Below are 144,179 nucleotides of genomic sequence, written 5' to 3'. Positions count from 1 at the left end.
TCGCATCCCCCAGCAACTTTGGCTTGCCGGGGCTCGGACGCCGGTCCATCCCCTTTCTTCCAGAATAGCTTGGCAAGAATATTTATGTGACCTGGGAACCAAAGAAGACAATGAAGAACAGAGAGACGCGCACTCGACCTCTAAGCTAGGGATTAGCCGCCGCTAAGCACTATCAACCCTAACCAAGGAAGAGACTCGACCTAGCATGCATGCTATAACTTAGGGCGCCAGTGCTTTGTTTATTTATGCTCAGGGTCAGCGCCTGGCTTTGTACAAAGGGTTATATGCCTTGCCGGCAAGGCTTGTACAAAAGGGTCGCTTGCTGGGAGGCCCAGCAGCCGCGCCCTATGGGTAAAACTTGCGGAGATGCTCGATGTTCCAGGAGTTTCTCACTGGAATGGCATCTTCGATCTCCAGCCGGACTGCGCCGGGCCTGGTGACTCGTGTTACCCGATAAGGGCGTTCTGACTTTGGCGTCAACTTGTTGGAATTCTTGGCCGACTGAACGTGCTGAAGAACAAGGTCGCCTTCCTCAAAGCTCCAGGCATGAACCCTGCGGCTATGGTAGCGGCGCAAGGATGCTGGTAGCGTGCTGCTTTCACAGCCGCCCAGAGACGATCTTCCTCAAGGAGCATCGCGTCATCTTGCCGCAATCACTCTTGCTCAAGCTCATCATAAACGAGCACTCGAGGTGACCCGTATATGAGTTCTGTGGGGAGAACTCCTTCTGCCTCGTAAACCAGGGCAAAGGGTGTCTGGCCGGTGGCTCGATTTGGCATCGTTTTGATTGACCAAAGAACCGTCGGCAGCTCATCAATCCAGCGCTTTCCACTCTTGCGCAGCCTGTCAAAAGTCTTCGTTCTTAAGCCTCACCGGACTTCAGCATTTGCTCTCTCCGCTTGGCCGTTGCTCCATGGATGTGCCACGGAAGCAAAACAGACCCTGCTGCCGAGATCCTCGATGTATTGCATGAAGGCATGGCTTGTGAACTGTCTGCCATTGTCGGTGATGATCCTGTTGGGCACCCCAAAGCGGCACACTAGTCCCTTGAAGAACTTGACGGCTGACTGCGCTGTCACCTTCCTCACTGCTTCCACCTCTGGCCACTTTGTGAACTTGTCGATTGCGACGCACAAGTACTCAAAGCCCCCGACGGCACGGGGGAAAGGGCCCAATATGTCGAGCCCCCAGATCGAGAAGGGCCAGGAGAGAGGGATAGTTTGAAGGGCTGGAGCTGGTTGATGGAGCTTCTTCGAATGGAACTGGCACGCTTCACACTTGGTTACTAGTGCCGTCGCATCCTGGAGGGCGGTGGGCCAGAAGAAACCTTGCCGGAAAGCCTTGCCGGCAAGGGCCCTCGACCCTATGTGGGAGCCACATATGCCTCCATGTATCTCTGCCAACAGCTTTAGTCCTTCCTCCCGGGAGATGCACTTCAATTTCACCCCATTCGGTCTTCTTTTGTACAATACGTTATCAACGAATTGGTACAGAGCATACCGGCGGGCTACTCTTTCTGCCTCTTCCTGCTCCTCAGGAAGCTCTCCTCTTTGAAGGAATCGGACCGTGTGCTGCACCCATGCCGGAGCCTGTGGCTCGACGACAAGGACCAAAGGCATCTCTTCTACCATGGGAGCGGCCGTGTCCACGGCCATGACCTGAGGTCTTGCCAGAGTCGGTTGCCCCGCGGCAGGATCGGCATCCATGGCAACATCTTCGCCGGCGGCTCCGGGGAGCTCGGTGGCGAAGTACTTGCCGGGGCCTAGCTTCCTCCGCTTGTTCTGCCAGGTCGACGGCTCTACGGATGGTTGAGTTAACTGAAGCACAAAAGTACCTGGTTCCCCAGGTAGCTTGAGGGCAGCGCGCTTTGACAGGTAGTCGGTGATGTCGTTCTCCGCTCGGGGTACATGCTCCGCTTGTATACCGTCAAAGCGCATCTCTAGTTTCCTCACCTCATCTACGTAAGCTTCCATCAACGGGCTTTGATAATCTTTGTTGATCTGCCTGACGACGAGCTGTGAGTCGCCCCTGACGATGAGCTTTTTAACTTCGAGGTCTGCCGCGATCCTGAGACCGGCAAGCAGACCCTCGTACTCGGCGGTGTTGTTGGTTGACATGTTACGGGGGAAGTGCATCTGGATGACATACTTGAGGTGCTCTCCGGTGGGTGTGACAAGCAGCACACCAGCACCGGCGCCTTGCAGCAAGAAGGCACTATCAAAGTACATGATCCAGTCGCGGCTCATTTCCTTGCCGGGGAGAGTGGTCTCCTCTACCTCTTTGTCGGGCGTCGAGGTCCATTCCGCAACAAACTCCACCAAGACTCTGCTCTAAATCGTCGAGGTACTTTCAAACTTCAAACCGAAACTTGACAGCTCCAGGGCCCATTCCACGATCCTCCCCATTGCATCTGGGCTATGCAGTATCCATTGCAATGGGAGGCGGGTGACCACCGTGATCTCGTGCGCTTGGAAGTAATGGCGTAGCTTCCTCGAAGCCAGAAGGAGGCCGAAGAGCAGCTTTTGCACACCTGAATACCTCGACCTAGCTCCCTGCAAGAGGGAGCTGACGAAGTAAACCGGGTGCTTCACCATCTTCTTCCTTTGTGCCACTTCACCTGGCCGCGCGGGTCCTGTCGTACTGGCACCACTCTTGTCAGGACCGAGCCCTACCGGGGGCTCAATCTTGCCGGGACCGAGCCCTGCCGTGGTGGGTTCTGGCCCGCCAACCGTTGACTCTGCCGCTGCTGTTGTCTCCTCGTCGACCTCTCTCTGCGCCACTAGTGCGGCTCTAACCACCTAATTTGTTGCTGATAAAGCAGCAACGATTCCTATGGTTTTGGTGCAACCAACACTAGGGTAGAGGAGAGGTATTTCTTCAAATCTTGCAGCGCTGCCTCGGCCTCTGGGGTCCACTCCACTGGCCTTGCCTTCTTCAAGTTCTTGAAAAAAGGAAGGACACGCTCCGCGGACATGGAGATGAACTGGCTCATGGCAGCAACGCAGCCAGTGAGCCAACACATGTCCTTGATCCGTTTGGGTGCCTCAATCTGCTCGATGGCCTTGATCTTATCTGGGTTTGCTTCAATCCCGCGCTGGGACACAAAGAACCCGAGAAGCTTGCCAGACGGGATGCCGAAGACACACTTCTCAGGGTTCAATTTGAGGTTGATCTTGCGCAGGTTTGCAAATGTTTCCTCCAGATCTTGCACAAGGACCGCTTTGTCCTTGGTTTGGACCACTATGTCATCCTTATAGGCTTCCATATTTCTATGCAGTTGGGGCTCAAAACCAATTTGGACCGCTCTTGCAAAGGTTGAGCCAGCACTCTTCAACCCGAAAGGCATCCATAAAAAGCAATACGTACCACATGGGGTGATGAATGTTGTCTTCTCCTCGTCCTCTTTCGTCGTGAAGATCTGGTGGTATCCCGAGTAGGCGTCGAGGAATGATAAAAGGTCACACCCTGCCATGGAGTCAACAATCTGGTCAATGCACGGTAATGGGAAGGGATCCTTTGGACAAGCCTTATTGATGTCTGTGTAATCAATACACAGCCTCCACTTCCCATTTGCCTTGCGCACTACTACCGGATTGGCCAACCACGTCAGATGGAGTACTCCTATCACCAGGCCTGCCGCCTCCAGCTTTCAGATTTCCTCCGTGATGAACTCCTGCCTCTCCAGAGCTTGCTTCCTGACCTTCTGCTTGACGGGCCGCGCATGAGGACAAATAGCAAGGTGGTGCTCAATCACTTCCCTGGGAACGCCGGGGATGTCGGAGGCTTTCCATGCAAACACATCGACATTCGCCCACAGGAAGGTGACGAGCTCGCTTTCCTATTTGCCATCGAGGGTGGAGCTTATGGTAACAGCTCCCCCGTGCCATCCTCCTTGACGGGCACCTTCTTGGTCTCTTGTGGTGTGGCTCTGGACTTCTTGCTCTTGCCGGAGGAGCTCTCTGGCACGTTCTCAACGGAAGCACAACACCCCGAAGAGGTGCGCTTGCTGGAGTGGGTGCGAGGGGTCCCGCCGGTCTTCTTCCCCCACGGGGCTCCGTCGGCACGAGTAGGTGCCTTAGCGGCAGCTGCTGCAACTGCTTCCCGTTAGAGTTGGTTGGCGCAGATCAACGCATCTTTCTTGTCGGAGGGGACGGTGATGATGTTCATCGTCCTGGGCATCTTCAGCATGTTGTAGGCGTACTATGAAGCCGCCATGAACTTGGCTAGTGCCGGGCAGCTGAGGATCCCGTTGTAAGGCAAGGGGATCTCGGATACATCAAAAACAATCCTTTTCGTCCTATGGTTCAGCTCACCTCCGAATGTCACGGGCAGCGTGATCTTTCCCTTTGGCTGGATCCTCCCCGAGTTAACCCCTTGGAACGTGCCCGTCTCCTCGAGGTCTCCGTCGGGGATCTACAGCCTTTTGACCACAACAGGTGAGATCAAGTTCAGGCCGGCCCCGCCATCAACCAACATCTTTGTCACCTTGAGGTTGCGGATTGTTGGTGAAGCCAACAATGGCAAGCACCCGACTGCAGTAGTGCGGTCAGGGTGGTCCTCGGTGACGAAGATGATGGGCATGCTGGACCATTTCAGTGGCTTCCGTGCGTCGAACGATGGCTCCGCCGTTGTGATCTCAAGCGCCCACTGCTTGAGTTGGCGGTGGGATGTATGCAGCGAGGCGCCACCATCGACGCACATGGCCTCTGTGGCTTTCTGAAACTCGTGGTCGCCGGACTCGTCATCCTCGTCATGATCGTCGTCTTCCTGCTTCTTGTCGCGAACCCGGGCAGGCCTCTCCTGCTGACTATCCTTGCCACGGCAGCCTCCTTGGCCTCCACGTTTCTTGTCGGATCCCTCGGCACCATCTGGGCCATTCTCCTTGTCCCTCCGCTCATAGTCGGCCTTCTACTTCTCGGCGAGCAGCTCTACCTGTCGACAGTTTTGGAGGTCATGGCCCTTGGTGCGGTGGATCTTGCAGTACTGCTTGTCGGAGCCTCCTGGCTTGTCGGCAGCCGCAATGGCCCGGCAAGCGTCACACCGGGCAACCTCCTTGTCAGCGTCGCTTGCCTTGGTTTTCTTGGTGGCCGCGGTGTCGTTGGATCCTTCGACGGCTAGCATGGCCTTGTCCTTGCGCTTCCTGTTACGGCGCTGGCCTTTCTTCACTAGGGTGGCGGTGTCATCCGTGGAGTCGGTTTCCGCACCGGCGTCTTCGCTGGGGTACTTCCTTCCCTCTTCAGCACGAGCGCACCGATCGGCTAGAACATAAAGTTCGGCCACATCTCTGACCTTGTTCATCGCCAGCTCTTCAAGCATCTTACGATTGTGCACATTCTGATGGAACGCACTGATCATGGCGGCGGGATGAACATCGGGGATGTTGTGCTGCACCCGGCTGAACCTTTGGATGTACTTGCGCGTGTTTTCTCCTTCCTTCTGGGGGATGATGTGTAAATCACTCGCCTGGCCATGAGCTTGGTGACCTCCGGTAAAGGCGCCAACAAACTCTTGGCACAGATCCGACCAAGAAGAGATGGAGTCCACCGGCAAGTGCATCCACCATGACAAAACATTAAGCTTGAGTGCCAACGGGAAGTAGTTGGCAAGCACCTTATCATCGCGGCCCCCAGCAACTTGCATCGCGATGGTGTATATGCTAACGAACTCTGACAGGTGAGTCTTGCCGTTGTACTTCTCGCCAACGTCGGGCTTGAATGTACGGTGGGAGGGCCACTGGAACTGCCGCAGCTCACGGTTGAAAGCCGGACAACCCACCTTGTAAGGTAGGCCACCGTAGCCTCCCAGCGCTGGTGGTCCATAGCGGTCCCTGCCCGCCTGTCCGACTGGTGGAGCGCGTCACGTCGGCGCTCGATCATAGTTCGAGCATCCTAATGAGCCCGCTCCCGAAGGACTTGACGCTGATCGCGCTGGCTTCACGGGTCGGACGATGCGATGGAGATATCTTCTCGAGCGTTGTCGCGACGAACCGACGCCCGGGGTGGTCGGGATGGAGGAGGGGGAGTGCACTGTGGCCACATCGCGTCCAGCACGGTCTCCGCTGGCATGTGGTGGCCTAGTGGAGCGGTGCCCTACGGTCCCGCTGGCCGCAACTCATTGTTATTGGCGATGCCGACGAGGCTCCGGATGGTGGCCCTCTATTCGTCGAGCTTCTCCGCGGCGGGAGGAAAATCGAGGAGTAGCTGTGCGCGTGCTAGGGCCTCCGCTGGCGTGGGTGGCGGCAAAATCTGGGTGGACCGCGATGCGCCTCGACTCCTAACCACGTTAGAAGGAGCTGCGTCACGGCTCCGCAGTCATTCGCCACCTCCATCAGCACCTCGGCGCGCATGCTGGCCCTCTTCTTCATGTGATGGGCGCACAGGACTCTTCCCAGGGCGGCGCGCAGGGTCACCGACAAGGTGACACTGCTCATCACGCACAACCTGGGAAGAGCGCGTCATGGGCGCCGGTGTTGGCATCTTGGAGATCGCCGTGCCGCCGTCTGGCGGGACGGTGGTGCCCCTTGAGGGCCCCGCATCGCCTGCAGGGGCCCGACTCCACCTCTGGAGCCCGCGACTGGTGGCTCGTCGCCTGGCGCGCGAACGACGCCACTCGCCAGGCCTGGACCATCAGGGCGATGTGGATGTTCGCGGGCCGTGCCATGGGTTCTCTCCGCGACTGGCCCACTTCCGGTCCGCGCCGGTACCAACCCGGTCCCGGATGAACCGATCGTCGTGGTCGTCTTCTTCTTAGGAGCCATGGCGATGAAGAATAGCTAGGTCAACTGCTAGACCAGATTCTCACAATTTCGCCCCCTACCTGGCGCGCCAAAGATGTCGGTGGGAAACGACACCTATGGGATCACTGGAATCCCTACTATGGTTGCGGGGCACGGGGATCGTGAGAAGAGCGGAACTAGTAGACAGCACAAAGGGGGTTTACCCAGGTTCGGGCCGCAAAGATGCGTAAAACCTTACGATCCTGCTTTGGTGGATGTATTTAGTGTTCTTGAACTCTTGAACTAGTTCTAGGTGATGTGAGGTTCGGAAGAGTCGAATCCTTCTCCAGTGCGCCATGGGCCTCCTTTTATAGGTGAAAGAGGCTGCCACAGTGGCACACATGAGGTGGGAAGTGCTACAACGCTATGAGCTTATCGCTGGTTGAAATTGCAACTATCCCTAGGTGGTTTTGGTAATTCATAACAACATATAGCTCATTGAGCTAATGCTATTCCAAGACTATTGTTTCAGGAAAGCTCAATGAATGGCATGGCATGGATGATGAAAGTGGATCCCTCAAAATACTAAGGACAAAGGATTGGCTCAAGCTCAAAAGCTCAACACTCTTCATTTTACATTTTAGTGATCCAAGATCACATTGAGTCTATAGGAAAAGCCAATACTATCAAGAAGGGATGAGGTGTTGCTTAATGAGCCTCTTGCTTCATGTGCTTAGTAATATGCTCCAAAACCCTCAACTACTTTCCCACATCCACAAATGACCTAAACCTAAAGCCAAAATCGGTCACACTGATTCTTTCCATCCGGCGCCACCGATTCCAAAAGTCATAGACACTGCCACAAACCCTAAGCAAATCGGTCTTACCGATAGGGATCTCGGTCTCACCGAGATGGGATTGTAATCTCTCTGTTTCCCTTCGTAACGTTTCGGTCTAACCGAAGTGAGTGATCGGTCCCACCGATATTGCAATGTAAACTCTCTATTTCCTTTTTGTAACATTTCGGTCTCACCAAAAAGAGCAAATCGGTCCCACCGAGTTTACCTGGCCAACTCTCTGGAAAGCTTATTACCAAAATCGGTCTTACCGAGTTTGTGTAATCGGTCTTACCGAGATTATGTTATGCCCTAACCCTAACAGAATCGGTCTCACCGAGATGCATGTCGGTCCCACTGAAAATCACTAACGGTCACTAGGTTTACTAAATCGGTCCGACCGAGTTTAACTATTTGGTCCCACCGAGTTTGGTAAATTGTGTGTAACGGTTAGATTTTGTGTGGAGGCTATATATACCCCTCCACCTCCTCTTCATTCATGGAGAGAGCCATCAGACTAAACCTACACTTCCAACTTACCATTTCTGAGAGAGACCCCCCTACTCATGTGTTGAGGCCAAGATATTCCATTCCTACCATATGAATCTTGATCTCTAGCCTTCCCCAAGTTGCTTTCCACTCAAACCCTCTATCCACCAGATCCAAATCCTATGAGAGAGAGTTGAGTGTTGGGGAGACTATCATTTGAAGCACAAGAGCAAGGAGTTCATCATCAATGCACCATTTGTTACTTCTTGGAGAGTGGTGTCTCCTAGATTGGCTAGGTGTCACTTGGGAGCCTCCGACAAGATTGTGGAGTTGAACCAAGGAGTTTGTATGGGCAAGGAGATCGCCTACTTCGTGAAGATCTACCGCTAGTGAGGCAAGTCCTTCGTGGGCGACGACCATGGTGGGATAGACAAGGTTGCTTCTTCGTGGACCCTTCGTGGGTGGAGCCCTCCATGGACTCGCGCAGTTTACCCTTCGTGGGTTGAAGTCTCCATCAACGTGGATGTACGATAGCACCACCTATCAGAACCATGCCAAAAACATCCGTGTCTCCAATTGCGTTTGAATCCTCCAAACCCTTCCCTTTACTTTCTTGCAAGTTGCATGCTTTAATTTCCGCTGCCTATACACTCTTGCATGCTTGCTTGTATTGTGTGATGATTGCTTGACTTGTCCTAAATTTGCTAAAATCTGCCAAACTCTAAAATTGGGAAAAGGTTGAGTTTTTATTGGTCAAGTAGTCTAATCTCCCCCCCTCTAGACATACTTCAAGGTCCTACAAGTGGTATCAGAGCTTTGGTCTCCATTTGCTTTGATTTCCATAGCTTTTGGTGGTCATAGCCTTGGTTTCACAACCTAGGAGAGTATGGCGTCTAGCGAGGGAAATTATCACCGTAGAGGTCCTTACTTTGATGGTACTAATCTTGCTAGTTGGAAGCATAAGATGAGAATGCATATTCTTGGACATAACCCCGCCGTTTGGACAATTATTTGTATTGGCTTGCAAGGTGAATTCTTTGATGGGAGAGAACCGAACCGTGAAGCTAATGCGGAAGAATTGAAGATGCTGCAATACAACGCTCAAGCATGTGACATCATCTTCAATGGATTGTGCCCCGAAGAATTTAACAAAATCAGCCGTCTTGAGAATGCAAAGGAAATTTGGGATACTTTGATTGATATGCACGAAGGTACCGAGTCCGTCAAGGAATCCAAGTTGGATGTGCTCCAAAGTCAGCTTGACAATTTCAAAATGAAGGATGGTGAAGGTGTCGCTGAAATGTACTCTAGGCTTGCTCTTATCACAAATGAGATTGCCGGCTTAGGGAGTGAAGAGATGACCGACAAATTCATCATCAAGAAAATCCTAAGAGCATTGGATGGAAAGTATGATACCGTGTGCACATTGATCCAAATGATGCCAAACTACAAAGATCTCAAGCCAACGGAAGTCATTGGAAGGATTGTTGCTCATGAGATGTCACTCAAGGATAAGGAGGAACTTCACAACAAGTCAAGTGGTGCTTACAAAGCCTCAAGTGAAGCCCCCACATCATCAAGTGAGAAACAAACCTTCAATGAAGAATTGAGCTTAATGGTGAAGAACCTCAACAAATTCTACAAGAGTAGAAGCAAAGAAAGAAGCTCCAAGTCAAGGTCTTACAATGACAAGAGATCTTCTAGTCAAGAGCGCAATTGCTACAATTGTGGGAGGCCTGGACACTACTCCAATGAGTGTACGGCACCCTACAAAAGAAGAGAAGATTCACCAAGAAGAAGGAGCAAAAGAGAAGAATCACCACCAAGAGAGAGGAGGAGTAGAGATGATCGTTATGAACCAAGACCGTCACGGAGAAGCAAGGATTCGGAAAGGAAGGACAAGTCATCAAGGAGCTACACAAAACGAAGACATCAAGCTCATGTTGGTGAATGGGTTTCCGGCTCCGACTCCGACAAACACTCCGAGAGAAGCTATCACTCCGACTCCAAATATACTCAAGATGAAGGTGTTGCCGGTCTAGCACTTGTGTCAACCAACTCCTACGACCTATTTGATTCACCAAATGAAGTAATTGGAAGATGCTTCATGGCCAAAGGTCCAAAGGTAACACATCCCGAGTATGTTGATTATAATAGTGATGAAGATGATTTACTTGTTGACAACTCTAGTGATGAATACTATGATGAAACGTCAATTAATCATGCTAATCAAACGAATGACAATGATAAGGAGAAAATTGAGCTTCTAACTAAAGAACTAAACACTCTTAAGTTGGCTCATGAAACTATCTTCGAAGATCATCGAGAACTTTTAAGGGCTCATGAGAAGTTACGCTTTGAAAAGCTCAATCTTGAGCAAGAGCATGAGTTCTTAAAGGCAATCAATGATGATCTCCGCTAGAAAAGTTCTTTTACATTGCCAAGCGTTTACTCTTATCTACTTACATGGCTCAAGTCAAGTCTAGTAACAAGTACAAGAAAGATACTTCCTCTAGTAGTAACAATAATAATGTTAAATCCAATATTGTTGCTTCTAGTAGTTCTCTTGATTCCACTAATGATTCTCTTAGCCAAGTTACACTTGAGCAGGAAAATAGTTTATTGAAGGGAATTATAGAGAAATGTGTTTACAAGAGCCTTGCTGGGAGTAAGCAATTCGAGGAAATTGTACGCAAGCAAGGAAGGCACCGGAAGAATCAAGGTGTTGGTTTTGAACGAAAGTTCAACGCCAATGGAGTTGAGTGGGAAGAAGATCAATACCCCAAGAAAAGTTTGTTCCTCAACAAGAGAAGTATGATCCTACTTCCTTCAAGGGGACACAAGATCAAGATGATCTTCCACCACAAGACCACAAGAAAAAAGGCAAGGACAAGCTTCAAGAAGAGATTGATGCATTTGAAGAAGCACCTAAAGCCTCGTTCAAGTGGGTCCCCAAGACTACGTCAAGTTCTACTTCATCAAGTACAACTACAACTCCAAGGATTCCCATCAAGATGATGTGGATCCCGAAGAACAAGAACTAGAGAGTTCTTGAGGGTGACTCTGCCAACATTCTTCACTCATATCATTTTGGCAAGAACAAGTGCAATCAACCTTCACATCTTGCACTAGTTCAAGGAGTCACAAACCCTCATATTGGTAAGGAAAGGGACAAGGTAACCTAATGTTTTCATGGACATCATCTTGTGTGTGCATCACTCTATGTCTATGGATATTCTTGTTTGTTCCTTGTGGGACTAACCCATGTAGGTAAGTTGAAAGTGCAACTCACTCCAAAGGATTGCTCCAAATGATCTACATCAACATTGAGCATCGACATCTTCAACACCTACATGAAGTCATCATCGACAAAACCTAAGGTTAGTTCATCCCTCTAAGGGGGGATCTCACATCTAGGGGGAGCTTAACTCTAAGAACTGAGTCAAGGCAACTCTAATGGTGTGAACACATTAATGCATTATGTAAAAGTGGTAACCCCACTTGAGCTTAAATGATGAGTATGACCTATGATCAAATGTTCTCATTTGAATCCTAAGTCAATATACTCATATATAGATGACCTAGTCATCGCCAATTGTTTGATAGATGCTAGAATTGGTTGTGCATGGTTTGCCACATATTTCAATTGCCATCTTACTGTGTGAGCATGTTGGTGCATATTTTACTCATTCAAGGACATCCACTTGTTGTTTTGATTGTTTGGTTCCTTTCTTTGTGCCAAGTGGATGGACAAGAATGCCTAAGAACCTTCTTTAGCTATATATGCATTTCTCGTCTCAAACTCTATTCATGCTACATCACAAAATTTGATCAAGTCAGATTCGAACCACTCTGCGTGAGGAGCACTCGGAGTCCCCGATTCGTCATAGACTTAAACTTCCAAAACCTCTTAGTGATTCTCGGTCTGACCGATCCTTCCATTTCGGTCCTACCGAGAACATCAAGTTGATCTGAGTTTTCAATCTCGGTGCAACCGATTTGAACTTTTCGGTCTCACCGATTTGCTGTAACTGAACACAGTTATGCATCTCGGTACCACTGAGTTGTTCCACTCGGTCACACTGACAGGGTCGGGCTATATATAGCCACGGGCAAAATTTTGGAAATTTCTCCGAAACCCTTCGCCCGCGCAACAGCTCGCTCTGCCATCGTGGTCTCCGGATCGTCTCCTCATCGCCAGCAGCCTCCTGTCGCTTGTCTTCGCCGCCGTCAACGAATTTCGTCCCCACCGTTGCCGCCGTAGCAAGTCCACCGCCAAGTTAGGGTATGGACTTGATCTTTGTGCTATCGATGTTTGATTCCTAGCACATTGTTTTTCATATTGATTCTTGCCACAATTGAAACCCTTCTATCCAGCCAAAGTAGTTCATAGATTAGATGTGATTCGAATTTTTAGGTTTAGGTTTCCGCCGAAACCATCTCGGACCCACGGAGTTGAAAAACTCGGCCTCATTGATTTGGCTTATGCCATTGCACTAGTGACTCTCGGTCTGAGCGAGAATTACTAATCAGTGCAACCGATTTGAGGATTCTATGAAACCCTAGCAGTCTCGGTACCACAGACCTGAAACTCGGTCCAACCGAGATCATCAGTTTAGGTTCCAAAACTGCTTCGGTACCACTGAGTTTGAAAATCAGTGGATCCGAAATGCTTTCTGTCGAAAACTAAAAATGAACTTTTGAGTCATTCTTTTGCAAAAACCTCTGCATTTTGTGATGCTCATCTTTTCTATCTCATCTATAACTCTTCACAGGGTCAGCAGTCAGCTTTTGCAGTATGTCTAATCAAAGTGACAGCCAGAACAGGCCAGAAGAGCAGATGGACTTGAGTGAGGGCACTAGTCCCTCCAGTACTTCAGATGAAGGGAGCAGAAGTACTCCTAGCAATTTGCCTAAGGCTGCAACTAGGCAAAGGAGGAAAAGAACTTCATATTCAGAGGATGAAGACTACAAGGCTGAGGAAGATGAGGCTACTTCCAAGAAAGTGGTGCTCAAGAAGGAATATGGCTCAACAAAGGATATTAAGCCAGGCATGAAGATTAAAAGGCCTGCAAGAAGGCAACCTATGCCCAAGGCCAGAGCATCAACTCAACTGCCTGAAAATCCTGATCCCAAAGAGCCAGCTGATGAAAGCAAGAAGAGGAAGGAAAGGGTCAAGAAGACCATGGCTAGAGTTGTTGGGCAACCTTCCATGATGGAAGAGGAAGAGCTTGCTGCACCAGCACCAAAGGCACCTAAGCTTATGGGTGATGCAATCAGATTAGGGGCTGCAACATCAAAGCCCAATGAAGCACCCAAAGTTGCCCCCAAGGCCAAGTCTGCACCAAAGAGGAATACTAGGAGTATTCCAGCTACTGAGAAGAACAAGGCCCTAGTGCCCAATGTTGCTGAGGAGGAAGATGAAGAAGGACAGGTTCTAAGAAAGCTCAAGGCCAAGATACCAGACCACAATGATGCCCATCATGTGGCTGAGGACATGAAAATCAGGAAGGATTCAGGGCTGAGACTGTGGAGAATGGCAGATCCATACGCCACAAGGAGAAGAACTGTTGTTGATTACAGGTTCCATACAAAGGAACAACAGGACTTCTGTGAGACAATCTTATTGGACAAGAAGCCCATAGTTTGTGACATGAGGTGGGTTGACTGGAAATTCATCAAGGAGAATGAACATCACTATCCTGGAGTGCAAGACAGCCTTGTTGGTTGTGGAGTTGCAGATTTTGTTGGGAAAAAGCTCACAAATTGGAATGATGAACTTATCATGCAATTCTACTCCACAGCACATTTTTACCCAGATGGGAGAATTGTTTGGATGTCTGAAGGTACAAGGTACCAATGCACTGTTGAAGAATGGGCAAGTCTGATCAATGCCCCAAAGGAAAATGATGATGATCTGGACATTTATGCAAAGAAGAAGATGGGACACAATACCATGGCTCACATGTACAAGGAGATCCCAGACAAAGCCCTAGAGACTTTCTCTTTTGGATCAGTCCACTTTCTGCTGTCAGGGCTGGCTACTATCAATTGGATTTTGAGGCACACTTTGTTGCCCAAGTCTGGTGACCATAACATGATCAGAGGACATGCCATCAACATGTTGCATTTATTTGATGTGCCAAAAAAATTCAAAGTCATGAGCCTTATAGTTGAAAGTATTAAGAGGACTGCAGCAGATCGGAAGAGGAGCTGTGGATATGCACCTTAGATTCAGGAATTGATCAACTCAAAGATGGGAACTGGCAAATATCAGTTGGATACGGAACACTTTCCACTTTATCCGGACTTTGAGGACAATGAGGTTGTCATGAATGAAGATGATCCATCATCAGTTCAAGCTCGGGAGAAGAAAGAAAAGGCAAGGAAGGAGAAGGCTGCCAAGATGCCAACTCAAGAGGAGGCATCTGAATATTTCTTGAAAACCAAACAGGAGCAGCTTGGTTACTTGATAGCATCATCTCTGAGGATTGAGAAGGGGTTGGCCACCCTAACTCAAAACCAGGAGAGCCTGGAAAGAATCATGGAACAAAAATTCTATGATCTAGATGTCAAGGTAACTGAGATTCAGTCAGTTGTGGAGCAGCTGCAGGATGACATGCAGGAGAGGAAGGGCAAGACAACCACCAATGTGTTTGCCAGAGTGCCCAGAGCCCAGAGGTCAGTTGCAGAGCCAGTGACACACACAAGAGCAACAACTTCAGCACCAGCTACTGCCCCTTCAGCTCCAGTGCAACCAGCTTCAGCATCAACTCCAGCACCCTCTACATCAACTGAAGCCTTCGTCCTTGGAGTCATCAGGACACCACCACCAGAAGATCAAGCCTGAGAGTCGATCTAGCACTATGCATTTTCTGTGAACTTTTTGGTAACTTGTTGCCAAAGGGGGAGAAAAATGTATAGATCATAGGCTTCGAGAGAGAGAGAGTGTTGTTTTTGTTCTCTCTTGCTTTTGGTGTGTTTATCTTTTTTTTGCTTTTTGGTTGAGATACTATGCTTGTGAGACATTGATGATCATGTATTTGATCATAAGCTACACTTATGCATGCTTGATATTATCTTATCTATCTTATGTGATCACTCACTATGCTTGGTGATGAGTGCATGTATTCATTGTTTATTATTTTGAGCGCTCCACCAAGATGTATGTGACATGGAAGAGTAACCCATGAGCCTAATTCACTGTGCATTTGCAGTCCAAAGCAAATCTAAAACTATGCACAAATTTAGGGGGAGCTCTTGCTTATCACATACTTCTCAAAGTGACGATGTTATTTAAATGTTATTATCATTTGTTGAAGCTTTGATCTATATGTTGTCATCAATTACCAAAAAGGGGGAGATTGAAAGTGCAACTATCCCTAGGTGGTTTTGGTAATTCATAACAACATATAGCTCATTGAGCTAATGCTATTCCAAGACTATTGTTTCAGGAAAGCTCAATGAATGGCATGGCATGGATGATGAAAGTGGATCCCTCAAAATACTAAGGACAAAGGATTGGTTCAAGCTCAAAAGCTCAAGACTCTTCATTTTACATTTTAGTGATCCAAGATCACATTGAGTCTATAGGAAAAGCCAATACTATCAAGAAGGGATGAGGTGTTGCTTAATGAGCCTCTTGCTTCATGTGCTTAGTGATATGCTCCAAAACCCTCAACTACTTTCTCACATCCACAAATGACCTAAACCTAAAGCCAAAATCGGTCACACCGATTCTTTCTATCCGGCGCCACCGATTCCAAAAGTCATAGCCACTGCCACAAACCCTAAGCAAATCGGTCTTACCGATAGGGATCTCGATCTCACCGAGATGGGATTGTAATCTCTCTGTTTCCCTTCTTAACGTTTCGGTCTAACCGAAGTGAGTGATCGGTCCCACCGAGATTGCAATGTAAACTCTCTGTTTCCTTTTTGTAACATTTCGGTCTCACCGAAAAGAGCAAATCGGTCCCATCGAGTTTACCTGACCAACTCTCTGGAAAGCTTATTACCAAAATCGGTCTTACCGAGTTTGTGTAATCGGTCTTACCGAGATTACATTATGCCCTAACCCTAACAGAATCGGTCTCATCGAGATGCATGTCGGTCCCACCGAAAATCATTAACGGTCACTAGGTTTACTAAATCGGTCCGACCGAGTTTAACTGTTCGGTCCCACCGAGTTTGGTAAATTGTGTGTAACGGTTAGATTTTGTGCGGAGGCTATATATACCCCTCCACCTCCTCTTCATTCGTGGAGAGAGCCATCAGACTAAACCTACACTTCCAACTTACAATTTCTGAGAGAGAACCACCAACGCATGTGTTGAGGCCAAGATATTCCATTCCTACCATATGAATCTTGATCTCTAGCCTTCCCCAAGTTGCTTTCCACTCAAACCCTCTTTCCACCAGATCCAAATCCTATGAGAGAGAGTTGAGTGTTGGGGAGACTATCATTTGAAGCACAAGAGCAAGGAGTTCATCATCAACGCACCATTTGTTACTTCTTGGAGAGTGGTGTCTCCTAGATTGGCTAGGTGTCACTTGGGAGCCTCCGACAAGATTGTGGAGTTGAACCAAGGAGTTTGTAAGGGCAAGGAGATCGCCTACTTCGTGAAGATCTACCGCTAGTGAGGCAAGTCCTTCATGGGCGACGGCCATGGTGGGATAGACAGGGTTGCTTCTTCGTGGACCCTTCGTGGGTGGAGCCCTCCGTGGACTCGCGCAGCCGTTACCCTTCGTGGGTTGAAGTCTCCATCAACGTGGATGTATGATAGCACCACCTATCGGAACCACGCCAAAAACATCCATCTCTCCAATTGCGTTTGAATCCTCCAAACCCTTCCCTTTACTTTCTTGCAAGTTGCATGCTTTAATTTCCGCTGCCTATACACTCTTTGCATGCTTGCTTGTATTGTGTGGTGATTGCTTGACTTGTCCTAAAATAGCTAAAATCTGCCAAACTCTAAAATTGGGAAAAGGTTAAGTTTTTATTGGTCAAGTAGTCTAATCACCCCCCTCTAGACATACTTCAAGGTCCTACACTGGTATTACAGGACAAAGCGCATTTAATGCGAGGCTTAGGTGTCCCTTCACTTTATCAGGGACGGAAGCGAGGCCCATCCCGTCTGTTGCCGCTCCTCCTTGCTTTGACACGCGCCCTGGCCAGTGATGCATGTGGTGCCATGTAGGCAGGCAGGCAGTTGAGGTGGCGCGGTGGTGGAGCCTCCACAAAGGGCTGCATGTTGCCATGCAGGTGCGTGCCCAGCTGGTTGGGTCGGCAGCTGCATGCGAACGGTGGCGGAGTCTTGGCTGGAGTGGGCTTGGCAGTGGCCCCGCTGGCGCGCTTGGCGAGGGTCGTGTCGGGTGGCCCGGCAAGGGTCTTGCTGTGGCGCGCTGGCGTCACCGGCAAGGATCTTGCCGGGGGTCTTGTCGTTTTCTTCGGTGAGGATGGTTTCCTTCCTATCCTCATTTGATCTTGACTATTCTTTGTCTTCACAAAGATCTGCATGCCACCACAGAGGTGCCTCCCGAGCCTTGTCCAATGTGTTTGTTTAGCGTTGGTGGGCTCAAAGGTGCTCACTCAGTTGGTGTGGGCGGGCTGCCCCGGCAAGAGTCTTGCCGGGGTCGCTGAGGCTGCCCCGGCAAGGGTACCGTTGGGGAACGTTGCAGAAAATAAAAAAATTCTACGCTTCACCAAGATCAATCTATGGAGTCATCTAGCAACGAGAGAGAGGAGTGCATCTACATGCCCTTGTAGATCGCGCGCGGAAGCGTTCAAGAGAACGGGGTTGAGGGAGTCGTACTCGTCGTGATCCAAATCATCGGAGATCCTAGAACCAAACGGATGGCACCTCCGCGTTCAACACACGTACGGTTGGGAAGACGTCTCCTCCTTCTTGATCCAGCAAGGGGGAAGGAGAGGTTGATGGAGATCCAGCTGCACGACGGCGTGGTGGTGGATGCAGCAGCGATCTCGGCAGGGCTTCGCCAAGCACAGCAAGAGGGAGAGGTGTCACCGAAGGGAGAGGGAGGCGCTAGGGGCTAGGGTGCGACTTCCCTCCCTCCCCCCACTATATATAGGGCCCCTATGGGGGGCGGCGCCCAAGGGGGTGGCTTGCCCCCCAAGGCAAGTGAGGCGCCCCCCACCCCTAGGGTTTCCAACCCTAGGCGCAGGGGGGCCCAAGGGGGGCGCACCAGCCCACCAGGGGCTGGTTCCCCTCCCACTTCAGCCCATGGGACCCTTCGGGATAGGTGGCCCCACAAGGTGGACCCCTGGGACCCTTCCGGTGGTCCCGGTACAATACTGGTGACCCCCGAAACTTTTCCGATGGCCGAAATTGAACTTCCTATATTTAAATCTTCACCTTTAGACCATTCCGGAACTCCTCGTGACGTCCGGGATCTCATCCGGGACTCCGAACAACTCTCGGGTTACTGCATACTAATATCTCAACAACCCTAGCGTCACCGAACCTTAAGTGTGTAGACCCTACGGGTTCGGGAGACATGCAGACATGACCGAGACGCCTCTCCGGTCAATAACCAACAGCAGGATCTGGATACCCATGTTGGCTCCCACATGCTCCTCGATGATCTCATCGGATGAACCACGATGTCGAGGATTCAATCAATCCCGTATACAATTCCCTTTGTCAATCGGTACGTTACTTGCCCGAGATTCGATCGTCGGTATCCCAATACCTTGTTTCATCTCGTTACCGGCAAGTCACTTTACTCGTACCATAATGCATGATCCCGTGACCAGACACTTGGTCACATTGAGCTCATTATGATGATGCATTACCGAGTGGGCCCAGAGATACCTCTCCGTCATACAGAGTGACAAATCCCAGTCTCGATTCGTGCTAACCCAACAGATACTTTCGGAGATACCCGTAGTGTACCTTTATAGTCACCCAGTTACTTGTGACGTTTGGCACACCCAAAGCACTCCTATGGTATCCGGGAGTTTCACAATCTCATGGTGTAAGGAAATGATACTTGACATTTGGAAAAGCTCTAGCGAAACGAACTACGATCTTGTGCTATGCTTAGGATTGGGTCTTGTCCATCACATCATTCTCCTAATGATGTGATCCCGTTATCAATGACATCCAATGTCCATAGTCAGGAAACCATGACTATGTGTTTATCAACGAGCTAGTCAACTAGAGGCTCACTAGGGACGTGTTGTGGTCTATATATTCACACATGTATTACGATTTCCGGATAACACAATTATAGCATGAACAATAGACAATTATCATGAACAAGGAAATATAATAATAAACATTTTATTATTGCCTCTAGGGCATATTTCCAACAGTCTCCCACTTGCACTAGAGTCAATAATCTAGTTACATTGTGATGAATCGAACACCCATAGCGTTCTGGTGTTGATCATGTTTTGCTCTAGGGAGAGGTTTAGTCAACGGATCTGCTATATTCAGGTCCGTATGTACTTTACAAATATCTATGTCTCCATCTTCAACATTTTCACGAATGGAGTTGAAGCGACGCTTGATGTGCCTGGTCTTCTTGTGAAACCTGGGCTCCTTGGCAAGTGCAATAGCTCCAGTGTTGTCACAGAAGAGTGTGATCGGCCCCGACGCATTGGGTATAACTCCTAGGTCAGTGATGAACTCCTTCACCCAGATTGCTTCATGCGCTGCCTCCGAGGCTGCCATGTACTCCGCTTCACATGTAGATCCCGCCACGACGCTTTGCTTGCAACTGCACCAGCTTACTGCCCCACCATTCAAAATATACATGTATCCGGTTTGTGACTTAGAGTCATCCAGATCTGTGTCGAAGCTAGCGTCGACGTAACCCTTTACGACGAGCTCTTCGTCACCTCCATATACGAGAAACAAATCCTTAGTCCTTTTCAGGTACTTCAGGATGTTCTTGACCGCTGTCCAGTGTTCCATGCCAGGATTACTTGATACCTTCCTACCAAACTTACGGCAAGGTTTACATCAGGTCTGGTACAGGTCATGGCATACATGATAGACCCTATGGCTGAGGCATAGGGGACGACACTCATCTTTTCTCTATCTTCTGCCATGGTCAGGCATTGAGCCGAGCTCAATTTCACACCTTGCAATACAGGCAAGAACCCCTTCTTGGACTGATCCATATTGAACTTCTTCAATATCTTATCAAGGTATGTGCTTTGTGAAAGACCTACGAGGCGTCTTGATCTATCTCTGTAGATCTTGATGCGTAATATGTAAGCAGCTTCTCCAAGGTCCTTCATTGAAAAACACTTATTCAAGTAGGCCTTAATGATGTCCAAAAGTTCTATATCATTTCCCATCAAAAGTATGTCATCCACATATAATATGAGAAATGCTACAGAGCTCCCACTCACTTTCTTGTAAACGCAGGCTTCTCCGTAAGTCTGCATAAACCCAAACGCTTTGATCATTTCATTAAAGCGAATGTTCCAACTCCGAGATGCTTGCACCAGCCCATGGATGGAGCGCTGGAGTTTGCATACCTTGTTAGCATTCTCAGGATCGACAAAACCATCTGGCTGCATCATATACAGTTCTTCCTTAAGATGGTTGTTAAGGAATGCCGTTTTGACATCCATTTGCCATATCTCATAATCATAGTATGCGGCAATTGCTAACATGATTCGGACGGACTTTAGGTTCGCTATGGGAGAGAAAGTCTCATCGTAGTCATCCCCTTGAACTTGTCGATAACCCTTAGCGACAAGTCGAGCTTTATAGATGGTAACATTACCATCCACGTCCGTCTTCTTCTTAAAGATCCATTTGTTTTCTATTGCTCGCCGATCATCGGGCAAGTCTGTCAAAGTCCATACTTTGTTTTCATACATGGATCCTATCTCGGATTGCATGGCTTCAAGCCATTTGTTGGAATCTGGGCCCGCCATTGCTTCTTCATAGTTCGAAGGTTCACCATTGTCTAACAACATGATTTCCAGGACAGGGTTGCCATACCACTCTGGTGTGGAACGTGTCCTCGTGGACCTACGAAGTTCAGTACTGACTTGATCTGAAGTACCTTGATCATCATCATTAATTTCCTCTCTAGTCGGTGCAGGCACCACAGGAACATCTTCTTGAGCTGCGCTACTTACCGGTTCAAGAGGTAGTACTTCATCAAGTTCCACTTTCCTCCCACTTACTTCTTTCGAGAGAAACTCTTTCTCCAGAAAGGACCCATTCTTGGCAACAAAGATCTTGCCCTCGGGTCTTAGGTAGAAGGTATACCCAATGGTTTCCTTAGGGTATCCTATGAAGACGCATTTTTGCAACTTGGGTTCGAGCTTTTCAGGTTGAAGTTTCTTGACATAAGCATCGCATCCCCAAACTTTTAGAAACGACAGCTTAGGTTTCTTCCCGAACCATAATTCATACGGTGTCGTCTCAACGGATTTAGACAGTGCCCTATTTAAAGTGAATGTAGCTGTCTCTAGAGCGTATCCCCAAAATGATAGTGGTAAATTGGTAAGTGACATCATAGATTGCACCATATCCAACAGAGTGTGATTACGACGTTCGGACACACCGTCACGCTGAGGTGTTCCAGGCGGCGTGAGTTGTGAAATGATTCCGCATTTCCTCAAGTGCGTACCAAATTTGTGACTTAAATATTCTCCCCCACGATCTGATCGTAAGAACATTATCTTTCGGTCATGTTGATTCTCTACCTCATTCTAAAATTCCTTGAACTTTTCAAAGGTCTCAGACTTGTGTTTCATTAAGTAGACATACCCATATCTACTCAAGTCATCAGTGAGAGTGAGAACATAACGATAGCCTCCGCGAGCCTCAATGCTCATTGGACCGCACACATCAGTATGTATGATTTCCAATAAGTTGGTTGCTCGCTCCATTGTTCCAGAGAACGGAGTCTTGGTCATTTTTCCCATGAGGCATGGTTCGCATGTGTCAAACGATTCATAATCCAGAGACTCTAAAAGTCCATCAGCATGGAGCTTCTTCATGCGCTTGACACCAATGTGACCAAGGCGGCAGTGCCACAAGTATGTGGGACTATCGTTATCAACCTTACATCTTTTGGTATTCACACTATGAATATGTGTAACATCATGTTCGACATTCATTAAGAATAAACCATTGACCAGCGGGCCATGACCATAAAACATATCTCTCATATAAATAGAATAACCATTATTCTTGGATTTAAATGAGTAGCCATCTTGCATTAAACGAGATCCAGATACAATGTTCATGCTCAAAGCTGGCACTAAATAACAATTATTGGGGTTTAAAACTAATCTCGTAGGTAAATGTAGAGGTAGTGTGCCGACGGCGATCACATCGACCTTGGAACCATTCCCGATGTGCATCGTCACCTCGTCCTTCGCCAGTCTCCGCTTATTCTGCAGCTCCTGCTTTGAGTTACAAATATGAGAAACCGCACCGGTATCAAATACCCATGAGCTACTACGAGTGCTGGTAAGGTACACATCAATAACATGTATATCACATATACCTTTGGTGTTGCCGGACTTCTTGTCCGCTAAGTACTTGGGGCAGTTCCGCTTCCAGTGACCACTTCCCTTGCAATAAAAGCACCCAGTCTCAGGCTTGGGTCCATTCTTTGACTTCTTCCCGGCAACTGGCTTACCAGGCGCGGCAACTCCCTTGCCGTCCTTCTTGAAGTTCTTCTTACCCTTGCCTTTCTTGAACTTAGTGGTTTTATCCACCATCAACACTTGATGTTCCTTTTTGATCTCTACCTCCGCTAATTTCAGCATTGAATATACCTCAGGAATGGTCTTTTCCATCCCCTGCATATTGAACTTCATCACAAAGCTCTTGTAGCTCGGTGGAAGCGACTGAAGGATTCTGTCAATAACCGCGTCATCCGGGAGATTTACTCCCAGCTGAGTCAAGCGGTTGTGCAACCCAGACATTTTGAGTATGTGCTCACTGACTGAACTATTTTCCTCCATCTTACAACTGAAGAACTTGTCGGAGACTTCATATCTCTCGACCCGGGCATGAGCTTGGCCATTTTCAGCTCTTTGAACATCTCATATGCTCCGTGTTGCTCAAAACGCTTTTGGAGCCCTGGTTCTAAGCTGTAAAGCATGCCGCACTGAACGAGGGAGTACATCAGCACGAGACTGCCAAGCGTTCATAACGTCTTGGTTCTCTAGGATTGGTGCTTCACCTAGCGATGCTTCTAGGACATAATCTTTCTTTGCAGCTATGAGGATGATCCTCAGGTTCCGGACCCAGTCCGTATAGTTGCTGCCATAATCTTTCAGCAAGTTGAGGGCAACATTAGCGTGGGCCATTTGATCTACAAGACATATTGTAAAGATTTTAGACTAAGTTCATGATAATTAAGTTCATCTAATAAAATTATTCAATGAACTCCCACTCAGACAAACATCCCTCTAGTCATCTAACTGAAACATGATCCGAGTCAACTAGGCCGTGTCCGATCATCACGTGAGACGGACTAGTCATCATCGGTGAACATCTTCATGTTGATCGTATCTTCTATACGACTCATGCTTGACCTTTCGGTCTTCCGTGTTCCGAGGCCATGTCTGTACATGCTAGGCTCGTCAAGTCAACCTAAGTGTATTGCATGTGTAAATCTGGCTTACACCCGTTGTATTCGAACCTTAGGATCTATCACACCCGATCATCAGGTGGTGCTTCAAAACAACGAACCTTCGCAACAGTGCACAGTTAGGGGGAACACTTTCTTGAAATTATTGTGAGGGATCATCTTATTTAAGCTATCGTCGTTCTAAGCAAATAAGATGTAAAACATGATAAACATCACATGCAATCAAATAGTGACATGATATGGCCAATATCATATTGCTCCTTTGATCTCCATCTTCGGGGCGCCATGATCATCTTCGTCACCGGCATGATACCATGATCTCCATCATCGTGTCTTCATGAAGTTGTCACGCCAACGATTACTTCTACTTCTATGGCTAACGCGTTTAGCAATAAAGTAAAGTAATTTACATGGCGTTATTCAATGACACGCAGGTCATACAAAAAATAAAGACAACTCCTATGGCTCCTTCCGGTTGTCATACTCATCGACATGCAAGTCGTGATTTCTATTACAAGAACATGATCAATCTCATACATCACATATATCATTCATCACATCCTTTTGGCCATATCACATCACAAGGCACATGCTGCAAGAACAAGTTAGACGTCCTCTAATTGTTGTTGCATGTTTTTACGTGGCTTATATAGGTTTCTAGCAAGAACGTTTCTATAGGTTTCTATTTACCCTTCATAAGGACCCTTTTCATCGAATCCGCTCCAACTATAGTGGGAGAGACAGACACCCGCTAGCCACCTTATGCAACTAGTGCATGTCAGTCGGTGGAACCTGTCTCACGTAAGCGTACGTGTAAGGTCGGTCCGGGCCGCTTCATCCCACGATGCCGTCGAAGCAAGATAAGACTAGTAGTGGCAAGAAAATTGACAACATCTACGCCCACAACAAGTTTGTGTTCTACTCGTGCATAGTAACTACGCATAGACGTAGCTCATGATGCCACTGTTGGGGAACGTTGCAGAAAATATAAAAATTCTACGCTTCACCAAGATCAATCTATGGAGTCATCTAACAATGAGAGAGAGGAGTGCATCTACATACCCTTGTAGATCACGCGCGGAAGCGTTCAAGAGAACGGGGTTGAGGGAGTCGTACTCGTCGTGATCCAAATCATCGGAGATCCTAGCGCCGAACGGACGGCACCTCCGCGTTCAACACACGTACGGTTGGGAAGACGTCTCCTCCTTCTTGATCCAGCAAGGGGGAAGGAGAGGTCGATGGAGATCCAGCAGCACGACGGCGTGGTAGTGGATGCAGCAGCGATCTCGGCAGGGCTTCGCCAAGCACAGCGAGAGGGAGAGGTGTCACGGGAGGGAGAGGGAGGCGCCACGGGCTAGGGTGCGGCTGACCTCCCTCCCCCCACTATATATAGGGCCCCTAGGGGGCGCCGGCCCTAGGAGATCCAATCTCCAAGGGGGGGGGGGCGGCCAAGGGGGTGGCTTGCCCCCCAAGGCAAATGAGGCGCCCCCCACCCCTAGGGTTTCCAACCCTAGGCACAGGGGGGGCCCAAGGGGGGTGCACTAGCCCACCAAGGGCCGGTTCCCCTCCCACTTCAGCCCATGGGGCCCTCCGGGATAGGTGGCCCCACCCGGTGGACCCCCGGGACCCTTCCGCTGGTCCCGGTACAATGCCGGTGACCCCCGAAACTTTCCTGATGGCCGAGACTGAACTTCCTATATATAAATCTTCACCTCCGGACCATTCAGGAACTCCTCGTGACATCCGGGATCTCATCCAGGACTCCGAACAACTTTCGGGTTACTGCATACTAATATCTCAACAACCCTAGCATCACCGAACCTTAAGTGTGTAGACCCTACGGGTCCGGGAGACATGCAGACATGACCAAGACGCCTCTCCGGTCAATAACCAACAGCGGGATCTGGATACCCAAGTTGGCTCCCACATGCTCCTCGATGATCTCATCGGATGAACCACGATGTCGAGGATTCAATCAATCCCGTATACAATTCCCTTTGTCAATCGGTACATTACTTGCCCGAGATTCGATCGTCGGTATCCCAATACCTCGTTTAATCTCGTTATCGGCAAGTCACTTTACTCGTACCATAATGCATGATCCCGTGACCAGACACTTGGTCACATTGAGCTCATTATGATGATGCATTACCGAGTGGGCCCAGAGATACCTCTCCGTCATACAGAGTCCCAGTCTTGATTCGTGCCAACCCAACAGATACTTTCGGAGATACCCGTAGTTTACCTTTATAGTCACCCAGTTACGTTGTGACGTTTGGCACACCCAAAGCACTCTGACGGTATTCGGGAGTTTCACAATCTCATGGTCTAAGGAAATGATACTTGACATTTGGAAAAGCTCTAGCGAAACGAACTACGATCTTGTGCTATGCTTAGGATTGGGTCTTGTCCATCACATCATTCTCCTAATGATGTGATCCCGTTATCAATGACATCCAATGTCCATAGTCAGGAAACCATGACTATCTGTTGATCAACGAGCTAGTCAACTAGAGGCTCACTAGGGACGTGTTGTGGTCTATATATTCACACATGTATTACGATTTCCGGATAACACAATTATAGCATGAACAATAGACAATTATCATGAACAAGGAAATATAATAATAACCATTTTATTATTGCCTCTAGGGCATATTTCCAACAGGTCCTTGCCAGGGAAACTTGCTTCGTCCATCCGATCTTTGTGGCCTTGGTCCTTGTCGTTGCTTTGTTTGTCTTGTGCCTTCGGCTTTTCTCCGGCTTCCCTTTCCTGCCCTGTTATGCGTGGCCATGGCGGGTGGCTCTGACTGCCCGTGCACAAGTAAAGGGGTCAAAAGCAGAGCCCCTACTTTTGTACACCGACACCTCCGGAGGTTCTACCCATGAAGTAAGGCCCAGTGCCTGTAAAGAAGGCCCGTTGCCTGTGAAGTATGGCCCAGTGCCTGTAAGGAAGGCCCGGTGCCTGTGAAGTAAGGCACAGTGCTTGTAAAGAAGGCCTGGTGCCTATGAAGAAGGGCCCAGTGCCTGTGAAGAAGGGCCCAGTGCCTATAAATAAGGCCTGGTGTCTGTGAAGCTTGCCGCCCCAAGAATGGCCCGGTGCCTGTGAAGAAGGCCCAGTGCCTGTGAAGCTCGCCGCCCGTGACACTCTCACGTAATAATGAGTTGGGGATGTACATGCCCCGGAGTCTCCGGAGAGCCGCCCTTGCACCTCAGGGGCTCCCGCCCAAGCCCAGTGGCAGCACTTAGCTCCGCGCTGGTGAGAAGACGTTGAAGACTAGACTAGGTGCCGGACGCAGATTTTCATTTGCTTTCCGCAGTTAGCTTGTTCTCCCTCATCTGAACTTTTATTGGAGTTGTTTCTAGTGTTGTTTGCCGTCCCCTACCCATGTTCTCTATCTCTGGCTTTCGCTCGGCTTGTTCTCCTCCTTGCTAGCCTCGCGAGGGGGCTACGCGGGCGCCCTCGTGAGCCTTTTCCTCTCCTAATTTTGTGAGGCTCCCTCACTCTAGTTCGCAGCAGGAGCAACCCTCCCGGTCCATGCCCCATGGCATCGCAACGTGAAACGCAGGACCTAGGCTGGTCACCCACGTGACAAAGGTTCGAAAGCTACTCTCCTGACTGATTTTTGCAGACCTTAAGATGCTCGGCGGGCCTCAGGCAAGTACCTCGCGAGGCGGAAACAGCGGTGAACCCCCCAAGCTAAGTTGTTCCTATGCGCAACCACATGGCCCCAATGCCACGACACAGCATGGGAATGATAGAAATATTATGATAATTAAGGGCAATAGTCGTGCAGGCACCCACGGGGCTCCATACTTCTCTCTCACTCAATGCAGGAAAAGGAGGTAAACAAAATAAACACGATGTGCCCCGCAACGGCTCGCGAGGAGGGATCTGCACCGCCCTCCCGAGCTCAATCAGACTCCTCCTCATGCTTCACCGAGGCGCGGTGACGGGACGACCCGCTACCACCCTCGAAGCAGGCGCGGCGGCACGGTGGCTGGTCATGGCCACCGCTGGAGGAGCTGTCACCAGAGGAGGAGCCGCTGAAGCTTAGCGAGCTACGGGCGCTGCCAGGAGCGGGCTCGCCTTCGTCCTCGTCACGGCCGCCGCCAAGGCCAAGCACCCGGTCGCTGTCATCGTCTTCAGGATAGCACCCGACACGGCGGCCGTCTTCTCCGAACACCCTCATGTAGAGGGTTGCGTCGCCGTCAAACTTGAAGTGCACGTCTGCCAGCCACGGGCCAAGGCCACGTTCCCGACGACGAAGATCTCCACCGTGACCCAGGAAGCCCTGCTGCAGGAACAGTCCGCCTGCAGCCAGAGCCCACCAGGGACAGCGGCCAGCAGTTCGCCGGCAAAGAAGCGGGGGAGCTGGAGCCAGTTGCCGGTCGGATCTGCCGAGCACACGACAAACTCCAGCAGCACCTCTGCCGAGTGAATGTGTGGCCGGGGAGGCCACGCAACCACGACGCGTCTTCCCACGCCCACCGAGCGGCCATCAACGTGCGAGGGACCACCGCCGCAACCACGAGGAGCCGGTGCAGGAGTCACGGGGTGCTTGCGTGGATGACCTCGGTCGTGCTTGGGCGGAGGGGAGCTAGGCCCTTCCTGGCAAGCTTTCCCCTTCTCCGCGGCCGAGAACCTCTTCGTCGGTGCCATGGGATACGGCAGGCAACTTGAGCAAAGAGGAAGAAGAAGCAGGCGGGAGAAGGAAGATGTGCGGTGGGGGCCTGCACACCTCCCCACATTTATAGCCCAAGGGAGGCCAACCGTCGGCCTCCACGATCACAGGTAATCATGACTCTCTTTGCATGCAGTAGGGACTCGTCAAATCGAGCAGTTGCCGAGGCAGCGTGGGAAAGCGGAGACGCCCACGTCCAATCAACCGCCACGCGGCGACCAAGGCTGCAGGCTGTTGGGGCCTGCGGTGCTCCGCACTTGCCCTTTCGCTTCGCTGCTAAGCCCAGTCCGAGCACGCCTTGGGCCCGGGGGCTACTGTCGGCATTCTGGAAACGGGGGTCCCAGACTTGCCTGCCTGCGGCCTACGGCGTGGCTCGGGCGGTAGCCCAGTACGGCTCGTCTTCATAAACCCAAGCTCAAGACCCTCGCGAGGGGCCAAGCCTCGCGGGGCGAACGGCGCAAGGCTTCCTCAGGGGCGGCCTCACCAGGCAGGCTCGCGAGGAGGCGGATAGATCAAGACAGGGGTACCTCGCGAGGTGCTCATGACGCAAGCCATGACGATCAAGACCAGGCAGGCGCCAGGCGGGCGCCAGCCTGCGCAGCGTCCTCGCTTCCTCTTTGGTGCAAAGGGGGCAAGCGCACGCGCGGAGTACCGAGGCATCAAGCAAAGGTTACCATATCGGTGCAACGAGACCAAGACTAGCAAGCGGCAGGATGGAGGTCACCGTGGCGCCCAAGACGGCGTCATCGCCAGTGCCTTTGGCAGTCGAAGACCAACTTTAGTCAGGATAACTTGTACTAGCTGTTCCCCTTTAAAATGACCGGTTTTGGCTCCCTTCCCGCTCGATATTTGGGAAGAGGACCAGCGCCTTTATAAATAGAGTTAGCCACCACAGTAGAAGGGAGGAAAATCTCATCTAGAGGCGGGAACATCCATCGCAAGTAGAACACCGCACCAGCTCAAGAACACCTCTCGCGAGGCTGTCCTTCCCCTGTATTATTCATCATCAGCCCCAGAGGCAATCCACCACACCAGAACTAGAGTAGGGTATTACACCACAACGGTGGCCGGAACTAGTATAAACCTTGCGTCCCTTGTGTTGTTCATCGTGTAGCTTAGATTCACGGCGAGGCGTTGGGACGTGGATTGGTAGGGGGAAGATCTTTGCGTGCACCCCAGGGTTCGAACCTAAAGGGTTTTGCCGAAACCTGATATCTGACGGCGCCGCTACCATAGCCGCAAGGTTCATTCCCGAAGCTTTGAGGAAGGCGACCTTATTCTTTGGCACGTTCAGTTGGCCAAGAATTCCTGCAAGTTGATGCCAAAGTGGGAAGGCCCTTATCGGGTAACACGAGTCACCAGGCATGGCGCAGTCCGCCTAGAGGCCGAAGATGCCATTCCAGTGAGCAACTCCTAGAACATCGAGCATCTTCGCAATTTTTACCCATAAAGCGCAGCTGCCAGGCCCCCCAGCAAGCCACGTTTTGTACAAGCCTTGCCTAAAAGGCATGTAACCCTCTGTACGAAGCCAGGCACAGACCCTGAGCATAAATAATCGAAGCGTTGGCGCCCTAAGTTATAGTATGCATGCTAGATTGAGTATCTCCCTCGGTTAGGGTTGATAGTGCTTAGCGGCGACTAACCCCTAGCATAGAGGTCAAGTTTGCGTCTCTTTGTTCCTGTCCATCCTCTTTGGTTTGCAGGGTACATAGATGTTTCCGCCAAGCTAAGTGGAAGGAAGGAAAAAAGTTGGCTTGCCGGGGGCTGAAGACACAAAGGTCCACCCACGGCAAGCTAGAGTTGCCGGGGACTGTGGATTCAGATAAGTTTTCCTATCCCCTGTTATGCATTTTCGTATAAAAATTGGGACGTATGAAGCCTCGTTTTATTCCAAGGCTGTCGTGCTCCCTCCATTCCTGCCATCCGAGAACCTCTTCTTGGTTCGGAATTGGGTTGTAGCCGCGGCGGCAAGGAAGCAAACATAGGGCCCACCCCTACTTCACCCCTTCCTCCGCCAAAGGCGTGGGTGTGCTCAAATGGAGTAGGGGAATGGCAAGGCCTGCTGCCGGGCAATGATGTTTATGTTAAAAATAACAAAAGATTCGTTCCTTGGTATGGGCTTTGCTCACACGCGCAAGACCCGGCAAGCACCCTTTTTCATTAATACATTCCACACAGGTACAGTTTGTACGGAATGTAAACATGAGCAGGGGGATTACAAGTTTTAAATCTAACTAAGGCCCGTACGCTTACAAGCTAAAAAAAAGATAAGGTGCCCGTAATGCCTTTCTTGTCCCTCTCCTCAGGAAACGGAACAAGAAGGCAAGAGGGTAGGAGGAGCGCCTAGGAGAGTTACGACCAGTAGAAGGCGCCAAGAGAACATGCTAGTGGCCGCCTAGGGGAGGGCTGGTGATGATGGTGCCGGGACAAAGGCTGGAAGATGAGGCAACAATCCGTCAATATGCTACTAAGGCGTCGGTGCCATCGTACTCCGACTTGACGGCCTGCCACCTGCCTTCTTTGCCTTCTCCGGCCTTCCAACGCCAGCCTCCCAAGGAGACGAACCCGAGAAGTTCAAGGAGTCGGCTCCATTGGGAGAAGGAACCCGATGCAAATGCTGCTGCTGCCGGCACTGCCCCAGGGCGGCGGGTCCAACACCTAGTCGAACCTGTCATCCTCTTGCCTGCTACCCTCATTGTTGCAGCCGCTGTCCTCCTCGTCACTCTCGCTTGAGGATGAGACTTCATCATCCGAGGAGCTCTCCACGCAGCACTTCAGGAGAGTTCCGAAATCGCCGAAGACCTTGATGGAGAGGAGGCCATTATCCATTAACTTGAAGTAGAGAATGAGCCCCGCTGTCAGGCTGTGGATGCGAGCGAAGGTTTTCCATCCATGGTAAAGATACATGACGTGAGGGGCTGGGAAATCAACGTCGGCCCATGTGTCGCTGTTCCCGCAGCCCCTCATGTGCAGCCTCAGCGCCTGCGGTCGGTAGAGCTCCATATCTCGAGCGAATGGAGTAGGGAGACGGAGACGACGATGCGACGGCCGACGCAGCCTGATGAAGAATTCGCGGGGCTAGTCCCCGACATGGCCCTCCATTGGGGGAAGGACCGTTGGCGTAGGCGAGGCCAATGCGCCACCCCGTCCTCCTCTTCCCCGAGCTCCACGGCGGCCTCGGCCTCGCCCCCTCCCCCTTTCCCTCGCGGCTGGTTCCGCCGCCACAGGCTCTTGGGGAGGAGCAGCGCGTTGTCGAGCAATGACCCTTGCCGCCACCGTCGAAGCGTCAGCACGCCCTCTCACCATGGCAGAAGGGAGGAAGAAGCAAGGACGGGAAGAGGCGGATGGCGAAGGACTGGGGAGTGTCGTCCCTCCCGCTCCCCTCCTTATAAAGGGGCGGGGTCTGGGCTCGGCCGCCCCTCTCAGCCAATCCAGTTCATTAAGGTGACCGCGGGCGAGGCCGTCGACCGCCCTCCCAGCCAAATTGAAGGTGTGTGGGTATCGACCCACGCGCGCACGCCTTCCCATATTCCGCGCGCCTGTCACCCGCCCTGCACCGTGCATGCAGCATACATGGCACAAGGGGCGGGCGTAAGGGGACGCTTGGAACGACGGTTCCCAGGCATGGAGAGTAAATGAGCGGCAGCCCTGCGGTCTCGAAGGGACACGTAAGCTGCCTCTTTACTGTTCACCGCAAGATGACGCCAGCGTGCTTCGATCACCCCCGTGCACGATCCCCGCATCATGCATTCAACGCGGATCGTGGGGAAGCGCAGCGGGCGTAGAAATCACCTCAATAAAATCAACCCCTCCTGCCAGCGCACCATTTTGGGCGTGGCCCAACAAGGTGTTGCGCTTATGTGTGGCCTAGACCCAGGGGCTCCTGTCGATGTACAGAAGTAAGGGCACTACTTTGTACCCCTTTACCTATGCACGGGCAGTCAGAGCCACACTTGCGGTCGCACTTAAGCAGGGCAGGGACAAGGAATCAATGCCACAAGGTGGTCAAGGCAACGCTAAGACAGAGACACGAAGAGCCAGAAGGCAAGGTGGGTTCCCCTGGCAAGACCCTTGCCGGGGCGGCCCCAATGGCCCCGGCAAGGACCTTGCCGGGGCAGCTTGCCCAATGCCAGTGAGGTGCACCACCCTTGAGCCCCAAGTTTTCCAACACCACCAACCACGTTGGGACCAAGGCTCGGGAGGCGCCTTCGTGATGGCATGCAGATCTTCATGAAGACAATAAACACTCCAAGTCAGATGAGGATTAGAAGACGATGAACCTCAGCGAGATTCTTGCCGAGGAAACCCACAAGACCCCCATCAAGATCCTTGCCGGGGACGACCACAACACCACGGCAAGACCCTTGCCGGGGCCCCGGCAAGGCCCTTGCCAAGGACATCCGTGGGGACACAGCTAGGCCCACGCCCGCCAAGTTTCCACCGCCGCTCCCATGCAGCTGCCAGCCCACCAGCTAGGCAGGCACCTGCGTGTCGACGTGAGGCTTCCAAGCCAACTCAGCGCATTCCTACATGGTGGCATGCAAATCTTCATGAAAGCCCTACCACCGCGCCACCTCAACAATCTGCCAACGTACATGGCGCTGAGCGCCTCGCTGGCCTGGGTGCGTGTCAAAGCAGGCGAAGCAGCAGTAAAGCAAGAGGACACATTAGAGGTGCATTTAATGCGTCTTGTCTCTTAATAGCCAAACGATAGGCTTAGCCATAGTACACCGATTCCACCTCCTGTGTGCCACTAAGGCGATCCCCTTTGACTATAAAAGGAGGCCCGAAGCATCCAGGAGAAGGATTCGGACCCTTGGACAAGTTACACTCATTGTAGCTAGCTCAAGAACTCCAAGATCACGAATATACACACCAAAGCAGGATTAGGGTATTACGCATCCTTGCGGCCCGAACCTGGGTAAACGACCCATGTGCTTGTGCTGACTGTTGATCCCGCTCTTCTCACGACCCCGTGCCCCGCAACCGTAGTAGGGATCCTTGTGATCCCATAGGTGTCGTTTCCACCGACACCAGTCCGCCAAAAGCGGGCAGAGTGAAGACTGCACCATCCTTCTAGCAGGCTTTGAGGTAACTAATGAAGTTAAAAGAATGTCATAATATATATAGTAGCCCCTGATACACTGTTTGGTGTTTCAAACAAAAAGCCGGACAGAGGATCAAATATATTTCGTAGGAGACTAATTAGGAAATACCTATATGAATGATCAGGCGTCGTTATTGACTGTAACCGCTCATACTGCGGAGGTGTCCGGGCTAAGGCAGAGACTGGAGCGGCCGAAAAGGAACTCGGCCAAGTAAAAAAGCAATTGGAGGATAACCAAGGTATGGGATAACTTTGTTTGCATTTAAATACAAGTGAATAGTTATTTTGACTGAAGAATGTCGTGTTATGTAATAGGAGCAATGACCGAAGTCGAGGCTCTTAAGAAGGCGGTAGCCAAGGCCGAGAAGAAGGCGGCCAAGGAGCAGGCCACTCATGAGAACCACGAGGCCCGGGTCATGGAAGTTCAATAAGAGCTCCAAGAAGCCATAGGAAAGTGTGGGACCTTGGAGCAGAGTATAAAGGATCAAGAGTCCAAACTCACCAAGGCTCGCCAATCCGCACATGATGCCCGAGATGAAGCCCAAGGCGCCCTCCAGGAAATCCAGGAGGCCCGAAAGATCGCAGCGGGTAAGGCCTCTATTATGCAGAGCAAATACTCGAAGGAAAGATTTTGTTTACTGACCTGTATTTGGAGTTCTCCAGGGGTGTTTGCGGATCTGCCGCACACCGTGTCTGACACTGCAAAGTTCTACCGAGCCGAAGAGGGGAGCTCTTCGAAGAAGCTATTCTGGTCGCAATATCTTGCACTGGAATACCCAGTACCCTTTATCGATCAGCTGAAGCAGCTGGTCGAGCTGCATAGGGCGGCCGAACTAGCCCTCAAGGATTTGATTATCCGGCTATGACCTGATGAAGCGATTCCCAGCAGCTACTTCGGACTCGTGAAGTGGCTAGTTGGTACCTAACCTCGGCTTGACGCCATCAAGCGGTCGGTCTACATCGAAGGTGCGCGAATGGCCTTTACCCGCGCCAAGGTGTATTGGGAGAAGATGGATGTTGTGAACCTAATGAACGAAGGACCGCCTGAAGGGAAAGAGCACCGCAAGCCCGAGTTGTATTATGACAGTGTCCTGGAGGGATCCCGCCTTGTGGGGGAGCAATGTGCCAAGGATATTATATTCCCATGAATGTATACATGGTATCCTGTGATGTAATATGAAACAAGGTCGTTATGTAAAAATAATGCTTGTTATTTGTATTATTACCTCCTGTGCAGCCGTTTTTTAAATTAATTCTGAGAGTTGGCCAATCATCGGCTTCTGCCCCCAGATAAATCTAAACACTCTTTACTCTAGATTTTTGGTCCTTAAAGGAGGTGTTTAGCGCGACAAACCAGGAAATCGGACTATAAGGCTTTATCCCCCTCACTTAGCCATAGGAGTTTGGAAAAATGAAGGTAGGCGCAGCCCCTAGTGTTCGGAAGACCGAACTTCAGGTATTGTGAAACACCTGATCGGATAAAAACCGATCCGTCGCATGATGCATTAGTTATCGCATAATACAGAAGAAATCGTTAAAGATTTTGTGACCTCTCGAACAGCTGACCAGCTCTCACCGCATCATGACAGTCAGTTTTCGGCTTTCTCTATTGAGGTGCTCGTCCGAAAGAACCGGGACACAATCGCAGTAGTTCTCCCTTTACTACCCTAGCCGATATAGCGGAACGTAAGGTAGCAAGCACAGGAGCCGGGCAACCCAACTATTGACCATAGACATGATTCAGAGCCAATGCATATAATGCTATAAGTTCGGGGTGCCGGACTGCACTGTCAAAGTGTTCGGACTTTCTCGCGGTGTTATGGGGTACAATGAAGCCCCTGGCGAATTAAGGTGTACCAGAATGTACGGGTGCAATTGATAATAAATAAATAGACAAGGAAAAATTAGGTGATGAGCTGACGCTGTAAATTATTTTTTGTTGTAATTTAATTAATACATCAAGGCGTATGTGTACAAGTAGTGCAACAAGCAAATAAGGCTATTTAACATGCCACGACCAAGAGCGAGCTGCGTGCAGGTATTTAAAATAGGTATGACGATCGTTAGCAGAGACTACCTGGGTATTCCCTTGTACGTCTGAGCCCCTAGCTTTCTTGGTGTATCCGTCCCGCTATGGGTCCGATGAGCAGGTTTATCAAAAAAGGCCTCAGGAGGAGGAAAACCCTGAAAGAAAGAGAAAAAGTGAGTGTGTACGGATCCAGGAGCGGTTGAGCCGCATTGTGGACCGAGGTCTAGTTGTGCCTCCGTCCGTGCCCATGGTATTTTAAGTGCGTAGTTGTGTACGCGCGGCACGAATTTCACTGCTTTATTGGGGCTGGGACGAGGGCCAAATTGCTAGCTGAGTGCTACGTCTTGAGCTTGCATTGAGTTTCCTCGAAGAGGAGAGGGTGATGCAGCAATAGTAGCGTAAGTATTTCCTTCAGTTTTTGAGAACCAAGGTATCAATCCAGTAGGAGGCTCCTCAAAAGTCCCACGCACCTACATAAACAAACAAAGAACTCGCAACCAACACAATAAAGGGGTTGTCAATCCCTTCACGGCCACTTGCGGAAGTGAGATCTAATAAAGGTAGTAAGATAAGATAAATATATTTTTTGTATTTTATAATATAGATGCAAAAAGTTAAGATGAAAATAAAGGTAGATTGGAAGCAAATATGATAAGAGATAGACCCGGGGGCCATAGGTTTCACTAGTGGCTTCTCTCAAGATAGCAGAAGTATTAGGTGGGTGAACAAATTATTGTCGAGCAATTGATTGAAAAGCGAATAATTATGAGATTATCTAGGCATGATCATGTATATAGGCATCACGTCCATAACAAGTAGACCGACTCCTGCCTGCATCTACTACTATTACTCCACACATTGACCGACTCCTGCCTGCATCTAGAGTACTAAGTTGATAAGAACAGAGTAACGCATTAAGCAAGATGACATGATGTAGAGGGATAAACTCAAGCAGTATGATATAAACCCCATCTTGTTATCCTCGATGGCAACAATACAATACGTGCCTTGCAACCCTTTCTGTCACTGGGTAAGGACACCACAAGATTGAACCCAAAGCTAAGCACTTCTCCCATGGCAAGAAAGATCAATCTAGTAGGCCAAACCAAACTGATAATTCGAAGAGACTTGCAAAGATAACTCAATCATACATAAAAGAATTCAGAGAAGATTCAAATATTATTCATAGATAAACTTGATCCTAAACCCACAATTCATAATAGGTAGGTATGGTGGCTGTTTTGAGGAAGATATAAGGAGGTTTATGTGTGATAGAGCGTATCGTATCACGGGGTTTGGATGCACCGGCGAAGTTTGTACCAACTCTCAAGGTGAGAAAGGGCAATGCACGGTACAGAAGAGGCTAGCAATGGAGGAAAGGTAAAAGTGCATATAATCCATGGACTCAACATTTGTCAAAAGAACTCATATACTTCTTGCAAAAATTTAGAAGTCATCAAAAATCAAGCACTACGCGCATGCTCCTAGGGGAATAGATTGGTAGGAAAAGACCATCGCTCGTCCCCGACCGCCACTCATAAGGATGCACAAGCCAGGTACACTTCATGTTTCAAATTTGTTACACAACTTTAACCATACATGCATGCTACGGGACTTGCTAACTTAAACACAAGCATTCTTTAAATTCATAATCACCCAACTAGCATGACTTTAATATCACTACCTCCATATCTCAAAACAATTATCAAGTATCAAATTGATCATAGCATCCAATTCACTTCCTATGATAGATTTTATTATACCCAACTTGGATGCCTACCATTCTAGGACCAATTTTATAACCATAGCAAATATCATGCTTTTCTAAAAGGCTCTCAAAAATATATAAGTGAAGCATGAGAGACTAGAAATTTCTACAAAATTAAGACACCACCGTGCTCTAAAAAATATAAGTGAAGCACTAGAGCAAAAACTATCAAGCTCAAAAGATATAAGTGAAGCACATAGAGTATTCTAGCAAATTCTATCAAGTAGGATTCTCCCAAAAGGTGTGTACAGCAAGGATTATTGTGGTAAACTAAAAAGCAAAGATTAATATAATACACAATGCTCCAAGGAAAACACATATCATGTGGCGAATAAAAATATAGCTCCAAGTAAAGTTACCAATGAACGAAGACGAAAGAGGGGATGCCTTCCCGGGGCATCCCCAAGATTAGGATTTTGTCTATCCTTGAATACCTTGGGGTGCCATGGGCATCCCCAAGCTTAGGCTCATGCCACTCCTTATTCCGTAGTCCATAAAAGCTTTACCCAAAACTTGAAAACTTCACAACACAAAACTCAACAGGAAATCTTATAAGCTCCGTTAGTGAAAGAAAACAAAACCACCACATAAGGTACTGTAGTGAACTCATTCTTTATTTATTTTGGTGTTAAACCTACTTTATTCCAACTTCTTTATGGTTTATAAACTAATTTACTAGCCATAGATGCATCAACATAAGCAAACAACACACGAAAAATAGAATCTGTCAAAAACAGAACAGTCTGTAGCAATCTGTAACTAACGCAAACTTCTGGAACTCTAAAACTCCTACCAAAATGGGAAGTCCTGGAAATTTTGTTTATTGAACAGCATCAAAAAGAATCAACGCAAAATCACGTTTCTGTGATTTAACAAAATTATATTCGTGCGCAAAGTTTCTGTTTTTCAGCAGAATCAAATCAACTAACATCATAGGTTATCCTATAGGTTCTACTTGGCACAAACACCAATTAAAACATAAAAACACATCTAAACAGAAGGTAGATGCAAGATTTATTACTAAACAGGAGCAAAAACAAAAAACTTAAAGAAAATTGGGTTGCCTCCCAACTAGCGCTATCGTTTAACGCCCCTAGCTAGGCATAAAAGCAAAGCTAGATCTAACGGGTGCCATCTTTGGCACTAAATTCATAAGTAGCTCGCATGATAGATTCATAAGGTAATTTGACTTTCTTTCTTGGAAAGTGCTCCATGCCTTTCTTTAATGGAAATTGGAATCTAATATTCCCTTCCTTCATATCAATAATCGCGCCCATCATTCTAAGGAAAGGTCTACCAAGAATAATAGGGCAAGAAAGATTGCAATCTATATTAAGAACGATAAAATACACGGGCACCAAATTTCTATTTGCAAAAATGAGAACATCATTGATCCTTCCCATAGGCTTTTTAATGGTGGAATCCGCAAGGTGCAAATTTAAAGAGCAATCATCAAGATCATGGAAACCTAGAATATCACATAAAGATTTCGGAATCGTGGAAACACTAGCACCCAAATCACACAAAGCAAAACACTCATGATCTTTAATTCTAATCATTATAGTAGGTTCCCACTCATCATTAAGTTTTCTAGGTATAGAAACTTCCAAATTAAGGTTTTCATCATAAGATTGCATCAAGGCATCAACGATATGTTTGGTAAAAGCTTTATTTTACTATAAGCATGAGGAGAATTAACAACGGATTGCAAAAAGGAAGTACAACCTTTTAAAGAACAATTATCATAATCAAATTCCTTGAAATCCAAGATGGTAGGTTCAATGTTTTTTGAAGTTGTGGCTTCACCAATCCCACTTTTACCAAATTTAGCATCAAGATCTAAAAACTCCGAATTCTTGGGATGCATTCTAGGCAAAGTTGATTCATCATCAGTCCCATAATCATCAAAATTCATATTGTAAAACATAGATCTAATAGGATATGCGTCAATAACTTTACGATCTTCATCATTATTTTCATCTAACTTTTCTGCTTTAGCTGCCATTTTATTAACTAAGGTGGCTTGCTTATCAGAAATTTTGGCTATAGCATTTTCAAGACGGGTAATTTGAGCATTAACACCATAAAATTATTTATTCATATCATCAAGCTCTTTGTTCATAAACCCCAAAAAACCTTTTTGTTCATTAAGCTCTTTTCTAAAGAAATTATTATGCTCAAATTGCATCATAAAGCTTCTAATATTTGATTCAATCTCTTCCATAATTCTGAGAAGGTGGTCAGGACCCTTAGGCGAAGCCATAAGGACAAACGGGCACACAAGAAAACAGAAAAGCAAGCGAAAAGAGAGGGGGGGATTGGGAAAGAGAGGGCGAATAAAACGGCAAGGGTGAAGTGGGGGAGAAGAAAACGAGAGGCAAATGGCAAATAATGTAAATGCGAGGGAGATGGGTTTGTGATGGGTACTTGGTATGTCTTGAGTTGAGCGAAGACCTCCCAGGCAACGGCGCTAGAAATCCTTCTTGCTACATCTTGAGCTTGCGTTGGTTTTCCTCGAAGAGGAGAGGGTGATGCAGCAATAGTAGCGCAAGTATTTCCCTCTGTTTTTGAGAACCAAGGTATCAATCCAGTAGGAGGCTCCTCAAAAGTCCCACGCACCTACATAAACAAACAAAGAACTCGCAACCAACGCAATAAAGGGGTTGTCAATCCCTTCACGGCCACTTGCGAAAGTGAGATCTAATAAAGATAGTAAGATAAGATAAATATATTTTTGGTATTTTATAATATAGATGCAAAAAGTAAAGATGCAAATAAAGGTAGATTGGAAGCAAATATGGTAAGAGATAGACCCGGGGGCCATAGGTTTCACTAGTGGCTTCTCTCAAGATAGCATAAGTATTACGGCGGGTGAACAAATTACTGTCGAGCAATTGATAGAAAAGCGAATAATTATGAGATTATCTAGGCATGATCATGTATATAGGCATCACGTCCATAACAAGTAGACCGACTCCTGCCTGCATCTACTACTATTACTCCACACATCGATCGACTCCTGTCTGCATCTAGATTATTAAGTTCATAAGAACAGAGTAACGCATTAAGCAAGATGACATGATGTAGAGGGATAAACTCAAGCAGTATGATATAAACCCCATCTTGTTATACTCGATGGCAACAATACAATACATGCCTTACAACCCTTTCTGTCACTGGGTAAGTACACCGCAAGATTGAACCCAAAGCTAAGCACTTCTCCCATGGCAAGAAAGATTAATCTAGTAGGCCAAACCAAACAGATAATTCGAAGAGACTTGCAAAGATAACTCAATCATACATAAAAGAATTCAGAGAAGATTCAAATATTATTCATAGATAAACTTGATCATAAACCCACAATTCATCGTGTCGCCGTTCTAGGAACGGGGGTCCCTAGACTTGCCTGCCTACGGCCTGCGGCGTGGCTCAAGTGGGGGCCCAGCGCAGCCCAGCTTCATCAGTTCAAGCTCAATACCCTCGCGAGGGGCCAAGCCTCGCCGGGCGGATGACAGGGAGCTTCCTCAGGAGCAGCCTCATCAGGCAGGCTCACGAGGAGGCGGAGAGATCAAGGCAGGGGTCGCGAGGAGCCCGTGATGCAAGCCATGACGATCGAGATCAGGCGGGCGCCGGCCTGTGTAGTGTCCTTGTTTCCCCTTCTGTGCAAAGGGGGCACGCACAGGCCAAGGCCTCAGGCAAAGGTTACCGTTTCGGCGCAACAAGACCAAGACCAGCAGAGCGGCGGGATGGAGGTCATCGTGGAGCTTAGGACGGTGTCATCGTCAGAGCCTTTGGCAGCCGAAGACCAACTTTAGTCAGGATAAGTGTACTAGATGTTCCCCTTCGAAATGGCCAACTGTTGGCGCCCTTCCTGCTCATTTTTTGGGAAGAGGCCCAGGGCCTCCCTCTGTAAATAGGACTATCCACCACAGGGAGGGGAGATCGGATCCAGATTACGCATAGACTAGAGAGAGGCGATCGAACTCACCCAAGCAGTTCATCGCACCAGCTCAAGAACAGCCCCTCGCGAGGCTGTTCTCCCTTTGTATTGTTCATCATCAGCCCCTGAGGCAATCCACCAAACCACACACTGGAGTAGGGTATTACACCACAATGGCGGCCTGAACCAGTATATATGTCGTGTCCCTTGTGTGTTCTTCTTTCTAGCCTAGATCCTTTGCGAGACTTCGAGACGTGAGCTGGTAGGGGAAAGATCTTCGTGCGCACCCTACTGTTCGAACCTCAAGGGTTTGCCGGAACCCGAAATCCGACATTTGGCGCGCCAGGTAGGGGTGCGCCGGAATCTTTCTTCCGCTGGTCGCGTGTGATCTTCCATCGTGTCCATGTCTGACGCTCGCCGACACCGCGCCGAGCGTCGGGCTGCTCTCGCCGCTCGAGTCACCCAGATGGCTCCTGTCGGCGGATGCCCCCGTCGTTCCCCATCCCTGCCGCCAACGCCGCCACCGGCCTGGTGGGGAACGAGAAGCAGGCCTCATCCCTGCATCCTTCGGTGCGGCGGGAACGCCGCACCGCCACCCCATCGCTGACTCCCGCCGGTTCGTCCTCCCATGCCCATCGCGCCCCCACGGACGCGCATGCTGCGCTGCTCCTGGCGCGTGAACTCCTGCACTACCGTCCCGTCGACGACCTCTATGAGGACTTGCTCGCCCGCATCACCAAGCTTGTCAGCGCCGTAGGGGGCTCCCCTGTGCCGACCCTCTCGTTGCCTCGCCCTCCATCCAGCGCAGGAGGCGAGGATCAGGAGGTGCCTCCGCCACCACCTCTCCAAGAAGGCGCCATGGCTCCAAGGTGCGTGGCCCCAGGGCGAGACCCTCCGCGTCCTGCGCCTGCACGACAAGAAAGGAGCTGCCAAGAAATCCATCGTCCCCAAGAAGGTGCTCGTGTGCTCCCAGCACCGGGGTGCCATGACCGCGTCCTTGCGCTGCCACGTCAAGACCCCGCGCTGCTCCAGGCAGCGGTGCGCGGGAACCCCTAGGAGCAAGCCCCACATCAGGAGAGAGCTCCGGTGGCCACCACAGGCTGCCGCGCCTTCACCACCGAGCTGTGTAGCGTCGCATGGCCTGGCAAGTTCAAGTCGGACCTGCCTCCTCGCTAAGACGGTACTGCCGACCCCGCGGAGTTCCTCCAGCTCTACGAGCTAGGCATCGAAGCCACCAACGGGGACGAAAAGGTCATGGAGAATTGGTTTCCCATGGCGCTCGAGGATGGTGCCCACACCTGGCTCCTGAACCTGGCTCCTGGCACGATCTCCTCCTGCAACGAGATGCGCACCCGCTTCATGGCCAACTTCCAAGGCACTCGCGACCGGCCCCAGGCCATGAGCGACCTGTGCCGCATCAAGCAACAACAAGGAGAGACCCTGTAGAAGTACATGCAGCGCTTCAACAACGCCCGCCTCAAGATCCCCAGGGTGACTGAGGAAGCCATCATCTCAGCCTTCTCCGTTGGCGTGCGTGACATCAAGATGAAAGAGGAGCTAGCAATCCATGAAGGCCTGTTCACATCCCTGGAGCTGTTCAACTTGGCGACCAAGTGCGCCAGGGCTGAGGAAGGGCGCCTCTCCCTCCTCGAGCTTTTGGCTGCCGACCCAGAAGAGAAGAACCCCAAGGTCAAGGACGTGAAGCGCAAGGGGGCTCCTGTGCTCGCAGCGGAGCCAGACACCAAGCGAGGCAGGGATAAGCCTGAGTCATCCAAGGGCAGTCGGTACTGCGTGTACCACGACCTCAACACCCACAACACCAATGAATGTCAAGAGCTCAGGGCCGTGCGAGATGGGCGTATCGGTCGATGCCCCAACCGCAACGATCGGGGCTATGGCTGAGGAGGAGGAAGAGGTGGAGGATGTTGGGAAGACCGTGGCCCTCGCCAAGGGTGGCGTGACCGACCTCGCGAGGACCGTTGGCTGGACCAGCCTCGCAAGGGAGGTTGGAGGGATCACCCTCGTGAGGATCACCCGCACGACAATGGAGGCTTCCCTCCTCTGCCACCACCACTGAGGAGGAATGAAGACCATCATCAGGACGAGGGGGCTGGGGGCTTCCAGGAGCCACGCGCAATCGCTTGCATCCTGGGCGGCGCTCAGGCCCCAGCCTCTCAGCGCATCTTCAAGTAGTTTGCTCGTGAGATGAATGCAGTCCTCCCCAAGCTTGAGGCCACGCGCCCTCTCAACTGGTCAGCGTGCGCCATCACGTTCAGCTCAGCGGATCAGCTCAAGTGCGCGGCAATGGCCGGGGTCCTCCCGATGCTTAGCTCCCGAGTCATTAGCAATATGCAAGTCACCAGGACCCTCATTGATGGCGGAGCTGGACTCAACATCCTGTCCGTCGAAACATTCAACAATCTCCAAGTGCCATATGATAGCTTCAGCCGACCAAGCCTTTCTTAGGAGTCATTGATGGTTCCACCGTCCCGATTGGGCAAGTTCGCCTTCCTGTCACCTTTGGGCAGCGCAACAACTATCGCACCGAGCTCACTGACTTCGACGTCACCCACATTCGCCTGCCATACAATGCCATCCTCGGGTACCCAGCCCTGGCCAAGTTCATGGCAGTGACTCACAATGGCTACAATGTCCTCAAGATGCCAGGAAGCAGTGGAGTCATCACAGTGCCTTGTGAGGAAAGGGATGCAGTGTGTTCTCTTGAGCGTGCCTTCCAGGCCGCAGCAATCGAAGACCCGGATCACAGGAGCGGAAGACTTCCCGAGGCGGTCCCAAAGAAGAAGAAGGCTTCACCTGGCCCAAAACCTCATGAGGCAGGCACCTCCGGAGGCGTTGCCTCAGGATTCGTGCCCGTTCAGGGGGCGCCTGTCAGATTTCGGGTTCCGGCAGACCCTTGAGGTTCGAACACTGGGGTGCGCGTGAAGATATTTCCCCTACCAGCTCACGTCTCGAAGTCTCGCAAGGATCTAGGCTAGAAAGAAGAACACACAAGGGACACGAGATTTATACTGGTTCAGGCCACCATTGTGGTGTAATACCCTACTCTAGTGTGTGGTTTGGTGGATTGGCTCAGGGGCTGATGATGAACAATACAAAGGGAGAACAGCCTCGCGAGGGGCTGTTCTTGGCTGGTGCGATGAACTGCTTGAATGAGTTCAATCGCTTCTCTCTCTCTCTCTCTGGTCAATCCGTTTCTCGATCCCTCTACTCTGTGGTGGCTCGTCCTATTTATAGTGGGAGGCCCTGGGCCTCTTCCCAAATAATGAGCGGGAAGGGCGCCAACAATTGGCCACTTTGAAGGGCAACATCTAGTACTCTTATCCTGACTAAAGTTGGTCTTTGGCTGCCAAAGGCTCTGACGATGACGCCGTCCTAGGATCCACGATGACCTCCATCCTGCCATTCTGCTGGTCTTGGTCTTGTTGCACTGAAACGGTAACCTTTGCCTGATGCCTTGGCCTGTGCTTGCCCCCTTTGCATCGAAGGGGAAACAAGGACACTGCACAGGCCGGCGCCCGCCTGGCGCCCGCCTGGTTTTGATCGTCATGGCTTGTGTCACGAGCTCCTCGCGAGGTGCCCCTGCCTTGGTCTCTCTGCCTCCTCGTGAGCCTGTCTGATGAGGCTACTCCTGAGGAAGCTCCCTGTCGTCCACCCCGCGAGGGTCTCGAGCTTGAGCCGATGAAGCTGGGCTGCGCTGGGCCCCCACTTGAGCCACGCCACAGGCCGCAGGCAGGCAAGTCTGGGGACCCCCATTCCTAGAACGCCGACAGTAGCCCCCGGGACCAAGGCGCGCTCGGACTTGGCTTAGCAGAGAAGCGAAGGGGCAAGTGTGAAGCGCTGTGGGCCCCAACAGCCTGCGGCCTTGGGTGCCACATGGCGGTTGATTGGACGTGGGCGCCTCCGCTTCCCCACGATTCCTCATAACACGCCCGGCTAGGAGGACCCGTGGTTGTACACAGCCATTCCCCTTTCGCCGCCCGCATGTTTCCTGCCCATCCTTCTTCCTCAGGCTCCAACCTCCGCCTCCAATCCAACTCGAACTCTTCCCCCTTCCCATTGCCATGGCGCCAACGAAGAAGGAAAAGGGGAAGAAGCCCGCGTCGTCGTCCTGCTCGCCTTCGGCGGTGGCCCCGCCGTTGACCGGTCCATCATACTCAATCCCGAAGCTTTGAACAAGGTCCGCTTTGCCCTTGCCACCATCTTCAATGAATGCGGCCTGACCACGGTCTGGCCTGTGTCCCATGGCTCCTTTGATAGGGTCATCACGAAGGTCTGGTTCTTCGTCGATGCCCTGTGGGCAGGTCTGGTTCCCCCCTTTTCTGCTTTCTTCAATGCAGTGCTCTCCCATTATCAGATCCACATGATGCACCTCGGGCCTGAGTCCATTACCCTCCTGGTTGTCTTCGCTTTTGTTTGCGAAGCAATGGTGGGCATTCCTCCTTCTGTCGCCCTACTGCGCCATTTCTTCTCTTTGCGTCTGAGCGACCCCACTTGATGCTCGGGGTGTGTGAGCTTCCTCGCTGTGCCGGAGACGGCTGCTTCAAGGATCGATTTCAGCCTTCCTCCTCCTGAGGCCATGTTCAGAGAGCGGTGGCTGTACGTGGATGCCGGAATGCCCAGCCCCCTGCTCTCGCACCCAACCTTGCCTGTTGTTCCCAACTCGGGCTGGGGTCATGAGATGCTCGCGAGCCCCGGCTCGCCTTCGTTTGGCGCCGCTTTGAGAGTTTGAGGGTGCTTGATGTGATGGCGCCTAAGGTGGTGAAGGAGTTCCTCTAGTGCCGCATTGCTCCTCTCCAGCGCCACTCTCGACGGATGTGGGACTATGTGGGGCACAAAGATCGCATGCGGCTTTAGGAGGAGGACCTGGCGCCTGAAGCGCGGAGGACGGTGCTCAGGGTCTTGACTGGCTATCCTTCCCCGGGCAGCCTTTGACATGATGGTGCCCTCTTGTATCTTTGTTCGGGCAAGGCTGATTTCGTGAGGCAGATGCCTAGCTTTGACGAGTGGGGGTTGCGCCCGGCTGGCCTCATGGGGCCCCGCGAGAATCTAGTCGATGTGGTTGCTCTTCCGGTCGCTCAAAGCGGCTCTTTCTCAGGTGATGGAGCGGGGAGACAAGAACCGCCGGGAGCTGAAGGGGATGATGTTGAGATGCTGACGCCACGCGGAGCCCCTTGAATCTCCCGAAGCCCGTCCTGGAGTAGTGGTAGGCGAGGAGTTGCGGCCTATGGCTCCCGAGGTTGGGGCTCCCGAGGTCCCGGCCGTTCCTCATGAGGCGGCGCCTGGTGGCGTCCCCCAGGCCGGTCCCCTTGGCGCTGATCACCTTAACGCCTCTTCCAAGCCGCGGACCGACCCCTGCGCCGAGCGCTTAGGCCAGTTCCGCGTAGACTCTGAGGCCCTCCGCAAGAGGAAGGAGACCTTGGGTGGTGACGATCGTCCCTGCCGCCTGTTGAAGCGCAGGAAGTACTTCGCCATGGCCGAGTAAGTCCTCTTCTTTCTTTGCTCCTTTACTTCTCTGTTCTGGCAGCTGACCGCGGCCTTTCAGGGCCCTTCCTGCCGAATTCACGGAGACGGCCAAGGAGCCATCCCCCCAAGATTTGTCCTCGTTGCTGACCCTTGGTGCGCCGAGCTCGAGCAGCGCACCTGCCACTCGATTGGTAGGAGAAGTGGCCCATCCCGCTGGGCACCTTGAGCCTGCGCGCCTGCTGTCTTCCCTTCATGAATTTCCCTGGGGCACAGCCAGCTTGCCCCATGCTCCTTCCTTGATTGTGGATGGTGGCTGGTTGAAGTCAATATGGAGGTCATCTTCTGGGGACGGATCGGCGCCAGGCCGGGCTCCTCGCAAGGTCTGTCCGGTGATCGCTGGGGCACCAGCCCCCAGCCCCGCACCGGGAGGGGGCATGCCGCTTCAGGGCCCTCCGCATATGCCAGTGGCAGAGGGTGACACGGAAGATGTGCGCAGGCGCGCTCAGGAGTGTCGTGCCCTTCGTCAAGAGTTCCTTTAGGGGGCGGAGGATGCGGTGAGACGGATTGGGGCGGAGCTTGCTGGCAAGGATGCGCGCCTTGAGGCCGAAGGCTGGCGCCTCGCTGAGAAGAGGCGCAAGCTGAAGGTAGCTGTCGCCCTCGCGCATCACCAGCGTGACCTTGACAACACGAAGGCTGAAGCGTTGATGGCGGCCTGGCGAGAGGCCTGCTCCCAAGCCGTGGAGGAGGCCCGGCAAGCAGACCGACGGTGCAAGGATGCGGAGGGGAGCGCGTGGGAGCTCCAAGCCTGGAGCAACTCTCTGGAGCAGCAAGTGGAACTGCGCCAGGCGGCCCTTGTGTCGCTGAAGGAGGCTTCCGTCGACCAGGTGGAGCTCTTGAAGCGCGAGGAGGCGCTGACGCTGGAGGCCGCCGAGCACAATCTTGACCTCGAGCGGTTGGAACGAGGGAGCGCCTGGTGACCCAGGCGGAGGATGACATCGCCGCACGCGAAGCCCTAGTCCAGGAAGAGGTCAACCGCCGCGTGGCGGAAGCTCGCTCAGCCCTCGAGCACGAATACAAAGCGAGGTTGGAGCTGATCAGGGCCGAAGCTGAGGGTAGGACCACGGCCCTCAGGGCAAAACTGGCTGAAGTGACGCGGGGTGCGGACTCCTCCGCAGCCTCCCTTGGCGTAGCGCAGGCGGAGCTGGCCTCTTCCCATGCTGAGCTACTTCTTCTCCAACAGAGGGTTGACGGTGCCGAGGCCATCGCTCGGCGGAATGAGGACGAGATCCATCAGCGGTGGATTTTGGAGCACGAGCATGCCCCCATGCTCTGAATGCTTAGGGAAAGGGCTAACACAGCCTTGAGCAACATTTGTGAGGCTGCCGCCAAGGAGCCGCATGAGACCAACTATGCCGGCAACCTCCAGTATTTCACTGACGTGGTGACGCTTCTGGAGAACCGCTCCAAGAGGTCTCGTTGGCTTGTCGAGGAGAGGAGCCGAGCCTTGCTCGGGCGCGCCTTCTCCCGTGTCTTCAGCTATCTGCAGGACAGGGAACGCCACTTCGATTTCGATGTCACCATCGCACCGGTGCCGGTAGCCATCCGGGGCGACCTGGCACAATGGGTGGAGGACAATGTGGACGCCCTCGTCAAGGCCTTCGCATCTGATGATGATGGCGTGATTGTGGCCGCCGATGAGGGCGGCATTATGGACGGGCCTGGTGCTGATGGAGGTGCTGCTGGTGGTGGTGATGATGTCAGTGATGCCAGCGACGCCTCTAGAGGCGCCCCAGAAGACGCGGCGAGTGATATGTCCGACTGATCATATGTCGCCGCTGTTTACCCTGCATGACGCAGGCTCGGGCTTGGCCCTGAAGATTGTAAGAGCATTTTGGGAGGGGAAGCCCCTCATGTAAAGATTTGCGATCAGTACCCTGGTAAGCATAATGCTGCATGTGAGCTTAGCTACTGGCCCGGTGATGGGTCAGCTGACTTGTTTACCTTTTGGCCCCAACGAGTCCCGAGCGGGCCTGCGGGGGCTGCAGCACTTCGAGTGTCTTCTGAGTGAACCCATTGATCCTGTGATGAGAACCTCCGGAGAGGGTGCGGCGACAGCGGTTCGGATTGTAGGCGTGCTCGGCCTGGCCCGACTCACGAGGGGCTCACGAGGGGAGGCAGCTGACGCTAACTTTGGACGCAAAGCCGAAACCAGAACACGAGAGATTGCTCGAACGAGACTAAACACCCCTTCCCCAAACACACGCAAGTCTCAAGCTCAAATCCAACTTAAATTCAAATCAAAGAAACTCGTCAACAGAGGAAAAGGCAAAAGGCAAAAAGCCGCGTCTGGCACCTAGTCTAGTCTTCGATGTCTTCTCACCAGCGCAGAGCTAAGTTCTGCCACTAGGCGTGGGCGGGAGCCCCCGAGGCCCGAGGGCGGCTCTCTAGAGACTCCGGGGCGTGTACAGACCCACTCATTATTATGTGAGAGTGTCATGGGGCGACGAGCTTCACAGGCACTAGGCCTTCTTCACAGGTAACGGCCTTGCTTCATATCACCAGACGAGGGCCCCGCCTTGCGCCACACTCTACCGCCATTGACAGCGGCCGCAGACCAAGGACGAAGCCAATGGGATAGAGTAGTCGCCGGTGGTTCCCCCGACGACCACGGGTCCTCTACCAGGGGCAGGCCCTGAGGCACCTCCCCGGCAGAGGGCCTACCTCCTAAGAATGCCTTTTGTCGAGTGCCGCGGGGACGAACCCGGATCTCGGCCCCTCTCCTGCAGGCCCCGGTGGCCTCCTCCCGAGGGGTAAGAGGCTGCAGGATTGGGGCAGCCATCTGCTGCGGCGACCTGTACCTCCTGCGACCCATGGTTAGCATAAGCTTGCTCCTGAGGAATTAGTGGTACCAGATAGTTGCTGCCACCGGCGCGATCGTCGTGGCCCTCTTGGGGTTCCTGAAAGAGCTCAGCTTCTGGTGTCTCCTCGCCCCAGCCTGGCCCGAGGAACGAGCCATGGTCTTCTTCCATTGCGCACTCTCGATCCACCATGTGGGGCACATAAGCTTCTAGGGCCACCGCCCCGCGGTTCTCGCCGTAGTGCCCCACATGCCACGCAGTCCGGCCTGAAGTGTTGTCTTGAGGGCGACAGCGTGGTGGTCCGCCGAGGCCCAAGGTCGCGGGGTGCACTCCTTCGCCGGTCGGAGATGGGGCCGGCGCGACTTGACGCCCGGTGCTGATGGCCGGGTTGGCGTTGAGTAGGGCCTGGAGTCCTCTTGGAGTTGCGTGGGCACGTATGGGGTCGCCATATGACCCCCCCTGGATCTGGAGTGGTAGCTAGACGCAGAAAGGAGGTGCTCCCGAGGCGGCGGCGTCCAGGAGCTCGGCTACTCGCTCCAACAACACGTCGCGGCCGCCCTCCAGCAGCCGGCACCGTAGCAGCTCTCGGGCCACCGTGAGCGCGGCCCTGGAGTTCACCTGCTCCCGTCGGGTGTGCGGTGCTATGGCTGTGGTGTGGTTCAAAGCTCTTGCTGCTGACCGCACCTGCCGCGTGTGAGGGCAGGCGGCGTTTGGCCATGTCACCCGCGCCCCGCAGCGCCCTACGGAGCGTGAGCTGCCTGAGGCGCAAGGTTGAGGTCGCCCTGGGCTGGCGGCACGGCATGGGTGGGCCACGCCGCCCAGCGGTCGGTGTTGGCTGTCGGGTCGCTTGACATCTGAATGGCGAGGCGACGAAACGCGAGGCGGCGAAAGAAGGATTCCGGCGCACCCCTACCTGGCGCGCCAAATGTCGGATTTCGGGTTCCGGCAAACCCTTGAGGTTCGAACACTGGGGTGCGCGCGAAGATCTTTCCCCTACCAGCTCACGTCTTGAAGTCTCGCAAGGATCTAGGCTAGAAAGAAGAACACACAAGGGACACGAGATTTATACTGGTTCAGGCCACCATTGTGGTGTAATACCCTACTCCAGTGTGTGGTTTGGTGGATTGCCTCAGGGGCTGATGATGAACAATACAAAGGGAGAACAGCCTCGCGTGGGGCTGTTCTTGGCTGGTGCGATGGACTGCTTGAGTGAGTTCAATCGCTTCTCTCTCTCTCTCTCTCTGGTCGATCCGTTTCTCGATCCCTCTACTCTATGGTGGCAAGTCCTATTTATAGTGGGAGGCCCTGGGCCTCTTCCCAAATAATGAGCGGGAAGGGCGCCAACAATTGGCCACTTTGAAGGGGAACATCTAGTACTCTTATCCTGACTAAAGTTGGTCTTTGGCTGCCAAAGGCTCTGACGATGACACCGTCCTGGCTCCACGATGACCTCCATCCTGCCGTTCTGCTGGTCTTGGTATTGTTGCATCGAAACGGTAACCTTTGCCTGATGCCTTGGCCTGTGCTTGCCCCCTTTGCACCGAAGGGGAAACAAGGACACTGCACAGGCCGACGCCCGCCTGGTGCCCGCCTGGTCTCGATCGTCATGGCTTGCGTCACAGACTCCTCGCGAGGTTCCCCTGCCTTGATCTCTCCGCCTCCTCGCGAGCCTGCCTGATGAGGCTGCTCCTAAGGAAGCTCCCGGTCGTCCGCCCCTCGAGGCTTGGCCCCTCGCGAGGGTCTCAAGCTTGAGCTGATGAAGCTGGGCTGCATTGGGCCCCCACTTGAGCCACGCTGCAGGCCGCAGGCAGGCAAGTCTGGGGACCCCCGTTCCCAGAACACCGACAGTGCCACCCTCTACCGCATAGGAAGGCGCGCCCGGCGCCCTCCTCGGGCAGGGCTCGGGGGCTCTTTCTTGGAGAGCCACCGACTTTGCCAAGGTTACGAGGGAGGCACTCGAGCATCGCTTGGAGGCGTGCTTCAAGGTACGTTTCCCTCATGAAGGTATGAGGCAAGGAGGGCCGAACCCTCAGGAGTTCATCTCGAGTAACACTCAGGAGCTACAGGAGTCAAGATTCATGCGCGGCAGCCGCCGCCTACCCGCCGTAGCCCCACATCCCAGCGAGGGTGGTGGGCTGCGCGTCTGCATCGACGTACCAGGGCTCAACCGAGCCGCATCTCAGGAGCGCATCTGGCCTTCACGTGTGGGGCGTCCTGAGGGTCCACTGCACAGCTACGTTCGCATGCCCTTCGGCCTGCCAAACGTGGCTGCTGCCCACCAGCGCCTATTGAGGAGCATCCTGGAAGCTCAGGTGGCCAGGCACCGCGCGTTCCTGGAGGAGATGGAGATGGACCTTGAGGAGCCGCCTGGACCCCTAGAGCCTCCCGAGGCTCAGGGCTCCGAAGGCTAGTGAGGATTGGCTTCTTCACCACGCGTCGTCAGCTACTCCGACACTCGCTCTGCAATGGTATCAGGTGACATCTTTCAAAGTTCCATTTTTAGCTGGGAGCGCCCGCAGGGCTGCATCATTCCCAGGTCGCGTGGATCCGTCCGTGCGGCGTGTATCTGTTTTGCTTATGCTCTTTACCTACCTTGTTGGGGGCACCCCTCGGGCTGCATTATCCCCAAGCCGCTCGGGCCTGACCCAGTGGCGTTTGCGTTTCTGCATCTATCTAAATGGATTTGCTCCTTTCATGCTTAACATGCTTGACCTAATCGCCTGCTCGATTGACACCTACCTTTGGAGCCGCTCGCTCTGGCATGACACTTGCGCATGGGTCCGTCCCTGCAACACCGATAAATCTGAGTGGCTGAGCTCTGGCCACGGCAGCCCTGCAAGGCGCCACCTCACCAGGCCCTCAGTGCCCCAATCACTCCCTCGGAGGAAAAAATGGTTGGCTGGCAACCGTAACGACAGACCTTGTTTCCCCTTGTGATTGGTATGCAGGACCCACTCCAGAAGCAACGCTGGGGACATCGCGAGCTTCCTCTCCTTCTCTCTGGCATGATCCGCTTGCACGTTAAAAGGGGGCGCCTAAGAATCGCGACTCATGGGCTCTTACTGGCTCTCCAGCCCTCACCCCCTAGCCTTGACCATGGCATCGCGATCTGTCATACCAGCTGCGGTTGAGGTCGCTCGAGGTCCGGGACCTGAGGACATAGAGCATCAAGGAAAGTGCGGGGGAGAGGGAAGAAGCTCGCGAGGACCTAACCCAGCAACACCTTAGCTGCCGCCGTGCAAGCCGAGCACCTCGACGAAAACTACGCCAAGCCTACGAGATAAGTCACGCGAAAACTGCTTTGTCTCAGCACTAAACCCTCGCCTAGTGCAGTTCTGTCACGGCAACGTTGCCTACCTTTCTTGCCCAGCAGGGGCTGCTTGAGCGCTAAAGGGGACCTCCTGAGCATCGCGACTCAGGGGCTCTTACTAGACCTTGGGCCGCTCACCTCCTGGCCTTGACCACGGCATCGCGACCTGGCATACCAACGACGGCTGAAGCCTGCATGGGGACCGGGACCTATCGGCGTAGAGAACCAAGCCCTCGTGAGGAAAGAAAGGGGGAGCTGAGCCGGGACAGGACAAGCATCTCGCATCGATTCATAATAAGGATATAATATTCACTAAAGACATGGCCAGCGCCTTACATACCCCCGCGGGATGGTACCTCGATTCCTCGCAGGGAACAAAAGGTGCTAATCCTAAGGAATGCTACCTACGCGCGCCTCCGCAGGAGACGCCATCATCAACAGTGGGCCGTCAGCCGCCAGCGCCAACCCCATCCAGATCAGTGGCGTCGGCGGCCTGATACAGCTGCCCTGCTTCGAGCGTGACACGAGCTTGGGGGCTCATAGCTACCGTCGCTCGTCTCCAGAGTCACGTGAAGCTCGGCGAGTCGCTAGACCCTCCAGCACCTCCGCTGCTGCCTGAGGAGCTATTGGGGAAGCGGTTGGCAAGCCTAGTCCTCGCCACTCCGAGGCCCTGGCCGCCTTCCTCGGGGCAGCACTCTAGCCAGCGCCCTTCCGCGTCGAAGACCTTGAAGAACATCATGGAGGCGCCATCGTATTCGAGGTGGATTACGAGGGCGCCCCCTAACCGGCAGACCCGGGCGATCTCGCCCCAGCCACGGGTCATGTAGACCTTGCCCGGAGCGACGACCTCAACCTCTGCTCCGGTCGCAGGGGTGCTGCAGTCAGCGTCCTGCAGCTAGAGCTCAAGAGGACCCCTCGGTGGGATCTCAAAGGCGAAGGAGGGAGGAAGGCGAATCCAAGATCGAGGAGGCATGGCGGCGTGTAGCACAAGCTCGCGAGAGGAGCCCTCGGCATGGACTCCAGGAGGAACGACGCGCACCGCCGTAACCCGCCGGCGTCGGCGGCGGCGCCGTCGGTGTCGCTCGACGCCCTCTTCTCCAGGGTCCTCGATGCGGGCGTACAAGGGGAGCGGAAACCCAGGCGGCGGCCGCTCGTACCAGGGCCTCGACACCTCCTGCCGAGCACCTTCATCTCGGCGGCAGAGGACTAGCCGCTTCTTCGGTGGAAGCGGGTCAGGACCCTCTTGGGGGGCCTTTCCCTTCTCTTCTGCAGAAAACCGGCGGATTGGTGCCATTGGCGTAAGGTGGAGCAAGGGCGAGGAAGAAGAAGAAAAGGAGTAGCAGGGAGGAATGGACTGGAAGGGCTCGCGTCGTTCCATACATATAGCCGGAGGAGGACAACCGTCGGTCACCACGATCGTAGGTAATCATGACCCATTTTTTGCATGTAGGGACTTGTCAAGTCGTGCGGTTGCCGAGGCGTTGTGGGGTAGCGGAGACGCCCACGTCCAATCAATCGCCACGCGGTGCCCAAGGCCGCAGGCTGTTGGGGCTTGTGGCGCTTCGCACTTGCCCCTTCGTTTCTCTGCTAAGCCAAGTCCGGGCGCGCCTTGGGCCCGGGGGCTACTATCAGCGTTCTGGGAACAGGGGTCCCTAGACTTGCGTGCCTGCGGCCTGCGGCGTGGCTCAAGTGGGGGCCCAGCGCAGCCCAGCTTCATCAGTTCAAGCTCAAGACCCTCGCGAGGGGCCAAGCCTCGCGGGGCGGACGACAGGGAGCTTCCTCAGGAGCAGCCTCATCAGGCAGGCTCGCGAGGAGGCAGAGATATCAAAGCAGGGCGCCTCGCGAGGAGCCCGTGACGCAAGCCATGACGATCGCGATCAGGCGGGCGCCAAGCGGGCGCCGGCCTGCGCAGTGTTCTTGTTTCCCCTTCGGTGCAAAGGGGGCAAGCACAGGCCAAGGCCTTAGGCAAAGGTTACCGTTTTGGTGCAACAAGACCAAGACCAGCAAAGCGGCAGGATGGGGGTCATCGTGGAGCCCAGGACGGCGTCATCGTCAGAGCCTTTGGCAGCCGAAGACCAACTTTAGTCAGGATAAGTGTACTAGATGTTCCCCTTCAAAATGGCCAATTGTTGGCTCCCTTCCCGCTCATTTTTTGGGAAGAGGCCTAGGGCCTCCCTCTATAAATAGGACTAGCCACCACAGGAAGGGGAGATCAGATCCAGATTACGCATAGACTAGAGAGAGGCGATCAAAATCACCCAAGCAGTTCATCGCACCAGCTCAAGAGCAGCCCCTCGCGAGGTTATTCTCCCTTTGTAACGTTCATCATCAGCCCCTTAGGCAATCCACCAAACCACACACTAGAGTAGGGTATTACACCACAATGGTGGCCTGAACTAGTATAAATCTTGTGTCCCTTGTGAGTTCTTCTTTCTAGCCTAGATCCTTTGTGAGACTTCGAGACGTGAGCTAGTAGGGGAAAGATCTTCGCGCGCACCCAAGTGTTCGAATCTCAAGGGTCTGCCGGAACCCGAAATCCGACACATCGGATCTCGACAAACACACTGCAAAAAGAGTTTACATCGAATAGATCTCCACAAGAGAGGGGGAGAACATTGTATTGAGATCAAAAAAGAGAGACGAAGCCATCTAGCTAATAACTATGGACCCGTAGGTCCGTGGTAAACTACCCACAACTCATCGGAGGGGCAAGGATGTTGATGTAGAAGCCCTTCGTGGTTGATTCCCCCTCCGGTGGAGTGTTGGCGAAGGCTCCAAGATGAGATCTCGCGGATACAGAAGGTTACGGTGGTGGAAATTGTTTTTCGTCTACCCCCTGGATGTTTTCGGGGTACGTAGGTATATATAGAAGGAAGAAGTACGTCGGTGGCCGCCCGAGGGGCCCACGAGACAGGGGGCGCGCCCTATAGGGGGGGCGTGCCCTCCTATCTCATGGGAGACTCGGCTGCTTCTTGACTTGCACTCCAAGTCCTCTAGATCACGTTCGTTCCAAAAATCACGCTCCCGAAGGTTTCATTCCATTTGGACTTCGTTTGATATTCCTTTTCTTCGAAATACTAAAATAGGCAAAAAATAGCAATATGGGCTAGGCCTCCGGTTAGTAGGTTAGTCCCAAAAATGATATAAATGTGTAAAATAAAGCCCATAAACGTCCAAAAGGGGTAATATAATAGCATGGAACAATCAAAAATTATAGATACGTTGGAGACGTATCATTGAGCTCTGGACAAGCCGGACGGTCCTGTTGTAGAGTAGCTCGGACTCGCTTGGCAGTGTCCGGGGGATTTATTGCCGAATTGAGGTTTTGCCTGAGAAGGCTATTCTATACTTCTGTTGCGAGGGCCACGGTGTGCTCCTTAGTACGGAGGGAGCACTCCGTATTTCCATTGACTGTTATAACACCGCGAGGTACGGGCATCTTGAGCTTAAGGTATGCATAGTGTGGCACCGCGTTGGAACGAGCAAATGCGGTCCGTCCGAGCAGTGTGTGATAACCACTGCGAAAGGGGGCGATGTCGAAGATTAATTCTTCGCTTCAGAAATTGTCCGGGGATCCGAAGACCACTTCCAGTGTGATTGATCTGCACAGCAGGCCTCTATACCTGGTATGACACCTTTAAAGGTGGTTTTTGTGGGCTTGATCCTTGAGGGATCAATACCCATTTTGCGCATTGTATCATGATAGAGCAGGTTCAGGCTGCTACCACCGTCCATGAGGTCGTGTGTTAGGTGGAATCCGTCAATGATAGGGTTGAGCACCAGTGCGGCTGAACTGCCGTGACGGATACTGGTCGGATGGTCCCTTCGATCGAAGGTAATCGGACAGGAGGACCACGGGTTGTATTTTGGGGCGACTGGATCCATCGTGTAGACGTCCCTTAGTGAGCGCTTCCGTTCCCTTTTGGGGATATGGATATCATATATCATATTCATTGTTTTATCTTGGGGAGGAAACTTCTTCTGTCCCCCTGTGTTTGGTGGCCGGGGTTCGTCATCATCGTTGCTTTGCGATCCCTTTTCTCTATTTTCGGCATTTAACTTGTCGGCCTGTTTGAAGACCCAACATTCTTTGTTGGTATGATTGGCTGGTTTATCGACGGTGCCGTGGATTTGGCATGGACGATCGAGTATGCGGTCCAGACTGGACGGGCCCGGATTCTTTCTATTAAATGGCTTTTTCTACTGACCGGACATGGAGCCACTGAATCCGTTATTGACGGTCGTGTCTTCAGAGTTATCGCCATTATATTGACGCTTGTGTCTACTACGTCGGGGCTTGCCGTTGCTATCTCCGGCTTCAGAAGTGCTGGGTTTACTTGAGGTGCTGTTGCTACGAGCTAGCCAGCTATCTTCGCCCGCACAAAAGCGAGTCATGAGTGTCGTAAGGGCTGCCATGGACTTCGTCTTCTATTGGCCGAGGTTTCGGGCGAACCACTCATCGCAGATGTTATGCTTAAAGGCCGCTAGGGCTTCGGCATCCGGACAGTCGACAATTTGGTTCTTTTTAGTTAAGTACCGAGTCCAGAATTTCCTGGCTGACTCTCCGGGCTGTTGGATTATATGACATAAGTCATCGGCATCCGGAGGTCGGACATAAGTGCCCTGGAAGTTTTCAAGGAATGCATCTTCCAGGTTCTCCCAACTGCTAATGGAGTTTTTGGGCAGACTGTTCAACCAGTGCCGAGCTAGTCCCTTGAGTTTTAGCGGGAGATACTTGATGGCATGGAGATCATCACCGCAGGCCATATGTATATGGAGAAGGAAGTCCTCGATCCATACCGCGGGATCTGTTGATCCATCATATGATTCAATGTTTACAGGTTTGAACCCTTCTGGGAATTCATGTTCCATTACTTCATCAGTGAAGCATAGGTGGTGTGCAGCGCCTCTATGTTGGGCTACGTCACGACGCAGCTCAGATGGAGCTGGTCTGCGGTATTTGGCCCGGACAGGTGTGTATCCGGCGTGGTGGCCACCGTCGTGCATTGGGGCGTGCCCTTGCGATCCATAGATCGATCTGGTCTGGCCTGCTCTATTCTCCAGGTCGTACTGTAGGTCATCTATGTATCCCCGAGCTGTTGTGTTTCTATTTGTTCAGCAGCGTGGTGCCGGCTGGTGTTCAGGATAAATTGTAATTTTTTCTCGGCCACGCGGTGGTCGGTCAGCCGCATTATGCGCTGGTAGTACGTGCTCCAGCGCCGCGTCATCAAATTGAGGTAGCAATTTGCGCTTCGGGTAACTTTTGGTTGGGCGTTCGAGTCCGTATTCCTCGGCTGCCAGGACCTCAGTCCATCTATCAGTGAGCAAATCTTGATCAGCTTGAAGCTGCTGCTGCTTCTTCTTCAGGCTCTTTGCCATGGCTATAAGCCGGCGCTTAAAACGCTCCTGCTCAATGGGATCCTCAGGCACGATAAATTCTTCATCCCCAAGGCTCACCTCATCCTCGGAGAGAGGCATGTAGTTGCTGTCCTCCGAGTCGTCGTTCACTGCCTGTTCATCGGGGCTGGCTCGCCCATCTTCCTGTTCAGCCTGTTCGAAACTTGGCTTGGCGGGGTCTTCATTGTCTTCGGCATCGCCCGGAGTGCTATTCTCTCATGTGCTAGTATTGCTATTTTTACCATGGCATGATTTAGAGCGGCGCTGCTGACGTCGGTGCTTAGACTGCTTCTCAGGAAGTTTAACCTCAACTGGATCTTTTATGTCATCGCCATTGTCTTCTCTTGGTGTATCCAGCATGTATATGTCGTATGAAGAGGTGGTTGTCCAGCGCCCTATGGGCGGTGGTTCCTCTTCTTCTCCGGCATCATCGTCCATACCGTCGATGTCTTCGGAGTCGAAATCAAGCATGTCGGTCAAATCATCGACAGTGGCTATCAAGTGGGTGGTGGGTGGGTAACGAAGTTCTTCGTCGTCCGCTTCCCACTCAAGACAAACATAGTTCAGCCAAGAATCTCCTGACAAGGAGAGAGGCTTTAATGATTTTAACACATTGCCTAAGGGTGAGTGTTCAAAGACGTCCGCGGAGCTGAACTCTAAGATCGGCGCCCGGTCAGATTCGATGGGTGCGGATGCACGTGGTTCGGAGCCTATGGCCGGAGATGAGTCTGAGGTTTTGATGGCACTTGCCTCGTTGGAGGTCAGATCTGTGTTCGGCTCTATCGCCGCTGAGTCCGCGGCTTCCGTGGCGAGGTTGAGCCTCCCGCCCTCAGATGGCGCGCTGTGCTCTGGATCTAGGCCCAGTGCGGTTATAGGCGCGATCTCCTACACGTAGTCTGATGACAGATTTAGGTCATGTTCATCGTGGCGGCAGGGTGCGGCTGTAATGGGTTCGAATCCGTCGAAGATCAAGTCTCCGCGAGTGTGTGCGGTGTAGTTCAAGCTTCCAAACCTGACCTGATGGCCAGGGGCGTAGCTGTCGATCTGCTCCAGATGGCCAAGCGGGTTGGCCCATAGTGCGAAGCCGCCGAATATGAAGATCTGTCCGGGGAGAAAAACTTCACCCTGGATGGTGTTGTTGTGGATGATTGAAGGAGCCATCCAGCCTTATGGTGACGACACAGTGGAACTCTCAATGAAAGCACCAATGTTGGTGTCAAAACCGACGGATCTCGGGTAGGGGGTCCCGAACTGTGCATCTAAGGCTAATGGTAACAGGAGGCGGGGGACACAATGTTTACCCAGGTTCATGCCCTCTCGATGGAAGTAATACCCTACTTCCTGCTTGATTGATCTTGATGATATGAGTATTACAAGAGTCGATCTACCTTGAGATCGTAGAGGCTAAACCCTAGAAGCTAGCCTATGGTTGTGATTGTCCTCGTCCTACAGACTAAACCCTCCGGTTTATATAGACACCGGAGGGGGCTAGGGTTACACAGAGTCGGTTACAGAGAAAGGAATCTTCACATCTGAATCGCCAAGCTTGCCTTCCACGCAAAGAGAGTCCCATCCGGACAAGGGACGAAGTCTTCCATCTTGTATCTTCATAGCCCAACAGTCCGGCATATGCATATAGTCTGGCTGTCCGAGGACCCCTTAATCCAGGACTCCCTCAGGGACCGATCTGGTCTTCAGCTTGAAGCTCTAGTTGGCGCGGGGCTCGGCAGGTGGGCCGGCTGCATAAGCCGGCATGTTGATGTAGTTCCGCGTCGAGTGGAGGTTCTCGACGTAGAAGTAGGACCTCTGCCACAGTTTGGCCGACTGCAGCAGGGTGATGGCTGGGAAGCGAGCCCCGCCCCCGGTCCTGGAGCGCCGCACCGCGACGCAGGCTCCGCACTACGCCGCCTCGCTCTTAGCGGCGGTGCCAAGCTTTAGGTAGAAGAACTCGACCCACAGCTCGAGTGTGGGAAGGGTGCCAAGGTAGCCCTCACAGAGAGTGATGAAGGCGGAGAGCAGCACCACCGTGTTTGGTGTGAGGTGGTGGGGCTGCACTCCATAGAACTCCATGAACAAGCGGAGGAACCCACTTGTCGGAAGGCCGAAGCCACAGAGGAAGTGTGACCGAAAGATGACGCGCTTGTCGCCCTCCGGCACCGGAGAGATCTCCATGGTAGGGGGGATGCGCACCTTGATGCTGGAATGATGAGGGAGGCACCGCATCTGGCGAAGGAACTGGATGTGGTCTTCGTGGACGATGGAGCCGTCCCAGTCGCCGGCGCGGCCGCTGAGCGCCATGGGCTCTGTGCTCGGTAGTGGCACGGGGCGATGGCGATGAATATAAGCTCGGAGACGACGAGTCACGGCAGCGCTCCGGCAAGGGAAGAAGGCGCAGCGGCAACACAGAGATGAGGCGAAGAGGGAGGAGGGCGCGCTTGTGTTCTGCCGCCCCCTCCTCCCTGATACGTCCATTTTGCATCATGCTTTTATATCGATATTTGTTGCATTATGGGCTGTTATTTCACGTTATTATGTCACAATACTTATGGACATTCTCTCTTATTTTACAAGTTTTAATATGAAGAGGGAGAATGCCGACAGCCATGATTCTGGGCTGGAAAAGGAGCAAATATTGGAGACCTATTCTGCACAGCTCCAAAAGTCCGAAAACTCCACGAATGTCTTTTTTGGAATTAATGATAATATTCAGTGGAAGAAATACCTGAGGGGGGCACCCACCGTCCACGAGGGTGGGGGCGCGCCCACCCTTACAGGGCGCGCCCCCAGCCTCGTGGGACACCTGGCAGCCCTCCGGTGCCCATCTTCTGCTATATGAAGTCTTTTACCCTGAAAAAAAATCATAAGCAAGCTTACGGGACGAAACTGCGCCACCACGAGGCAGAACCTTGGCGGAGCTGTTCTGCTGGGGAAACTTCCTTCCGGGAGGGGGAAATCATCACCATCATCATCGCCAAGGATCCTCTCATTGGGAGGGGGTCAATCTCCATCAACATCTTCACCAGCACCATCTCCTCTCAAACCCTAGTTCATCTCTTGTATCCAATCTTTGTACCAAAACCTCAGATTGGTACTTGTGGGTTGCTAGTAGTGTTGATTACTCCTTGCAGTTGATGCTAGTTGGTTCATCCGGTGGAAGATCATTTGTTCAGATCCTTAATGCATATCCTCTGATCATGAACATGAATATGCTTTGTGAGTAGTTACGTTTGTTCCTGGGGACATGGATGAAGTCTTGCTATTAGTAGTCAAGTGAGTTTGGTATTCGGTCGATACTTTGATGAGATGTATGTTGTCTCTCCTCTAGTGGTGTTATGTGAACATCGACTACATGACACTTCACCATTATTTGGGCCTAGAGGAAGGCATTGGGAAGTAATAAGTAGATGATGGGTTGCTAGAGTGACAAAAGCTTAAACCCTAGTTTATGCGTTGCTTCATAAGGGGCTGATTTGGATCCACTTGTTTCATGCTATGGTTAGGTTTACCTTAATACTTCTTTTGTAGTTGCGGATGCTTGCAATAGGGGTTAATCAAAAGTGGGATGCTTGTCCAAGAAAGGGCAGCACCCAAGCACCGGTCCACCCACATATCAAATTATCAAAGTAACGAACGCGAATCATATGAGCGTGATGAAAACTAGCTTGATGATAATTCCCATGTGTCCTCGGGAGCGCTTTTCTCATTATAAGAACTTGTCTAGGCTTGTCCTTTACTCCAAAAAGGATTAGGCCACCTTGCTGCACCTTATTTACTTCCATTGCTTGTTACCCATTACAAATTATCTTATCACAAAACTATCTGTTACCTACAATTTCAGTGCTTGTAGAGAATACCTTACTGAAAAACACTTGTCATTTCCTTCTGCTCCTCGTTGGGTTCGACACTCTTACTTATCGAAAGGACTAGATAGATACCCTACACTTGTGGGTCATCAAGACTCTTTTCTAGCGCCGTTGCCGGGGAGTGAAGCGCCTTTGATGAGTGGAACTTGGTAAGGAAACATTTATATAGTTTGCTGAAATTTACTATCACTTGTTACTATGGAAACTAATCCTTTGAGGGGCTTGTTCGGGGTATCTTCACCCCGACCAATAGAGAAAAGAGTGACTCCTCAACCTACTGAACCTATTGAAAATGTTTACTTTGAAATTCCTTCGGGTATGGTAGAGAAACTGCTAGCTAATCCCTTTGCACGAGATGGGACATTGCATCACGATTTACACCTTATCTATGTGGATGAAGTTTGTGGATTATTTAAGCTTGCAGGTATGCCCGATGATGTTGTTAAGAAGAAGGTCTTCCCTTTATCTTTGAAGGGAGACGCATTGACATGGTATAGGTTATGTGATGATATGGGATCTTGGGACTATAAATGATTGAAATTGGAATTTCACCAGAAGTTTTATCCTATGCATCTTGTTCATCGTGATCATAATCATATATATATAATTTTTGGCCTCACGAAGGAGAAAGCATCTCTCAAGCTTGGGGAGGCTTAAGTCAATGTTATATTCATGCCCCAATCATGAGCTCTCAAGAGAAATGATTATTCAAAACTTTTATGCTCGGCTTTCTCTTAATGATCGCACCATGCTCGATACTTCTTGTGCTGGCTCTTATATGATGAAGACTATTGAATTCAAGTGGGACTTATTGGAAAGAATTAAATGCAACTTTTAAGATTGGGATTCTGGCGATGGTAAGGAGTCAAGTATGACACCTAAGTTTGATTGTGTTAAATCTTTTATGGATACCGATGCTTTTCGTGGATTTAGCACTAAATATGGACTTGACTCTGAGATAGTAGCTTCTTTCTATGAATCATTTGCTACTCATGTTGATCTCCCTAAGGAGAAGTGGTTTAAATATAATCCTCCCACTGAAGTAAAAGTAGTTGTACCTTTTACAGTTGAAGAAAAGACTATCACTTATAATGATCCTATTGTTCCTACTACTTATGTTGAGAAACCACCTTTCCCTGTTAGGATAAAGGATCACGCTAAAGCTTCAACTGTGGTTCGTAAGAGTAATACTAGAACATATACACCTCCTGAGAAAATTAAAGTTGAACCTAGTATTGCTATGGTTAAAGATCTCTTGGCTGATAATATTGATGGGCATGTTATTTATTTCTGTGATGAAGCTGCTAATATTGCTAGACCCGATGCTAAGAAACATAGACCTGTTGTAGGCATGCATGTTATTTCTGTTAAAATAGGAGATCATTGTTATCATGGCTTATGTGATATGGGTGCTAGTGCTAGTGCAATACCTCATTCCTTGTATGAAGAAATTATGCATGATATTGCACCCGCTGAAATAGAAGATATTGATGTTACTATTCAGCTTGCAAACAAAGATACTATTTGCCCAATTGGGATTGTTAGAGATGTCGAAGTCTTGTGTGGGAAAGTTAAATATCCTGCTGATTTTCTTGTTCTTGGTTCCCCACAAGATAGCTTTTGTCCCATTATGTTTGGTAGACCCTTCTTGAATACTTTCAATGCTAAGATTGATTGTGAAAAGGACGTTGTTACAATTGGCTTGGGGGATATGACACATGAGTTTAATTTTGCTAAGTTTCATAGACAACCCCATGATAAAGAATTGCCTAGTAAAGATGAAATTGTTGGTCTTGCTTCTATTGCCGTGCCTCCTACTGATCCGTTAGAACAATATTTGCTAGACCATGAAAATGATATGTTCATGAATGAAAGAAGGGAGATAGACGAAGTAATCTTTAAACAGGGTCCTATTTTTAAACACAACTTGCCTATTGAAATCCTAGGGGATCCCCCCTCCACCCAAGCGTGATCCCGTGTTTGAACTTAAACCTTTACCTGATACTCTTAAATATGTTTATCTTGATGAAAAGAAGATATATCATGTTATTATTAGTGCTAACCTTTCAGAGCAGGAAGAGGAAAGATTATTGAAAACTCTGAAGAAGCACCGTGCTGCTATTGGATATACTCTTGATGATCTTAAGGGCATTAGTCCCACTCTATGCCAACACAAAATAAATTTGGAAGAAGATGCCAAACCAGTTAGAGATCATCAATGACGGTTAAATCCTAAGATGAAAGAAGTGGTAAGAAAGGAAATACTAAAGCTCCTCGAGGCAGGTATAATTTATCCCGTTGCTGATAGTCAGTGGGTAAGTCCTGTCCATTGTGTCCCTAAGAAGGGAGGTATTACTGTCGTTCCTAAAGATAAAGATGAATTGATCCCGCAAAGAATTATTACAGGTTATAGGATGGTAATTGATTTCCGCAAATTAAATAAAGCTACTAAAAAAGATCATTACCCTTTACCTTTTATTGATCAAATGCTAGAAAGACTATCCAAACATACACATTTCTGCTTTCTAGATGGTTATTCTGGTTTCTCTCAAATACCTGTGTCAGCGGACGATCAAGCAAAGACTACTTTTACTTGCCCTTTCGGCACTTTTTCTTATACACGTATGCCTTTTGGTTTATGTAATGCACCTGCTACCTTTCAAAAATGCATGATGGCTATATTCTCTGACTTCTGTGAAAAGATTTATGAGGTAGTATTCATGGATGATTTCTCCGTTTATGGATCCTCCTTTGATGATTTCTTGAGAAACCTTGAACGAGTTTTGCAGAGATGCGAAGATACTAGTCTTGTTTTGAATTGGGAGAAGTGCCACTTTACGATTAATGAAGGCATTGTCTTGGGGCATAAAATTTCTAAAAGAGGTATTGAAGTTGATAAAGCTAAAGTTGATGCTATTGAAAAGATGTCGTGTCCCAAGGACATTAAAAGGTATAAGAAGTTGCCTTGGTCATGCCGGTTTTTATAGGAGGTTCTTTAAGGAATTTTCTAAAATCTCTAGGCCTCTGACTAATTTATTGCAAAAGGATATTCCTTTTGTCTTTGATGATGATTGTGTAGAAGCATTTGAAATACTTAAGAAAGCTTTGATTTCTGCACCTATTGTTCAGCCACCTGATTGGAACTTACCCTTTGAAATTATGTGTGATGCTAGTAATTATGATGTAGGTGTTGTTCTAGGACAAAGAGTCGATAAGAAGTTAAATGTTATTCAATATGCTAGTAAAACTCTAGACACTGACAGAGAAATTATGCTACTACTAAAAAAGAATTCTTTGCAGTTGTATTTGCTTGTGATAAGTTGAGACGTTATATTGTTGATTCTAAAGTAACTATTCACAAGGATCATGCTGCTATTAAATATCTTATGTAAAAGAAAGATGCTAAACCTAGACTTATTAGATGGGTTCTCTTGCTACAAGAATTTGATTTGCATATTATTGCTAGAAAGGGAGCTGAGAACCCCGTTGCAGACAACTTGTCTAGGTTAGAGAATGTTCTTGATGACCCACTACCTATTGATGATAACTTTCCTGATGAACAATTAGCTGTCATAAATGCTTCTCGTACTGCTCCATGGTATGTGCTAATTACATTGTTGCTAAATTTATACCACCTAGTTTCACATACCAGCAAAAGAAAAAGTTCTTTTATGATTTAAGACATTACTTCTGGGATGACCCACACCTTTATAAGGAAGGAGTAGATGGTGTTATTAGACGTTGTGCACCTGAGCATGAACAGGAACAGATCCTACGCAAGTGTCACTTCGAGGCATATGGAGGACACCACACTGGAGATAGAACTGCACATAAGGTATTGCAATCCGGTTTTTATTGGCCTACTCTCTTCAAAGATGCCCGTAAGTTTGTCTTGTCTTGTGATGAATGTCAAAGAATTGGTAATATTAATAGATGTCAAGAAATGCCTATGAATTATTCTCTTGTTATTGAACCGTTTGATGTTTGGGGATTTGATTATATGGGACCTTTTCCTGCCTCTAATGGGTACACACATATTTTAGTTACTGTTGATTACGTTACTAAGTGGGTAGAAGTTGTTCCAACTAGTAGTGCTGATCATAACACCTCTATTAAGATGCTTAAAGAAGTTATTTTTCCGAGGTTTGGAGTCCCTAGATATTTAATGACTGATGGTGGTTCACATTTTATTCATGGTGCTTTTGGTAAAATGCTTGCTAAGTATGATGTTGTAGGACCTTGAAGTATGTCTAGAGGGGGGGGGTGATTAGACTACTTGACCAATAAAAACTTAACCTTTTCCCAATTTTAGAGTTTGGCAGATTTTAGCTATTTTAGGACAAGTCAAGTAATCATCACACAATACAAGCAAGCATGCAAAGAGTGTATAGGCAGCGGAAATTAAAGCATGCAACTTGCAAGAAAGTAAAGGGAAGGGTTTGGAGGATTCAAACCCAATTGGAGACACGGATGTTTTGGCGTGGTTCCGATAGGTGGTGCTATCGTACATCCACGTTGATGGAGACTTCAACCCACGAAGGTTAACGGCTGCGCGAGTCCATGGAGGGCTCCACCCACGAAGGGTCCACGAAGAAGCAACCTTGTCTATCCCACCATGGCCGTCGCCCACGAAGGACTTGCCTCACTAGCGGTAGATCTTCACGAAGTAGGCGATCTCCTTGCCCTTACAAACTCCTTGGTTCAACTCCACAATCTTGTCGGAGGCTCCCAAGTGACACCTAGCCAATCTAGGAGACACCACTCTCCAAGAAGTAACAAATGGTGCATTGATGATGAACTCCTTGCTCTTGTGCTTCAAATGATAGTCTCCCCAACACTCAACTCTCTCTCATAGGATTTGGATCTGGTGGAAAGAGGGTTTGAGTGGAAAGCAACTTGGGGAAGGCTAGAGATCAAGATTCATATGGTAGGAATGGAATATCTTGGCCTCAACACATGAGTAGGTGGTTCTCTCTCAAAAATGGTAAGTTGGAAGTGTAGGTTTAGTCTGATGGCTCTCTCCACGAATGAAGAGGAGGTGGAGGGGTATATATAGCCTCCACGCAAAATCTAACTGTTACACACAATTTACCAAACTCGGTGGGACCGTATAGTTAAACTCGGTTGGACCGATTTAGTAAACCTAGTGACCGTTAGTGATTTTTGGTGGGACCGACATGCATCTCAGTGAGACCGATTCTGTTAGGGTTAGGGCATAACGTAATCTCGGTAAGACTGATTACACAAACTCGGTAAGTAATAAGCTTTCCAGAGAGTTGGTCAGGTAAACTCGGTGGGACCGATTTGCTCTTTTCGGTGAGACCGAAATGTTACAAAAAGGAAACAGAGAGTTTACATTGCAATCTCGGTGGGACCGATCGCTCACTTCGGTTAGACCGAAACGTTACGAAGGGAAACAGAGAGATTACAATCCCATCTCGGTGAGACCGAGATCCCTATCGGTAAGACCGATTTGCTTAGGGTTTGTGGCAGTGGCTATGATTTTTGGAATCGGTGGCGCCGGATAGAAAGAATCGGTGTGACCGATTTTGGCTTTAGGTTTAGGTCATTTGTGGATGTGGGAAAGTAGTTGAGGGTTTTGGAGCATATCACTAAGCACATGAAGCAAGAGGCTCATTAAGCAACACCTCATCCCTTCTTGATAGTATTGGCTTTTCCTATAGACTCAATGTGATCTTGGATCACTAAAATGTAAAATGAAGAGTCTTGAGCTTTTGAGCTTGAGCCAATCCTTTGTCCTTAGTATTTTGAGGGATCCACTTTCATCATCCATGCCATGCCATTCATTGAGCTTTCCTAAAACAATAGTCTTGGAATAGCATTAGCTCAATGAGCTATATGTTGTTATGAATTACCAAAACCACCTAGGGATAGTTGCACTTTCAATCTCCCCCTTTTTGGTAATTGATGACAACATATAGATCAAAGCTTCGACAAATGATAATAACATTTAAATAACATCGTCGCTTTGAGAAGTATGTGATAAGCAAGAGCTCCCCCTAAATTTGTGCATAGTTTTAGATTTGCTTTGGACTGCAAATGCACAATGAATTAGGCTCATGGGTTACTCTTCCATGTCACATACATCTTGGTGGAGCGCTCAAAATAATAAACAATGAATACATGCACTCATCACCAAGCATAGTGAGTGATCACATAAGATAGATAAGATAATATCAAGCATGCATAAGTGTAGCTTATGATCAAACACATGATCATCAATGTCTCACAAGCATAGTATCTCAACCAAAAAGCAAACAAAGATAAACACACCAAAAACAAGAGAGAACAAAAACAACACTCTCTCTCGAAGCCTATGATCTATACATTTTTCTCCCCCTTTGGCAACAAGTTACCAAAAAGTTCATAGAAAATGCATAGTGCTAGATCGACTCTCAGGGTTGATCTTCTGGTGGTGGTGTCCTGATGACTCCAAGGACGATGGCTTCAGTTGATGTAGAGGGTGCTGGAGTTGATGCTGAAGCTGGTTGCACTGGAGCTGAAGGGGCAGTAGCTGGTGCTGAAGTTGTTGCTCTAGTGTCTGTCACTGGCTCTGCAACTGACCTCTAGGCTCTGGGCACTCTGGCAAACACATTGGTGGTTGTCTTGCCCTTCCTCTCCTGCATGTCATCCTGCAACTGCTCCACAACTGACTGAATCTCAGTTAGCTTGACATCTAGATCATAGAATTTTTGTTCCATGATTCTTTCCAGGCCCTCCTGGTTTTGAGTTAGGGTGGCCAACCCCTTCTCAATCCTCAGAGATGATGCTATCAAGTAACCAAGCTGCTCTTGTTTGGTTTTCAAGAAATATTCACATGCCTCCTCTTGAGTTGGCATCTTGGCAGCCTTCTCCTTCCTTGCCTTTTCTTTCTTCTCCTGAGCTTGAACTAATGATGGATCATCTTCATTCATGACAACCTCATTGTCCTCAAAGTATGGATAAAGTGGAAAGTGTTCCTTATCCAACTGATATTTGCCAGTTCCCATCTTTGAGTTGATCAATTCCTGAATCTGAGGTGCATATCCACAGCTCCTCTTCTGATCTGCTGCAGTCCTCTTGATAGTTTCAACTATAAGGCTCATGACTTTGAATTTTTTTGGCACATCAAATAAATGCAACATGTTGATGGCATGTCCTCTGATCATGTTATGGTCACCAGACTTGGGCAACAAAGTGTGCCTCAAAATCCAATTGATAGTAGCCAGCCCTGACAGCAGAAAGTGGACTGATCCAAAAGAGAAAGTCTCTAGGGTTTTGTTTGGGATCTCCTTGTACATGTGAGCCATGGTATTGTGTCCCATCTTCTTTGCATAAATGTCCAGATCATCATCATTTTCCTTTGGGGCATTGATCAGACTTGCCCATTCTTCAACAGTGGATTGGTACCTTGTACCTTCAGACATCCAAACAATTCTCCCATCTGGGTAAAAATGTGTTGTGGAGTAGAATTGCATGATAAGTTCATCATTCCAATTTGTGAGCTTTTTCCCAACAAAATCTGCAACTCCACAACCAACAAGGTTGTCTTGCACTCGAGGATAGTGCTGTTCATTCTCCTTGATGAATTTCCAGTCAACCCACCTCATGTCACAAACTATGGGCTTCTTGTCCAATAAGATTGTCTCATACAAGTCCTGCTATTCCTTTGTATGGAACCTGTAATCAACAGCAGTTCTTCTCCTTGTGGCATATGGATCTGCCATTCTCCATAGTCTCAGCCCTGAATCCTTCCTGATTTTCATGTCCTCAACCACAGGATGGGCATCATTGTGGTCTAGTATCTTGGGCTTGAGCTTTCTTAGAACCTGCCCTTCTTCATCTTCCTCCTCAGCAACATTGGGCATTGGGGCCTTGTTCTTCTTAGCAGCTGGAATACTCCTGGTATTCCTCTTTGGTGCAGTCTTGGCCTTGGGGGCAGCTTTGGGTGCTTCCTTGGGCTTAGATGTTGCAGCCCCTGATCTGATTGCATCACCCATAAGCTTAGGTGCCTTTGGTGCTGGTTTAGCAAGCTCTTCCTCTTCCATCATGGAAGGTTGCCCAACAACTCTGGCCATGGTCTTCTTGACCCTTTCCTTCCTCTTCTTGCTTTCATTAGCTGGCTCTTTGGGATCAGGATTTTCAGGCAGTTGAGTTGATGCTCTGGCCTTGGGCATAGGTTGCCTTCTTGCAGGCCTTTTAATCTTCATTCCTGGCTTTATATCCTTTGCTGAGCCATATTCCTTCTTGAGCACCACTTTCTTGGAAGTAGCCTCATCTTCCTCAGCCTTGTAGTCTTCATCCTCTGAATCTGAAGTTCTTTTCCTCCTTTGCCTAGTTGCAGCCTTAGGCAAATTGCTAGGAGTACTTCTGCTCCCTTCATCTGAAGTACTGGAGAGACTAGTGCCCTCACTCAAGTCCATCTGCTCTTCTGGCCTGTTCTGGCTGTCACTTTGATCAGACATACTGCAAAAGCTGACTGCTGACCCTGTGAAGAGTTATAGATGAGATAGAAAAGATGAGCATCACAAAATGCAGAGGTTTTTGCAAAAGAATGACTCAAAAGTTCAGTTTTAGTTTTCCACAGAAAGCATTTCGGATCCACCGATTTTCAAACTCGATGATACCGAAGCAGTTTTGGAACCTAAACTGATGATCTCGGTTGGACCGAGTTTCAGTTTGGTGGTATCGAGACTGCTAGGGTTTCACAGAATCCTCAAATTAGTTGCACCGATTAGTAATTCTTGGTCAGACCGAGAGTCACTAGTGCAATGGCATAAGCCAAATCGGTGAGACCGAGTTTTTCAACTCGGTGGGTCCGAGATGGTTTCGGCGGAAACCTAAACCTAAAAATTCGAATCACATTTAATCTAGATCTACTTTGGCTGCATAGAAGGGTTTCAATTATGGCAAGAATCAATATGAAAGCAATGTGCTAGGAATCAGACGTGGATAGCACAAAGATCAAGTCCATACCCTAACTTGGTGGTGGACTTGCTACGGCGGCAACGGTGGGGACGAAATCCGTTGACGGCGGCGAAGACCAGCGACAGGAGGCTGCTGGCGACGAGGAGACGATCCGGAGACCACGATGGCAGAGCGAGCTGTTGCGCGGGCGAAGGGTTTCGGAGAAATTTCCAAAATTTTGCCCGTGGCTATATATAGCCCGACCCTGTCGGTGTGACCGAGTGGAACAACTCGATGGCACCGAGATGCATAACTGTGTTCAGTTACAACAAATCGGTGAGACTGAAAAGTTCAAATCGGTTGCACCGAGATTGAAAACTCAGATCAACTTGATGATCTAGGTAGGACCGAAATGGAAGGATCGGTCAGACCGAGAATCACTAAGAGGTTTTGGAAGTTTAAGTCTATGATGAATCGGGGACTCCAAGTGCTCCTCATGCAGAGTGCTTCGAATCTGACTTGATCAAATTTTGTGATGTAGCATGAATAGAGTTTGATACGAGAAAAGCATAGATAGCTAAAGAAGGTTCTTAGGCATTCTTGTCCATCCACTTGGCACAAATAAAGGAACCAAACAATGAAAACAACAAGTGGATGTCCTTGAATGAGTAAAATATGCACCAACATGCTCACACAATAAGATGGCAATTGAAATATGTGGCAAAGCATGCACAGCCAATTCTAGCATCTATCAAACAATTGGCGATGACTAGGTCATCTATATATGAGTATATTGACTTAGGAGTCAAATGAGAACATTTGATCATAGGTCATACTCATTGTTTAAGCTCAAGTGGGGTTACCACTTTTACATAATGCATTAATGTGTTCACACCATTAGAGTTGCTTTGACTCAGTTCTTAGAGTTAAGCTCCCCCTAGATGTGAGATCCCCCCTTAGAGGGATGAACTAACCTTGGGTTTTGTCGATGATGACTTCATGTAGGTGTTGAAGATGTAGATGCTCAATGTTGATGTAGATCATTTGGAGCAATCCTTTGGAGTGAGTTGCACTTTCAACTTACCTACATGGGTTAGTCCCACAAGGAACAAACAAGAATATCCATAGACATAGAGTGATGCACACACAAGATGATGTCCATGAAAACATTAGGTTACCTTGTCCCTTGCCTTACCAATATGAGGGTTTGTGACTCCTTGAACTAGTGCAAGATGTGAAGGTTGATTGCACTTGTTCTTGCCAAAATGATATGAGTGAAGAATGTTGGCAGAGTCACCCTCGAGAACTCTCTAGTTCTTCTTCTTCGGGATCCACATCATCTTGATGGGAATCCTTGGAGTTGTAGTTGTACTTGATGAAGTAGAACTTGACGTAGTCTTGGGGACCCACTTGAACGAGGCTTTAGGTGCTTCTTCAAATGCATCAATCTCTTCTTGAAGCTTGTCATTGCCTTTGTTCTTGTGGTCTTGTGGTGGAAGATCATCTTGAGCTTGTGTCCCCTTGAAAGAAGTAGGATCATACTTCTCTTGTTGAGGAACAAACTTTGTCTTGGGGTATTGATCTTCTTCCCACTCAACTCCATTGGCGTTGAACTTTCGTTCAAAACCAACACCTTGATTCTTCCGGTGCCTTCCTTGCTTGCATACAATTTCCTCGAATTGCTTACTCCTGGCAAGGCTCTTGTAAACACCTTTCTCTATAATTCCCTTCAATAAACTATTTTCTTGCTCAAGTGTAACTTGGCTAAGAGAATCATTAGTGGAATCAAGAGAACTACTAGAAGCAACAATATTGGATTTAACATTATTATTGTTACTACTAGAGGAAGTATCTTTCTTGTACTTGTTACTAGACTTGACTTGAGGCATGTAAGTAGATAAGAGTAAACACTTGGCAATGTAAGAACTTTTCTTGCGGAGATCATCATTGATTGCCTTTAAGAACTCATGCTCTTGCTCAAGATTGAGCTTTTCAAAGCGTAACTTCTCATGAGCCCTTAAAAGTTCTTGATGATCTTCGAAGATAGTTTCATGAGCCAACTTAAGAGTGTTTAGTTCTTAAGTTAGAAGCTCAATTTTCTCCTTATCATTCCATTCGTTTGATTAGCATGATTAATTGACGTTTCATCATAGTATTCATCACTAGAGTTGTCAACAAGTAAATCATCATCCACAAGCAAGTCATCTTCATCACTATTAAAATCAACATACTCGGGATGTGTTACCTTTGGACCTTTGGCCATGAAGCATCTTCCAATTCCTTCATTTGTTGAATCAAATAGGTCATAGGAGTTGGTTGACACAAGTGCTAGACCGGCAACACCTTCATCTTGAGTATATTCGGAGTCGGGGTGATATCTTCTCTCGGAGTGTTTGTCGGAGTCGGAACCGGAAACCCATTCACCAACATGAGCTTGATGTATTCGTTTTGTGTAGCTCCTTGATGACTTGTCCTTCCTTTCCAAATCATTGCTTCTCCGTGAGGGTCTTCGTTCATAACGATCATCTCTACTCCTCCTCTCTCTTGGTGGTGATTCTTCTCTTTTGCTCCTTCTTCTTGGAGAATCTTCTCTTCTTTTATAGGGTGCCATACACTCATTGGAGTAGTGTCCAGGGCTCCCACAATTGTAGCAATTGCGCTCTCGACTAGAAGATGTCTTGTCATTGTAAGACCTTGACTTGGAGCTTCTTTCTTTGCTTCTACTCTTGTAGAATTTGTTGAAGTTCTTCACCATTAAGCTCAATTCTTCATTGAAGGTTTGTTTCTCACTTGATGATGTGGGGGCTTCACTTGAGGCTTTGTAAGCACCACTTGACTTGTTGTGAAGTTCCTCCTTATCCTTGAGTGACATCTCATGAGCAACAATCCTTCCAATGACTTCTGTTGGCTTGAGATCTTTGTAGTTTGGCATCATTTGGATCAATGTGCACACAGTATCATACTTTCCATCCAATGCTCTTAGGATTTTCTTGATGATGAATTTGTCGGTCATCTCTTCACTCCCTAAGCCGGCAATATCATTTGTGATAAGAGCAAGCCTAGAGTACATTTCAGCGACACCTTCACCATCCTTCATTTTGAACTTGTCAAGCTGACTTTGGAGCACATCCAACTTGGATTCCTTGACGGACTCGGTACCTTCGTGCATATCAATCAAAGTATCCCAAATTTCCTTTGCATTCTCAAGACGGCTGATTTTGTTAAATTCTTCGGGGCACAATCCGTTGAAGATGATGTCACATGCTTGAGCGTTGTATTGCAGCATCTTCAATTCTTCCGCATTAGCTTCACGGTTCAGTTGTCTCCCATCGAAGAATTCACCTTGCAAGCCAATACAAATAATTGCCCAAACGGCGGGGTTATGTCCAAGAATATGCATTTTCATCTTATGCTTCCAACTAGCAAAATTAGTACCATCAAAGTAAGGACCTCTACGGTGATAATTTCCCTCGCTAGACGCCATACTCTCCTAGGTTGTGAAACCAAGGCTATCACCACCAAAAGCTATGGAAATCAAAGCAAATGGAAACCAAGGCTCTGATACCACTTGTAGGACCTTGAAGTATGTCTAGACGGGGGGTGATTAGACTACTTGACCAATAAAAACTTAACCTTTTCCCGATTTTAGAGTTTGACAGGTTTTTGCTATTTTAGGACAAGTCAAGTAATCATCACACAATACAAGCAAGCATGCAAAGAGTGTATAGGCAGCGGAAATTAAAGCATGCAACTTGTAAGAAAGTAAAGGGGAGGGTTTGGAGGATTCAAACGCAATTGGAGACACGGATGTTTTTGGCGTGGTTCTGATAGGTGGTGCTATCGTACATCCACGTTGATGGAGACTTCAACCCACGAAGGGTAACGGCTGCGCGAGTCCACAGAGGGCTCCGCCCACGAAGGGTCCACGAAGAAGCAACCTTGTCTATCCCACCATGGCCGTCGCCCACGAAGGACTTGCCTCACTAGCGGTAGATCTTCACGAAGTAGGCGATCTCCTTGCCCTTACAAACTCCTTGGTTCAACTCCACAATCTTGTCGGAGGCTCCCAAGTGACACCTAGCCAATCTAGGAGACACCACTCTCAAAGAAGTAACAAATGGTGCGTTGATGATGAACTCCTTGCGCTTGTGCTTCAAATGATAGTCTCCCCAACACTCAACTCTCTCTCATAGGATTTGGATCTGGTGGAAAGAGGGTTTGAGTGGAAAGCAACTTGGGGAAGGCTAGAGATCAAGATTCATATGGTAGGAATGGAATATCTTGGCCTCAACACATGAGTAGGTGGTTCTCTCTCAGAAATGGTAAGTTGGAAGTGTAGGTTTAGTCTGATGGCTCTCTCCACGAATGAAGAGGAGGTGGAGGGGTATATATAGCCTCCACACAAAATCTAACGGTTACACACAATTTACCAAACTCGATGGGACCGAATAGTTAAACTCGGTCGGACCGATTTAGTAAACCTAGTGACCATTAGTGATTTTCAGTGGGACCGACATGCATCTCGGTGAGACCAATTCTGTTAGGGTTAGGGCATAACGTAATCTCGGTAAGACCGATTACACAAACTCGGTCCGATTTTGGTAATAAGCTTTCCAGAGAGTTGGTCAGGTAAACTCGGTGGGACCGATTTGCTCTTTTCGGTGAGACCGAAATGTTACAAAAAGGAAACAGAGAGTTTACATTGCAATCTCGGTGGGACGGATTGCTCACTTCGGTTAGACCGAAACGTTACGAAGGGAAACAGAGAGATTACAATCACATCTCGGTGAAACCGAGATCCCTATTGGTAAGACCGATTTGCTTAGGGTTTGTGGCAGTGGCTATGATTTTTGGAATCGGTGGCGCCGGATAGAAAGAATCGGTGTGAACGATTTTGGCTTTAGGTTTAGGTCATTTGTGGATGTGGGAAAGTAGTTGAGGGTTTTGGAGCATATCACTAAGCACATGAAGCAAGAGGCTCATTAAGCAACACCTCATCCCTTCTTGAAAGTATTGGCTTTTCCTATAGACTCAATGTGATCTTGGATCACTAAAATGTAAAATGAAGAGTCTTGAGTTTTTGAGCTTGAGCCAATCCTTTGTCCTTAGTATTTTGAGGGATCCACTTTCATCATCCATGCCATGCCATTCATTGAGCTTTCCTGAAACAATAGTCTTGGAATAGCATTAGCTCAATGAGCTATATGTTGTTATGAATTACCAAAACCACCTAGGGATAGTTGCACTTTTAGATGTTAATCATAGAATTGCATCTCCATATCACCCACAGTCTAGTGGTCAAGTAGAATTGAGTAATAGAGAGCTCAAATTAATTTTGCAAAAGACTGTTAATAGATCTAGAAAGAATTGGTCCAAGAAACTTGATGATGCACTATGGACCTACAGAACTGCATATAAAAATACAATGGGTATGTCTCCATATAAAATGGTTTATGGAAAAGCATGTCACTTACCTCTCGAACTTGAACATAAGGCATATTGGGCCATTAAAGAGCGCAACCATGATTTCAAACTTACCGGTGAGAAGAGGTTATTTGAGATTAGCTCACTTGATGAATGGAGAACCCAAGCCTATGAGAATGCCAAGCTGTTTAAAGAAAAAGTTAAAAGATGGCATGACAAAAGGATACAAAAGCTTGAGTTTAACGTAGGTGATTATGTGTTGCTATTCAACTCTCGTTTAAGATATTTTGCGGGAAAACTTCTCTCTAAATGGGAAGGCCCTTACGTTATCGAGGAGGTCTATTGTTCCGGTGCCATAAAAATCAACAACTTCAAAGGCACAAATCCGAAGGTGGTGAACGGTCAAAAAATCAAACATTATATCTCAAGTAATCCTATAAATGTTGAAACTAATATTATTGAAACCGTAACCCCGAAGGAATACATAAGAGACACTTTCCAGAACGTTTCAGACTCCGAAAAGGAATAGGTATGTGGTATGGTAAGTAAACCGACTCCAAACAGTTCTAATACCAATTTTTCTCCATTTTGGAATATTTAAGAAAATAGGAAAATAAGAAGTAGTCCGGGAAGGACACGAGGCTTCCACGAGGGTGGAGGGCGCGCCCTACCCTACTGGGCGCGCCCCCTACCTCGTGGGCACCTCGTGTGCTCTCCGGACTCCGTTTTCTTGCACGATACTTCTTTTGGTCGGTAAAAATTCATTATATAATCTCCCGAAGGTTTTGACCACCGTATCACGCAAATATCATCTTTTTGTGTTTTGAGTTGTTTCTGCCGCAGAATAGAGCAATATGTCATCCCAGGATTCGGAGGGAGAAAGCTATGTGGCTGATTTCCTTGCATACCCTAAGGTCTACGGGGACTCGGAGCATTATGGCTGGACCACTGAGGAAGAAGAAGACTACGAGCCTGAGGGAAAGGAGGAGACAAGCTCAGATGAAGATGAAGTCCCACTACCTCAACCTGGGGACATGCATGTGTAGTTTAAAAAGTCAAGCCTCCTTGATAGGGCAAAGAAACCAAAGATCAAGTTTATCCCTTTTCGTCTCTTGCAGGAGAACAAACAGGAACTATGCAAAAGGATATTAAGCCTTGAGAAGGAGATTGATGATCTAAGGGAGCAAAATTCCATCCTCAAGTGCAGATTGAGGAAGAAGCCTGCATCATCAACAACTCCATCATCACCGCCTCCGAGGAATTAAGCACATGGGTATGGGCACTCCCCTTGGCAACTGCCAAGCTTGGGGGAGGTGTCCCGGTATCGTATCACCATCACACTCCTATCTTTACCATTTTACTTAGTTCGATCCTTTTGGTAATATCTTGATCTAGTAGAATAAAGTTTTGGTATGAATTAGTTTTGAGTTTTGCTTTGTGATCCTTCTATGTAATCGAGTTTGTGAGCTATATATAATAAAGATTAGTGTTGAGTCAAGGGCTTTGCTATCTTGCTATGATCTTAAGTGCATAAAAGAGATAAAAAGAAATAAAAGAAAACATATTGATCTTATGGATAGTAATGACTTCACATATAGAGAGTATGAGGCTTAAAAGTTGTTGAGAGTTAGCAAACATAGTTTTCGTCATCGTTGCAATTAATAGAAAGTAATAAAGAAAGAGAGGTTCTCACATATAAATATACTATCTTGGACATCTTTTACGATTGTGAGCACTCATTAAAGTATGACATGCTAAAGAGTTGATGTTGGACAAGGAAGACAATGTAATGTGTTATGTTTTCTCACATCTCAGCTAAAGTATATTGTCATGGATCATTCAAACATGTTGAGCTTGCCTTTCCCCCTCATGCTAGCCAAATTCCTTGCACCAAGTAGAGATACTACTTGTGCTTCCAAATATCCTTAAACCCGGTTTTGCCATGAGAGTCCACCATACCTACCTATGAATTGAGTAAGATCCTTCAAGTAAGTTGTCATGTCGCAAGCAATAGAAATTGCTCTCTAAATATGTATGACTTATTAGTGTGGAGAAAATAAGTTTTATACGATCGTGTGAAATGGAAGTAATAAAAGCGACGGACTGCATAATAAAGGTTCATATCACAAGTGGCAATATAAAGTAACATTCTTTTGCATTAAGATTTCGTGCATCCACCCAAAAAGCACATGACAACCTGTGCTTACCTCTGCGAAGGGCCTATCTTTTACTTTATGTCTTTTACATTATGCAATAGTCAAGGTGATCTTCACCTTTCCCTTTTACATTTTATCCTTTGGCAAGCACCTCATGTTGGAAAGATCCTGATATATATATCCAATTGGATGTAAGTTAGCATGAACGATTATTGTTGACATTACCCTTGAGGTAAGACGTTGGGAGGCAACACTATAAGCCCCTCTCTTTCTATGTGTCTGATTAAAACTCCATAACCATAAGTATTGCGTGAGTGTTAGCAGTTGTGGAAGACTAAATGATAGTTGAGTATGTGGACTTGCTGAAAAGCTCTATTGTTGACTCTTTCCTATGTTATGATAAATAGCAATTGCTTCAATGACTGAGATTATAGTTGTTAGTTCTCAATGAAGTTTCTGGTTCATACTTGACATTGTGAATAGATTGTTACTTGAGCATAAGAAATCATATGACAAAATATATATATGTTGTTGTTATAAGAATGATCATGATGCCCTCTTGTCCGTATTTTATTTTTATCGACACCTCTATCTCTAAACATGTGGAGATATTTTTTGATATCAGCTTCCGCTTGAGGACAAGCAATGTCTAAGCTTGGGGGAGTTGATACGTCCATTTTGCATCATGCTTTTATATCGGTATTTATTGCATTATGGGCTGTTATTTCACGTTATGTCACAATACTTATGGCCATTCTCTCTTATTATTACAAGGTTTAATATGAAGAGGGAGAATGCCGGCAGCTGGGATTCTGGGCTGGAAAAGGAGCAAATATTGGAGACCTATTCTGCACAGCTCCAAAAGTCCTGAAACTCCATGAAAGTCATTTTTGGAATTACAGGGCGCGCCCCCCAGCCTCGTGGGACACCTGGCAGCCCTCCGGTGCCCATCTTCTCCTATATGAAGTCTTTTACCCTGAAAAAAATCATCAGCAAGCTTACGGGACGAAACTCCGCCGCCACGAGGCGGAACCAATCTAGGGCTCCGGTGGAGCTGTTCTTCCGGGGAAAATTCCCTCCGGGAGGGGGAAATCATCACCATCTCATCACCAACGATCCTGTCATCAGGAGGGGGTCAATCTCCATCAACATCTTCACCAGCACCATCTCTCAAACCCTAGTTCATCTCTTGTATCCAATCTCTGTACCAAAACCTCAAATTGGTACATGTGCATTGCTAGTAGTGTTGATTACTCCTTGTAGTTGATGCTAGTTGGTTTATCCGGTGGAAGATCATTTGTTCAGATCCTTAATGCATATTAATACTCCTCTGATCTTGAACATGAATATGCTTTGTGAGTAGTTACGTTTTTTCCTGAGGACATGGGTGAAGTCTTGCTATTAGTAGTCATGTCAATTTGGTATTCGTTCGATATTTTGATGAGATGTATGTTGTCTCTCCTCTAGTGGTGTTATGTGAATGTCAACTACATGATACTTCACCATTATTTGGGCCTAGAGGAAGGCATTGGGAAGTAATAAGTAGATGATGGGTTGCTAGAGTGACAAAAGCTTAAACCCTAGTTTATGTGTTGCTTCGTAAGGGGCTGATTTGGATCCACTTGTTTCATGCTATGGTTAGGTTTACCTTAATACTTCTTTTGTAGTTGCGGATGCTTGCAATAGGGGTTAATCATAAGTGGGATGCTTGTCCAAGAAAGGGCAGCACCCAAGCACCGGTTCACCCTCATATCAAATTATCAATGTAACGAACGCGAATCATATGAGCGTGATGAAAACTAGCTTGATGATAATTCCCATGTGTCCTCGGGAGCACTTCTCTCATTACAAGAACTTGTCCAGGCTTGTCCTTTACTACAAAAAGGATTGGGCAACCTTGCTGCACCTTATTTACTTTCATTGCTTGTTACCCGTTACAAATTAGCTTATCACAAAACTATCTGTTACCTATAATTTCAGTGCTTGCGGAGAATACCATACTGAAAACCGCTTGTCATTTCCTTCTGCTCCTTGTTGGGTTCGACACTCTTACTTATCGAAAGGACTACAATAGATCCCCTACACTTGTGGGTCGTCACTCCCCCAACTTATAGCCCCGCGGAGGCGGAGCCGAGGGGGCGGTACGTGGGAGAGAGCGAGATTAACTACGCCCACTCCCCCCACGACCCCGCGACTTCCGCGCCTTTAAGGCGTGTATTAACCATCCTAGGAAGCGCAACCGCGCGCCTCGGACGCGGCGGATCCGCGCACGCACCGAGGCCCTGTAGTGGCGGGCCTAGGCCAGGCGGCAGCGACCACGTAGGGCTCCTGGCGCCCGACTCCTCCTAGGCGGACAGAGAAGAAGGCGGAAGGCTACCTAAGAAGGAAACTGCTGAGGCCCTATGGCCACCCAAAGCTGTAGAACCTCACTAGCTTCAGGGACTACTGATGGGGGGGTAGACCCTGGGTAGCCTCAACCACACCCTAGCGGATTTCAAGACATCTAGGCTAGCATAGCCCCTCAGTTCGACTGGTCACAAGGTCGGCCTCCACGGCCGGCTGGCGCCATCAAGCCGCCTCCTGGAAGGCGGCGCGTCCTAGAAGGCGGCGAGGGCACGGGCCAACTCCTGCCAGGCGGCCCTTCGCCTCCTCAAAGTCTACACCCACCTGCTACGACAAGACAGGGCGTGGCAACAGTGCCACCCGCCACCCCCGATCCCAAGAGAAACGTGGCCACAGTGCAGGTGTACTAGGCGGACACCCCTCGCCTGACACGTCACTGTAGCCATGCAGCCCATGACGATGCCTACGTCTGACAGGGCCATGCCCACACAACGGGCGTTTGGTGTGGCCCGCAGGCGGTGGGCCCCACCATCCCATGTATCCCCAGAAGACGTCAGGGCCTGAGCAGACTGCCTCAAGGGGAGGCTGACTCTTAGCAAGCGGTCGCCCCTCCCAGTGGAGTCTGTGTATTAACCAGAGGTGATGGCCTGACTATAGTGATCACCCGCCAGGCGGCAACCCTGTAGCCATGCGCCCCCCAAACAAGCCATCGTCATCAAGGGCGAGGCAACAGTGCGGTCTGGTCCCCCTGGCCCACACACGGCGGGCCCTACGTGTCGACCGAGCTCACGACAGCTGGTGGACCCACCAGGGGCGAGCCCCAGCTGTCGACAGAGAAGCCAGAGCCTAGAGACACTGACGGCCGGGTCCTACGACCAGCCGAATTACAATTGTACCCCTGGGTGGTAGGCCTATATAAACCCCCCAGGGACACCCATGCAAAGGGTTCAGCCCTTAGATTATCCTGCCCCACATAGCTGAGGAGAAGTAGAGCTAGCTTCCTTCTTCCTCCTCTAGCCCGAACATCTCAAGGAGCAACCTTGTATGTGCTATTGATCATAGTGATGCGGAGACCCCGCAGAGCAAGATTAGGGGTGTTATCTCCACGGAGAGCCCCGAACCTGGGTAAGACTCGGCGTAGTTTGAGGTCTCGCCTACTCCCACTTCTAGAGCCTGGCAACGTTCTATGACCCCCTACATGATTAGCCACCCGTTGGCATATGTCGAGGAAATACCACGACAAGTCTCAGGTACAAAAGATCTTCAAAAACTTCCGTATGAAGGCCCAAAATCAGTTTGAAGTGAAGATCAAGAAGGTTCGAAGCGACAACGGAACAAAGTTCAAGAACGCCAATGTGGTTACCTTTCTTAAAGAAGAAGGCATCTCACATGAGTTCTCGGCTACGTACACACCTCAAGAAAATGGAGTTGTTGAGAGGAAGAACCATACCCTTATCGAGATGGCAAAAACGATGCTAGAATAATTCAACACACGACCACACTTTTGGACGAAAGGCGTTGAGACAGCTTGTCATGCTACAAATCGACTTTATATTCACAAGCTTCTCGGTAAAACGGCATACTAGCTACTCTCCAATAACAAACCCCAAGTTGGATACTTTCAAGTATTTGGCTCAAAGTGTTACATTCTTGATAAGCATTGCCATTCAAAATTTGCTCCTAAATCTCATGAAGGTTTTCTACTCGGTTATGGCTCAAACTCTCACACTTACCGTGTCTATAACAATTTCACCCAAAATGTTAAAGAGACGGTAGATGTGAAGTTTGATGAATCTAACGCCTCGCAAGTAGAGCAATTGCCAATTGATGTAGGAGACAATGATCCCTCAGAGGCAATTCGAGATTTGTCTATTGGCAAAATTTTCCCAACGGAGGTGAAGGAGAGCACTTCGTCTCTACAAGTGGAAGCTTCTACTTCACATCAAGGTGAACCACAAGTTTACATGGACGTATCTACAAGTGGAACTTGCCAAGACGAAGGAAATGAGGAAGTATATCAAGATGATCCACCTCGACCTCCTTCTCCACCACCACAAGCAAACAACAGCGCTAACAATAATGAAGAAGAAGAAGATAATGATGATGATGATGATGATGATGATGATGATGATGATGATGATGATGATGATGATGAGGATGAGGATGAGGATGTTCCACCACAACCCAAGCAAAATCTCTCATGAGTTAGAGCCAGAGTCACAAAGAATCATCCCATTGAGCAAATTCCCGATGACATCAACACCAAGAGAATCACTCGCTCTAAAACTCGTTTGGCTAACTTTTGTGAACATTACTCATTCATCTCTAGCATTGCCCTATGAAGGTGGAAGAAGCCCTTGAAGATCCGGATTGGATAAATGCTATACACGAGGAGCTACACAACTTTGAAAGAAACCAAGTGTGGACATTGGTTGAGAAGCCCAAGGATGATCAAAACATCATTGGGACAAAATGGGTGTTTTAGAATAAACAAGATGAGGATGGACAAGTGGTGTGCAACAATACGTGCCCCGTTGTTCAAGGCTACACACAAATCAAAGTTATGGACTATCGTAAGACATATGCCCCCACTGCTAGACTTGAGTCCATTCGCATTTTACTTGCTTATGTCAGTCACCATGATATCAATCTATACCAAAAGGATATTAAAAGTGCATATCTAAATAGTGAAATTGAGGAGGAAGTTTTTGTTAATCAACCTCTTGGCTTTGTTAATCCCAAGAAATATATTCATGTTTACAAACTTCACAAAGCTCTTTATGGTCTTAAACAAGCTGCTAGAGCTTGGTATAAATGCTTGACTAAGTTTCTTATTGAGAAAGGTTTTGAAATTCAGAAGATTGATTCAACTCTTTTCACTACAAGGGTTAATGGAGAATTATTTGTGTGCCCAGTATATGTTGATGATATCATATTTGGTTCTACTAACCCCTATTTTATTGATAAATCTGGAAGTTGATGTCTATGATGAGTAAACTCAAATTTTTCCTTGGTTTGAAAATAAAGCAAACTAGGGAAGGTACCTTTGTCTCACAAACAAAGTATACCAAGGATCTATTCAAGAAGTTCAACATGCAAGAAAACAATGGTATGAAAACTCCCATGCCTATTAGTGGACATCTTGACTTGACTAAGGATGGCAATCTGGTTGATCAAAAGTTTTACCAATCTATGATTGGTTCTCCATTATATCTTTGTGCCTCCCATCCCAACATTATGCTAGGTGTGTGCATGTGTGCATGGTATGAAGTTGCTCCGAAAGAATGTCATCTTAAGGCCGTGAAAAGGATAGTGAGATATTTGATGCATACACCAAATTTTGGCACTTGGCACATTAAGAGGTCATCTTTTGATCTTGTTGGCTACTCCGACTTGGACTATGTCGGTGACAAGGTTGATAGAAAATCCACTTCGGGTACATGTCAATTTCTGGGTAGATCCCTTGTGTCTTGGTCCTCCAAGAAACAAATGTTGGTATCATTATCTAGCGCTGAAGCGGAATACATTGCCGCGGGATCATGTTGTGCTCAATTACTTTGGATGACCCAAACTCTCAAAGATTATGGGATACATGTGAGACATGTTCCATTGCTTTGTGACAATGAGAGTGCTATTAAGATTACACACAATCCCGTGCAACATTCTCGAACTAATCATTTCGAAGTTCATCACCATTTCATTCATGATCATGTTGCTAAAGGTGACATAAATCTTAAGCATGTTTGTACCGACAAACAATTGGCGGATATCTTCACCAAACCTCTTGATGAGAAGATATTTTTTCGTTTGAGGAGTGAATTGGATACCATTGATGCCTCAAACTTGGAGTAGAAAGTCCTTTGGATGCATGCAAGGGATGAGCCTATATGACCAATCCTTTATATTTCTCTTATGATGATAATCGTAAGTCTTGGATATATTTGCACCTTGTGTTGCATCTAACCCCTTGTAGGTACTTGGATGAGCTTCATTCCACAACATTGCAAATAACTCATATCATGAAGAATCTTGTCATGACCCAGTATCTTCACCTTGGTTGTTGTGTTCAAAGAACAAAAACACACTCAATATATCCTTTGACAACTTCTTTATGATGAAGTTTACTCTTATCAATTTGTATAAATGGATATTGTTCCTTGCAAGACTAACCCATGTAGGAATATGAGCTTCACATGACTAAGAGATGCTCCCAACTCAATTCATGTGAGCATCCCCTACAAGTTCAACTACGTGATCAAGTTCGACAACAAGCACAAGGTATGTCCTCACATCATAGAGAAGCTTTGCTCCAAGTCATGAGTCAAAGCAACTCAACAAGATGTGAATACATTGAAAGGCTTAAATGAAAAATGGTAACCCCATTTTGAGCTTAACAATGAGTATGAACTATGATCAAGCAATCTCACTTGATTCCTAAGTCAATATACTCTAACATAGGTGATTTTGTCGCCGACCCCCTCTAAATGAAGTTCTCTAGTGTTTACTTTCCTTAGTTGCCTTTCTCTTTCACTTCATCTGGATTTCTTTTCTTTATCTTTTATGCGTTCTTTCTCTTATAGTTAGACCTTAGTCAATTCATTGCAAATCTTATTCGAATTCCTTGAAAATCCTTGTGAGAACTCTATTGCAAGTGAGCTGTGTTGACAAAATTTTCCTTCTGTTTGAGCTCTTCCTCTCCGACCTAAACCCATTGGTCACACTGAAGTGCAATTAAACCTTGCACGCAGTTCACCAGTTCCACCGAAAAGGACTAATTCGGTTCCACCGATGTGCTCCATCAGTGATTCCTCAATCTCGGAGTCACCAATCGAAATCAATCGGAGTCACTGATTTCACTGCTGAGAGAATGTTTTGCCAAATCTACTTATTCTTTTGTTCCAGCTCAACTAAATGATTATTTTCCCTTTGTTTGTATCCAAAGTTGCACTATGCCTAGTTGTGCTTCTCTAGGACCATACTCACTTGATTCACAACCTTGAAGCTTGCCCTTCTTGAAAATTGATGTCAAAGGGGGAGAGAGATGCACAGTAATGCCTATTTACAAACCTCTTCTAAGAAAGGAAGAGAGAGATGCACAATCATAAGAGGGCAGGATTTACATGTCTCAAAGATGGGAGAGATATGTTGTAAGTTTATCTTTGTTCTGAGTTAGTTTGCTCTGATTTTGTCTCACCCTACCTACTCCCATTATCCTATGCTAGATTCAGAGGAAGAGGAAGTTTAACCTTAGGGGATAAAAATCCTTGGGAGTCTATTGCAAATCTTATCAGATTCTTTGGGGACATGTCTATATCTAAAGGAGTACTCACCTAGTGGTACTCATCAAATACATGTCATCCCAGTCTAGGTACTCTTGAAGTTCTTGTGCCCTCTTGCCACGCCCAATATGCGACCCTATTCTAAAGGAACTCGAAGGTCCCACCAAGGATAGAAGCGCATATTGGAGACGCTTTTGCAAGGTGGATACATACAAGGGGCATATAATGCCACATGAATACAACAACATCATACATAAGAGCGACACTCGACTACGAATGAAACACTAACAGAAACTCAAACGACATCCACCCTGCTAGCCTAGGCTGCCGACCTGGAACCTATCCCCTGATCAAAGAAGAAGCAGAAGAAGAACTCCAAAACAAGCAAGCATCGCTCTTGCATCATGATCATCGCATAACCTGCACCTGCAACTGATGTTGTAGTAATCTGCGAGCCACGAGGACTCAGCAATCCCATTACCATGGGCATCAAGACTAGCAAATCTTAATGGGTATGGAAAGGATAAGTGGGGAGGTTGCAGCAGCGACTAAGCAAATATGGTGGCTAACATACGCAAATAAGAGCAAGAAGGGAAGCAAACGGAATGGTCGTGAAGCTAGCAATGATCAAGAAGTGATCCTGAACTCCTACTTATGTCAAACATAACCAAAAACCATGTTCACTTCCCGGACTCCGCCGAAAAGAGACCATCATGGCTACACACACGGTTGATGCATTTTAATTCGAATTTGGTGTCAAGTTCTCTACAACCGGATATTAACAAATTCCATCTGCCACATAACCGCAGGCATGGCTCTCGAAAGTTTATACCCTGCAGGGGTGTCCCAACTTAGCCCATCACAAGCTCTCACGGTCAACGAAGGATATTCCTTCTCCCAGGAAGACCCGATCAGACTCGGAATCCCGGTTACAAGACATTTCGACAATGGCAAAACAAGACCAGCAAAGCCACCCGAATGTGCCGACAAATCCCGATAGGAGCTACACATTTCTCGTTCTCAGGGCACATCGGATTGTCCAAGCTTCTGGTAGGCCAGCACAGAGTTGCCCCTGGTGGCCACCGGCGACTGACAGGTTGGACCAACACTCACGACGAGCACTGGCCCCGGGGGGGTAAATAAAGATGACCCTCGGGCTCCGGAAACCCAAGGGAGAAAGGCTTAGGTAGGCAAATGGTAAAACCAAGGTTGGGCCTTGCTGGAGGAGTTTTATTCAAAGCGAACTGTCAAGGGGTCCCATAAATCACCCAACCGCGTAAGGAACGCAAAATCAAGGAACATAACACCGGTATGACGGAAACTAGGGCGGCAAGAGTGGAACAAAACACCAGGCATAAGGCCGAGCCTTCCACCCTTTACCAAGTATATAGGTGCATTAATTAAATAAGAGATATTGTGATATCCCAACATAATCCTGTCCAACATGGAGCAATCTTCAACTTCACCTGCAACTAACAACGCTATAAGAGGGGCTGAGCAAAAGCGGTAACATAGCCAAGCAACGGTTTGCTAAGAAGGGTGAAAAGGTTAGAGGCTGACATGGTAATTTGGGAGGCTTGATAAACAAAAGATAGGTAGCACAGCATAGCGATAGAACGAAGCAACTAGCATAGCAATGATAGTAGTGAGACCCAGAGTAACGGTCATCTTGCCTGAAATCCCGCTAGGAAGAAGAACGAGTCCATGAAGAAAATGAAGCCACGAAGACGAACCAAACGTAGTTGAACGAATCCTCACGATCGTAACGAAATAGGAACTAACGAGAAGGAGCACAACCTAAAAGGAGCAAACACCATGGTAACACACAACACATAAACATGACATGATGCACAACCAAGCATGATGCATGACAAAGGCTATATGATGCTACTCATGGCAAGAGATGATGCATACAAGAACAACACATCAGAGCAATTTTAAATGAGGCCGGAAATAACATATAACAATTCCATATGTTAACAATATCAGAACAACACATCAGAGCAAGTTTAAATGAAGTCGTAACTCCGAACTAAATGAACTTTATATGTAACTTGACTAGAATTTCGTGTAGATCATCTTGGTGCATCTTAACTTGCTGTTTAACAACTTGAACATAAGGTTTATTGAGATCTGGACCAATTTTGAAATTTGCATATGAGGACTTACCAGAATTGTTATATGTTTTTTTGAGGACATATAACAATTCCGGTAAGTCCTCATATGCAAATTTCAAAATTGGTCAAGATCTGAATAAACCTTATGTTCAAGTTGTTAAACAGCAAGTTAAGATGCACCAAGATGATCTACACGAAATTCTAGTCAAGTTACATATAAAGTTCATTTAGTTCGGAGTTACGGCCTAAAAGATATGAGCAAAACAAGCCAAACATGGCATAGATGCAAAATGCATTCAAACATCAAGCAAACACCCTCAAAACATGGATGCAACATGATAATATGAAACTAAATGCAATTCTAAGCAAGTTTCATATAGAGCATGCTCAAAACGGAGCAACGGTGCCACACATACACATGAAACAAGTTTAAAGGATAAGCTGTCCAAAACAGCAACTATGCATCTTACAAACATCAAAACATATGCTACAGCACCTCAACATGAAGACAAATGCCATGGACGTGATTTACAGATGAAGCATAACAAAACATGAACACTGAGCTATCTCCAGAAAATACTATAACATGCTCAAAAGGACATGGCAAGATTGCAAATAATAGCAGTTCACAGACTTAGCAGAAAATCACTGAGCAGAACAGAAATAACATCAGGTTGCAATGTTTAGAACTATCAAAAAACATGCTACAGGAACTTATCATGGCAAAAAAAGGCATGGAATGCTATTACTAAAAGCAATTAACAAAACTCCCTTACTGAACTTATTCCAAAGATCAACAGAAAAGATGGCAGGATCCATGCAAACATGGCAAGTGATATGACAGATTCAGAATAGCAGAACATGGCAGGAACAATGATAAGTAGCCATGTTGGTGAGCTTGTACCACTCTCCACAGAGCATTTCATGGCATGTGAATTCAACTAACAGTATGATGACATAATTATGAAGCTACACATGGCAAGATCAAGTTCATAGGGTGCATGCATCACTAGCAAAATACATGGCAAAACTGAACTTCATGTTAACAGGCTGGCAGATACATTATTTAACAATTTGAGAGCAAGATTACAACAAGCTACAGCAGGCTATAAATGCAACCAAGGGCATGGATTGATAGAGCATGACATGTAGAATAAAACATCATTAGTGAACATCTCCAGACTATGCATAGAATGACTTGTAGTAGCAGGTTTACATAGCATCATGATATAACAGATTCAGCCTAGCAAAACAGTAACAACAAGTAGCCCACTTCAAAAGCTTGATGCACTCGCCACAAGGCACACAAAAATACATGGATTGCACCACTGTAAAAACGGCATAAAAAATACTCCTAAAACATGAAGACATCATGCTCAAAGGATGCACACACAAAATGCAACGAAAATGACAAAACAGCAAGTTATAATAGTCTTAGTAGGTTAACATCATATAGCACTCTTGCAACGATGATTAGGGCATCACGATGAACTCAAACCACCATGGCATAGTGGAATCAAATGAAGGGAATTTCACAGTGAACATTTTGATATATCATACATGCAAAATGGAGCTACAAGCAGAAAGTTATGGCATCTGTCGGTGTCAAAACCGACGGATCTCGGGTAGGGGGTCCCGAACTGTGCGTCTAGGCGGATGGTAACAGGAGACAAGGGACACGATGTTTTGCCCAGGTTCGGGCCCTCTCGGTGGAGGTGAAACCCTACTCCTACTTGATTAATATTGATGATATGGGTAGTACAAGAGTTGATCTACCACGAGATCAGAGAGGCTAAACCCTAGAAGCTAGCCTATGGTATGATTGTTGTTCGTCCTACGAACTAAATCTCTCCAGTTTATATAGACACCGGAGAGGGCTAGGGTTACACAGAGTCGGTTACAATGGGAGGAGATCTTCATATCGTATCGCCAAGCTTGCCTTCCACGCCAAGGAAAGTTCCATCCGGACACAGGACGAAGTCTTCAATCTTGTATCTTCATAGTCCGGGAGTCCGGCCAAAGGTCATAGTCCGGCCATCCGGACACCCCCTAATCCAGGACTCCCTCAGTAGCCCCTGAACCAGGCTTCAATGACCACGAGTCCGGCGCGCAAATTGTCTTCGGCATTGCAAGGCGGGTTCCTCCTCCGAATACTTCATAGAAGATGTTTGAACACAAGGATAGTGTCCGGCTCTGCAAAAATAAGTTCCACATACCACCATAGAGAGAATAATATCTGCACAAATCTAATCTGCTGACGTATTCCGCGGCGTGACATCACGCCACGGCCATGCCTTTTTTCGAGTCGTTTTACTATTCCACCTCAGCGCGTTTAGCGAGGCGGTTTCCTTGGCACGTCTTGTCAAAGCAGAGACCGTGTCCCCTTATTCCGGGATTCTCATCAATATGGGCGTGGGTAACCCAACCGCGCCTTTTGGTATGATTCTCTAATTGAAAGCGAGTCCCAAACGGTTACGGGGAGGGCTCTTGGTATTCAACTCCTTTATAAAGAGACCAAGGCTCGACTCCTTTCTTTTTCAATCCAATCGAATCCGCCCCTCGCCTCGAGTTCCAACACTCAAAGCTCTAATTTTAGGCGCTTCGGACCTTCGACGATGTCCGGCTCCGACCTTCAAGTCCGGTGGGTGCCTTCCTCCGTTACGGAAGAAGACTTGCGAAAGCTGAGAGATGCCAAGTATCTAACCGACGAAATCTCGCACAGGCTGCCTGCTCAAGGGCAGGCCATTCCCTCTCCCCAGCCCGGTGAGAGCGTGGTGTTCACATCTCACTTCCTTCGGGGGCTAGGTTTCCCGATTGATCCTTTCGTGAGGGGGCTGATGTTCTATTATGGGCTGGAATTTCACGACTTAGCTCCGGAGTCCATCCTCCAAATTTCATCATTTATTGTCGTGTGTGAGGCCTTCCTCCATATCACTCCTCACTTCGGATTGTGGCTTAGAACCTTCAAGGTGGAGCCGAAGATGATCAAAGGGCAGCACGCTGAGTGCAGAGGAGCTATTATAAGCAAGATAGCCGGTGCTCCCTGGCCCGAGGGCACTTTCCAAGAGGAGTTCGGCTTATGGCAACGGGACTGGTTTTACATAACAGCCCCCAGGGGCACCACATGGGTGGCGCCACCTGCTTTCCGCCCGGGTCCCCCACCACGGCGAGCATCATGGGTCAATGAAGGGCTTATCTGGGGGCCATCCAAAGACGTGCCCCTACTGCAGGACCGCATTCGGGATCTCCTAGAAAGAGATATTAACTTGACCGTAGTGGCGCAAGTTATGCGGATTCGCCACACGTTGCCCTGCAAACGTCGCCCTCTCCGCCTGTGGGAATTTAATCCGGAGGGACCGCGAGTCCTCCAACATTTTATGGGCGCGACACCAGTGGAGATGTACAAATTGTTCTTTGGATCACAAGCAAGGTGTCCGGATTTGTCCGAAGATGCAGGTCTGAGCTGCAATCGCCCGGATGCTAAGGTAAGTAGCCCCGTATTTGGGCACACCATCCGCATTTTCATCATAAAGTTTCCCTTTAACAGAGCTATCCTTTGAACAGGAGTGGATAGCGAAGGCAAAGCTTATCAGGTGTCCAGCCCCCCTGCCCGAGACCGCGCCGGATCCCATGTTAACCAGGATGCTGGAGATTATGCTTTCGGCAGAGGGCGAAGAGGGGAACCAAGGAGCTACCGCCTCCACAGAGGAGACTGTCGGGAAGGGAGGAATCGAGAATTCCCCCAACCTGGGAAAGAAAAGGAGTGCCTCTGAAGACCCGGAGGGGATGACCTCGAAACGGGGAAGAAATCTTCGTCAAAGGATCCGGCGCCGGAGACTGCCCCGGCCGTATTGGGCCCTCAAGGGGATCAGCTTTCCTCCGAGCCGTAAGTAAAGAGAGGGGTTCAAAAATGAGTAGCATCCCTGTTTTATTTCTGAGGAAGATAACCAAAATATTACCTTGCAGTTCGGATCTCAACCCTTCTCAGCAGAGCTCGTCTTCAGGGGATCTTCGTCCGGAGATGATGGAGAGCGAAACGCCTCCCCTAGCTGCACCGACTTACGAGGCAGGCGACCCCGAGGTGTCGTCCCGGCGGGTTTCTCCAAGTCCGGATCCTGAAAAAGGTCGTCGGGCTAGTCCGGTGCCTTCAAGTGCGCGGTCGGAGAGGCTGAGGGATCTGCTCGGGCGAGCGTCCGTCTCAGAAGTACACCGTATGTTGATGAACACGATGATAGGAAGGATTTCATCCGCGGAAAGCGGATTGTACGAGGCCGCCAGGAGTTTACTGACAGGCTTTGAGGTACGTGAAAAGGTGTACTGTTTGGTAGAGCCGCATATATAAAATGCGCCCTGTATAAATAGTAGCCCCTGAGACTCTGTGTGTCGTCAAGAGTGATGGCGCACAGAGTATCATAACCCCAGGTGTAAAATGTCACCTTTTTATGAAGGTGGCGAGGCGTTCGGTGGCTAGCTGGACTGATGAATCTGCCGAGCTAAAGCGGCAACTTGACGTGGCGGATGCTGACATCACGCTTGTAAATAAGCGGCTAGACGAGGCACAAGGTATGCTCCACAGACATCTGATAAGAGGAGTTCGATGTTCGTGCCTTACAATATATGTGCTTAATGTAGATAGTGCTGCTGTCGTGGAGAACATTCGGGCGGAACTTGCCCGAGCCAAGGAGCAAGCAAGGAGAAGTGATGTGGCTGCCGTTAAGGCGGCTGAAGAGCTGAAAGCCGAACATGCTGCTCACTGCCAGAGCAAGAAGGTAATAGCCGAGATGGCTACAAAATTGAAGGATGCTGCCGACCGCTGTAAATTTCTCGAACAAGAAGAAAGGACGGCTCAGAAGGACCTTGAAAAGATCACTGCCGAGGCCAAGGATACTCGCTCTGCAATGAGAGCTATGAAGGAGGAGCTGCATCAGGCAGGAGATATCACGGCTGGAAAGCCCTATATGCTGCGGATGAAGTTCGGGGATCCTAAGTATGCTCCGTTAGACCGCCAGTGGAGTGCGGAAAATGCTTATCTGGATTTGGCCGCGAGTGCGGCAGACGCAACCGAACACTTCCGAGGTCGAGGTGACCATAAATTGGAAGAACTTTTTTGGTCGCTGTTCCACAATCCAGAATGTCCACTTTCGGTATCCGACCGTTTGGCTGCCTGGGCGGAGCTGAACAGGTTATCCGGACTTGCCATGAAGTATGTTACGAGTCGTTTGTGGCCGTGAGAGCCAGAGCTGAAGAGTTATTTTGGTTTGGTGCAGCAGTTCCTTGGTTCTATGCCGCATGTTGATGCAATGAAGAGGTCGGCGTGCGTAGAGGGCGCACAAATGGATCTTGTCCGTGTCAAGACATACTGGGCGGATATGAAGGCCAGTTTTGTTGCATCCCGGGATTTGGACGAAGGTCGAGTACCTCCCAGGCACTACTTTGAGGAAGTTCTTCCGGGCGCTCGTTTAATAGAAGCGCAGTGCTCGAAGGATGTTGTGTTCGAATAGCATGTGCTATTGTAAAAGGAATATTTTGATATAATGTATAAGCTTTTTATATTTGTGCTTGCAAGAATTATAATACCTCATGTGCGGTTGTTTAATGTATATGTGGATATAACCTGAAAGATGGCAGTTGTTGGCTTCAGCCCCCACGCATATAATGCGGGGGTGTTCGCGAAAAGGCGCCTTTTCACACTTAATCCAACGTCTTGGTCCTACAAAGGAGGTGAGAGCGCGGCGAACTAGGCAACCGGACTATAATGCTTTATCACTTTCACTTAGCCATAGGAGTTTGACAGTGGGGCTACTCAATAGCCCCTAGAGGCACCGCGCTCGCCTAAATTCAGGGCGCGTGTGTGCCTAACCGGGAAGCGGCCCTTCGTTAATGCGGAGGAATCCTAAAGATTCCGAGAGTCATCGAGTGGTTGACCAGTCTCTCGCTATATCATGACAGTCAGTTTTCGGCTTTCTTTACTGAGGTGCTTGCCTGGCCGAACCGGGGCACAATCGCAGTAGTTCTCCTGGTGCCGCGTTAGCCGATATAACGGAACGTAAGGCAGCAAAACATAGGAGTCGGGCAAACCCAACATTTGACCAAAGACATAATTCGGAGCTGATGCATATAAGGCCAAATTCGCGACGTCGAACACTCCCTAAGGTATTCGGTCTTTATGAAGACGGGTCGAAACAAAGCCCTTGGTAAAAAAGCCCCTGGTGTCCAGGTACGTGCAAAATTCTGGCGTGGCCACATGCCAAGACGCCAGCCTCCTCCTCGGTTATAGCGAAAACCGGGGGATGTTATCAACAAGAGACAGTAAAAAAGGTTCACGCAGGGTCTTAATCTGAAAAGAATACTTGAAACGGGTCCCTACTGCATGTCTGCGCCTGTGGTCTCCATTGTGCCGTATCCTGGACGGGCGTAACACGGTGTTCGTCTGCGAAAGAGATGAACTTAGTAAAAAATAAGCGTGCGAGAAATCTATGTTAAAATAAACGAAAGATAGTTGGAGCAAGAATTGAGCCGTATTGTCTCCTGACGTGGACACGCGGAGCCCCTTGTACAGGGTTATGCGGCTATTAAGCCTTTGTATGTTTACGTCGGACTCGTCGAGCCGTGTCCGGGATAGTAGGGCTGGATTAGTGTGCGGCTGTCCAGGCGGCCACACTATTACCCGTACTTTGGGGATCAATTTATATTTCCCTTTAATGAGATGATGCCTCATGGACCGGGCATTTTAAGTGTAAGGGATGCATAATGTGGTATTGCGTTAAAGCGGGCGAAAGCTTCACATCCCAGTAGCGCTTGATAGCGACTTATGAATGGGGCGATGTGGAAGGTTAGCTTTTCGCTTCGGAAGTTGTCGGGTGAGCCGAACGTGACTTCTGACGAAAGGGAACCCATACTCTGGGTAACTGGACCCGGCGTGACTCCTTGAAAGGAAGTGTTGCCATGGCGAATTATAGCTGGGTTTACCCCTAGTTTGCGGATTGTGTCCTGATATAACAGGTTTAAGTCACTGCCACCGTCCATAAGGACTTGTGTAAATTGGAATCCGTCAATAATCGGGTCCAAGACCAAGGTGGTCCGGTCTGCGTTCCGGGCCCCTCTGGAGTAATCATGATGATCGAAGGTGATTGGTTGTAACAACCAGTGGCGGTGCTCCTCTGGGGCTGGCTGTATGACGCGTGTCTTCGTAAGCGCCGTTTTGTTTTTCCCTTTTGTCATCTCGAGTGATTTTACTATTTTGACTTCTTGTGGGAACTTCTTTTGTTCTCCGGTGTTCTGCTTGTGGGGTGCGTCGTCATCCTCGCTTGGTGTGTCGAGCCCCTTGTGTTCGGCGTTGAGTTTGCCGGACTGCTTGAAGACCCAACAATCTCTGTGGGTATGGTTTGCAGGTCTCCCAGGGGTACTGTGGATTTGACATATTTTGTCCAGGATTTTGTTGAGGTTAGACAGCTCGTCCCTATCATCTTTGGGGGGGCGGCTTTTTCTGAATTTGCCGAGAGCTTCTGAATCCGGCGTTGACTGCCGTGCTCCTCGGGCTATTATCCTTGATCCGGCGCTGTTCTTTGTTACGGCACGGTTTCCCGTTTCCATCTCTAAGTTCGGATGTACTTGGGTCGCTGGTGGTGCTTCTTGCCAACCAGCTATCCTCTCCTGCGCAAAAGCGAGTCATGAGGCTTGTTAATGCGGCCATTGTTCTTGGTTTTTCTTGGCCGAGGTGTCTGGCGAGCCATTCGTCTCGGACGCTATGTTTGAAAGCTGCTAGGGCCTCGGCGTACGGACAGTCGATTATCTGATTCTTCTTTAGTAAGGAATCTGTTCCAGAGTTTCCGGGCTGACTCCCCGGGCTGCTGAGTTATATGACTCAGATCATCTGCATCCGGAGGTCGGACATAGGTCCCTTGAAAATTTGCCCGGAAAGCGTCCTCGAGCGCTTCCCAACTTCCCATGGTGTTTTCGGGAAGGCTTTTAAGCCAATGCCGGGCTGGCCCTTTGAGCTTAAGGGGTAAGTATTTTATGGCGTGAAGGTCATCTCCTCTGGCCATGTGTATGTGGAGGATATAATCCTCGATCCAGACTCCAGGGTCTGTTGTTCCGTCATATGCTTCTATATTCACGGGCTTGAATCCTGCTGGAAATTCATGATCCAGTACCTCATCGGTAAAACATAGGGGATGTGCGGCGCCCCTGTATGTAGGTGTGCCGCGATGTTCGGATATTTTTTGCAGTGCTTTGCTCACTGGAGCTTGCTTTCTTGGCCCATAGATGGATCTGGTTGGGCCAGTTTTTTGATGTGAATCCTTGGGCGGATCGCGTGCCGTATTGAGTGCGGCGCCCTTTGTCGCTTGAGATCGATCGTGGGGTCGTCTATCCAACGTGGTGGCTTCCTTGTTTTTTGACTGTGGGGGCTCTAGGGCCTCTTCATCAAATTCCGGTAGTAATTTCCGCTTTGGATAGCTCTTTGTGTGACGACTGTTGCCGTACTTGTGTGCGGTATTGAGGACTTTGCCCCATCTGATCCTGAGTGCATCTTCCGCTGTTTTGAGCCTCCGCTTCTGCTTTTTCAGGCTACGTGCTGTGGCAACGAGCCTTTGGTGGAGGTTCTGATGTTCCAGCAACTTGTCCGGCGTGAGGTCGTCCGGACTATTATCTTTCCCCGGGACGGGTTGTTCGGATTGTCCGCCCTGTTTGGACGGTTGCTCGATGGCATGTTCGTCTTCCGTTGATTCGCCCTGCTCCATGGCTGGGTCTTTGTCGAGGTGGGGCTTGGCGCGGCGCTTACACCGCCGCTTTGATTGTTTTCCAGGGAGCGATCCTTGGTTGCGCCCTTTTGATCCTCGTCGTCGTTTCTTTTAGGTGTGTCCGCCATGTATACCTCGTGTGATGAGGTGGCTTTCCAGCGCCCTATAGGTGCTGGTTCTTGGTCGTCTCCTTCATCGGCGTCCATACCGTCGATGTCTTCGGAGTCGAAGTCGAGCATGTCGGTTAGATCATCGACAGTGGCTACAAAGTGAGTGGTGGGTGGGTTTCGAATTTCTTCGTCCGCATCCCAACCCTGCTGACCATAGTCCGGCCAGGGCTCTCCTGACAAAGAGAGAGACTTGAGGGAGTTCAGGATATCGCCAAAGGGTGAGTGCTGAAAGACGTCCGCGGCGGTGAACTCCATGATCAGAGCCCAATCGGGTTCGATCGGAAGGGGTGCAGAAGATTCGGAGTCCGGAACGGAGTCCGGCACCTTGGAGTCACGGGCCTTGCAAAGGACTAGGCTGGTATTCGGCTCTATCACCATAGAGATTGCGGCTCCTGGGGCGGCGTCCAACCGTCCATCCCCGACTAGCGCAGTCGGCTCCGAGCTAATGGTCGGAGCGGACACCTGAACGGCACTCTAGGCGCTGTCCGACAGCAGATTTGGATCATGCCCATCGGGACAGTGCGGCACGCTCGGCCGTGGCTCGAATCCGTCGAAGATCAAGTCCCCGCGGATGTTGGCCGTGTAATTTAAGCTTCCTAACCTGACCTGATGGCCAGGGGCGTAGCTTTCGATCTGCTCCAGATGGCCAAGCGAGTTGGCCCGTAGTGTGAAGCCACCGAATACGAAGATCTGTCTGGGGAGAAAAGTCTCACCCTGGACCACGTCGTGGTTGACGATCGAAGAAGCCATCGGGCCTAAAGGTGACGACACAGAGGAACTCTCAATGAAAACACCAATGTCGGTGTCAAAACCGGCGGATCTCGGGTAGGGGATCCCGAACTGTGCATCTAGGCGGATGGTAATAGGAGACAATGGACACGATGTTTTTACCCAGGTTCGGGCCCTCTCAGTGGAGGTAAAACCCTACTCCTGCTTGATTAATATTGATGATATGGGTAGTACAAGAGTTGATCTACCACGAGATCAGAGAGGCTAAACCCTAGAAGCTAGCCTATGGTATGATTGTTGTTCGTCCTACGGACTAAAACTCTTCGGTTTATATAGACACCGGAGAGGGCTAGGGTTACACAGAGTCGGTTACAATGGGAGGAGATCTTCATATCGTATCACGAAGATTGCCTTCCACGCCAAGGAAAGTTATCCGGACACGGGACGAAGTCTTCAATCTTGTATCTTCATAGTCCGGGAGTCCGGCCAAAGGTCATAGTCCGGCCATCCGGACACCCCCTAATCCAGGACTCCCTCGGCATCACTAACATGCACACATAATGTCAATTTTCAGGGACTTAGTCATTTTCATCAAAAAAAACAGAGCAAGCGCCTAATAGCTATTCTTCGCACGAGTGGAGGTTAGGGGTTGCTCACCCATTGGGCTCGGCCCAGGACGGAGGTGGGCCGGCTGGCCCGGGGGAGGCTGGATCTAGGCTGGCGGAGATGGGCCTTAGGGTGGCCGGCAGGGATCTGGGCCGCGTAAAGGCCCATGTGGTTGACACGGTCAACGGTTGCTCGGGCGAGCCCCCAACGAACTAGAGGACGGCGGCAGCATGATATGGCACTCCGACGAGGCTCGGGGCAGCGCGGAGGCACGGAGGAGGTGGATCTGCAGCGGCGGAGGGCGGATCCAGGCGTGGGGTTCCGTTCCCGGCGGTTCCCGGCCGGTCTGGGCGAAGCCGATGCCGGCGGCCCGATCTTCATGGCGGCGGTAGCGGCTACACAGAGAGAGAGACGAGGAGATGAGGAAGATAGGAAGGAGAGGGAAGGAGTTGACGGGGTCGGGACAACACTCGCCTGGGTCGAGGTGGCCTCAGACGACGAAGACGGGCGGCGAAGGCGCTCGCCGGCGGCGGGGCGCGAGGCAGTGGCGGCTTGACTCCCTCGATCCACATTGGGGTCGAGCGGGGCTGGGAGTGGGAGGCGCGGGAGGCTCAGGCGGACGCGCGGGCCTGGGCAGGCCGCGCCTGGGCCCTGCGGGGTGGCAGGGGACGCGTGGCCTTTGCTGAGAGGCTGGAGGGCGTCGGCTGGAGGCGGCGCGCCCACTGGCAACTCGCCAAGTGGTGCTGAGGAGGTGGCTGGCGCGGAACACGATGAGGGCAGCGGCGGCTAAGGGTTGGGGCACGGAAAACAAGGTAGGGGGGATGGAGGAGGCCAAAAATGGCAGGGGGGTGTATATATATAGAAGGGGCTAGGGTTAGGGGGTTAGGAGGGGTTTTCGGACCCTCGGATTGCGATCGTGCGGCCCCGGACAGAGGAGGGAATAGGTGGGATGGAGGTGGGCTGTGTAGAAGGCCTCGGGCTGAGAAGAGAGGGGGAGAAGTGCGGCCCGGCACGGTTTCCGGAGACCAAAAATATCCGACGAAGGTACCGGCAACGGTACCGCTATATGTTTAACGGTTGGGCTATCAAACGAGCTCTGAATGCGACGAAACTTGACAGGCGGTCTACCTACACTATAATAAGACCACACGCCAATTTTAAACCCATTCCGAGAACATTTTTCTCCCGCTCACGAAACAAGGTCTAAGAGGTGCGACGGGCGCGTGCGAGTGTGGTAGGGCTCAGAACAGACAACGGAGAGAACCGGCGGAAAACAGAACGGGCGCAAGTTTTGAAAAACATGCAAATGAAATGCAGATGATGACATGGAAAAATGCAACACGCAAGCAAATGACATGGCAACAATGACGAATAGCTGGAAGACACCTAGCGCATCGGATCCGGGGCATTACAACTCTCTCTTGTTGAAACTTTCTTGTGTTATCTAACCTTGTTTTCTCAAGACCATTTCTTCAAGAATTAGTTAAAGGACCACAAAGTAAGTATATGCTTCTCACTCATGTACATGATGATCTCTTGCTTTGCACATATTCTTTGCAAGAGGGAATCATAAACATGAAGGTACATCTGAAAGCACAAGTGCTCTCTGGGTGATTTTGGTAACTAATGTCAACATATCTCTTGTTGGACTAATAGTTTTATCTAGTATATTTCAAATAAGTTCAACAGTGGAGTGGCAAGGACAAGAGGATGTGGAACCCCTTCAAATGATAAGGACAAGGATTGGCAAAAGCTCAAGACTCTACATTTTTGTTTAAGTGATCCAAGATCACATTGAGTCCATAGGAAAGCCAATACTATTAAAAGGGGATGAGTTGTTGCTTAATGATCTACTTGCTCAAGTGCTTAGTGATATTGCTCCAAAAACCTCAGCCACTTTCTCTATCCAATTATGTCCAAAACCTAATTCCCAACTCGGCCCCACCAAAACTTCTCATCCAGAGCCACCGAATTCATCATGACATAGACACTTCTAAAACCCTAATAGTTCGGTCACACCGATATGGATCTCGGTCTCACCAAGATGGCCTTGCCAGTACTCTATGACTTGTTGCATTCACTTCGATCCCACCGAGATGTTCCAATCGGTTCCACCAAGTTGGCTTGAATGATACTCTATTGCTCATTTGAAAGTGCAACTAATCCCCGTGTGGTTTAGGTAATTCATAACAACATATAGCTCATTGAACTAATATCTTCTCAAGATAAATATTTCAGGATGTTCAATGATTGGCATGGTAGGACTAGAGATGTGGACCCCTCAAAATGCTAAGGACAAATATTGGCAAAATCTCAAGACTCTTCATCTTTATTTTAGCGATCCAAGATCACATTGAGTCCATAGGAAAGCAAATACTATTAAAAGGGATGAGGTGTTGCTTACTGATCTACTTGCTCAAATGCTTAGTGATATTGCTCCAAACTCTCAACCACTTTCTCCATCCAAATATGTCCAAAACCTAAACTCCAACTCGCCCCCCCCCCGATTCTTTCTATCCGGAGCCACCGAGTTCATATGACATATCCACTACCAGAAACCTTAATAGTTCGGTCTCACCCATACGGATCTCGGTCTCATCGAGATGGCCTTGTCAGCGCTCTGTGACTTGCTGCATTTATTTCCGTCTCACCGAGTTATGCAGTCGGTCTCACTGAGTTGGCTCGACAGATTCTATGTTGCTTATTGCTTCACTTCGGTCCCACCAAGTTGATGCAATCGGCGTCACTGAGATGATGTTTGCCCTAAGCCCTAGCACATTGGTCTGACCGAGTTGTTCCAGTCGGTCCCACCGAGATTCCCAACAGTCCGGTCACACTGATACGGATCTCGGTCACACTGATATGGATCTCGGTCTCACGGAGATGGCCTTGCCAGCGCTTTGTGACTTGTTGCATTCAATTTGGTCCCACAGAGATGTTGCAATCGGTCCCATCGAGTTGGCTTGACTCATTCTCTGTTGCTCATTGCATTCACTTTGGTCCCACCTAGATGATGCAATCAGTGCCACCGAGAAGAAGTTTGCCCTAAGCTCTAGCACATCGGTCCCACCGAGTTGTTCCCTCGTTCCACCGAGATTCCTAACGTTCATATTTTTGTACAGATTGATGCCAACGAGTTTTCTAATTGGTGACACCGAGATGGGTCAAAACTGTGTAATGGTTGGATTTTGTGTGGAGGCTATATATACCCCTCCACCCCCTTCTTCTCATAGAGGAGAGCCATCATAACGTGCCTACACTTCCACCATTCGTTTTAGGAGAGAGAACCACCTACACATGTGTTGATATCAACAAATCCATTCCAACCATTGGAACCTTCATTTCTAGCCTTCCCCAAGTTGCTTTCCACTCAAATCCTTCTTCCACCATAGCCAAATCTATGAGAGAGAGTTGAGTGTTGGGGATACTATCATTTGAAGCACAAGAGCAAGGAGTTCATCATCAACACACCATCTATTACCTTTGGGTGAGTGGTGTCTCCTAGATTGGTTAGGTGTTGCTTGGGAGCCTCCGACATGATGTGTAGTTGAACCAGGAAGTTTGTAAGGGCAAGGAGATCGCCTACTTCGTGAAGATCTACCCGAGTGAGGCAAGTCCTTCTTGGGCGATGGTCCTGGTGGGATAGACAAGGTTGCTTCTTCATGGACCCTTTGTGGGTGGAGCCCTCTGGGGACTCGCGCAATTGTTACCCTTCATGGGTTGAAGTCTCCATCAACGTGGACGTATGATAGCACCACTTATCGGAACCATGCCAAAACTTCTCCGCGTCTCCATTGTGTTTGCACACTCCAATATCATCCCTTTACATTCTTGCACTTGCATGCCTTACTCTTTCCACTGCTCATACTCTTGCTATGCTTCCGTAAAATGTATTGTATGTGCTTTAACGTGTGCTAAACTCAACCTTAACTTGAAGAAACTCTTGAAGAAACTGAAAACTGCCACTATTGATTGTTAATGGTCTAATCACCCTCTCTAGACCCCTCTTCTCAATCCTTTCAATTGGTCTCAGAGCATTGGTCTCCATTGCTTTAGTTTAATCACCATTGGAGGAAGATGGATGAGTTTATGTTTGGGAGTACTAGACATAGAGTGCCTCTTCTTGATGGGGAGTCTAATGGCTCTTGGAAAATGAGATCCTTGAGATTTTCAATGAGTATAATTTGAATAAGTAGATTATTAGCCCTTATGTGCCTCCCATTGATGCTTTGCATCCTACGCCCGATGAGTATCTTGACATGGTTTGCAATCTTAGGACTATTGATCTTATCATTAGAGGATGGCCTAGAAATGTGCTTATTTGATTGCCAACCTTTGAATGCGCATACACTATATGGAATTATCTTGAGGAACTCTTTCCAAATTACTCTTTGAAAAATCTGAATGAAATTCTTCAAAAGTCCATTGCTTTTCATAATATGAAGCCTAGTGATCCCAAGTTTCATGAATGTCTATTTGAGCTCCATGACCTTATGCGTGCCGAGGGTGATGTTGGAACTATTAGTAGCATCATCACGGAGACAATTAGAATTCATAAGCTTGCACATTGTCATGGTCATAAATCTAACGAATCACGTGAACTAGGTGATGACTACACGTGACAATGATGATGATATTGAGCATGGCTATTATGATGAGGACGAAGAATTTGACATGGAATGTGAGAAGACTATGAGGAATCTTAGTCTCATGGCAAATCTTTGAAATTACATATCCGGAGGAAAAGCGTGGTTTCTTGATAGTGGATGTACCGAACACATGACCAGAGATAAAGACATGTTCCGTGAGCTTGCCAAAAATGATGGTCCACGCAAGTATGTGACTTTTGGAGACAACTCCAAGGGTAAGGTACTTGGCCTTGGTAAGGTGGCCATACCCAATGATACCTCCATTCAAAATGTTATGCTCGTTGAATCTCTTGGTTACAATCTTCTTTCCGTATCTAGACTAGCTGATTTTGGTTTCAATGTTCTATTTACCGTAGTAGATTGCCAAGAGTTTCGTAGAGATAATCACAATATGGTATTTACCGGCATTCGTAGAGGTGATCTATACATTGTTGATTTCACTAAGAGAGCCCAACCCCGTACTTGTTTAATTTCTAAATCTTCTAAAGGATGGTTATGGCATAGAAGGTTAGATCATGTTGGCAGTGAAATCTTGATAAGCTTATTAAAGGGGATCATATCCTTAGTGTTAAAGATGTTATATTTGACAATGATAGACTTTGTAGTGCTTGTCAAGCAGGAAAACAAGTTGGAGGAAGTCATCCCATGAAGAACATCATGACCACAAGAAGACCACTTGAGCTACTTCACAAGGATCTCTTTGGTGTCAATGCTTACAAGAGTCTTGGTGGTAACTTTTTTGGTTTGGTCATTGTTGATGATTTTTCTAGATTTATGTGGGTGTTCTTTCTTGATGACAAATCGCAGGTCCAAAAGATCTTCAAGAACTTTGCTAAGAATGCCCAAAATCAATTTTAAATTAAGACCAAGAAGGTTCAGAGTGATAATGGAATGGAGTTCAAGAACGCAAATGTGGATACCTTTCTTGACGAAGAAGGGATTTCACATGAGTTCTCAGCTATGTACATGCCTCAAAAAAATGGAGTTGTTGAGAGGAAGAACCGGATGCCTCCCACATTCAAGTGGAAGCCTCCCACATTAAGGTGAACCATGAGTTTACATGGAGGCATCCACAAGTGGAACATGTCAAGACGAAGGAAATGAGGAAGTACAACAAGATGAACCGCCTCGACCTCCTTCTCCACCTCCACAAGGGAACAACAACGCCAACAACAATGAAGAAGAAGATGATGATGAGATCATTCCACCACAACCCAAGCAAAAGCTCTCTCGAGTTAGGGCAAGAGTCTCAAAGGATCATACCATTGAACAAATCTTTGACGATATCAAAACCGGGAGAATCACTTGCTCTAAAACTCATTTAGAAAAAAATTGTGAACACTACTCATTCATTTCTAGTATTGAACCTATGAAGGTAGAAGAAGCCCTGGAGGATCTAGATTGGATAAATGTTATGCCATTGGAATCAAGTATGGACATTGATTGTGAAGCCCAACGATGATCAAAATGCCATTGGAACAAAGTGGGTGTTCCTAAATAAGCAAGATGAGGATGGACAAGTTGTATGCAACAAGGTCCGTCTCATTGCTCAAGGCTATACTCAAGTTGAAGGTATGGACTATGGTGAGACATATGCGCCCGTTGCTAGACTCGACTCCATTCTCATTTTACTTGTTTATGCCAATCACCATGATATCACCTTATACCAAATGGATATTAAAATTATGTTTCTAAATGGTGAAATTGAAGAGGAAGTTTATGTTAAACAACCCCCCGGCTTTGTTAATCCCAGGAAACCTAATCATGTGTACAAACTTCACAAAGCCCTTTTGTCAGCGTGGAAGCACGATCACCTATCGCGCAGGGCCGCCCCTTTGTAGTTCGGCAAGGGGACGGTCACATTGCACAAAGAGCAGAAGTAGCAGGGCAGCGCGGCGATGGAAAACTCTCTTTTACCCAGGTTCAGGCCCCTTTGCACCATAAAACCCTACTCCTCCTATGGTGGATTGGCTAGAGGAACACGAAGGAGCAAAGCGCCAAAGCCCAGAAAGGGTGCCTTGGGGAGAGCGGCTACACTTGTACAAGTGTTGAGGGATCAAATGTTTGAACCCCTTGCTAGGTTACCTCGGGCCTCCTTTTATAGCTTAAGGGGTGGCCATAGTGGCAAAACAGTCATTTTGGTATGATTAGATAGCTAACAATGCTATCATACCTAACTCTGACAGTTAGGACAAAGTGCATTAAATGCACCAACTAGGTGTCATGCTGAGGTTGAAGCCCGGCAAGCCTGCCATGTTGCTTATCCATCTTCTCCTTATTAGCATGACACGCCATCTAGATGGGTGTCAATAAAGATAATCTCTTCTTCAGCAGGTTTCCACGTGCCTGACAGGAACCACCTTGCCACTTGAGAGCTTGACACTGCATTGATTAGTGATTTGCGTGTGATGAGGTGGAGCGGTGGCTGTCGGTGTCAAAACCAGCGGATCTTGAGTAGGGGGTCCCGATATGTGCGTAAAGGCTGATGGTAACAAGAAGTAAGGGACACAGATGTTTACCCAGGTTCGGGCCCTCTCGATGGTGGTAAAACCCTACTTCCTGCTTGATTAATATTGATGATATGGGTATTACAAGAGTAGATCTACCACTAGATCGTAGAGGCTAAACCCTAGGAGCTAGCCTATGATGGTATGATTGTAATTGTGATCGGCATTCTAAGGACCAACCTCTCGGTTTATATAGACACCGGAGAGGGCTAGGGTTTACATGGAGTCGGTTACAAGGAAGGAAATATAATATCCGGATCGCCAAGCTTGCCTTGCACGCCAAGGAAAGTCCCATCCGGACACGGGCCGAAGTCTTGAGTCTTGTATCTTCACGCTTCAATAGTCCGAACGTTATACACAGTCTGGCTGTCCGGATACCCCCTTATCCAGGACTCCCTCAGTAGCCCCTGAACCAGGCTTCAATGACAATGAGACCGGCGCGCAGTATTGTCTTCGGCATTGCAAGGCGGGTTCCTTCTCCGAATACTCCAAAGCAATTATTGAACACTCAAATCGTGTCAGGATCTGAAAAATGATCTTCGCATACTACCGTAGAGAAAATGATCTTTCACAAATGCAATCTGCTGACAACTTTTTCTGATGACGTGACACGTTATTATGATCAGATCCATCTTTCGAACCGTTTCCCCACAACCAGCCACAACGCATATTACGAGGCAGTTTATGTGACATGTCTTGTCAAAGCAGAGATCGTATCCCCTTATTACGGGATTCTCCTCAATACGGGTACGGGTAATCTCACCACACCATTAATCGTGGCGCTCAGGAAACAAGCGATTCCCAACGGGCAAGTGGGGAGGCGCACCGCTTCTGGGGCCTCTATAAAGGGATAAGATTCCCCCATTTTTACCCAAGCCTTCTTCCTCCTTCACCCACTCTTGCCCCCTCGAGCTCCAGTGCCCAAGCCTAAGTCTTCCCCGCGCAGCTAAACATGTCCGGAGCAGGAGGCAAGTGGGTGGCTTCCATCGTCAAGGAGAAGCACATCGCAAATCTTCGGGCGGGTGGATACTTGGTCGCGAACATAGCGCACCATCTACCAGACGCCGGGCAGGTCATTCCGACCCCAGGACCCCACGAGAGGGTCGTATTCGTCGCCCACTTCGTCCGTGGACTGGGATTTCCACTCCATCCCTTCGTCCACGGGCTTATGTTCTACTACGGGCTACATTTCCATGATCTAGCCCCGAATTTCGTCCTCAACATCGCGGTGTTCATCGTTGTGTGTAAGGCCTTCCTCCACATCCGGCCTCACTTCGGCCTATGGCTGCAAACTTTCTGCGTGAAGCCGGAGGTGGTAAGCGGCCAACAGGCGGGGTGCGGAGGGGCCATGGTGGGAAGAATGCCCGACGTCACATGGCTCGACGGCTCCTTTGCGGAGACCGTAAAGGGATGGCAGTCGGGGTGGTTCTACATCACCGAGCCGCGCGGCGCCAACTGGGCAGCGGCCCCCGAGTTCTGATCCGGAGCCCCCATGCGTCTCACCTCCTGGGAGAAGAAGGGCATGTCCTGGGGCGATTCCATGGAGCTGGCCGGACTCCAAACATGCATCAAGAGCATGAAGGACAAGAACATCAAGCTTGTAAACGTGATCCTGGTCATGCTCGTTCGCCGAATCTTGCCCTACCAGAGGCGGGCAGTCAATCTGTGGGAGTTTGTCCCAACCGAGCACCAGACGCTCCAGAGGCTCTACAACATGACGCACAAAGGCGCATGGAAGGTGTTGTTCAAGGCCTCCGAAGTGCCTCCTCCGACATCCGAGGACCGCGGGCTTCATGCCGCGCGGGCTCCTAGGTCGGTGAGTTCTTAGACTGACACCGGACCCAGTTCTTCCCTATATATTCATGGGAGTGCCTTAACTAGTTGTGCACATTTGCTTCAGGATTACGTGGAGACAGCGAAGCAGGTTTACTGCCCGGCTCCACTGCCAGAAGACCCAGCAGATGCTGTCCTAACGGAGATGCTCGTCCCGGCGCCGTACAAGGTGCCGGAGAAGAAGGCCGAGAAGAAGTCCCTAGGGATCCGAAAGGGTCTCCGGCGTAAGGTTGTGCTGGAAGCCTCGTCCGAAGACGACGAGGCGGACTCCTCCCACGAAGGGGAGGAGGAAGAAGAAGAAGATGCCCCATTTGGAAAGGATGAGGGGTCCAGGGAGGCGGACCAGGGGGACAAAAAAGGCCCCGAGCACAAGGTCGTCATACCCCTGTCGTCGGATGACGACGAGTCAGATTCCACCCGCGGAGGCGGGGGGAATCAATAAGAAATTCCACCTCCCCGCACTGGGGAGGGGAAGAAAAGAAAAGCCGCCCCGGAGGGGGAGGCTGGGGCGTGCAAGAAGGGGAAGGTGCCCCTTCCGGACTATTCCGCCACGGTCGCTCATAGCGAGGAGGGGTGGCTGCCCAGGGGGAAGCCCCTAGTTCGATCGTAAGTATCTGCACCCTATCATGATTTCACTTCATAGTTTTTGCATTTTATAATGCCAGGCATATGTGCAGTCCGGCCAGGGACCTCCCCGAAGTGTCTTCCTCCGGGTTCCTGAGTGATTCGGAGATCAATTCGCTTTCGACAACCACTACTCCTCAACACGCGGATGACACGGAGGTGTTGTCCTGCAGGCTCCCAGAGCGGGGGAGGTGACTCTGGAGACGCCCCGAGGCAGGGTCCCAGACGTCGGACGCGCGGGGTTCAAGATCCCCGTGGATCGTGTCGATGAGAGCCTTGGCCAGCCAAGCTCTCAGCCGAACACAATTCCGGAACCTTTGATGGTTTCGAACTTAGGCGGGCGACCCCTCGCTAAGGAGGGAGAGCCGTCTGTGTCACGGACTTCCGCTGCGCATGAGGTGCCGGAAGGCCTGCTGGAGGCGCTTTGCGGCTCTTCCTGGGATGAAGGGCACCGCACTCTTATGAGTACGGTGATTTGGAAGGTTTCGTCCGCCAAGAGCGGACTAACTGAAGCTTGCACCAGCCTCCTAACATGCTTTGAGGTGAGTAATAAATATGTGCAAAATTACCACTCGATAGGTAGTAGCCCCTGATACTCTGTTTGGTGTTCGGAAAGAAAAGCCGAGCAGAGGGTCAATTATAATCCACAGGAGTCTAATCATAAGTATTATTGTGAATAAGCAGGTTCTGCTGCTTCCTACTGATGCCGGTACTGCCGAGGTTGCCGAACTGAAGCGGGACCTAGAGCAGGCGCAGGGGGAGCTCGACCTCGCGAAGAGGCAGCTCGAAGAGAACAAGGGTAAGTAATTCCCGCTCTTATATATTTAAAGATAGGCAGAATTGGTGGGTCTAACACCTAAGTGTCGTGACCGTGTAACAGGGGCCACCGCCGAAGTGGCGTCCCTGAAGAAGGCGATGTCCGAGGCCGAAGACAGGGCGGCCTCGGAGTGTAAGGAGCACGAAAAGCAAAGTGCTAGGGTAGGTGAGGTACAGCAAGAGCTCCAGGACCTCGGCAAGAAATGCGAGTCCGTGGAGCATGATCTGAAGGCGAAAGAGGCCGAGCTTGCGAAGGCCCTTACGAATTTCAAAGACGCCAAGGCCGAAGCCGAGAAAGCACAGCAGGAGATCCAGGAGGCCAAGAAGATAGCACCGGGTAAGAAGTTTTTTATGCAAAGCAAACATGTGGAGGAGGCGTTTCTTTTACTTACTCAAATCCGGAGCTCTCCAGGGGCATTCGCAGATCTGCCACGCAGCGTATCAGACGCTGCGGAGTTCTATCGTTCCCAGGAGGGGAAGTCAACGGAGAAGTTGTTCTGGTCCCAGTATACTGGGGCCGAACACCCGATGCCTCTGAGTGACCAACTGAAGCAGTTGGTCGAACTCCACAGGGCGGCCGAACTGGCTATGAAAGGTTTCATAGTCCGGATGTGGCCTGGTGAGCTCATGCCCAGTAGCTAATTCGGCCTGATCAAGCGGATGGTGGATGCCTGCCCGTGGCTTGAGGTGATCAAGCGACCCGTGTGCATCGAGGGTGCCCGCCAGGCCTTTGCCCGCGTGAAGGTGCATTGGGGCAAGCTGGTCAAGGATGGGCCGCCGGAGGGCAAGGCGCATCGCCATCCCGAGCTGTATTATGATGGCGTTATGAAGGGTGCTCGTCTCGTGGCTGACGAATGTACCAAGGACACCATTTTTGAATGAATTCACTTCTGTCATGTTTGTATTTTAAGGACGAAGTTACTTGCGCTATGTAGCACTTTTGTTACTTAAAATATTACCTTCTGTGCGGCTATTTATAAAATCCTAAAAGTAGGCCAGTCGTCGGCTTCCGCCCCGGCGTGACTAGCACTGGGGTGTTCGTGGAAAACCAGGACACTATTTATCCAATTGTTTGGTCCCTTAAGGAGGTGTCTGGTGCAACGAACGAGGCAATCGGACTATGCGGCTTTATAACTTTCACTTAGCCATAGAAGTCTACAATTTTAAATTTCGGCGAAGCCCCTAGAATCCGGAAGGCTGAATTGGGGCGCTATATATGCCTAGATCAGACAAAGCCGATTTGTCGCCTAAAGCGGAAAATCTTTAAGGATTTTAGTACCTCTCGAACAGCGACCGGCTCTCGCCACATCATGTCGGTCAGTTTTCGGCTTTCCCTACTGAGGTGCTCGTCCGGAAGAACCGAGACAGAATCGCAGTAGTTCTCCCAGCGCTACCTTAGCCGATATAACGGAACGTAAGGCACCAAAACAAGGGAGCTGGGCTATCCCAACTGTAGACCCAAGACATGATTCGGAGCTGATGCATATAGTGCTATAAGTTCGGGGTGCCGCACTATTGAAAGTGTTCGGACTTTTAGTTGCCACATTACGGGGCACCATAAGAAGCCCCTGGCGAACTGACCGTACCAAGGTGTACGGATGCAAAACCTAATAAACATTTATAGGAGAAAAAAATGCTCCAATAAGAATAATAAGCTGACGCTATATATAGTCTCCCATTGATGAAAAATATGTTTAAGCATATGTTTACAACAGATGCATTAAGCGGAGATAAATAGGACTATTTGACATGTCCTATCCAGGGGTAGGCTGTGTACAGGTAGATAAAGCAGGTATAATGATCGCAAATAGATTCCACCTGGGTTTTCTTTTGTTCTGCACGTTTGTTGCCTCCTTCGATGTCTCTCCCCTATGAGTCCGGCAATTCAGCTCTTCTAAGGATGCTGCACTAGTGCGGTGTCCTGAAAGGTAAAAGGGAAAGAGTATGAAGGTATTTGGTTGTTACCCGCATTGTTGACTAAGTCGTTGATGCGCCTCCGCCTATGCCCATGGTATCTTGAGTGCGTAATTGTGTACGCGTGGCACGAATGCTACTTTGGAGGGGCTTGAGCGGAGGTCGGACTGCTAATCACGATCTGGGTGTTCCTGATGATCCTGTTGTGGGGTGCTCTGGACTCGCTTGACAGTGCTCGAAGTTGTCGCCGGATTGGTGTGTTGGAGTAGGCAGCATTGTTCTTCTGCCGCGAGGGCTGCCGTATGCTCTTCTATTCGAAGGGAGCGGTCCATATTTCCATTGACAGTGATGACCCCGCGCGGTCCTGGCATCTTGAGCTTGAGATATGCATAATGTGGTACCGCATTGAATCTAGCGAGTGCGGTTCGTCCAAGCAGTGTGTGGTAACCACTGCGGAAAGGTATGATATCGAAGATTAACTCTTTGCTCCGGAAGTTATCCGGGGATCCGAAGACCACTTCCAACGTTATAGAGCCCGTACAGCAGGCCTCTACTCCGGGAATTACACCTTTAAAGGTAGTTTTGGTGGGCTTGATCCTTGAAGGATCAATGCCCATCTTGCGCACTGTGTCCTGATAAAGCAGGTTCAGGCTACTACCGTCGTCCATAAGGACACGCGTGAGGTGGAATCCATCGATGATTGGGTCTAAGACCAGTGCGGCTGAGCCGCCATGACGGATGCTAGTGGGATGATCCCTACGATCAAAGATGATCAGACAGGCTGACCATGGGTTGAATTTGGGGGCGATTGGCTCCATCGCATAGACGTCCCGTAGTGCTCGCTTTCGTTCCCTTTGGGGGTGTGAGTGGCGTAGATCATATTGACCGTTTTCACCTGGGGGAATTTCTTTTGTCCCCCCATATTCGGACGCCGGGGCTCATCGTCATCGTCGCTATGCAGCCCCTTGTCTTTGTTTTCAGCGTTTATCTTACTGGCCTGTTTGAACACCCAGCAGTCTCTATTGGTGTGGTTGGATGGTTTATCTGGTGTGCCATGAATTTGGCATGAGCGCTCTAGTATGCGGTCCAGACTGGACGGTCCCTGATTATTTCTTTTGAACGGTTTTTTACGCTGTCCGGACTTAGATCCGCTGAATCCGGCATTGACTGTCGTGTCTTCAGTGCTATCGCCGTTGTTGCATCTCTTATGTCTGTTGCGCCATGGCTTGCCGTTAGCATCGCGGCCGTCCGAAGCGCCGGAATGTGGCGTGGTGCCGCTGCGAGCCAACCAGCTATCCTCACCCGCACAAAAACGGGTCATTAGGGTTGTGAGAGCTTCCATAGACTTGTGTTTTTCCTGGCCAAGGTGTCGAGTGAGCCACTCGTCACGGATATTATGCTTAAAAGCCGCCAGGGCTTCGGCGTCCGGACAGTCGACTATTTGGTTCTTTTTAGTGAGGAACCGAGTCCAGAATTTCTGGGCTGACTCTCCGGGCTGTTGAGTAATGTGGCTCAGGTCATCAGCGTCCGGTGGTCGCACATATGTGCCCTGGAAGTTATCAAGGAATGCGTCTTCCAGGTTTTCCCAACTGCCAATGGAATTTGCACGTAGGTTGTTTAACCAGTGTCGGGCTGGTCCTTTGAGCTTAAGGGGGAGATACTTGATGGCGTGTAGATCATCTCCGCAGGACATGTGAATGTGGAGAAGGAAATCTTCGATCCATACTGCGGGGTCTGTTGTGCCATCGTATGATTCGATGTTTACGGGTTTGAATCCTTCTGGGAATTCATGATCCATCACTTCGTCAGTGAAGCAGAGGGGGTGTGCGGCGCCTCTGTGCCGGGCTATGTGGCTACGCAGGTCGGATTGGTCTGGGTTGCTATGTTCGGCCTGGTAGGACTTGTTGATGATGTATCCGGCGTGACGGTCATCGTCGTGCGCTGGGGCGCGCCCCCTTGATCCGTAGATTGATCTTGGTTGTCCTACTTTATTTTCCAGAATATCTTGCAGGTCGTGCCTAGTGCCCTGAGCCATAGTGTATCGGCGTGGGGGTGCGGGTTGGTATCCCATTTTATCAGGACCACGGGGTGGCCGGTCAGCCGTTTGGCATTCGAGTCCATATTCCTCGGCTGCCAGGACTTCAGTCCATCTATCTATGAGCAGGTCTTGATCAGCTTGGAGTTGCTACTGATTCTTCTTCAGGCTCCTTTCAGTGGCTATAAGCCTACGCTTGAAGCGCTCCTGCTCCACGGGATCCTCAGGCACGCCGAATTCATCGTCGCCGAGGCTGATCTCGTCTTCGGAGGGGGCAAGTAGTTATCCTCCTTCAGGTATGCGTTTGTCGCCTGTTCTTCTGGGCTGACCTGCTCATCTTCCTGTTCGGACTGCTCGAAGGCGGGCTGGTCAGGGTCATATTCTTCTCTGGTGCCATCCGGATTATTTTCGTCCCCAGGGCCGATGTTGCTGTGGCGGGGCTTGGAGCGGCGCCGACGACCCCTATTCTTTGATTTTCTTCCCGAGGGGTTGTCCTCCATTGCCTCGTTGCCGTTAGTTTCCTTCGGAGTGTCCACCATATATATATCATATGAGGAGGTGGTCGTCCACCGCCCGGTAAGCGGAGGCTCCTGTAATTCTCCTACATCGTCGTCCATACCGTCAATGTCTTCAGAGTCAAAGTCAAGCACGTCGGTTAGATCATCGGTCGTGGCAATGAAGTGGGTGGTGGGTGGGAAACGAATTTCTTCGTCACCTGCTTCCCACTCAAGCCGGACGTAGTTCGGCCCGGAGTCTCCTGACAAGGAGAGAGACTTCAATAAGTCCAGCATGTCGCCGAAGGGTTAGTGTTGAAAGACGTCCGCGGTGAACTCCATCACCGGAGCCCAACCAGGATCGGCGGGCTCGGGGGCGAGCGGACTGGATCCTGCATCCGGATATGAATCCGGGGGTCCGGAGTTACAGGCTCCCTCAGAGGTGAGACATGTGTTCGGCTCCATCGTCGATGAGGGCACGGCTTGCGGGGCGGGGTCCAGCCCTCCGTCCTTAGGCGAAGCAACCTGCCCCAGATTTAGATTCGAGGCTTCTGCCGAGGTGATATCCCGAGCAACGTCCGACAGCAGGTCTAAGCCATGCTCATCTTGACTGTTCGGCGCTTCTGGCGCTGGCCCGAACCCGTCAAAGGTCAAGTCTCCGCGGATATCTGCTGTGTAGTTCACGTTTCCGAACCTGATTTGATGGTCGGGGCCATAGCTATCGATTTGCTCCAGGCGGCCAAGCGAATTGGCCCGCAGCGCGAAGCCGCCGAACACGAAGATCTGTCCGGGGAGGAAAGTCTCACCCTGGACAGCATCATTGATGACGATTGAAGGAGTCATCGAGCCTGAGAGCGACGACACAGAGGAACTCTCAATGAAAGCATCAATGTCGGTGTCAAAACCGGCGGATCTCGGGTAGGGGGTCCCGATCTATGCGTCAAGGCTGATGGTAATAAGAAGTAAGGGACACAGAAGTTTACCCAGGTTCGGGCCCTCTCGATGGAGGTAAAACCCTACTTCCTGCTTGATTAATATTGATGATATGGGTAGTACAAGAGTAGATCTACCACGAGATCGTAGAGGCTAAACCCTAGGACCTAGCCTATGATGGTATGATTGTAATTGTGATCGGCCTTCTAAGGACCAACCTCTCCAGTTTATATAGACACTGGAGAGGGCTAGGGTTTACATGGAGTCGGTTACAAGGAAGGAAATATAATATCCGGATCGCCAAGCTTGCCTTCCACGCCAAGAAAAGTCCCATCCGGACACGGGCCGAAGTCTTGAGTCTTGTAGCTTCATGCTTCAATATTCTGGACGTTGTACACAGTCCGGCTGTCTGGATACCCCCTTATCCAGGACTCCCTCGGTGGCACCTTGGTGAAGGCCTGCCAGCAAGGAGCCTGGCGGGCTCTGAGTTTGGTGGCCCGGGGAACCTTGCTGGGGCAAGCTGGTCTTGACCCCCAGGCGTGGCTTTGACCTGGCCGAGCTCGCCTGCCCGGCAAGGAAGGCCTTTCCTGAGGCACATTCATGTTGACTTGATCTTCTTAATGCACTCCTTGATCTTACAAAGAGCGGTTTCTCTGGCTTATCTTGGGTCATGCATAGGTGCTTGATGTATGATCGGCATCTCGCTTGTGCGTGAGTCCGGGTTGCAAACATAAATGTTTGCTGCACCGAAAGGAGCCCTCGGGCATGGTCTATACATGCCACTAGGCATCGTTGGGACATGCCCAAACAATGCACAGGCGCGCATACTGACCTTGCCACGACAGGTGCCTGCGTCTTTGAGATCTTCTTTGCTTCTTCATTAACCCGGTCTCCCATGAGACCTCCAGCATTCGAACGACGTGAGTTCATTTATGCTATAGACCAGAGGGCGCCCATGTACATGGGAGTTAACTAGGGCATCCATGCATGAACTGGGGGTAACTGCAATTTTACCTCACTCACTACGCATGTCGTTTCTACCACGCACGCCGCATGCATTTCCCAGAGTTGGTGGTGGACGCGCAAGGCGCGGGAACCTGCGCCTTGTCAGAAAACACAACGCCTTGGATTGGCGTAATGGGGTGGCCGACGAATCTAGACATCATCGGGGATGTAGAGAGGCCGGATTGGAGGAGTGGGGGCGGCCGCCTTCAGAGTAGTGGAGAGCCAGCCTCCTGCCTCGCCTCACTATAAAAGGGAGTGCGAGGGGGATGGTGACGCTCATCTGCACCTCCTCCTTCTTCCTTCTACTTTTTCTTCCACCATGACAAGGGGAAGGGGGTGAGCTCGGGCTCTGCCAGTGGTGACGAGGGCTTCTTCTCGGCACCATGCTCCTGCCCCCATTGCGGCTGCAGGGGCAGGATCTAGTGCATAAGGTGAAGCCACAGGACGCAGATGGGGTTGACAGGGCACTGGGGGTAGAGGCGGGCGTAGTGGTGCACTGGATGCACCTCCCCTGGCCGCTCCGACTCTGATGGAGGGTCATATAGGAGACACAGCACTGGAGTTCATCATCAGGCTGCGCAAGCCCCCGCGCAGCTGCCTGCGGCTTCCTTGTCCCTTCGCCAGGGTAATGGAGGTTGATCAGTTGCTCGGGTTGAGGCTGCAAATTAGTGGCTGCTGCAACAGCACCATGTGGGTGGATGCTGAGTACCCTGACTACCTTGGATATGACCAAAAATATTGCATATATGCATATTTGTCAGGTGATTTCTAGTGCAAACTATTCAATAATCTATTTATGTTATCCAGAACAAAAATACTTTACACACTTTTGTGTTTTGTCTAATTGCAGGTGTATGGGACATTTGTACAATCCACATATGAAGATAAGGAATAAAGAGATGTTTATTTGCTGTCCAAAAAGTTCTCTCACGTCACTTTTGGCCCAAGAGAAGATAGAGTCCAAGTCTCTCACGTTCTGGATTCAGATTCGGACTGCACAGACATACCTGACTCAAAACGCACACAAGTTTTTTATACGGACTCTGAATTGGTTGATTCTTTTTTTGTTGGAAACTAGATTTCGTGCACTTTCCAACCCAATTGGAATCACCTTCAAATTCGTCCGGAGCGTTGAGTTGTGGACGAAACAATCTGATGCTGCAGCAGAATCCGAGTCAAACTACAAGTCCAAAGGTGTTACATCACCTCCACTTGGGCCCATTGGCCTTGTACGACCTAGATTTAGTTTTAGGCTGCCTTGGGACGTCCTCCCACCTCCTAGGCCGCCACCCCTTGCTCCTATATAAGTAGATCCATCTAGTAGCTTTTACTTGGGATTTGTTTAGTTAAAAGTTAGCCATTGCAACTTCGTGTATTTCGTTTGTGTCCAACGACCAGACCAAGACCGCTTACGGATCCCCACCATTATCAATACTTCACATATATTCGCAATATTCAGATTGCTTTATCATATTCTTGCTCGTTCTTCGATTGCTTGCAGGAATAGACCTTCGTGGTCAGGTTGATCGTGCTCCAGCGTGGTCAATAACCTCTCGGAGTTGGTTTAGCGATTGCTAAGGCGCAACGTCGTGCACGTTTGTAGTCGGATCGTCAAAGTCGTCTCCACGAAATCGATAGTTATCATCTCATCGAAAGATCGGGACACCCCGCCTCTATCAAGTGGTATCAGTTTTCAGGTTGCTCGGTGAGAATTTCCAGTTTTTCCTAGATTAGATTTATTTTCTTACCTATTGTCCAAGAAAAAGCCACAAAACAAAAGTTAGATCTATTCGTCCTTTGTCCTAGCCAGACTGAGCCTTTGCAATTTTCTTTTCATTGTTTGCATTATTGAATTATCGGTTGCATCGCCGTGTCGAGTTGCTGGTCTTAGTGTCTAGTTCCTTTAGAGTTTCAAGTTCTGTTCACATTAATCACGCAGCCGCTGCATCATTATCCCATCCGCTGTCCACCATCCCATCCACCAATTTCCACCACGTGCTACGCACTGTTTATTGTCATAATCATAGTTGAGGTCACTCACATCTTCGCCAGATCGAATCTGCATCTTATCTAGTTTGTCTTGGAAAGAGGGAGAAAAAGAAGATAAAGAAAAAAAAGAGAGAAAAAAGGAAAGAAAAAAAGAAAAAGAGGGAGAAGAAAAAGAAAAAAAAAGCGTGAGAAAAAAAAGAGAGAAGAAAAAAATTGGATCTATCTAGAATCAATCTCGTACCTGAATTCGGATTGGAATCTGTTTTGCGCACTGTTCAGTAAAACAGGTGTATCTTCCTCATACGAAGTCCGTTTTGGCTCCGTGAGTACTCAAATTGAAGCTAGCGACGAGCCGCATCTAAATAGTTGCAGAAGCTAGTTCAATATTTGACACCTCAAAATCGGCTTCTAAATAGGTCTTTTTGCCCTCCGAAGTTCATGAACACAGCTTGTTCCAATTTTTCAGGCCAGTTTTAGAATTCTTTGAGTCCTCATATCAACTCGGAATTGAGTGATTCTTTTTGCATTGGAAAGCTTGAGTTAATAGCATTCTTTGAAAGAATTTATCAGAAAATTGTCTTAAACTTTTCAAGAGGAAAGTTGGAGAGAGAGTTGTTGTATATCCTGCTTGGCAGTTGTTTTTCATCATTATCTTCACTGCCGTTGTGATATTCACTTATATCTTGCTGTCAAGAGCTACTTAGTATCCTTCATTGATGCTAGTTGTGCTACGCCGTGACCTCATTAGTGTTTTAGGCTCGCATCTCTAGTACGGTCTAGCCTAGGACCAGCACAGTACCGTCGTTGAGCGTTTATTCAACATTGCATCTTTAAATTGATTATTGCTAATCTTTTGCTACCATATATAGCCAACCTAGCTCCACATATTTCTACACCGTGTATACGTACGCTCCCCTGGCAATCGCTTTACTCAATATTCGGAGTTACTTGACACCGCTGGTTGCCGATCACCGTGTGCTGCATGGTAAGAACTTGTAAGACATTGATATTTGCTTTACTGTGAGCGTTTTACCACCACATCCTAGTAGTTATAGGAACATTATTTTTGGGTTTTGTTTCTTGTTCTACTGATCATGACAGGATCCAGAGTCAATTCATGGGCTTTGTCGATCGCGGGAGACGTGCCACCACCTTTGCAAATACCACAACCGTCACGAGAGGTGCACAAACATCCAAATGCACATGATCAGGTTAATGTATCTATACCACCATTTAATGGCCGTTTTAAACCTGCTTTATATATTGAATGGGAGTTCGACATAAAAAATATATTTGCTTCCCATAATTTCGATGAACATAAAAAGGTTAAGGTTGCGGTTGGTTCTTTCACTGGTTATGCTTTGGTTTGGTGGAGTGAATATTGTCGGTTACACCCTGATTATATACCTACTACTTGGGATGATTTGAAACTTTCCATGCGACATACTTTCGTCCCTGCTTATTATACTCGTGACATAATTAAGAAGTTGCAACACTTAAAACAAGGTAGTGAAACTGTAACAAAATATTATGATGATTTACAAACTACCTTGTTGCATTCCTCTTTAGAAGAAAGTGAAGATGATTTTATGGATAGATTTTGGGGAGGATTAAACCGTGATATTCAAGAGATACTAATTCATGAAGAGTGTTATCCTATGGACCATTTATTTCATCTTGCTTGCAAAGCTGAACAGGAAATAAAACGACGTGTTGGCCACGAGGAGAATAAGCGCACGGTGCACATTCCAAGAGTTGATATGATTGTTCCTTCAACTACTAGGCATACTATGACAACCACATCCGTTGTTGTCAGGACTACATCACCTCCACCATGTGACACATCGGCCCCGAGAGTGGCTACATCATCTGAGTTGATCATAAGAGGTAATGACACAGGTACTGATCTTCCATCTCTACATGAGAATGATGAATGCCTTGTCAATTTGAATGCACCATCTGATGAGCTACCCACTACTTTGATCACACCACCTATTTTAGAGGACTACATTGATAATTTGACTTTGCCATGTGATCAAACAACTGAAATACCAACAATTTTAAGGGCACCCATTGAATTAACTATTGATGCAAAAGAACCAATGTTTAATCATTTTGATATGACCTCTAATCTTGGTGATGATTCTGTGTTGAATGACTTATTGCATGTTTGCTTATTTAAGCATGTTGTAGCATGTAAATTTGATGCAAGTAAGGTTTATTCACCAATGTTGGGATGGTTTAATGATGAACATTGTTAATCTTTTGAAATGAATAAGAGCTTCACTTATATGTGCAAACTGAGTTGCAATATTTTCATGCCTTCTACTTCTTGTGCTAATTTTTTGGCTTTAGATTTTATGAACTATGCAAGTTACTCATCTATTCACGTGTCATATATGCAAAAATCAAGGGAAGTAAAAATGGATGACATATACATATACAACATGTACACCTTGTCTCTTTTGTTAGCCACATTTCAGATTAAGCAACGCCGAGGACGGCTTTATTTTCAAGAAGGGGAGGATGATGAGGACATGACTACCTTGGATATGACCAAAAATATTGCATATATGCATATTTGTCAGGTGATTTCTAGTGCAAACTATTCAATAATCTATTTATGTTATCCAGAACAAAAATACTTCACACACTTTTGTGTTTTGTCTAATTGCAGGTGTATGGGACATTTGTACAATCCACATATGAAGATAAGGAATAAAGAGATGTTTATTTGCTGTCCAAAAAGTTCTCTCACGTCACTTTTGGCCCAAGAGAAGATAGAGTCCAAGTCTCTCACGTTCTGGATTCAGATTCGGACTACACAGACATACCTGACTCAAAACGCACACAAGTTTTTCATACGGACTCCGAATTGGTTGATTCTTTTTTTGTTGGAAACTAGATTTCGTGCACTTTCCAACCCAATTGGAATCACCTTCAAATTCGTCCGGAGCGTTGAGTTGTGGACGAAACAATCTGATGATGCAGCAGAATCCGAGTCAAACTACAAGTCCAAAGGTGTTACATCACCTCCACTTGGGCCCATTGGCCTTGTACGACCTAGATTTAGTTTTAGGCTGCCTTGGGACGTCCTCCCACCTCCTAGGCCGCCACCCCTTGCTCCTATATAAGTAGATCCATCTAGTAGCTTTTACTTGGGATTTGTTTAGTTAAAAGTTAGCCATTGCAACTTCGTGTACTTCGTTTGTGTCCAACGACCAGACCAAGACCGCTTACGGATCCCCACCATTATCAATACTTCATATATATTCGCAATATTCAGATTGCTTTATCATATTCTTGCTCGTTCTTCGATTGCTTGCAGGAATAGACCTTCGTGGTCAGGTTGATCGTGCTCCAGCGTGGTCAATAACCTCTCGGAGTTGGTTTAGCGATTGCTAAGGCGCAATGTCGTGCACGTTTGTAGTCGGATCGTCAAAGTCGTCTCCACGAAATCGATAGTTATCATCTCATCGAAAGATCGGGACACCCCGCCTCTATCAGCACCTCATGTCATGCTTCTCCTATGTGGCTGGAATACTTTTGCTCATGCCCATAGCCTCGCAGAAGGGCGCGTTCTCCGCTTCAAGCTGGTGGAGACTGATCTGCTCTCCATCAAGGTCTTCGGGCATTCAGGTGCTCGCTTAGGGTGCTGCGCGGAAAGCTCGAGCGATGGCGAAAGCTCCTCCTCAAGCGACAGCGACGAGGAGGACACTAACAGTGAAGATGGAGACAAGGAGCCGATAGTCGTCAAGCATGAATACGATGACTCAGGCTCCAGCTGAATGTCGGATGCATCGTCACCGTCAGCTAGGCATCGACAGCACCATCATCTGCAGCTGGACCCCGGCAGAGCGATTTTGTAGGGGTGCTTGGCCTGGTCATCATCCCTTCCTCCAGGTGGACCCCGGCAGGCTTCTTCGTGGACTCCGTCTTCTCCTTCCCTATCGGTGTTCCTTCTGTCTCGTTCCTCTGGTCCTAGCGGGGGTGACCGGGGCATCGCCTAGCCGCTCTCCCCGTCCCGGGCCTCTTCTTCCTTGCCTGGGTGGCGCCTCCCAATCTTTTCAGGCTGCGTCCCGCTGGTCCTGACAAGGTCTGGCTGGGCTTCTGCCCAGGCGCTCCTTTTGCCTTCTTTCCTTCTCAATGCCACTCAGGGGAGGAACAAGAAAGGCATTACAGGGCACTTATCTTTTTTTCATATCAAAAAATGTAGTCATTTTCCAAACTTTAATCAAAATCATGTAATCCTCTATCCATGCTAGTACTTGTATAATCTGTACTTGTTTCTCACATAAATTAGGAAAAAGAGCTTGCCGGATATTTGTGTATGTATTTAAACATATTGAAGGACGAACCTTCAATACTCCTTAGTAAACAAAAATTTCCGGCAAGGCATCTTGCCGGCCTTCAGTGCAATTGCTATTAAAACCATGTTTAGCATGCTCGACGGCAATTTAGTGAGTGATAACGAAGGCTAGCCCCCTGCCAACCCCTCCATATGCAGCTGCAACTAAACTTGCCGAGCGGACTCGAGTCAAGGATAGGAGCACAAATGGCAGAAGTAGTAGAAGCCTTTTTCACGCGCAAGTTTGTCATATTTAAGTACAACATGGAACGAAGGGGTAGCATGAAGTGTACTTATCTCTCTTTGTTGTTCTTCTTATCGTTTAAGATAAGGAGAGGTTTTCGAGGATCAGCGCATGGGCTTGTATTCATCCTTCTTCCCGGGGAACTATCCGTGACGAAATCCTTTTGTTATCATCAAAGAGAAAAGGGAAAAGAGGACAGCATACGGCCCTTTGTTGCATGACAGTCATCTTATTTAAGATCTATTGTATTCACAATAGGATCATACTTATGCAAATAGGAAAACATGCATGCAAGTTTTTATGGAAGTGCTTCGTTTTATTCAACTATGCACAGGGTCTGCGCCTGGCTTTGTGCGAAGGGATACAAGTCTCGGGGACTATGCTTGTACAAAATAGGTTGCCGGGGTAGGGCCCGACGACCACGTCTTACGAGTAGAAGTTACGAAGTTGCTCAATATTCCATGAGCTTTGCATTAGGATGCCATCTTCGGACTCTAGACGGACTGCGCCAGGTCTGGTGACATGTACTACCCGGTAAGAGCCTTTCCACTTGTCAGGACCCTGACTCAATGCCACATCGATCTAGCATGTAACACCTCATATCACTTTGCGGCCTCACGCACGGTATTCCCACGGGTGTCGCCTTACCTTTTTCCGGGACCGTTTGCGCCTTTTGGCACACGTATATGATAGTGTCGCTAGCATCCATATGATAAGGAGCCCGGGCTGACATGGCTAGTCGTAAACCCAAAGTGGCACAAACTTACAGGGACAGGCATCCATGACCCAGCATCGAACGTGTCGGTCATCAGCGAGTGAATCTAGGCTGTAGCACTGGGCTAGCAGGACTCTGGTGAACCGGGCTGTAGCGGGCTAACAGGACTCCGGTATTCATCGCGTGATATTTCCCCAAAGGGACAGACACAGGAATGAAGAAGGACACATGCCGGCCAGCCTAAGTGTTCCGGAGCAGTAGCAAGCTACCATGGCTCAGTGGAAGCACTAGGAGACATTTCCCGGTAAGAGAGGCTACTAAAGATAAACAACTAGATAGTCAGATCCCACACATACCAAGCATTTCAATATCATACACATAATATGCTCGATATGTGCAAATACAACATGGCATCACAACATGACTCTACGACTCAAGTATTTTATTCAATAGGCTCCGGGGAGCGAGATATTACAAACATAGGTCTCATGACCCAACATTCAGAGCATACAAGTCAAAACACAAACGGAACATAACATGTCTGAGTACAGACAACTATAAATGAAAGAGGCTGAGAAGCCTGACTATCTACCAGATCCTGCCGAGGGCACAAGATCGTAGCTGAGGTATCAAGCTAAACGTCGAAGTCCACGTGGAACTACTAGCGAGACCGAAGTCTCTCTGCAAAAACATAAAATAGGCAAACGTGAGTACAAATGTACCCAGCAAGGCTTACATCAGAACTATCTACATATGCATCATTATCAACAAAGGGGATGGTGGGGTTTAACTGCAGCAAGCCAGCTTTAACTCGGTGGCTATCCTAAACTACGACTGCAAGGAACTCTTTTGAGGTGGCGCACACGAGTCCACATATTCACCAACCAATACACCACTATGGAACCGCTCCTGTTTCCCTACAAGAACGCCATCCATAGCACTCACGCTTATCTTGCGTATTTTAGAGTATCCACTTTCACTTGTCTATGAACTGATATAAGCAACCCAGAAGTCCTTTACCGCGGACACGGCTATTCGAATAGATGATGTTAACCCTGCAGGGGTGTACTTCTTCACACACGCTCTCACCACTTACCGCCGTTTACACGACATGTACTCGGCAACCTTCAAGCGGAAGCCCAACGTGGGTGTCGGCCACGGCCTGCCTAAACACTCAAGTCTCTAGTCCAGGTTTATCGCCTATTCGGGTTCCATCCATGAGGAGATCCGGCCGGAGTTTCACTCACATCCCCAAACGATGTGTGCAGGGTTCCCGAGATACCTAATGGGTATTCGGTACACCGTGCCACGTACCTACCGCATCACAGCCCACCCCTACGGTCAGCGCTATCCACGGCCTCCAGTAGGCTACAAACACCAGAAACTACTTGCAACTCCTGGACAGAGAACTAGGGTGAATAAGAAGCCGAGAGGGTCCATTGGTTTCGGGCCCAATGCATGGTAGTAGCTGAATCATGGATCACAAACACAGAACTCAGTTCCTAAGGACGGCTTCAATGAGACAACCCACCACGTACTCCTACATGGCCTCTCACCGCTACCTTTACCAAATCATATTCACACACTTAGCTCACACACAGTAGGACATGTTCACACACCTCTGATTCATTCCCGATGAATCAGACCTGACTCAACTCTAAGCAATAGCAGGCATGACAAACAAACATGAATGAGTAGGCACAACAGGGCTCAAACAACTCCTACTCATGCTAGTGGGTTTCATCTATTTACTGTGGCAATGACAGGTCATGCAGAGGATAAAGGGGTTCAGCTACCGCAGCAAGTAATAGTTGAATTGTTGTTGTCCTAATGCAATAAAAGAGAGCAGGAGCGAGAGAGTAGGATTGTATCGGAATGAACAAGGGGGTTTTGCTTGCCTGGCACTTCTGAAGATAGCATTGAGTCTTCATCAGTGTCAGCGATCACATCGTCGGTACAACGTCTATCGAGGGGGAACAACACCGGCAAACACAGAAGAAACACGATCAATGCAATGTACAATATGATGCATGCTATGACATGGCAATATGAATGTGTTTTGGGCTAATGCACCTAGCTATGATTTAAATGAAGCTGGTTTGAATACATGATTCAAATTCCAACTCCATATATGGTTATTTAAATGCCCTTTATTTTTTTTGTCCAAAACAGAGGACAAACATTGTTCAAACATGCATGAAAATGGTACAGATGGGTTCCTTGAATTTTTTTGATAATTTTTCATATATAATTTGTTTCATTTGGGGTTATGGTTGAATTACTATGAATTTTTGAAGTTTTGAACATTTTCGGGAATTATTAAATCATTTAAGATTTATTTAAATTCCAGAAAGGAATTATTGCGTCAGCATGACCTCATAGTGACGTCAGCAGGTCAACGGGCGCCGTCCAGGTCAAACTGACCTGTGGGCCCTGCGTGTCAGTGTCTGGACTAACTAACCTAATTAAAATTAACCCTAACAAACTTGGTTAGCCGGGCGGGGCCCGCATGTTAGTGGCTCATCTAATTAGCTAAGTTAATTAACACTAACTGACCTAACACTAATTAAGCAGGCGCCTGGGCCCACACGTCAGGGGAGGTCAAACCCCGGGCCGATCAGGTCAAACCTGCCGGCGACTTGTCGCCGGCGACGACAGAAACGGCGGGGCGGCTCGGGATTGCGATACAGGGAACCATTCGAGGCGCCTTTGGGCTCTACGGAAAGCTAGCGATCCCGCGCATCCAACGGTGCAACCGGGGCGAGCTGGGGTGGCCGTAATCCTCGCCGGCGTCGAGCTCAGCGGCTGCCGGACCTCGGGCGTTGGCGGAAACGGCGCTACGGTGCACAACAGGGCGAACCCGTGGCTGCTGCAGGTTCACAAGAGCGCGGCGAGCACGCTGGTGATGCTCGGGCGAGCGGACGAGCTCAGGAGCATGGAGCTCGTCGGCCGTGGCGGCGGCGAGCTCCGGCGGAGGTGGGGAATGGAGCTAGAGCAAGAACGCGAGCAGGAGAGGAGGGGGAGTCGGTCCATGAGCTCACTATGGTTGCAGAGCGCGTCTCAGTGGGCTCGGGGGGCGACCTGGAGACGGAGAATCGGGCCGGCGATCTTCGGTGCCCGTCGGTGAAGACGGCGGCGATGGCGTCACTGCAGGGCTCCTGGTGTTGCTTGGAGCGGTGGGGAGGAAGAGTAGGTCGAGGCGGAGCTTTGGGAGGCGTCGGGGAGGCGAGGCGGTGGCTGTGGCCGCGGCGAACGGCGTCGGTGGCGACGGAGGCGCTCGAGCAGAAAGAACAGAGGAGGGGGAGAGCGTTCGGGGGAGAGAGAGCAAGGTCCAGGGCGTCCAGGCGTCGCGCTGGCGTCGTCTAGGCGCGACGAGGGGGAGCCAGGCAGGCTAGGAGGGAGGAGGTGGCCGGGGCGCATGCGTGCGCGCTTCGGCCGCACGCGTGTCCTCCTGGCAGAGGAGGAAGGCGACAGGGGGGTAGCGGTGGCGGGCTGGGCCGCCGGCTGGAGTTGGGCCAGGTGGGCTGAGAGGTGAGCGCCAGGTAGTTCTTCTGCTCTTTCCTTTTACTTATTGTTTTCTATTTTTTTCTTCCTCTGTTTTGATTTAGTTTAGCAACTAAATCATTTTAATAAATTCTGTAGGTTTTTATGTGGCTTGCTAAAATATATACAAAGCCACTCACAAACTTCCAGAATTATTGGAGCCATATTTAATATATATTAAATATAAATCCAAAGCAAATAGTTATTGGATTAATTCAAATGGCCAAAATAAATATCTCTGTGACTCCAAAAATATTGGTTTAAATTTTACCTCTTACCAATATTTCCATGGAATAACAGGAACATTTTCTTGGACTCATTTGAGAAGATTTAAATGTTGGTTATTTTTAGAGGTTTCCTGAGGCTTTTGAAAATTCCTCAATTCAAATTTCATTTGAATTTAAACATGATGCACACATGGAAGCAAGCATAGGTCAGGCCAGAACTAGGGATGTGACACCACTTTGGTGTCAACTTGTTTGCACCCTTAGCAGACTGAACATGCCTAAGGACAAGGTCACCTTCCTCAAGGCTCCGGGCGTGAACCCTGCGGCTATGATAGCGGCGCAGGGCTTGACGGGATCGTGCAGCATGTACAGCTGCCCGGAGATGATCTTCCTCAAGGAGTGTGGCATCGTCATGTCATAGCTGCTCTTGCGCTACTTCATCATGGGCAAGTACTCGAGGCAACCCGTACATGAGTTCCGTGGGGAGTACTGCTTTTGCACCATATATTAGGGAGAAGGGAGTCTGGCTAGTAGCTCGATTTGGTGTCGTCCTGATTGACCAAAGAACCACCGGCAACTCATCAACCCAGCGCTTGCTGCGTTTTTGCAACTTATCGAAAGTTCTTATCTTGACCCCTCGCAGCACTTCAGCATTCATCCTTTCGACTTGTCCATTGCTCTTGGGCTGGGAAACAGAAGCTGAAGAAACCTTGCTTCCAAGGCTCTCGATGTACTTCATGAAGGCACGGCTCGTGAATTGGGTGCCATTGTCGGTGATCACCCTGTTGGGCACTCCGAAACGGCACACCGATCCTTTAAAGAACTTTATAGACAATTGCGCGGTCACCTTCCTCACTGGCTCCAGCTCAGGCCACTTTGTAAACTTGTTGATCGCCACATACAAGAATTCAAAGCCCCCGGCAGCACAGGGAAAGGGGCCGAAGATGTCAAGCCCCCAGACCGCGAAAGGCAGACATGCTTCACATTTAGTGACGAGCCCAGTTGCATCCAGGAGGGCGGTGGGCCAGTAGAATCCTTGCCGTAAAGCTTTCCCGACAAGTGCTCTTGATCCCAAATGTGAGCCACATACACCTCCATGTATCTCTACCAACATCTCCAGTCCATTTTCCTGACTAATACACTTCAACTTGACACCATTTGGCATTTTTCTGTACATAGTGTCATCTACAAACTGGTACATACTTGATTTGCAAGCGACATTTTTAGACTCCTCTGGATTGTCAGGAAGTTCTCCAGTTTACAATAATTGGACTATATGTTGCGGCCATGACGGAGCCTGAGGCTCGACGACAAGGACTAAAGGCACTTCCTTTGTTGTGGGAGCGCTAACCTCGGCCGCAAGAACTCGAGGCCCTGCTGGAGGATGCAGCTTGCCAACTAGCATAGGGTCTCCCCTGGCAACCTTCTCACCAGTGGCACCAGGGAGCTCTGCTGGGAAATGTTTGTCGGTATTGACTTTCTTCTTTTTCTGGCCAATGCAGACGGGGAAACTAATGGTTGAAATAGATGGGGTACAAAAGTTCTTGGTTCCATAGGAAGCTTCTGAGCAGCGCACTTCGACAGGTGGTCAGCGATGTTGTTCTGTATATGGGGTATGTGCTCATCTTGCAACCCGTCAAAGTGCTCCTCCAACCTCCTCACTTCTTCCACATATGCTTCCATTAGTGGGCTCTGATAGTCTTTACTCACTTGCTTTACAATGAGTTGAGAATCGCCATGGATGACCAGCTTCTTTATTCCCAACTCTATCGCAATCCTGAGGCCGGCAAGCAGCCCTTCATACTTTTTGGTGTCGTTTGTAGCATCTTCCCTGGGAAAATGCATCCGGACAACATACTTGAGGTGCTCTCCGGTGGGGGAAACAAGAAGCACGCCAGCCCCGATGCCTTGCAGCGAGAAGGCACCATCAAAGTACATTACCCACTCCTTAGGGGTCCCTTGCCGGGGAAAGTTGTTTCTTGCACTTCCTCATTGGGTGTCGGCGTCCATTCGGCAATAAATTCTGCCAGTGCTCTGCTCTGGATAGCTGTCCCTCTCAACAAAGCAAAACTTGATAATTCTAGTGCCCACTCTACTATCCTGCCGGTAGCCTCAGGGTTTCTCAAAGTACGCTGCAGTGGAAAGCAAGTCACAACCATGATCTCGTGAGCTTGGAAGTAATGGTGCAGCTTCCTTGAGGCCATAAGAAGGCCAAAGATTAGTTTTTGCACCCCAGAGTACCTTGATTTGGCCCCCCGCAGGAGTGAGTTGACAAAGTAAACTTGTCGCTGCACCATCTTCTTCCTTGCTAGCATTTGATGTTTATCAGCACCTGTTTGTGGCTCCCCTTCATTGTCACCGTCAGGACTTAGAGGGGATAGGGTTGGTGATGGAGTCACGTACCTAGGGTAGGGTCACAGACCTGATCTAAGTACCCTGCCCGAGGACACCCTTAGAAGAGATCACCTTCCAGTCGACCTACGAGGGACTCACTCGACTGACTTGAAGGACTCGACCACGAAGACTCACTCGACCACCAGAAGGTCAAGAGGCACTCTGCACTGCAACGGCCTGTAATTACATAGACTTTATGATAGTAAAGACACTTTATGTGAGGCGTTACCTGTAACGCCCCAGACTTAATACACCTTAAACCCTTCATTACGTGGGCTGGCTGGGGTCCTGGCGCACTCTATATAAGCCACCCCCCTCCACAGGCAGAGGGGTTCGGCACCTTGTAATCCATATACACATAATCCACTCGACTGCCTCCGGGCTCCGAGACGTAGGGCTTTTACTTCCTCCGAGAAGGGCCTGAACTCGTACATCTCTTGTATTTACAACCTCTCCATAGCTAGGACCTTGCCTCTCCATACCTACCCCCCACTCTACTGTCAGACTTAGAACCACGACAGTTGGCGCCCACCGTGGGGCCGGTGTTTTAGCGATTTTGTGGAGAAGTTGCGATTCTTCCGAGTACTTTCATCATGGTGGCTGCTGGAGTTTTGGTCGAGGGTCGAGAGATCCGTCTCGGTGCTCTCACCTTCGTCGCCGATGACTCCGCCTGGCTCCAGGAGGCTCCACTCGACGTCGATGCGCTCCCCGTCCGCGGTGCGACGCATTTTCGCGCATGTGTCCGCGGCGTTCTGCTGCGGCAACCGTCGACCCCGTATCGGTCGACTCCCCCGTCGGCCACCCTCCCGGTCTCCCGCCAGCGTAAGCGCTCGGGCCGGTCGAGGCTTCAGCGGTGGGTGAGGCACGCGGTGGCTCGCCAGACGGCCACCACCCAAGTTGCGGCAATCGAGCCCGACGAATCTCTCTACGGCCTGTTCGATCTGTCGACTGGCTCCGTAGAGACTGCATCCGAGTGCGATAGCAGTGATCCAGCGGCGGAAATCCTAATGGTCGACGGGCCCCGCAGTCCCCCTGGCTTCGCCCGTGATGGTGGGGCAGGCGACGGAGGCGACCCGCACGAGACCATGAAGAGTACCAGCCCGAGCCACTCGACTCTCTGCAAAGAGAGGAACTTCACCGCAGGAACGTGGATGCCCTGCGTACTCCCATCGCAGGAGAAACCCCCGAGGCTCGCGCCTTGGAGGAGGCGCGTTTGGCCAATTTGGCCGAATGCACTCGACTGGAGAATCTTCAGCGAGCACTCGACGAGCGCGCGCGGCAACGAGTTCCCGACACCAGTTGACGTCAACTCTTCCCGCCGACTCAGGTATATCGAACCCCAGTCCAGAATTTAGCAGTTGCGACCCGTATTGCAGAGTCCATCCAGCCCTCTCAGTCGGAAGCTGGTAGAGGCTTGATGCAGATCAGGGATCTGCTCCGGGCAGCAGGCGGTCAGAATTCGGCCGTATCGCAGTCGCGCAACAGAATTCACAATCGATCCGTCGCTGCGAATACTGTTCAGTCGGCTCACAGCCCCAGATCGCCTCCGCGGAGTGAAGGGCGCGAGAATCGGCGAGACCAATATGGAGACCGACACGACCGAGATGATAGGCGTCGAGTGCCCAATTCCCCTCCGAGGGGTGGGTCTTACGCTCCTCGGCAGCAAGATGACAGACATCAGCTCAGTGCGGGGCGAAGAGTTCCAGTCGACCCTAGAGAACCAGGCTTCGACGCGCGATCCATTATCGTGCAAGGCTTGGTCGACCGGAACAGAGCCCATCGAGGTGGACTCGACAGAGATGCGCCCACGAGCAGTCGAGTGCATGTTTCTGGTCCTGAATGTTTCAGCAGAGCTATCAGAGCCGCAGTGATCCCTCCCAATTTCAGGTTGGCAACAGGAGTCAGCAAGTTCACTGGTGAGTCTAAGCCTGAAACTTGGCTTGAGGACTACCGAGTGGCGGTTCAGATTGGTGGTGGGAACGACGAGGTGGCCATGAAGCATTTGCCCCTCATGCTGGAAGGTTCTGCCAGGGCATGGTTGACTCAATTACCTCCTAGCAGCATTTACACTTGGGAAGATCTGTCCCGAGTGTTCATCAGAACGTTTGAAGGAACTTGCAAGCGACCGGCTGGATTGACGGAGCTGCAAGTCTGCGTGCAGAAGACCAATGAGACCCTCAGGGAGTATATTCAGAGATGGATCACTTTGCACCATACTGTGGAGAATGTGTCTGATCATCAGGCAGTCTGCGCCTTTAAGGATGGTGTCAAGAACAGAGAATTGAGTTTGAAATTTGGTCGAACCGGTGACATGACCTTGAGTCGGATGATGGAGATTGCTACCAAGTACGCCAACGGCGAAGAAGAAGACCGACTCCGAAGCGGCAAGCACAAGCCGAGTCAGTCGGAAAAGGGAAACACCAGTCGGAAACAGAAGCGGAAGGCTGAACCGGCAGCTCCTGGGGAGGCTCTGGCCGTGACTCAGGGAAAGTTTAAAGGGAAACCAAAAGGATCCTGGAACCCTAAGAAGGTAAAGGATAAAGAAGGGAACGACGTGATGGATATGCCGTGTCACATCCACACGAAGAAAGACGAAGAGGGGAATATCATCTACCCGAAGCATACCACTCGCCAATGTCGACTCCTGATCCAGCAGTTTCAGGGAAAACAGTCTAAAGACAAGGAGAAGGAGTCGGACAAGGCCGAAGACAAGGAGGACAGTGAGGAAGGATATCCGCATATCAACTCCACTCTGATGATCTTTGCAGATGTGGAAAGCAAGAGTCGATTGAAAGTTATTAACCGTGAGGTGAACATGGTTGCCCCAGCAAAAGCAAATTATCTGAGATGGTCCCAAACACCCATCACATTCGACCAATCTGATCACCCGACTCATATTGCCACCCCTGGGAGGCAAGCTTTGGTGGTCGATCCAGTTGTCGAAGGCACTCGACTGACAAAAGTGCTGATGGACGGTGGTAGTGGGCTGAATTTGTTGTATGCAGACACACTGAAAGGAATGGGCATTCCGATGTCCCGACTGAGCACCAGTAACATGAGCTTTCATGGAGTTATACCAGGGAAGAAAGCCGAGTCACTCGGCCAAATAGCTCTGGACGTGGTGTTTGGTGATTCGAAACATTTTCGCAAAGAGAAGTTGACGTTTGAGGTCGTGGATTTTCAGAGTGCATATCATGCCATTTTGGGGAGACCAGCTTATGCACGGTTCATGGCTCGACCATGTTACGTGTACCTCAAATTGAAGATGCCCGGCCCCAAAGGAGTGATCACTGTCACCGGTGATCGGAAAAAGGCAGAAGAGTGCTTTCAGAAGGGCTCAAAGATTGCTGATTCCCAGGTGACAGCGGTCGAGTTCGAAGAATACAAGCAAAACGCAGATCCGAGTGACTTGCTGCGATCCAAGAAACCCGCCACAGAATCTGCATTTCAGTCGTCCGGTGAGACGAAGCCTGTTCACATTCACCCGACCGACCCCGATGCAGCTCCGACCCACATCTCCACGACACTCGACCCGAAATAGGAAGAAGCGCTCATCCAGTTCCTCCGTGAGAACTGGGACATTTTTGCATGGAAGCCCGCTGACATGCCAGGTGTTCCCAGGGGACTGGCTGAGCATCGCCTAAGAGTCGACTCATCTGCAAAACCAGTCAAAGAGCATCTTCGGCGGTCCGCCGTCCAGAAGAGAAAAGCCATTGGTGAGGAAGTGGCTCGACTGTTGGCGGCAGGATTTATCCGAGAGATATACCACTCCGAGTGGCTCGCTAATGTCGTCATGGTTCCTAAGAAGGACAAATCACTCCGAATGTGCATTGATTTCAAGCACATCAACCGGGCCTGCCCGAAAGATCATTTTCCTCTCCCTCGCATAGATCAAATTGTTGACTCGACCGCGGGATGCGAGAGATTGTCTTTTCTAGACGCCTACTCCGGGTACCACCAGATCCGTCTGTACGGACCCGACGAGGTAAAAACAGCTTTCATCACTCCATTCGGGTGCTTCTGCTATATCACCATGCCATTCGGCCTCAAGAATGCCGGAGCCACATTTATGCGAATGATTCAGAAGTGTCTACTCACTCAAATCAGTCGGAATGTGGAAGCGTATATGGATGATATCGTCGTCAAGTCACGAAAAGGTTCCGACCTGCTCGCTGACCTCGCCGAAACATTTGCCAACCTCAGAAGGTATGATATCAAGCTCAATCCATCAAAGTGCACATTCGGAGTTCCTGGTGGCAAGTTACTCGGTTTTCTCGTTTCCGAGCGAGGGATCGACGCTAATCCAGAGAAGATCGGCACTATTCTCCGAATGAAACGCCCTGTGCGAGTGCACGATGTCCAGAAGCTTACTGGATGCTTGGCCGCATTAAGTCGATTCATCTCACGACTCGGTGAAAAGGCATTGCCTCTTTACCGACTGATGAAGAAGGCAGACAAGTTCGAGTGGACTCCAGAAGCTGATGCAGCGTTTGCCGAGCTAAAAGCTCTGCTCTCCACCCAGCCGGTGCTTGCTGCTCCAATCAGCAAAGAGCCTTTGTTGCTTTATATCGCAGCCACAGGACAAGTCGTCAGTACTGTGCTTACGGTCGAGCGGGAAGAAGAAGGAAAAGCTTTCAAAGTTCAGCGCCCAGTGTATTATTTGTCTGAAGTCTTGACTCCATCCAAGCAAAGATATCCTCATTATCAGAAGCTTGTGTATGGAATATACATGACCACAAAGAAGGTTGCTCATTATTTCTCTGATCATTCCATCACAGTCGTCAGCGACGCTCCACTATCAGAGATCTTGCACAACAGAGATGCAACTGGTCGAGTGGCTAAATGGGCGATTGAACTTCTTCCCCTTGATATCAAGTTTGAGGCAAAGAAAGCCATTAAGTCCCAGGCAATAGCAGATTTCCTTGCCGAGTGGATTGAACAGCAGCAGCCGACTGAAGTTCACTCGGAGCATTGGACCATGTTCTTTGATGGCTCTAAGATGTTGAATGGTTCCGGTGCTGGGGTTGTCCTGGTTTCCCCCAGAGGAGATAAGCTCAGATATGTGCTCCAGATTCACTTTGATTCCTCCAACAATGAGGCAGAATATGAGGCCCTCTTATACGGATTGCGCATGGCCATTTCACTCGGCGTCCGTCGCCTGATGGTCTATGGCGACTCGGATTTAGTGGTCAACCAAGTGATGAAGGAGTGGGACGTGAGAAGCCCAGCCATGACTGGATACTGCAGTGCAGTGAGGAAGCTGGAAAAGAAGTTCGAGGGGTTGGAGCTCCATCATATACCCCGACTGAAAAATCAAGCAGCTGATGATCTAGCAAAGATAGGTTCCAAGAGAGAAGCCATTCCGAGTGGTGTGTTCTTGGAGCATATACACACTCCGTCAGTCAAAGAAGATCCTTTCACCGAAGAAGCTCCACAGCCCAAGAGTGCCACAGATCCGACTGAGGTTGAAGTCCCAGCAGTGGTCGACTTGGTCATGGAGGTCTTGGTGGTCATTCCCGACTGGACAGTTCCATATATCGCGTATATCCTGAGAAAAGAGCTCCCGGAGGATGAGGAAGAGGCTCGACAGATCGTCCGTCGATCTAAAGCTTTTACCGTAATCAAAGGACAGTTATACAGAGAAAGCGCGACTGGAGTTGGTCAGAAGTGCATAACACCAGAAGAAGGTCGAATCATCCTTAATGATATCCACTCGGGAACCTGTGGTCATCATGCGTCCTCTCGGACCATCGTGGCCAAAGCATACCGAGCCGGATTTTACTGGCCAAAGGCGAATGAGATGGCAAAGGAAATAGTGGATAAGTGCGAAGGATGTCAGTTCTACTCGAATATGTCACACAAGCCTGCATCAGCTCTGAAGACCATTCCACTCGTCTGGCCTTTCGCAGTATGGGGGTTGGACATGGTCGGTCCTTTGAGAACAGGTCGAAGTGGCTTCACGCATGTACTGGTGGCAGTCGACAAGTTCACCAAGTGGATTGAGGCTAAACCAATCAAGAACCTTGACGCCGGTGCTGCTGTTAGCTTCATCAGGGAACTGATATTCAGATATGGAGTCCCGCACAGCATCATTACGGATAATGGGTCGAACTTTGACTCGGAGGAATTCAGAGATTTCTGTAACTCTCAAGGCACACGAGTCGACTACGCTTCAGTCGCCCATCCGCAGTCGAATGGACAAGCAGAGCGAGCCAATGGCCTGATTCTCAAGGGATTGAAACCCCGACTGATGCGTGATCTCAAGCATGCAGCTGGAGCTTGGGTCGACGAACTTCCCTCGGTGCTTTGGGGACTGCGGACCACACCTAATCGGTCGACCGGAAGAACTCCATTCTTCTTGGTCTACGGAGCTGAAGCAGTCTTGCCGAGTGATCTTCTCCACAATGCTCCTCGAGTTGAAATCTACAATGAAGCAGAAGCTGAACAAGCGTGGCAGGACGCAGTCGACCTTTTAGAGGAAGAAAGGGAGATGGCTCTGATCCGGTCGACCATCTACCAACAAGATTTGCGTCGTTTCCACGCCAGAAATGTGAGGGGTCGAGCCTTCCAGGAAGGAGATTTAGTTCTCCGAGTGGATCAGAAGAAACAACACAAGCTTGCTCCTTCTTGGGAAGGACCCTTCATCGTCACCAAAGTTCTCCACAATGGGGCGTACCGTCTTTACAACGTCGAACATAATATCGACGAGCCCCGAGCTTGGAATGCGGAACTACTCCGCCCATTTTACACTTAAGTTTAATCACTCGGATGAGTTGCAATAAAGTACTTCTGTAGTTCCTCCATAATTTTTGTCACTTTTTATTTTGTCCAATAAAATTTTCCCCTCGGTGGGTGACTTAGCCGCGAATCCGTTTCACCTAAGTTTGTAAAAATCCTACCGAGTGGTGAGCCAGACTCCCACTCAGAGGCTTAGTTGCGAATCCGTTTCGCCTAAGATTAAATAAAATCCTACCGAGTGGTAAGCCAGACTTCCACTTGGAGGCTTAGCTGCGAATCTGTTTCGCCTAAGATTAAATAAAATCCTACCGAGTGGTAAGCCAGACTTCCACTTGGAGGCTTAGCTGCAGTCCAAGTACTCGCCTAAGATATAAAAATCCTACCGAGTGAAGAGCAAACCTCTCACTCGGGGGCTTAGCTGCAGCCCAGTGCTCGCCTAAGATATAGAAATCCTACCAAGTGAAGAGCAAACCTCTCACTCGGAGGCTTAGCTGCAGCCCAGTGCTCGCCTAAGATATAAAAATCCTACCGAGTGAAGAGCAAACCTCTCACTCGGGGGCTTAGCTGCAGCCCAGTGCTCGCCTAAGATATAAAAATCCTACCGAGTGAAGAGCAAACCTCTCACTCGGGGGCTTAGCTGCAGCCCAGTGCTCGCCTAAGATATAAAAATCCTACCGAGTGAAGAGCAAACCTCTCACTCGGAGGCTTAGCTGCAGCCCAGTGCTCGCCTAAGATATAAAAATCCTACCGAGTGAAGAGCAAACCTCTCACTCGGGGGCTTAGCTGCAGCCCAGTGCTCGCCTAAGATATAGAAATCCTACCGAGTGAAGAGCAAACCTCTCACTCGGAGGCTTAGCTGCAGCCCAGTGCTCGCCTAAGATATAAAAATCCTACCGAGTGAAGAGCAAACCTCTCACTCGGAGGCTTAGCTGCAGCCCAGTGCTTGCCTAAGATATAAAAATCCTACCGAGTGAAGAGCAAACCTCTCACTCGGAGGCTTAGCTGCAGCCCATTGCTCGCCTAAGATATAAAAATCCTACCGAGTGAAGAACAAACCTCTTCACTCGGAGGCTTAGCTGCAGCCCAGTGCTCGCCTAAGATATAAAAATCCTACCGAGTGAAGAGCAAACCTCTCACTCGGGGGCTTAGCTGCAGCCCAGTGCTCGCCTAAGTGGATTAAGGAATAAGTCGACTGCAGTGAGCGTCTTGCTTTGAGCCTGCAAAAGACATTTCGAGCCAAAAGCAATCATATTCAAACACCAAGTTCAAGTTGGGATCGATTCCAAAAGGAACCGAAAGTGCTCAGGCACTAAGCCTGTTAAAGTTTATCGGTTACAACTCCACTCGGCATACCGAGGCAAATTTAAAGCGTCAAGTTTAGAAGAAGTTTTTTACCCCTCCTGTGGAGGGCTGGAAGGTGCAACAAACTCATCAAGATCAATTCCATCTGCGATCCGAGTGGCAGCAGCAAGGAAAGTTTCCATAAAGGACCTGAAGTCGTGTTTCTTGGTGTTGGCCACCCGGAGGGCCGCCAGCTTGTCTTCTCGCGCATCTTTGCAGTGGACTCGGGCCAGACACAGAGCAACATCTGCACCGCACCGAGCCGAGGACTTTTTCCACTCCTGCACTCGACCAGGGACTGTGTTCAAGCGAGCCATCAGCGACTCGAGGTCGTTCTGGAGTGTCTCCCCAGGCCAGAGCGTCGAGTCGATGCGAGATGTGGCGACCTTCAGCCTTGCAAGATAGTCCACGACAGCTGCAACACGGGACTCCAGTCGGAAAACATTCATGGCAACTTCGTCGTTCACCGGAGAATTGACGGGGTCAAGGTTTGGTTCCAGCCGGCTAGTTTCTTCTTCAAAGTTTTGACAAAATTCTGCAAGGACGATCACCGAGTCAAGGCAATGGTCGAATGGAAAAACCACGGTTGGAAATGATTGCCGAGCATAGAGATTTACCTTCAAGCATAAGAAACAGCTTCTTGGCAAGACCATTCAGGAAGGCCTCCAGATCTTTTTTCTTCCCAAGAGCAGCTTTCAGATTGGTATTTTCTTGCTCAAGCTTTGCGACTGAAGCTAACTTCTCGTCAACAAGCTTGATCTTCTCAGCTAGTTCAAGGTCTTTCTTCCGTTGGGCCTCCCTCACCTTACCTGCAAGTTACAGCAAGATCAGATTTTGAAACAAATGAAGGGAAAAAGCAGTCGTCAAGGTCTCACCAAACATACCTTCGGTCTCCTCCTTTGCCTTCGTCAGATTCTCCTGAACCAGTTTCAAATTCAGCTCGAGCTGAATGTGCTTGTTTTCCAGCTCAGAGTAGCGAGCCACAAGATCACAGGAGTTCTGCGAAGAACCAATCGACTAAATGTCAAATATAATTCACTTCCGAGTGAAAAAGGAAAAATCACGCGTTTCTAAGACTACAGCCGAATACAAGCATTCGACCGTAGTCTCGGGGACTACACCCAGTGGGTGCACTCAGCGTGCCCCCACTAATCCTATTGAAGATAAAGTCGACCAGTCGACCTCAAAAAAGAGATATATTCTTTAAGACTGTAATCGACTGCCAGCAGTCGACCACAGTCTCGGGGACTACACCCAGTGGGTGCACTCAGCGTGCCCCCACCGGTTTGCGAAATCCATTCGACATAGTCGAATGACGGAAAGACTGAACTTATGAAGCCTAAGACCGACTGCCAGCAGTCGACCTTAGCCTTGGAGACAGAGTCGACCAGTCGACCGGTTTGCGAAATCCAGTCGCCATAGTCGAATGACGGAAAGACTGAAATTATAAAGCCTAAGGCCGACTGCCAGCAGTCGACCTTAGCCTTGGGGACTACACCCAGCGGGTGCACTCAGCGTGCCCCCGCTAACACGGAGTTTAACTCGACACACCCAGTGGGTGACTACTATAAATTCTGGAAAGAAAAGTTTTTGATAGCATATCCTAACAGAACAAACGGTGGTCGACTGACCTGAACATTGCTTTGGAGGGCGGAACTGGCGTCGTAAGCTGCCTGGCTCGCATCCCGGATGGTCTTCAACTGCTCCATCATGATCCCTGCCTGGCGTATCGCCTCCTTCGCTGCGCCAGCTTGGTCCTCTGGGACGTGGTGCGTCGTGAAGAGGGAGGGCTGCGGAGCACTCGTCAGTGGATCTGCGAAGGACACGGTGTGTCGAGTGGTGTTCTCCTCCTCCGCGACCAGAGTCTCAGGCACCGTCACATCCTGGGTCACCCTGCTGGCAGACGCTTTCCTACTCCTTCTGTACTTCAGCGGTTCCTCATCTTCATCATCATCAGGGAGAGTGATAACAACATTGGATGGAGCTACAGAAAAGAATCAGGATTAGATCATGAGTCAGTCGACTAAAGACGGTGTTAAGAGTATAGTACCAGGTTTTGAGGTTGCTGCGTCCTCCATCTCATGGTCGTCAGCCCGGGCCGAGGTCTCAGAAGTAGCAGCACTGCAACTCCAAAGAGTCAGTCGACTAACTCCAGCGCCAACCAGAGATAAAGTTCACACAAAACAAGAAGACTTAAGCAACACGATTACCCTGATATGGTGGGGATGGACACCTTCATCTTCGGCAGGTGCTTGGTCGGCTTCGACGGGGCCGCCCTGGGCTGCTTCGACGCCTTTTCAGTCGGCGCCGGAGAGGTGGTCCGAGGGCGCTTGGTCGACTGTGTAACAGTCGCAACCCCCTCGCCGCGTTCGGTCGCAGGGTCATGGACAAGTTTCGACCGCCTTTCCGAGCGCGGTGGTGCGACCTCCTCCTCCTCCTCCTCTTCCTCGTCCTCATCGTCATCATCATCATCGTCATCATCATCATCATCAGCCTCAGCGGCGTCCGAGTCCCACTCCTCCTCCTGGCTCTCGCCCCCGCTCGCTTCTCCCTCCTCGGTCGGAGCCTGTGCTCCATTGGGCATCGAGTACAGCTTCAGTGAGGGCCTGATAGACATCAAGACAAAGATCAGTCGACCGATCAGCAGAGAAAACAGAAATAAATGTGACGAGAATACAATGGGAAGTGGAGCAGACATACCTTGTTTGGATCACTGTGGCAGTCGAGTGGAGGAATCCTTCTGGCTCCGCGAGGGTTATCTTTGTTCCCAGTAACAGCGGCCATCCACCTTTCCAGAGTGGTATCGTCGACTGTTTCTGGATTGACCCGAGTCACATCCTCAGTCCCGCAGTACAACCACATGCAATGGCTCCGGAACTGAAGAGGCTGGATTCGACGCCTAAGGAAAACCTCCAGGAGATCCATACCCGTCACTCCCTCCCGAACCAACTGAACTACGCGCTCCATCAGCATCTTCACGTCAGCTTTCTCCTCCGGAATCAACTTCAGAGAGGAGGGCTTGTTCACTCGGTCCATGGTAAATTGAGGGAGTCCACTCGACTGCCCCGGCGTCGACTGATCCTGGCAGTAGAACCAGGTCGACTGCCAGCCTCTGACTGACTCGGGAAATGTCATGGCTGGGAAGGTGCTCTTGTTCCTCACCTGGATCCCCAGACCTCCACACATTTGGACAACTCGGGTTCTTTCGTCGCCTGGGCTCGCCTTCTTCACGGTTTGAGAGCGACACGTGAATATGTGCTTGAACAAGCCCCAATGCGGTCGACAGCCCAGAAAACTCTCACACATGGACACAAACGCGGCAAGATAGGCGATAGAATTCGGGGTGAAGTGGTGGAGTTGCGCTCCAAAGAAGTTCAAGAAACCACGGAAGAAAATGCTCGGCGGCAAAGAGAATCCGCGGTCGACATGGGTAGCCAGAAGCACGCACTCACCCTCTTCCGGCTGGGGCTGCCACTCTTTCCCCGGAAGCCTCGCAGCTCCATGAGGGATCAGGCCCTCGTTGGCCATGTCGAGGAGATCCTTCTCCGTGATGGTCGACTGGATCCAATCTCCCTGGACCCAGCCTTTCGGCAGGCGAGATCTAGACGAAGACCCGCCGCGGCTGGTGGATCTCCCCTTCGCCTTCTCCGTCGCCGACGCCTTCTTCGCGCGCTCCAGCGCCGCCGTCTTCTCCTTGACCATGGCTACCGGCGAGGCGCGTGAGGAGAAGTTGTGCGGAGGCGAGAGCGTGCGCGTTGGGCGGAGACGAAGGGAGCAGAGAGAGAATGCTGAGGCACTGTTCAAAAAACCCTCGCCGGGCGCATTTATAAGATCCCTTCCGAGTGGATGACAGGTGGGCCCGGTCGATCTAATCATATCCTGTAACAGTTGCGCAAGCGTGATACGTGGCGAAAAAAGCGGCGCGGGAATCGAGGCGTCTATGCCCCGTCCCATCCGAGCGCCGCGGTCCGCTCCGCTTCGCGCGCTCCCCCAAATTCCGTATCCCGCGGAATCCGCGGACGGCAGATCAGTCTGCCAGACGCGGGATTTCCTGCGATCCGTCGCTCGGAAATCAGCGAAGTCCAAAAAGATCACTCGACGAAGAAGAAGAATGGATCGAGTCGACTGAAGAAAAGTTGTTCACTATCAACAGAGAGAATTTTTTGGTTCAAAAACAACGCACAACCAGTATGCAAAAGCTAATCGGAAACAACATCAACTCCTTCATCACTCAAGCCTCAATCCATTCGGGGGCTAATGATGGAGTCACGTACCTAGGGTAGGGTCACAGACCTGATCTAAGTACCCTGCCCGAGGACACCCTTAGAAGAGATCACCTTCCAGTCGACCTACGAGGGACTCACTCGACTGACTTGAAGGACTCGACCACGAAGACTCACTCGACCACCAGAAGGTCAAGAGGCACTCTGCACTGCAACGGCCTGTAATTAAGTAGACTTTATGATAGTAAAGACACTTTATGTGAGGCGTTACCTGTAACGCCCCGGACTTAATACACATTAAACCCTTCATTACGTGGGCTGGCTGGGGTCCTGGCGCACTCTATATGAGCCACCCCCCTCCACAGGCAGAGGGGTTCGGCACCTTGTAATCCATATACACATAATCCACTCGACCGCCTCCGGGCTCCGACACGTAGGGCTTTTACTTCCTCCGAGAAGGGCCTGAACTCGTACATCTCTTGTGTCTACAACCTCTCCATAGCTAGGACCTTGCCTCTCCATACCTACCCCCCACTCTACTGTCAGACTTAGAACCACGACAGTTGGTTCATCAATGGGTGGCTCTGCCGCAATAGTTCCTTCACTATCTGCTTCTCTCTGCGCCACCAAGGCAGCACTAACCACTTGATTTGTTGCTGCCAGATACAGCAGCAGCGGCTCTTGTGGTTTTGGTGCAACCAAGGTTGGCGTGGAGGAAAGGTAGGTTTTCAAATCCGAGAGTGCGGCGTCTCGCTCTGGAGTCCATTTGATTGGACTAGCCTTCTTCAAGATTTTTATGAACGGCAGGGCACGCTCAATGGATTTCAAAAAGAACCTACTTAGCGCGACAACGCAACCAGCCAGACGTCTCACATCTTTGACAGTCTTCTGGGCTTGGATCTGTTCTATCGCCTTGATCTTGTCGGGGTTGGCTTCTATCCCTCGCTAACACACAAAGAACCCAAGGAGCTTGCTATACAGAATGCTAAACACACGTTTCTCTAGGTTGAGCTTCAAGTTGATCTTTCACAGATTCACAAAGGTTTCTTCCAAATCTTCAATGAGTGTAGACTTGTCCTTGGTTTTGACCACTATATCATCCATATAAGCTTCTATGTTTCTGTGCAACTGGGGTTCGAAACCAATCTGCACAGCCCTTGCAAACGTGGAACCAATGCTTTTTAGCCCGAAAGGCATGCGTACAAAGCAGTATGTGCCACATGGCATAATAAACGCGGTCTTCTCCTCGTCTTCCTTGGCCATGAAGATCTGATGGCAACCAGAGTATGCATCAAGGAAGGAGAGCAAATCACATCCTGAGGTGGAGTCAATGATCTGATCAATGCGCGACAAGGGGAAGGGATCCTTTGTAAAAGCTTTGTTCAAGTCAGTGAAGTCAATACAAAGTCTCCACTTCCCATTTGCCTTGCATACCACCATTGGATTTGCTAACCAAGTTGGGTGCATTACTCCTCTAACCAAGCCTACTGCTTCAAGTTTCTTGATTTCTTCGGCAATGAACTGTTGTCGCTCCAAGGCCTGCTTCCTCACTTTCTGCTTGACGGGGCGGGCATGAGGGCAGACAGCAAAGTGGTTCTCAATTACCTCCCTGGGAACACCGGGGATGTCAGATGGTTGCCATGCAAACACATCAACATTCCCCCGCTGGGAGGCAATGAGTGTGCTTTCCTATTTATCATCAAGGGTGGCACTAATGGTAAAAGTACCATCAGCGCCATCCTGCCTTGCCGGAACCTTCTTCATTGCAGGGGGAGTAGCCTTGGATCTTTTGCTAGCCGAACTTTCCGACAAGACGCTGCCACGCGCAGCGCACTCCGAAGAAGTGTGCTTCTCGGGATCCTTGTCGTTGTCCCTGCCAGCTTTCTTAACTTTCTTTTCCTCCTTGGCGGGAGCCGAGGCCTTGATGGCCTATGCTGCTACCGCGTCTCTATACATATTATCAATGCCGATGACTGCATCCCTCTTATCAGATGGAATGGAGATGACCCCCATAGGGCCAGGCATCTTCAAATTGTTATGCGCGTAATGGGATACCGCCGTAAACTTGGCCAGTGCTGGATGGCCAAGGATCCCCTTGAACGGCAAGGGAAGCTCAATGACATCAAACACAATTTTCTTAGTCCTGAAGTTTATTTCCCCACCAAACATCACCGGCAAAGTAATCTTTCCCTTCAGCTAGCTCCTCCCTTGGTTGATCCCCTGGAAGGTGACAGTCTTCTTCAGGTCCTCATCAAGAATTTGGAGCTTCTTAAGTACATCGGGGGAAATCAAATTCAACCCTTCCCCCGTCGTCAACCATGGTGACCTTGATCCATTCATGAGACCATGTCTTTGAAAATATCAACACTAAAGCATACCAACAAGAAACCATGTCTTTCAAAATATCAACACTAAAGTAAGTTATCCCTAGCCCATCATGCTCAATCATTGATCCATTCATGAAACACACTCGAATATTAGCTACACCCAATGCTCAAATACGATCATAGTGCCCCTTAGTTGGTGCTTTATAAGAGATGATGGAGACTCAAATTCAAAAAAAATCATAAGTAAAAGAAAGGCCCTTCGCAGAGGGAAGTAGTGATTTGTAGAGGTGCTAGAGCTCAAAGCTTAAATTGAGAGATAAAATTATTATTTTTGACAGGCATACTTTTCTACCAACAAAAACGACTTGGAGCATCCCAACACTTTCCATGCTAGATACATCATAGGCGGTTCCCAAACAAAAAATAAAGTTTATTCCTTTTTCCACCATAACTTTCACTTTCCATGGCTAGCTGTATCCATGGGTGACCTCCATACCAACACTTTCCAAGGCATTTATTATTTGACAATATAAAGTAAATTCATTTATTCATTTCAGGACTGGGCATCCCTAGTACCTTTGTCGTACTCTCATGCAATGACAAGTGAATAAACACTCATCGTGAGAATAACACATCTAGCATGGAAAATATTGGCTACCCTTTACCGCCTTGCGAGTAGTAGAGCACACAAAAGAGAAATTTATTTTGAACATTCGAGATGGCACAT

This window comes from Triticum aestivum, chromosome 2B, assembly GCF_018294505.1.
Source record: "Triticum aestivum cultivar Chinese Spring chromosome 2B, IWGSC CS RefSeq v2.1, whole genome shotgun sequence".
Classification (NCBI taxonomy): domain Eukaryota; kingdom Viridiplantae; phylum Streptophyta; class Magnoliopsida; order Poales; family Poaceae; genus Triticum; species Triticum aestivum.
The sequence above is the reverse complement of the archived record's forward strand: the minus strand, read 5'-3'. Positions refer to the sequence as shown.